At 37.8% G+C, this 144179-nt stretch overlaps 9 protein-coding genes across 18 annotated transcripts in view; 3 read left to right on the forward strand and 6 right to left on the reverse strand.

Annotated features, from left to right (window-relative positions):
* Nucleotides 1-1312: 1312 nt before the first annotated feature.
* PAA1 (P-type ATP-ase 1) lies at nt 1313-32564 on the forward strand. The gene is made up of 17 exons (XM_077393810.1): nt 1313-1839; nt 2046-2099; nt 3407-3560; nt 12563-12637; nt 12813-13090; nt 14462-14695; nt 15536-15634; nt 15839-15988; nt 17630-17776; nt 18398-18448; nt 18540-18712; nt 22418-22550; nt 24252-24349; nt 25666-25906; nt 26310-26513; nt 29825-29905; nt 31817-32564. The coding sequence occupies exons 1-17, from the start codon at nt 1384-1386 to the stop codon at nt 32075-32077; spliced, it is 2889 nt and encodes a 962-aa protein (XP_077249925.1). The 5' UTR covers nt 1313-1383; the 3' UTR covers nt 32078-32564.
* A 701-nt stretch (nt 32565-33265) lies between these two features.
* On the reverse strand, nt 33266-42338 carry LOC143889559 (serine/arginine-rich splicing factor SC35-like). Of its 4 annotated transcripts, XR_013254858.1 has the most exons (11): nt 42322-42338; nt 42164-42273; nt 42011-42089; nt 41517-41596; nt 40460-40526; nt 39512-39586; nt 34839-35048; nt 34553-34736; nt 34318-34461; nt 33849-34055; nt 33266-33758 (listed from the first exon to the last, which is right to left on the reverse strand). XR_013254858.1 is itself a non-coding variant. In XM_077393811.1 (9 exons), the coding sequence occupies exons 2-9, from the start codon at nt 42237-42239 to the stop codon at nt 34456-34458; spliced, it is 777 nt and encodes a 258-aa protein (XP_077249926.1). In that variant the 5' UTR covers nt 42240-42273; nt 42322-42338; the 3' UTR covers nt 34057-34455. The 4 variants fall into 4 exon arrangements, 2 of the variants coding, with proteins under 2 accessions (XP_077249926.1, XP_077249927.1); XR_013254857.1 differs by having other exon boundaries at nt 33266-34055; XM_077393811.1 differs by lacking the exons at nt 33266-33758; nt 33849-34055 and having other exon boundaries at nt 34057-34461.
* Nucleotides 42339-48009: 5671 nt separating this feature from the next.
* On the reverse strand, nt 48010-65073 carry LOC143889560 (protein LNK1-like). 4 transcript variants are annotated; one of them, XM_077393815.1, is made up of 8 exons: nt 64714-65070; nt 61006-61496; nt 60273-60633; nt 59778-59873; nt 58577-59260; nt 52618-52781; nt 48482-48618; nt 48010-48353 (listed from the first exon to the last, which is right to left on the reverse strand). In XM_077393815.1, exons 1-8 carry the CDS (start codon nt 64735-64737, stop codon nt 48316-48318), a joined length of 1995 nt encoding a protein of 664 aa, XP_077249930.1. In that variant the 5' UTR covers nt 64738-65070; the 3' UTR covers nt 48010-48315. The 4 variants fall into 4 exon arrangements, with proteins under 4 accessions (XP_077249930.1, XP_077249928.1, XP_077249929.1 ...); XM_077393813.1 differs by having other exon boundaries at nt 48486-48618; nt 64714-65069; XM_077393814.1 differs by having other exon boundaries at nt 48486-48618; nt 52633-52781; nt 64714-65068.
* Nucleotides 65074-71981: 6908 nt separating this feature from the next.
* Nucleotides 71982-76693, forward strand: LOC143889561 (annexin Gh1-like). The gene is made up of 5 exons (XM_077393817.1): nt 71982-72136; nt 73378-73523; nt 74588-74806; nt 75885-76097; nt 76198-76693. The coding sequence occupies exons 1-5, from the start codon at nt 72061-72063 to the stop codon at nt 76492-76494; spliced, it is 951 nt and encodes a 316-aa protein (XP_077249932.1). The 5' UTR covers nt 71982-72060; the 3' UTR covers nt 76495-76693.
* A 2807-nt stretch (nt 76694-79500) lies between these two features.
* Nucleotides 79501-91012, reverse strand: LOC143889562 (uncharacterized). Its single transcript, XM_077393818.1, has 5 exons — nt 88374-91012; nt 88084-88246; nt 86041-86204; nt 80898-81156; nt 79501-79917 (listed from the first exon to the last, which is right to left on the reverse strand). Exons 1-5 carry the CDS (start codon nt 90131-90133, stop codon nt 79810-79812), a joined length of 2454 nt encoding a protein of 817 aa, XP_077249933.1. The 5' UTR covers nt 90134-91012; the 3' UTR covers nt 79501-79809.
* Nucleotides 91013-96250: 5238 nt separating this feature from the next.
* On the reverse strand, nt 96251-101289 carry LOC143889563 (uncharacterized). The gene is made up of 5 exons (XM_077393819.1): nt 100969-101289; nt 100800-100873; nt 98459-98591; nt 97900-98208; nt 96251-96730 (listed from the first exon to the last, which is right to left on the reverse strand). Exons 1-5 carry the CDS (start codon nt 101104-101106, stop codon nt 96458-96460), a joined length of 927 nt encoding a protein of 308 aa, XP_077249934.1. The 5' UTR covers nt 101107-101289; the 3' UTR covers nt 96251-96457.
* Nucleotides 101290-109155: 7866 nt separating this feature from the next.
* Nucleotides 109156-124328, reverse strand: LOC143889564 (uncharacterized). 3 transcript variants are annotated; one of them, XM_077393820.1, is made up of 4 exons: nt 124131-124328; nt 119309-120306; nt 113084-113948; nt 109156-109677 (listed from the first exon to the last, which is right to left on the reverse strand). In XM_077393820.1, exons 2-4 carry the CDS (start codon nt 120275-120277, stop codon nt 109631-109633), a joined length of 1881 nt encoding a protein of 626 aa, XP_077249935.1. In that variant the 5' UTR covers nt 120278-120306; nt 124131-124328; the 3' UTR covers nt 109156-109630. The 3 variants fall into 3 exon arrangements, with proteins under 3 accessions (XP_077249935.1, XP_077249937.1, XP_077249936.1); XM_077393822.1 differs by lacking the exon at nt 124131-124328 and adding an exon at nt 124094-124128; XM_077393821.1 differs by lacking the exon at nt 124131-124328 and adding an exon at nt 124015-124107.
* A 9920-nt stretch (nt 124329-134248) lies between these two features.
* Nucleotides 134249-135970, reverse strand: LOC143889565 (uncharacterized). The gene has a single exon (XM_077393823.1). It carries the CDS (start codon nt 135830-135832, stop codon nt 134558-134560), a length of 1275 nt encoding a protein of 424 aa, XP_077249938.1. The 5' UTR covers nt 135833-135970; the 3' UTR covers nt 134249-134557.
* A 4540-nt stretch (nt 135971-140510) lies between these two features.
* LOC143889566 (S-adenosyl-L-methionine-dependent methyltransferases superfamily protein) overlaps nt 140511-144179 on the forward strand; it is a 13067-nt gene continuing 9398 nt past the window's right edge. The window contains exons 1-3 of one of the 2 annotated variants that reach the window (XM_077393825.1): nt 140511-140732; nt 140829-140929; nt 141550-141690. In XM_077393825.1, coding sequence (XP_077249940.1) covers nt 140571-140732; nt 140829-140929; nt 141550-141690 — 404 coding nt within the window. In that variant the 5' untranslated portion in view covers nt 140511-140570. The remainder of the gene's footprint in view (nt 140733-140828; nt 140930-141549; nt 141691-144179) is intronic. The other variant, XM_077393826.1, reaches the window with a different exon arrangement.

Consider the following 144179-nt stretch of genomic DNA (forward strand, 5'->3'; position numbering starts at 1 on the left):
ATGACATATCCACTTCCACCCCTATAGTTTAAAACGTGACAAATACACCCCTGTAGTTTCAATTTGTTTAAAGTAGGCCCCCTCAGCTGAAGGTTCGTCCATAGATTGAAGGGTTAGGATGATTCGATGGAGCTGGTTTTTTGGGCACATCCTATCTATGTCAGGACCCATCAAATGAACGCTCTGGATCATCCAAATAATGTGGGCCCATACCCGAATCCAAACACTACAAAAAAATCATCCAAATAATGTGGGCCCATTAGGAGTTAGATGTCTTGTCCTATTAGCCCTTACATTTGTGGTGTATAAAGGATCACACAAACTTATGCTTTGAAGTATGCTATACTATTGAGGGCTGAGTGGGATCCTCTCATGTAAGGCACAAGCAAGCTGACGTTTTGAAGCATACTAATAAGGGCTAAGAGGGCTCCTCTCACATAAGAAGCACAAGCATTCTTAAAAGGGCTAAGAGGGCCCCTCTCACCTAAGGAGCACGATACCTTGCTTGCATTTATGACATCTAAAGGGTTTTGAAGCAAGCAACAAGTACTCTACTAATAAAGGCTTTTACGGCGCTGGCCCCTGTTAGCGCTTATTAGCCCCTACTAAATATGCAGCTATCAGCGGGGCTCGCGTAATGTAGTTGTAGTTAAAGCTGCACTGAAGTAGCCTCTTTTTTCCGAAGTTCTACCGAAGCATCCAGATTTTATATACTGTGTGGGTGTGAAAGCCCAATATTTTCAAAAAGTACATTGGGCCCACTCCATAAGATAATCCAAACCATTTATTTCTTGGGACAAAACAGGCTCCTAAAGTCCTATTGGTAGAATGCTTGCTCTCATGCGACTGCAAATAATAAGAATAGTTGCGTGAATAAGCTTAGCAGTCTGCCCCAATGAGAAAAACACCCTAAAATTTGTAAGGGTGCAACTTGAGTCGGGTTAAGGCAAACCCTAGCTCAACCCGAGATAGCATTCCCTTAATCCTAACCTGAGCCGGATGATCAACTCTAACCCAACTTGCCTCTAAATCTCTCAATCCTAACCCAACCCATCTTACCTGAAATTGAAATTGAGTTGGGTTGGGTTCAGGTCCACCTACGGCCAAACAGAAATATCAAGAAGAAAAATAACCCTAAGAAAATCACAATAAAATTAAATCGGGTTGGCTATTCCTAACCCTAACCCTAACCCAACTACTAAGCTTAAGCGTTCAGCCCAAAAGATATAAATCCCGGTCCAACTTGAGGGTTACTTTAGTAATTTGAACCCACCCTCTTCCTCGTTCGTACACGGAAGAAAGGCTAGAAAATACGCAGTATAATCCAGTCCAGAGAGAGAGAGAGAGAGAGAGAGAGAGAGAGAGAGAGAGGGAGGATCTGAAATGGACTCAACAATTCTAACGATTCCTCTCTTGAGCTTTTCCAAAACCCTAAAACCCTCTCAAAACCCATTCTCATCCGTTCTCCATCACCATTTCTCAAAATCTCCTCCAAATCAGACCTTCAAATCCCAACTTACCCCCTCTTACAAAATCAGATGTATCCACTCATCCAATTTTCGAAACCCTAACGATTGTTATTTAATCTCTTTCGCCGGAAGTTTACTCCAAAACTCATCTCCGGTATCCCCAATTCCCCGCCGATTTGCCAATATTTCGACCTCCGCCGCCACATTTGGCTCCGGCGGAGGCGGCGATGGGATTACCGGAGGATCCAACGGTGGAGATGGAGGTGACGGTGGATCTAACGGTGGAGGACAGACGGAAGCCAAATCTCTCGCCGGAGAATCGGACGAAGTTTCGGCTTCTTCTCCCGATATTATAATTCTTGATGTCGGAGTAAGCAAATCATCATCCTATTGATGAAAAACATTTCTGACAGTTTTTTTCCTTGGGAATTTTTTTTAGTGTATTAAGAAAGTAGGGACTTTTAGAAATATTTTTCTTGGGAATTTCTTTCAGTGTATTAAGAAAGTAGGGACTTAGGGTTTTGTTTTGTTTTGTTTTTCTGATTTTTTTAGTTTGAATTTGATAATTTCCTGTAGGGAATGACTTGTGGAGGATGTGCAGCGAGTGTGAAACGGATATTGGAGAGCCAAGTAAGCAATTTTAAGTATTTTGCTGGTATTTTCTTTTGATTTGAGTATTTGTTAGGTTGGTGATATTGGCACTACCATGTTTTAATAATTGCACTAATTTATAGTTGGCTTTTTAGAGCTTTTTGGGAGCTGTAATAACTTTTGTCAGCCATTTTAAATAATAAAAGACAAGATAAGTTTGTGCAATTATTAAATCATGTAGTGCCACCATCACTAGCCATTTCTTATTATTTATATTATATATTTTATTTTTTGTTTTAATAATTGCACCAATTCATCTTGTGTTTTCTTTTTTTTAATTGGCTTTTTGGGAAATGTAATAACTTTTGACAGCCGTTTAAATAATAAAAGACAAGACGAGTTGGTGCAATTATTAAAACACGATAGTGCCAATATCACTAGCCATTTGTTATTGTTTATATTAGATATATATTTTTTTTTTGTGCACATCTTGCCATTTTTTTAAATTTGATGAATGAAGTTTCCGGCTTCTAGACTTGTGTTCCTACCTGATATTCTATTACCTTTGGAGTAATGGAGATGTAATATTTTCATGTACATTACAAGAATATTTTCTTGTAATTTTGGCCATTTCTTGAGATGGTCTTGGATCAGTAGTGATTTATGCATCTGGGGTTAATTTCTCATCACCACTGAACTTATTGCTGCATGGTTTGATAATCCGGACAGTCGATATAGTGGGACCAACCAAAATCACACTGATTGGGTAATCAAATCCATCTGGTTCAGCGTCTTTAAGCTAAGAGTTGGAGATGGCAATGGTCAATTACCCATATTCAACAGGCTAAGTCTGTCGCATATGGACAAATGCCTAATAATGTCCGTCTGGGATTATTTTTCTCATAGTTTCAAAACTCCCCCGCGCCATCGTGGACACCCCAGAGTTGGACTCCTTTTTACTCTGGCCACATTCTTGTCCGAGTCCGCATTTTGCCCTACAATGCCAATCAAAACTTGTTTGACTCTCCCGAGTTATGACTGCGTTAACCGAGTACTCAGCCACGTCAACTGAGCACTCAACCGTGTTGTGCCGAGTCGACTAAGATTTTCTTTGGTTTTGACGCGCATTCACATTTTGAAACACTACTTTTTCTACAATGACATGCATTTTATGTCCACATAAGGTGGGCCTAGATCATTCCACTGTAATTAATCTCCAGCAGCTTAAATCACAATTCACAATCATCCCCAACTTTTTGTTTCATATTAATTGTGAAGGTTATATTGGTTTTCTACACTATTTTCCACTATGCAACACCAACAGTGCCAATACATTGCATACACAGCCTCAGGTATCCTCTGCTAGTGTCAACCTTACAACAGAGACGGCCGTTGTATGGGTTGTACCTGAAGTCCGGCTCACACAGAACTGGGAACAACAATTGGGAGAGAAACTTGCAAAGCACTTGACGAATTGTGGGTTTAAATCCAACCTTCGAGGTAAGCATTTGCTAAACTATCACAATCTAGTTATCATGTTTGTTTGCAACCTCACCGTGGAGCATATTTAACTCACATTTTCATACTTGCAGTTTGTATCTTATGAATTCTTATGTGAAACAACCAATTACTCCAAAAGCTTAAGCTGTCAGAGATGGCGTTATTTAATGTGGAATTTTTTTAATAACAAGGAGGTTTGAACCCAGGCATTTGCTCTGATACCATGTGAAACAACCTATTACTCGAAAAGCTTAAGCTGTCGGAGATGGCGTTATTTAATCTTTTATACTTCAACATATTACAAAAGAAATTGTAGTTGTACTTAACTACATATCAACTCAGGAGATTATGTGAAGCATTCTAACCGATATTCATTAGAGGATGATGGCTGTCTAGTTGTTTAACACTTATCTAGCCTAATGTTTTAAAAATTGGCCTGCAGATCAGCCTACAATGGTCTAGGTATGGATGCTTGAATTTTCAACTAAAGGGAAAAAGGTGAAGAAGTATGATTTTTGTTTTTTTAGAATGATGAAGCTTTATTGATAAATAAAGGGAAAAAGGGCCCCTTGACCAAGTTGGACAAGGGCTAGAACAGTACCACCTAACAAACGCAATGCAAAAACAACAAAACTCTCAAGGGAGATGTGGTCAAACACCTCCATAGCAACAGTCTCTACCCCAAATCATGACAGGAGATCTGCCTCACCATTGACGTTGCGAAGGACATGCTAGAATGATGTCACATGCCTTCATACCATCTCCAAGACTCAATAGTATCTGCAAATCTCCATGGATAACCTTTCTCATTTTTCACCCAATGGATAACGTTCAATATGTTCCTCTCCACGTCAAGGGAGTCAAGAAGGGACGGTTCTAGTAGATGGATCCCGCTCAAGAGCGCATGGACTTCCACCTCATTAGAATTAGCCACGCTAATAGGACCCCAAAAGCCTATTTGACTGCTCTTTTCGCACTAGAAAGGAGACCCTCAATGGCAGTGAACCCCAATTTCCTTAAGTTAGAATGGTCAAAGTTTAGCTTCACGAACCCCATGCTATGGGGAGACCATCTAGGGGCCAGTCCATCATCATGGACCATGCTCACACGGATCACATCAGAGGAGAAACAGATGGAAGACTCTGAAATGCCTCTAAAATCTGGAAGCACCACCTCCAACAGGCCAAAAAGAAGTATGTAATATACTTTATTGAGAATTAACACAAACCTTTGATTTATGAGGATTAGGTTCTATGATTTCAACTAGAAATCAGGTTTCGTAGTGGGTTTCCATTTTTTAAAAAGAATAAAAAAGGAAAATAATAAGTCATGTTTAAATTAAGGGAATTGCTAGCGTCCATCGCAAAAGGGTTTTCGCGGCTGTCTGTCGCACATCAGACCAGCCACCTCGTTAATGAAGACAGCAGCTTTTGTCTCCATTCACGAGGTGGCTGGTCTGATGTGCAACAGACCACCCGCGAAAAGCCTTTTGCGATGGACCTTAGCAAATCCCAACAAATTAATATTATTGGCTACCATTTTTAAAAAAAGAAGTCATGTTTAAATTAAAAACAGAATGTAAATCCACAATAAATGAATACATAAAGGGCGGCCCAATGCACGAGGCTCCCGCCATTGCGGGGTCTGGGGAGGGCTAGATGTACGTAGCCTTACCCTTGCTTTGCAAAGAGGCTGTTTCTATGACTTGAACCCATGACCACCAGGTCAAAATGGAGCAACCTTACCGTTGCGCCAAGGCTCGCCCTCTGGAGATGAATACATATTTTTGTTACGCCAAGGCTCGCCCTCTGGAGATGAATACATATTTTTGTTATTATTCTGACATCCACTTCTTTTCTACTGGAGATAGTTTCAATGTAGCTTGAGTCAGTCAATACTTTGAAATAAGTGATTGCAGATGGTATTGTTTTTTATTTATTTGCTTAATTGTTTTTTTGCAAATAAAATTCTCCATATATTAATTTGGGAACAAATTGTGAAGACTGATTTCTCATAAGTATTTCAAAGTGCACATTTTCTGCAACAATTTTAGTGCCTCACATTAATGGCTTGTTTTTCTAGCTGAATCATATGCATACAACTCTTGGATGTAGGTTTGGACTTAAGTGATGCATGACATGACTAGGGATATCTAATTTTGGTGGTGTCCCCAATTTTGACCGATGAAGCTATTGATCATTATCGAGTCTAGGTTCTAGATATATTTCCTTTGATTCTCCTTGATGATTTTTCACACATTAAGCTTGGAAATAGTTGAAGAACTTACATAAATTAATTAATTTATTTTTTATAACACGAAATTTATCAACTTACATAATTTTTTTTTTGAAAAGGTAACTTACATAAATTTATTACTGTCCTTTTTTCATTCTTTATCACAAGTTAGGATCAATAGTTTCTAGTTTCACATAAGGCTTTGGATTCAAACCTGCAACTTGGATGAGTTGATATTTCCTTTTGGCGCCTATCCGTGTCCTATTTGAGGCTCCTATTAGCTAGAAAAGTCCCGCCTGATCAAGGCTTTGTAACAATTGTATATTGCTTGTCCAACTCTGGCCTTGGCTCAATTTGCATTGAAGAACTAGGATGCAAGAGCGAAGAACACGTCGGGGGAGATCGTGCATAACCCTTATCGGTGACCAGTCTCTATCAGGACTGGGAATAGAGATCTGCATCGAAGTCATTATTTGGAAGGTGGAACATGTAGAAACTTTTAGGTATTCGAGCAAGGAAAATGATGACCAAAACAACATACTGATCAGTGGGATGTTCAGAGGAATAGGGAGTGCAGGTGATCTGCAAATGCCGTGGAAGAGAGACAAATACGCAGGTTGGATGATTGGTTCTGTCGCATTTGCACCTTTTCCTACTTTAGACGTGGAATAACATGTATAAGATGCGGGAAGATTTGGTCCAGCTTGGATCAAAATCCTCTGTAGTTTGATGGAAGGCAGGACGGTACCGGAAAATCAGGTACTAGGAACTTGTAGTGTCGGCCCGTCTAGCATTCTGCTTCCTCACATTCTGCCTAGCATTCTGCTTCCTCACGTTCTGAAGGACTAGAGGTCCGAAGAACCCTATCCCTTTTTCGTAAGAAATGATGATGATTTCAAGTTTTCAACTAATAAAGGATGAAGGATGGTTTTGCAGTCTAGGCCACACTCCTCGAACAATGTGTGGGGGGAGTTATGTGGTAACTGGCTGTCGCATACTAGCCTGGTGGAGTCGCTTGCGACATTAAGTGGAATCTTGGGAAGGATATAGATTTACCCTATTGGTCCTAAGGTAGGGGGGATCTCAATGCATTCAGATATCCGTAGAGAAGACGTGGTTCATGTATGTAAGAACAAGGTGAGGTACCCGTTCAAATAACTAAGATTTTTTGGAATCAGCGGTGTGGCGTTAGTTCGAATGAAATCCAGTAAGATATCATAGGGGTTCCTCCTCACGTTTGGGTGGTGGATTCTTTCCTTTAGATAGGAAGTTTTGTGGGAGGAGTGGCGTCCTTGCATAGGCCTTGCAATGCTGGCAATGGCTTTGCAGTAGGACAGATATGCGTCAGGGTAATCCCGTGTTATCGTCTCCACTATCGGTAGATGGGGTGATGTTTTTGATCAAGGTATAAAAGGAAATTCTCTCAAGCTTTTGTGGTGGAGATCACCAACATGCTAACATATTTGATTTTTCAAGCGACGTAACAAGTCTGCCGTTTCAACCATGTGTGCTTTTGTCATCAGCCCCAATGCCAACAACGTGGAGGAAGATGTATGGAGAGGAGTTGGGGCTCAAGACGATGTTTCCAGTTGGAATAGGACAGGTGGCTAAGGAGGTGGTTAGACTTCAATTTGACCAGGTCTTTGTAGTTTGACCAGGTCTATGTGGGACACACCTCTCTCTTGCCTTGTGACGTGGGTCCACATGATTTCAAATTGTATAGTTGGGTAGATTGGGTAAGCAAGGTTCTTCTGCCAGAGACAATTGTTCTCTAGGTATTGCAAGTGTAACATGCACGAATTTCAATTTTCAATAGACTGGGCTGGCGTATACGAGTTCGGCGGGGATTTGCGACGCAAATGAAGCTGAAGCGAAGGGCCTCCTATTTGGATTAAAGTGGTTTGCAATGAACGATCTTGGGCCGCTGATGATCGAGGGCGATTCTAGCAATGTCGTCGCATGGGCACAAGGGAGATGTGGCGGTCCATGGCGTCTATATCAGATTATAGACGAAATCAGAGATTTGATTCGGGTTTTAAAACCGCTGCTTAACCACAAGCACCGATCTGCAAACTCAAATGCAGATGCTTTGGCTAAGGCATGAGTTTTCTTAACGGAGCCAAGGGTAGTATACCCTTCTGCGGATGAGAATGCGATGTAATTCAGTATGATTTTGGGGCCATTTGGTGCCCATGCACTCTGTACTGTTTCAACTTGTGGGACATCTTGTCCCCTGATTTCAAATTTAATTTGTTACCTTTAAAAAAAAAAAAAAGACTGGGCTGGCGTCGGCATAACCTTTGCATGACTCGAGAAGCACATGTGACTTAGCCTCAAGCTCGGTGGTTGCTTTTGGACACCTGCCAATCAATGCTTTGGATCCTACTTGTTCTAGGTGGAGTAGAAGGTAGGCCTTGGGGTTTGGACATGTGGCCCAATCTGCGTGGGTCTGAGGTTCATGAGGGCCCTCCTGTCACTTTGAGTATCGTTGATGTGGGTTGTGAACCTCTGTGGCTGGCTTCATAGGGCCCTATGGTTGGACCGAATCGTGTGGACCTGGGTTTTGAAGGCCAGTACTCACTGGGCCTGTGATGGATGCAGATCTTGGCTTATTGGCTTGAGAGCTCTGGATGGGTTGGAGTCGAGGTTCTATAGGGCCAGCCTTTCTATTTAGCTGTCACCCAAGTGGTGGGTCTGGATAGTGCGCCAATCTTTCAGCTAGAAAACATTCCTGCCATCCTAGGTAGGATTGTAGGAATTCACTACGAGAGTCAGGGGAGATTCCAAGAGACAGAGCGGTAGAGGCACATCATAGTGCTTTGATTGGCACAAAGGAGAGTCAGCTCTAGACCAAGGAGGCGGAGGATTCCCTGTCCTTTCATGCCAGTCTTTGTGCGATTTTCCACCTAGCTCTTATGATAGAACAGTTCACAGCAATTAAGTAGGCTCAATGGTTGGTTCGGTTGCCTCCCTGAATCGATCTCAAAGTGGGGGAGCTCTCAGACTGGTTGGTCGATCATCCTCAGTTAGGCTCTATCGCACTCTTTCTGTTTCTTCTTTATGTTTGGATCAGCATTCTTGTGATTGCAGGTCTAGGTTTCATTCTTTTATCCCCATTGAAGAGCCCTGGGTTGGTAATCTGTAGAGTAGGTCAATATTTCAAAATGATCGGATAAATAACATTTAATAAGAATCTAATTTAGATAATTTTATGAAGAAGAGGATTTGCAAGGAGCAAACCTTTTTTTAGCAGTCGGAGCACCCTTTAAATAATGGTGGGGCATGGTGGGAGCTACAAGAAGAAAAGTGGTCTACAAGAAGATACTGGAACCATGTGGCGTTCCTTCTTGTCTCCAATCTCACATTATGTATCTTCTATACCTACTTGAGAAAATTTAAGAATGCAATTCGTGGATTTTTCATGGTGTTGGTTTGAGTACTCGAATCTTGTGATTGAAGAGTTGAAGCAAATTAGCAGGAGAACTTACTAGCTGTGTTTCATAGAGTGCAATGCCATGTCATCTCCATCATACATGTGGCACACTTGTATGGTGATTAGGGCTGTTTATCTGGTGGGCCACCACGTGGATGGGCTATAGCCTAAAAATTGCAGATATGGGACGATCCTAACTGCCTGATCCTTGTATTTTTTCCGATTGGATGTTGACTGATGCTCATGTTCCACCTTATTTTTAAAGGCTCATTTGCAGATTATTGATTGGATTGCTTAGTCAGATTGCTGTAGTTTTTAGGCTATATCCCATCAGCGTGGTGGCCCACTGGATCAATGGTCCTAATCACCGTACATATGTGCCACATTTACGGTGTAGCTAGCTGCCTAGTATTTGGTGTCCTTATCCTTGTCATCAGGTCTATGCTGGATGGATGATTAGTTTCCATAATGACCACCAATTGACATATTCTGAGATAACAATGACTCTATAAAGGCCTTCTTGTTTAGATTAGATATCTGCATCCCATGTTTTTGAAACCCACTTCTATGTTGTGGACTTGTAGGTCCATGAATTCATTACGGGGATACATAACCATGCTCATATTTTAAGAAGTGAAACTTTGGTCGATTGGAGCAATGTCTGCACGGTTTTGTCTCATTGTTTTGCGAAATTAGAAAAGAAATGTGATATGCAAAAAATTATATGCATCTTGATCAAATGTGGATTGAGTACCTAAAAATGCCTAAGTGGGTGAACAACAACTATGCATTCCTAGGGTGAACAACAACTTCTGAAGTTTTCCTGTGATTCATGTGAATCTTGGTGGGCGATTGGCAGGTCGAGGAGACTTTATTGAAGGAGACATTCATTCATAAGTTACACAGGATGTGTTGACATGAGCATCTCAACATCTTCAAAATTTTCACGGTACGTCACTGTTTCCTTGCACATACCTTTCACCGGAACTCTTTATATAATCAACATATTGTTGACCTAGCTTCCATTATTTGAAATGCGGAAGCTTAGGGGTTCATTACTTAGGGTCTAATAAAACCATTTCTCTGTCTATAGGTGGGTTCGGCAGCTGCAATGAGTGGATTTGGACAAAGGCATTTGTGTTACATTGGAGTCCATTTTGTTTACATGTTATATTAAGATATCAAGAGACAGTGTACTTTGTTCTGATGTCATTTGATCACCCTGGAAGCTTCTCGAGGGTTCATATGTATCATAATTGATATATTTTGCCTTGTATTTGAATGCTGATTGCCAATCAGATTGGTCTGAATTGATGTCTGTTTTTTCCAAGTTTTAGAGGGACAATCACTAGGTTATCATCCTTTGGGTTTTATACTCTTCACCATGTGGTAAGCATCTCATCGCAACTTACAGCCTTGAGTTAAACAAATTGAGAGATTTCGCAGGTTTTGAAGTAAATTCTAAGTTTTGGCCTTCTTGCACTCCATGGTGTTGTCACGTTTCTGTTTACGTGCATATTAAGTTTCATAATTATAAGTATATATCCTCCTTTCTTTAAAATTTTCTTTGAACCCACAATTTCTGCATGCATTTTCTGTTATTTTATCTTCTTTTATTTCATAAATGTGACATCCCTGGTTACCGGATTTCAAGGACGTTTCACCACACATATTTTCGTGCGATGAAGGACTAAACCATTCTGAAATTGAGATCAATAAGCATGATGCCGAGCTATTTAGTAAACCTGGGTATTATTTTATAAAAAATTGCGTCTAAAATTCTTATCCGTGATGGTTCTGTTGCCATTTCTTATTTATTAAGTGAGATGCATCTATATATTAAAGAGTTCTTTTGTTCATTCTTTGCCCAGGAGTTATGCATTTGATGAAGTCTGAATGTAGAGTGTAATTTGAAGTAGCCTTTCTGTGGCAGTGTATATATTCAGTGTTGAAGCTGTATTCTCTGACAAAGACATTTCTGCGAAAATACATTGAGAAACTATGATGTCTTGGTAGCATATTATCTCGGAATTAATGCAATGAAAGCAATATTTTGGTAACTCCCAATTAGATGCCTCTTCACGAAGCATGTTTGGTTATCTTGGTGATCGTTTCTTATTTTTCTTTTCATATTTTTAGTGGCAGGGAAAGGAGCTTGAACTTTTGAATGAGTTCTACTGAATAGCATATTTGCACAATAAGATTTTAAGGCCTTGAGAGCCTGTTCTTGGGTTCATGAAGAAACTGTTCCTGCTGAAAATAATAGGCTTGATCACGTTTGATTTCCTACTGTCCACATAATTACTCTCTTGTGCAAGTTGACTATACATTTCCTTGATGACGATGGTTCATTGTTATTAGAATATGCTACTCTCACTTATTCAGTCTGCCTAATGTTTGAGTTTTTTTCCCCCTTGGGTACGAAATGAAGGTTCCGGAAACATTCATTTCTTTAAAATATCTTTTTCCGAGGTGGAGGGTGCTTTCGGTTACATGTCTTTTGTAGCTTTTGATTCTGTCAACTCATTTCTGTTCTTGTGGTTCTATGTTTTGCCTTTTTTTGATTGTCTTGGTTTCTATGTCTTGCTTTTGGTGATTGTCGTCAAGTTCCTTTCAACTGAAGAGGCTGTAAAAAAAAAAGGGCGGCCCAGTGTACGATGCTCCCGTCATTGCGGGGTCTGGGGAGGGCTAGATGTACGCAGCCTCACCCCTGCTTTGCAGAGAGGCTGTTTCCGTGACTCGAACCGCTGCTTTACAACTGAAGAGACTAATACTCTAAAAGTTGGTTTTTTCCCTTTGGTACAAAATGAATGTTTCGGAAACATTCTTTCCTTCAATATATCTTTTTTTTCCCTTTGGTAAAATTTTGGTACAAAATGAATGTTTCAGAAACATTCTTTCCTTTAATATATCTTTTCTGTGAGGTTGAGGGTGCTTTCTTTTCCGTGTCTTTTCTTTATTTGATTCTGAACTCACAATTAAGGGTGGTCCTTATAGCAGAAGAGACCGTAATACCCCTGCTATTTTCCACTTTTGCTGTCTTGGCATTTGATATCCTATTCCAGTGCTTCCGCTTGAGTCTATTAGTTACTCATTTGTTCACATCGGTTACTGAGATACGCTCGTAAGAACCTCAAAACACATCATATATTGTTCAAATTTTGAGTAGAAGTGATACGCCTATTGGATAACATGTTACTTCCAGTGAGACACCATTCTACCATTAAAAAAAATGAAAATAAAAAATAAAAAAAATACAGTGAGACATCATTCTAATCACTTCTATCTAAGGTTCATTTTGCAACATGTAACAGTCTTGCTCTATTGGTTGCAGATTCTGCAAAACAGAACTTGTATGGGGTTTTTGAAAAGAAGATGGATGAAAAGCTCAAACGCATAAAAGAAAGTGGTATAACCCTTTGCCTTCATTGTTTAAATACCAAAAGAGTCAAGGTGTTTAGATACTTTGTTAATTTTTACAAGATTTCTAATTTTTTCTAAATTCTACTTTGATTAGTATAAAGATATATTTGTTAATGCAATGTTTGGCACAGATTCTTAGACTAATTTTACAATCTTAACAGGTCGAGAGCTTGCCATCTCCTGGGCATTATGTGCTGTATGCCTTGTGGGCCATGCCTCTCATTTCTTCGGAGCTAATGCTTCATGGATCCATGCATTTCATTCCACAGGATTTCATCTGTCACTGTCTTTATTTACATTAGTTGGTCCAGGCCGCCGACTTATTCTTGATGGACTTAAAAGCCTGTCGAGGGGGGCTCCAAACATGAATACTTTAGTTGGTCTTGGGGCTTTATCATCTTTCGCCGTCAGTTCCATAGCTGCCCTAATACCAAAACTGGTATTTAACGATCCTTCCTTTTGAGAGTGGTTTAGTTTGGCTGCAATTGGATCTAAGTTCACTATTTTATGATATGTGGGGTTATTTTGATCTTCTGGATCTTTTGTGGTCTTTATGAATGGCGATGCTTGATAAATTGTAATATTTATTATAACCTGCTTTTTTGGAGGAAATAAAAAAAATCTTTCAAAAAAAAATTATAACCTGCACATGAAACATGAAACCCTATATAAGTCCATGTTTAATTATTAAGTCAATGACTTAGAGACTAGGCCTTGTTTATTAAGTCAATGGCTTACACATTAACTGTTGTGTCACTTTATAATTTTTTCTTCTATAAAGTGATACCGGTTTATTAAAATGGATACCAAATGAATTGTGCTTCTTGTCTTACCCATCAATCTTTTGTTATTTTATTCTGTTTTTTGCGCTTACTAAATCTATTTTTCCAATATTTTACATGTTCTGTGAAGTGTAGTTTTGGGAATTAATCTATAGTATTCTCGAGACAGAAATAAAACACAAGGTGGAAAATCTTTTCCTTCTCCAAACTCTTTCTCTGGGCTTTATATTAACACCCTTGCCCTTTGCCCATATCCTGCTTTTGCATGACCTTGTAACAATTATTTGCTGCGTATTTGGTCACCAATATTAGATGTCTGACATATCCAAATAGTAAATCTTATGTTATTTAGTCTCCAACTCATTCCGCTTTTTGGTAGAAACTCACCACAATTACTTGCTTTGGTGTCCTTTTGTACTTTCATGCATTTAACTTGCCATTCAAAAAAAAAAAATGCTTATATTAGATTTTGGCATTGGTAGGTTATTGATTGTCATTATTAGTCCTTTTATGTTCTTTTGTAATCATATTTGCATTACATCCAAATCTCTCTTCTCTTTGTTTTACATGATATAATAACCCCAGCTAGGTTTTCAAGCTTACTAAATTTCATGCTTTGTCAAAGATCGGAATTGATCAAATTGGATTCGCCCCCCCGGGGGGGGGGGGGGATCCATATCTCAGGAGTTTTTTTTTTCACTGAGGGATATTGAGTGTAGGGTTCTACATTGCCTGGGCTAGCCTGTCGGCTGAATGGACCTGGGCTAGCATGCATTCCCTGGAATGATCTTACATTACGTAAAAGGGTAATGCATCCGTGGAATTACAACTCGTGTTATTAACATTACAAGAGGCTTTTATGTTAAGAGTGTTGCAGTAAACTCTTTATTTTGCTATTATTGTGGACACCTTCTCCTTTATGCTCAAGATATTGCTCCTCCAGCCTTGAAACTGCTTAATTGGCATGTGAGTCATATTATGCATTTTAGTAAAACGGTCTTTTTATAATTGATATGGCGCCCTTGCAGGGTTGGAAGGCGTTCTTTGAGGAACCAATTATGTTAATCGCATTTGTATTGTTAGGGAGGAATCTTGAACAGAGAGCAAAACTAAAAGCTACTAGTGACATGACAGGACTTCTAAATATTCTTCCAACAAAAGCTCGCCTTATGATGGATAATAGTACAGCAGGATTGCCTTCAATTGTTGAAATTCCATCAAACAACCTCTCTGTTGGAGATCAAATTGTTGTCCTACCAGGAGTGAGTAATGGGTGGTTTTATTGCACTTTATCAATTGCTTTTTTAACCTTTGCCTCTATTTCACATATGCATATGAAAATCCTAATGTCAAATAGACTCATTAAATTCTCTCTCGGTCTGGACACTAAATTTTTGGCTCGTTGTTCGACTTGGACTTTTGTTAGTCCTTTGCTTCTATATCCACACGTGTTGTCTATTTACAACCATGGGTTTTATAGTAATAGTCCGTCAAATGTTTCACCTAGTTGTTAAATTTTGGTTTTAGTTTCAATTTCAGTCGCCATGGAAACGGTATCGTTTTGGTTTTGGTTGGAAATTTTGGTGGAAATCTGTAAAATCACGGAAACATATGTAAATGATAGAATTTTAGGATGAAACTTTGGGAAATGCTAGAATAACCACAACTAAACAACATTTCACATGTAATGACATGTGTTGTCATGCATGTCTGAGGATGCGACACATGCCAAATTTCACTTGTAATTCATATAAATGTTTATATATAATACATACACCACATATCACATGCAACTCGTATAAATATAATTATGAAACACATATTGATATAGTATACCACTAATACACTTACGATTTCGGTTTCAGTAACTGTTTCAGTTTCCGTATTCATTTCGGTAGGGATGGAAATGGAAACATTTCGGTCGTTTCGTGTCGGTTTTGGTGGAAATTTAAAACTACGATTTCAACCAGTCTGCTTATCATGTACTCTACTTTGTGATCAGGGATTTGAAGGCGTAATACATGTTTCTGATCTGTGGTCTTTTATTTAATGTTGTTTTAGCTTGCTGATTTATTTGTTAATACATTTTCTCTTTTAATAAGGACCGAGTTCCAGCAGATGGAGTTGTCATAGCTGGTAGAAGCACTATTGATGAATCGAGTTTCACCGGAGAGCCTCTTCCAATAACAAAATTACCTGGGGTATGCCTTCTTCAAATTATCAGTGGATTTCTTTTCTTTCTTTTTGTTTCACTCATAGAGGATATCCAATTGCCGTTGTATGGTTTGGTTTTTGTCGGATACATATTCTCTGTGGTTTGTTTTTACACAATCATTTCCGCCATCTTTGTCACCCCCCTAATTGTTTCATTTCCCAATCTAATGTGGAACTTACCTCTGTCCCAGACTGATGTGACAGCTGGGAGCATAAACTTGAATGGTAGACTAATTGTTGAAGTAAGAAGGCCAGGTGGTGAGACGTTCATGGGAGACATTGTTCGTTTAGTGGAAGAGGCACAGAGCAGGGAAGCTCCTGTACAACGGTTGGCTGACAAGGTCCTTTTCCTTCATTTTGTTCAATACTAAATTATGATTTTTATGGCATTAGATGGAAGGTGGAGAGTGTTGAAACTCCTTAGTTCTAGCAACTCTGTGCCATCTTGTTTGTTTTTAACTTGCGAGTTATTACCTTTTTGACATATAGATTGCTAGAAGATTTTCTTGTCTTATATTTATTTTCACCTCTCTATTTTAGAACATAGCTGTATGCATGTCATATCATATGCCACTCATGGTGGATTATGCTGTGAGATACTTTAATCAATTCGTTATGAATGAATAGTCTGCATTTTGCATTCACACTGAATATCCATGTTTTTATCCACTAGTTGTTGTTTAGCATGATGGTGCTGTTATCTTCTACATTGGATGATGAGGAGAGAAGAAGAGAAGAGATAGGAGATGAGAGAAAGGTTGTGTGAGAGTTAGCTCCTCTCCCACACGAAAATTATATTTATATTTAAAATATAATACAATGACAAGCATACCCCCAATGCAAGTAAATAAGTCAAACATAACCCCTCAAGCTGGATGTATATATATCATACATTCCTAGCTTGTTACAACATCCTTCAACTTAGCGGGCCCCAACGGTTTGGGGGTATGCTTGATTTATTTAAAGGCCTGGTTACCTAGATATTTTTCTCAGAATAAATTTGTCAAAACATGAAGTGTGTGCATGACTTAATGCAAATCTATAACCATGATTCTATCTTTTGTGTTTTGTCTAAACTCTAAGGGCCGTTTGGATACACGGATTTTAGAATCCAGGTTTTTAGTTTGAAAACAGCGTAAAAGAGGGTTCATGATCAAGAAGCTGTATGCTGTCCTGAGCGTTTCTTGGATTTTAAGTGAGAAATTCAGGTTTTAAAAATCTCTCCTGCATCCTGAAATTTCTAAAATCTGGAAATATGGGAGGATCTGCTACTCTCTTGTTGTCAGAAAGAAGGGCGAGAAGTCAAAAACAGTAAAAAACGACGGCTGGTTCGCTTCTTCTCGTCTCTTAGCTACAAATTTGAAGAAATCCCGGATTCTAAAATCCGCATATACGTGGATTTTAGAATCCAGGTTTTAGTTTGAAAACAGTGTAAAAGAGACTTCATGAATAAGCTGTTGTATGCTGTCCTCACAGTGTTTCTTGGATTTTAAGTAAGAAATCCAGGTTATAGAAATCTCTCCCCCCATCTTGAGATTTCTAAAACCTGGAAACATGGGACGATTGCCTGCTCTCTTGCTGTCGGAAAGAAGGGCATGAAATCAGAAAACGATGGCTTATCCGTTTCTTCTCGTCTCCCTTCTACAGTTTTAAGGAAATCCAAGATTCTAAAATCCGCGTATCCAAACGGCCCCAAAATGAAAATAATCTATTCTTCATTTTTGTAACAACTGATATTCTCTAAATGATCACAAGGACTTCTCACGACAAAGGTTGATGAAAATAACAGGAGGCAAATAATCATACATGTATCTTTGAGCTTCTTCTCATAAAGTTTCTGGCATCTTTGTTGTTGTCCTATGCACTTTTTTGTCGTTTGCTAATCATGTTGGCCTTCTACCTTATTTTCCTCTAAATCTGTTCTATTTATGCACATCTTATTACCTCTTCATGCTTAAAAAACTGTTCTTTGCTGATACCAGGTTTCTGGGCACTTTACATATGGAGTCATGGCTCTTTCAGCTGCTACATTTGTGTTTTGGAATACATTTGGTTCAAAACTTATACCGGCTGCTTTTCAACAAGTCAGTCCAATTTCCTTGGCGTTGCAGCTCTCCTGCAGTGTTCTGGTATGATGGTTAGAATCTATATGCAAGTTGGGTTTGTGCATGCCTTGGCAATTTGTAACTCTATTTATATATGGTATCATATCTTTTCATACTTTACTTTCTTGTTATCGCCCTTCGTCCTGTCCATGGTTTTAGATTTCGGCCGAAATACCGAAATTTCGAATTTCGGTTGGGACCGAAACTGAAATCACCCTGGCAAAATTTCAGAAAAATGTGATTTTTAAAGTTTGTTTACAAGATTTCGGCCGAAATTACCGAAATTTCGGTACAATAATGAAATTTGCTTTGATTTTTTGCAGAATTCCGTCTACGTCCGAAACCGAAACTGAAACCGAAACTGAAATTTAAATCCATGGTCCATTTCTAACAATGTTACATATGCATGTCAGCTTTTTCCATTATCAAATATCTCCAGGTAGAAAGGGAGCTCATGATAAAGTTTTCTTTCCTACTCCGGAAATTCTATGCATTGGACATCATTGCTAATGTGTATTTATGGAACCAAATTGAATTCCACCTGTTTTCATTCATGTAGTAGATGAATTTTTATGTTTATCACATAACTATCACATTCATGTTCTGTTTAAATTAACCAGTATTATGATCTTATCCCAAGTGCAGGTTGTTGCTTGTCCTTGTGCACTTGGCCTGGCCACTCCTACTGCTGTGCTGGTAATCTTTTAGAGAAAAATTGACTCTCGTGAATTGAGGTATTTTTCCTGCTTTTACATTGTGATTTGTTTGATATAAGTTGATTTTTCAGGTTGGAACTTCCTTAGGGGCAACCAGGGGACTCCTTTTACGAGGTGGAAATATACTAGAGAAGTTTGCATTGGTGGATACAATTGTGTTTGACAAAACTGGGACTTTAACTATTGGAAAACCAGTTGTGACCAAAGTTGTGACTCTTGGATATGAGGAAGGAAACCATTCAAGGTTGAGTAAAGATAGCATATCTGTACTTCTAATGTAATTCTGGAATAGTGAATTGCTCTAAACATACATACACATATATATCTATTTAGTGTTTAGCATGGAAACAAAAATGTTACACTGCTTTATTTGTAAGCACTTAGAGAATCCAAGATGTTTTAACGTGGGACAAGACAAACCTGTTATGTTGTAACGAAAATATGACAAATTTTCGTCTTATTTTTATTTTTTGCTTGATTGAGTTTTAAAGTTACTTCTTCTTATACCATTTTTCTGTTGTCACAGAGTTTTACGATATTTTAATTTATTGACTTCACCTGGAACCTAATGAAAACCATATTAGTTTTTTTGAGTCAATGAAAGCCAAGCTAGCATGGAGTAACACTTACAGTTTCTAATTTCTAGGGAACCCTTAATCATCTAAGCAGCGATGGAATCATTTGCCAGGACGAACCTTCAATACCCGCAAATAGACATTTGGCTTAACCATGATTCTGTGGTCTTTGGACCTGCTTTTGAGGAACACAACAAATCAAGAAGTTAGCGGGGAACAATTGGATCTTCTTTCACTTTCCAAATATTTGATACCTTAAATATATTATTATTATGTAGGAAAGATGACATTGGTAATTATGGGCTTGTAGTAACAAAAATGGGGCAGATGGATGCAAATAGCCTTATCAAATGGTCGCAACTAATTTTTTTTTTTTACTTAAATCACTCAGCTCCTAAAGACATGGTGAGTGGAATTAGCAACCGGCATTTTTGTGTCAACTTCGTGAATATGTTTTGTGGTTGATCCTCATTGTTAAGGAAGCTCTAATATCTTGAGGGCACTTCATCTTGAATAAAGTTGTCTGTTGCTTCTATATACTTACTACATGAAAGATCTGATTGGCTGTCTGTCAGTTGTTACACTGCATGATCACATTAATCTCTGATGGGAAATTAATCTCCATTCACGATCCCTCTTGCTAAGATGGTTAATGTTCCTTTTGTCTAGTATCAGGGATCAGAGCTCAGATCCTTTGTAGGGTTTCGTCACATTTAGCCCTCCAAATGCTTTGTAAAAGTCCCTATAGACTTCTACTTAGTTGTAGGCCTGAGGTAACTCATTGAGCACACACAGGATGTTTGGTTAAATTCTTGTTAGAGTCTAGATTTGTCGATCTTGTCTGCTAGGGCATGTTTAGTTTGGAATTGTGCTTGTAGTATCGTTCTAGGTTGTAGGGTCCCAAGTCATTTAGACGTCAGTTTCATAGTATAACACTGTCTTATTTCTTGTTTAGGTGTCTTAGTACCTCCCCATCTCCATAGGATTGTCCTGCACATCGATTACACATATCCAAACTATTGTTAATAGGGCCAATTCTCCCCTTCATGGGCAAGGATGGCTTCATCCCTGAGGGATCTTGCACTATAGCACATAGAGCACATTGGATCAGCATTTCGACATGTTGGCTAAAATTAGGGTCGCACTGAACCGTATTGGAGAGCATATAGGGCTTGGGGCCCCGGACACATTGCGACCCTTATGACTATGCTTCCAGCTCACCCACTTGTGCTAGGTGAGGCCGGTAGCCGAGGGTTAGGTCTAGACTATTCCTCTGGAGGCTGGTCAGATTCAAACAATGAGTTTGAGCCTTATGAGGAGCCGCAGTGATCCAACCTTAGAAGGTTCTTGAGATTATGGAAACTCAGGAATTTCCAGGGTCACCTCGATCCTGAATTTCTAGAGTGGGTAGACAACATCAACCGCTTCTTTGAGTCGAAAGAGCTTCAAGATGATAAAAAGGTTAGATTTGTTACCATGAAACTCAAGGGTGCTGTCATTGTTTGGTGGAAACTAAGAGGAAAGGCCGAGATTGATAGTTGGGCCAAAATGAAGAAAAGATGAAAGGTAAATACATACTATCTGATTTAGGACCACACTCTACCAAAGACTATTCGGCCTTAAGCAAGGAGCTTTGATCCGTGAGGGAATACAGATAAGAGTTACATCTCTTGACAGCCCATAATTCGTTGGTTGAAGATGAAGAGCAGGCTATTTCTCAATACATTAATATAATGCAATTTCATTTCAGACCTAGTAGTTAGTTTTCCTTACACTCTCATCATTGTTGATGATGCCTTCCGATTAATCCTGAAGGCCGAGAAGATGATCCATCGTTCTTAGTGAAGAGATACTGACAGAAGCCTATCTAGTTCAGCCTCTATGATTCTATGTCTAGTCGTCTTAATTCTGTTCTTCCTACTAAGAGCAATGTTACAAATGTCCTTACAAATGTGTGTATTGTGAGACGTGGGCTTCTAGGACCTAAACCACTTAGGCACCTACTGCCGCCTTTAAATATTTCAAGTGATGAACCGGGTCCCAGGTCATCTGATTGTCCACTTAGGACATTCAATCCTCAGACAAACATAGCATTACTCATAGATGATGAAGGTAGAACCAACTTTGAATAAGAAAATGCTTCCCAAGATAAAGGTGCTCTGCATGAGAGAGCGGTCGAGCAAGAGAATGAGGGCGAGCACGATGAGACTATTCTTGAAGGGGATCTTGTCAGGACTGTTTTTGTGATTCGTCATGATGTGCTACCTCCTCAGACCTCAGGGACAGTTGAATGGTTGAGAAACAATATTTTCTACTCCACTTGCATGACAGGTGGAAAGGTATGTACTATTATTATCAATAGTGAAAGTACTAAGAACTTGTTCTCGGCCATGATGGCAGATAAGTTGAAGCTGAGGTCCTGAGGACTGAGATGCTTACCCACCCCCCCCCCCCCCCCATATGACTTCTTTAGCGACGACGAATGCATATGCTAGGCTCCAGGGTAAGGGGCTAACATTACTTTTGGGTCAGTATCGATTTGAGATGGCTTGTCAGAGGTCTACTTTTAGATCTCTTGAGGACCCGTACTCTATAATTCCACTATTTGGTCCTATTGCTTTAATCATTAGTATGTGATATTATTGGCCCCAGCCAGGATGTGTTGTGATCCAGTGCAGGGTGAGTCATTTCGTTAGTAGAATCGAGTTTATTTGTACATTTTTGCTCAAGACCGCTAGGAGAGTCAGGTCCATCTTTGCAATTATTGTTAGTGCGTCTGAGATACCTCTTTAATGCAGATTTATGTAGCTAGGACATTCTCTTTTTCTTTTTTTTTGAATGGTGTAGCTAGGACGTTCTTGAGTCATTCCATGTGAATTTTATGGAGCAAAACAGGGGTTTTATTTCTATTTGGTAGCTTACACTGCTCCCGATCAGATAGACAGACAAACGATTGGTCACAACTTGGGGCATTTGTTGAAGTGCTTAGCTGGTGAGTAATGCCATCCATGGAACTTCATTTTATCTGTAGCCGTTTATATATTATAGTTCCATGACCCTCTCCTTTGATAAAATGAATAAAATAAGAAATAATAGAATAAAAAAGTTCTACTTTTCATGTCCACACAAAACATGCAATATAACAAACTATATATAGCCTTCGTTGCCAGAAATAGAAAATCTATTAAGGCTACGTAGAATGCATTTGGGGGCAGATCTTAGAAGATAGTTATTTTTTGCAATATCATATGCTATGCGGCAAGTAATTTGCTCATGATGATAAATCATTTAGTTTATAGTTTCAAGTGTCAACCAATACTTAGGATTTGGCTATCAGAACATTTATTGACATTAAACCGCATTATTTGATGCAGTCAAACTTCAAATTTTAAATTGTCAGAACTTGAGGTTCTGAGGCTAGCGGCTGGGGTTGAATCAAATACGAATCATCCAGTTGGAAAGGCTATTTTGGAAGCTGCTCGGGTAGCTGGTTGCCAGCTTGTGAAGGTAATTTCTTCCTACTTAAGCTTGACACATCTCTTAATCTTTTGTTAGGTCTCTTGTTTTGTTGTTCCAATGTACTGAAATTTCACTTTTAATAGTATTCATTCCTGCGGGGGTGGTTAATCAAATTCCAATATTATAGAATTTCAGTTTTAATAGCATTCATTCCTAGCAGGACCAACATATGGGTATTTTTTTTTGGGTGTGTGTGTGTCGGCGGGGGAGGGGGGGGGGGGGGGGGGGGAGCAACCCAAACTGAGTTATCTCCTGAGTTATATGTGGTTGCTGCTATCAGAAATTCAGAATTCAGTTTGATCTGCCCCATAGGTAAAGGAAAAACAATTCCTACAGTGGGAAGCAAGTTTATCTGTAAACACGAAGTAAAATGGCAAATTATCTGTTTCTTTAAGGGACCTGGTAATGGGAATCAGTGAGAAATAACTTTTTCAAAATTGGGAAAAACTTCTAATTCTTATTTTTAAAACCTGGATTTCAGACCCTGGATTATGATGATGCATCATGCATCATTGTATACGCCCAAAACATGTTCCGCTTTATGGGTGTATATGCATAAATCAAATTTGTTTTTCAAATAATGTTTCCCATATAGTTTCCCACTCGTTTTCCATTACCTGTGTGACTCAACTCAACTCAACTCAACAAAGCCTTTGTCCCAAACTAGTTGGGGTCGGCTAAACTCAACTGGTCAGCTAATCAACTCAACTAGTTGCACTCTGGAAAAAAGAAAATGAGAAAAAGAAAAGAAAAATGGGGGCATTTCCAATTTTTATTCCTGCATTATTTCTGATTTCCATTCCTCAGCCATGCAACCATGATCTGTCCTATGTGAGGTGCACCCCACTCTTCTTTCAACTGAGTGTATGTTGACTATCCCTACAGACACACCCTATTCTAGCTATGATAGAGGGATACTATTGACACTTGAAACACAACTGGAAACGAGCTCTTTCTAATGCCTCAATATTATTATTCCTGCCACCTTGCAATTAAAAATAACACCGAAAAAGAGTTACATCATTCTGCTCATGTCAAATCCCTCCATATCACGGCAAAAATGAAAAGTCCCAAATCTTATGTCACATCCATTGTTATGTTTTGGTTGATCAAATAAAACGCTTTCTCTATCAATAGAATGGTTTAAATTTTTGTATTCTGCTTGCGAATTTTCTGTGGATAGCCTGCATGTCTAAATATTGGCAAAAAATCCTTTTCTTTTCTTTTTTTAAATGGTATTCGCAAAATTTTCTTGGATCATGCAAATTGGTTTTCTTCTAAAGTCAGTAATCTTATTTTGCTTTGGTCTAAATTTTCATTCTAGAATTCTACTATTGTGTAACCCAACCGTGTTTCTAGAACTTCTACTTTTGTGTGTGTGGGAATGATATGATAACAGCACTCTCTATAGTTTTCACTTTTATTCAGCTATTAAAGGCTACTACAATCCCCAAACCTATCAACAGATGACCATAAACGTGTTTAATAAAGGTAGGAGCTTCGTAATAAAAAAACAGAATATATATATATATATATATATATATATATATATATATATATATATATATATATATCATCATCATCATCATCATCATCATCTGCGAGATTTTTCATGCTTCCTGCTTAGTTCTTATTTTAGGCGAAGAAATCATAGTTTTGGATTGTTTTCCTGAGGGCTTGTTATCTCAGGTAGCGGATGGGACATTCAGAGAGGAACCTGGGTCTGGTGCAATAGCAACTATTGGGGAGAAGGAGGTTTCTGTTGGGACATTAGGTTGGCTGCGAAGGTAATCATCATTTGTCTCTCCTACTAATAGGGTGGAAGGCTTTTCAAACCCACTGCATACATTTCTCCATTACCTTCAGAAATGATGGACTGACAAAGTGCTTCAGCTGTATGGTTGGCAGCTTTTTTTCCTGTCAAACTATGCTCCGTTGACAAAGTGCTTCAGCTGGCCTCTGATCCGATAGCAGAAGGAAGAGCCAAAAGACAAGATAATGGGGCATAGAGAATGGAGAGTTAGGGTTTTAAATTAATGATCATACCTCTTCTTGATCTTGATCAACCTTGCTCGGATACAATGTCAAACTATGCTTAATTCATGAATGTAGAAGATAAAACAAAGAAAAAACCACAAGAAAGCCTTAAAACCCTAATTCACGAATTGGAGGAAGGAGGAGTTCAATTCAGGGCTTACAATTATTCTCTTCCCCTTCGTATCACTAAATCAAAACCAAATTACATCGTCATAAGGCTGAAGGATAGAAAAGGTAAATTAACCTAAGTGACTTATAGACACTTGTGTATGTCTTACAACTCCACAACCTACATACATCATGGAAAAGGAAATTAACGTAAGCTATGATTTGTGGACACGGACACGAGTGTCACGTGTCGACATGGACACGAGGTGTCGGACACGGCAAATCCCCAAATTCTAGAAACGGGGACACGGCTAAAATAGAAAGTATATATAATCTTGATTTGTATATATAGATTGTGTGCTGAGTTTCAACATGGATATGGGGTGCTGATAGGGCTAACCTGATAGGGCTAACCCCTAAAAATATAGAAATAGTGGCACGTCCATACATGTAAAGTTACCTACACATCTAGCAGACATTTAAAAGTGTCGAAAAGAGTATTGACACGTGTGTCAACAATAAATTCAAAGTGTCGGCCAAATCATAGAACCTAAGTGACTTATATACACTTGTGTATGTGTCTCACACAATGTATCTAACTCTACAACTTATATACGTCGTTCCATGGTGTATATAAGTGATGAATAAGGCTATCTTCCACATTTTCCAATAATAGTGATATGCATTCATAGAGCTCTAGGTGTGTATCTAATCACTGGGGAATTGTACATGACAATGTCATGATGTGTATCAAGTTCATGAGTGGCAATGAATCTATGAATTTAAATCCAAAAAAATGTACTGATTTTGTAAAATGGAGCAAAAAAAAATGATAAGATATAGTTACATCTATCAAGTTTTAATGGATTCCGACCTACCGCAAAGTGCCCTTTATCTATTCTTACGACTTGTGCCATCTTTCTACCGTCCAATATGTGTGGGTTCTCTTTTCTTGCAGGCATGGAGTTAATGAGGACCCGTTATGTGATGTGGATGAGTTTAAAAATCAATCAGTTGTATATGTAGGAGTAGATGGTGTTGTAGCCGGTTGTATTTATCTTCAGGACAAAATTAGATATGATGCAAGTCAAGTGGTTGAATCTCTGTCTAAGCAAGGAATAAGCATATATATGCTGTCTGGAGATAAGAAGGATGCTGCCGAATATGTGGCATCTATCGTAGGTATTCAGAAAGAGAAGGTGAGAAACCCCCCTCTTATGTTATTTTATTTTTATCAAAAACATGATCCCTCCATTGGATTATGTATCAAGACCATAGTTAGCAAAACATGATTCGGCAATAAAACGGGACGGCAAAATTTTGATTTTAGTACGGTTTTGGTTCAAAAACAGGTAATAAAAAAAAACAGAAACACAAACAAATGCATTTAAAATTTTTTAATTTACAAAATATAGTACGGGTAAAGTTGGAAAGTTGGCAAAAAAACGTGTTTTAAATGTTTTCTAAAAAAAATTTATTTGAAAAGTTTTAAATGGAGTTTTAAACAGCGTTTTTTTTTTTTGAAAAAAATGCCGTTTTTGCTAACTATGATCAAGACATAATCTTCACTGTCAAATGAGAAGAATGTGTTCTGGATGGCAGGTGCTTTCTGGAGTCAAACCAGATGAGAAGAAAAAATTCATTTGTGATCTTCAGAGTGATCAGAAAGTGGTAGCTATGGTTGGTGATGGTATTAATGATGCTGCGGCACTGGCTTCATCTGATATTGGGATTGCCATGGGAGGAGGTGTTGGAGCTGCTAGTGAGGTGTCTTCCATTGTACTTATGGGAAACAGGTTGTCACAGGTATTGGGAACTTCTGTATCATTTTCAACTAGGATGGTTTTCATTGCAAGATATATTCTGACAACTGTGTATAAGTTACCTCTTTGTTCTTCTGCCTTGCATGACCCGATCATATGAATACTCTTAGGGCACTTACGGCTACCATGATTTTTTTTTCATGATAAATTGGCATCTCCAAGTGGTGAGAGAGGGTGAAGTGGCTAAAAATCCGGAAACAAAAAAACGGGAAACTAATGTCTTCGAGTGTGAGAAGTGGATAAAAATCTAGAAACGAAAAACTCTACTCAAAATAGGATCGATAGATTCCAGATTTTTAGCCACTTCTCACACTTGGAGACACTGGTTTCCTGTTTTTGTTTCTGTTTTTTTGGCCACTTCACCCTCATCCCCACTTGGTGACACCGATTTATCATAAAAAAAAATATCATGGCAACCAAACGTGCCCTTAATGCTTGTCATTACTGTTGCTCTGGTTGTACTTTTACCCTTCACTCACATCTGAAGGAGAAAATGCTGCGAGAAATGACTGGATTCTTGTTACATTTAATAGAGGGATGAGTTACATTGAGACATTAAATGCAACAAAAATGCCATTTTTGAATTTTATATTATCTAGGTATTTCCTAAATACTACAGTATACCACTGAATCGAATACCTCTGTTCCCTCTTGATTTTACAAATTTCAACTGTTGAAGATCTACACATATTGCTTTATGGTTCTTAGAATGATGTGCATTCCCTTTTATTATTTATTTATCATGAGCTCCCAGCATTTCTTTGTAGATATTTTTGTTATTATCTATCAAATTCAAAGAGTTTATTCACGGACCAACCCCCTCAACTGCTTGGGTAAAAAAAACCTAGATAGGTGGTTTTTGTTACCCAAGCAGTTAGGGAAATAAAGTGCATAAAAATTTCCAACTAATATGTTTTCCACCCACTTACCCTCTTTGTAGTTACATTCCATAACCCTTAAACTGATCAAAACCCTTCACTATCTTCTAATCGCAGCCCTCGAAATAAAAATAAAACTACCTAATCAAACTTCACTTCAGTGCACCCACACCTTTATAACTTAACTGATTTTAGTTTTGATGCGCAATAATGTTCCCGACCTTTTTAACTTAAGTGATCTTAAGTTATATAGTGTAATAACGGTCCCCACCTTTATAACTTAAGTGACTTAAGTTATAAAGTTGAGTGATGGTCGCCACCACTTAAGCAACAACCAATAAGACATAACCCTAAAAAAATAATTACAAAGCAAGCAACCCCCCACGACTGAAATCAAAATAAAATAACCCCTTCAGGACTTCTTTGTTAGATGAAGGTATGCTGTGTCTTCTTTGTTAGATGAAGGTATGCTCCTACATCACTGCTGTTGACTTTTCCTGCTATCCCATTAATCAAAGCGCAAAAATGCATGCCCCAAGCCTTGCATTGAATTTACATTACCAAAATGCCCGGGGCGCAACAAACCCAACATGGCACCTCTTGAGGCACCCTTCCTTTTTTTCCATTTCTTTCCTTCTGTATTATCTCTTGGACATGTCAGGGTTGTGGTAGGAACGGGTAACAAATATAGACTCTAGATCTCCATGTCAGATCCAAGGCAACAATGAGAGAGTTCTTTCCAAATTGTCGAGGCCTTACTTAAGCCTGTTTCTTTTGTCTTCGAACGAGTGTGATTGCTAAGAAAACTAATAAGGGATCTAATTTTCAGTTTTGAGGTTGAGATCAAGGGAAAAGGGAGGAAACCTAGAATCCATATGTAGCAGTTCCATGGCAAATTTGAACGTCTATTAAATAAAAACCCATCTGGAAGGAACATATTTAAGATTTTAAGGGTGCTATAGCACATGCAAAATTTCTGCTGCAGATGGTTTATCATTTTGTAGGAGTAGTATTCCTCCATTAGTGTCGTCATTTCAAGGAGGAGAAAGACGTGGCTGCATTGACATGAAGGTGAATGTCCTGGTTCAAATACCTCTAATCAATGAATGACAACTTGTTATGCCCTCTTAAGGGCTACATGAGCAAGAAAAATGAGTATATTGCAAGGAATTCGTAAATTGTAAGACATGGGCTTGCAAGGATTTTTAAACATTTGGTGTTCTTCCTACGTGTTGCACACACTCTAATACGTTGGTGGTTGATGTCATCAAGGAGGCCACTCTTTTAACATCACTCACAAAGCCATTCAAAAAAATAAAAATAAAAAATATCACGCACAACAAGGGAACAACGACGTGTCACTGAGGAAGATGAAGAGTATGATGATAAAAAAAAAATCTGAATGACGAGAATAAAACAATGACACCTGTTCGTGAGGATAATGATCCCATAGCATCTTCCTCTTTTGCTATAGTTGCTTCTAACAAGACAATGGACTTATGGTGTGCTATTATGTGACTTATTTATTAGTTATTTTTCTTGAGGGATTGGCTAGCGTCCATCGCAGAAGGCATTTCTCGGATGGGCTGTTGCATGTGAGAGCAGCCACACTGGCTCACTTTTCAGCAGATTTTTTGTTCATACATGATGTGGCTGCTCTCACGTGCAACAGCCCATCCACGAAATGCCTTCTGCGATGGATGCTGGCAAATCCCTTTTCTTGAAGGACAATTTATCTTTGACCTATTTATTTATGGGAAATGATTTCAGCACCAACATATTTTGATACATGATCTCACTTGCTTGTCTTTTAGTATTTAAAGAGCTGTAAAAAGGTTATTATGATTCCCAAAAAGCACTTTCAAGCCAATAAAATGCTAAACGACAAGTAAGGTGAGCACATGTATCAAAACTTCGTTGTGCTGAAATCATTTCCCTTTATTTATTTATTTATTCAAATATTTGGTTAAATGCAGTTGACTTGCAGTTATCATTTAACTTGATGTGATTATGAACAGCTTCTACTTTTCTTTTGATGGTTCAAGAGTATGCTCTTGACCATAATGCTATTTAATGCAAGTCGGGACCCCTGGTCCCCAATGTAATTTTCATGGTCTTAATATTACTTGGTCAATTTTCTGAAAAAAAAAAAAAGTTCATTCATATTCATGAATAATTTGTTTGCAAGTTATTATGTATAAAAGATGGAGTTCCAAATTTATAGAACCGAATGTTTGTAATGAATGTAAACAACACATGCCCACAAGCACACATGGCAACAAATCAAAACGTAATTATTTGTATGTTTCTCCTTTTCATTTTTAATATTTATTCTATTTATGTGCGTTGTTTGCTTAAAAAATTGGGAGCTTGCATTACACAATTGAGCACTGACAACTGGATTTCCCACACGCAGTTGCTTGATGCTTTGGAATTGAGCAGACTGACCATGAAGACTGTAAAGCAGAACCTTTGGTGGGCATTTGCATATAACATAGTGAGTTCTTCTCTTCATGCCTATTGTGAAATGTTTTCATGCAATTGTTGAACCATACCTTATTTTTTAATCTACGAATGGGTAGCAAACTTATAAGATGAGCGAGATATTTGCAAGAAATCGGATGGATGAGCTTGCTGATTTTTTAGGGTGTAAGACTGATTGTCTCCCATTGACTTACCTTGTTATTCCTCTCAGTTTTAATATCCAGTCCATGACTCTTTGGGATCCAATGTGGAGTGTATCAAGAAGAAGTTAGCTCACTAGAAAAAGGGCATTTGACTTTTGGTGGGAGGCCTACTCTTATCTGGGGGTGCTACTTGGACGGGTCGGGTTGGGTTTAGCTTTTGCCAAAAAATGAATTGGAATCAACTTGAACCCGACCCGATTTTATGGTAAAAACTCAACCCACGATTGGATAGTTTCATTCGACATCGTGATGGAGGACATAGCTTACGATCATCGGCTTTGATCATGCCACTAGGCATTTGATTAGGACATTGCACAATGATCCGAACACTTTGTCACATCTCTTCGATACGGATACAGTAACGATCATAGCGATCTCCTTTGGAATCAACTTGAACCGGACCCGATTTTATGGTAAAAACTCAACCCAAATCCCCGAAAATCAACCTGGGTTGCACCCCTACTCTTATCAAGGTGGCATGATCAAATCGATCTCTCCACTTATTTTGCGTCTCTTCAAAATTCCATTTTCATCGCCAAAAAGATTGAAAAGCACCAAAGGATTTCCTTTGGGAAGGTAAGGAATGAGAAAAAAAGCATCTAGTGAACTAGGAGAATATTTGTTGGCTTAAAATTCATGGAAACTTGGGGATTGGTATGGTGTGTTTGAGGATCAAACCTCTCCTCTAGAAGTGGTTATTGAGATTGGGAGAGGAGTGGCACCTTATGGCAAGCTATTATTATGGGTAAATTTGGGGGTGGGGTAAATATTTAGGTAGAGGCAAGGGAGAAGGTGTGTGGTAGTCTGTTTGTAATGTAAGAGAGGAGTTCCTTTTCTTTATTATAGAGTCGAGAGGACAAAAGGACTAGGTTTTTTTAATTTCTTTGGGTGGATCTTATTTTCTTTATGCCATGCAACTTGAATCTTTATAGGCTGACTTTTAATAAGGGTTTTTGTATTGTGGATTGTTATGTATGGGGCGGGGGGCTTTGTAGGCTTGTGGAAGTGTGTGTGTGTGTGTGTGTGTGTGTGTGTGTGTGTTAGGCCATATTGATGATCCTAGAATTTGGGGCCATGCCCAAGGGCCTCTTCTCAATCAGATGTTTGCTTCTCCAATGTTAAAATATTGGTGATTCGGCGTAGTAAGGGACCATGGAGGCTTGCAGATTGGATCGATAGAGATCTAGATATGTGAAGAGGATATCTTGTTCTCATACTACGAGGGAGGCCAATGAAGTTGTGGACTCATTGACTAAGCTGTTTGTTTTTTTTGGATGGCATAGGGTATCCCCACTCCATTTTAGGGCGAGACTAATCCCTATGGATGCACGCAATCACCCACCCGTAAACCACACGCATCGGGTTTTCTACTACTGGGGGAACACAAAGAAGTTGGCTAGGCTGGGTGTTAATAGAAGTTTTTTAGTTTTTGAGCATTCTGTGCTCCCACGCCTACTATATTCTGCTGAATTTCTGTTTGTTTCTTTAATAAATTTGTCATCTTTATAGAAAAAAAAAAAACCTCTCCTTACCCAGTATTTGGTTTGTGTCCTTTCAACAAAAAACAATCACAGCTTTTGTTTTGCTAACCATGGGTTAACAGTTAATAATAGAATCAGAAAACAAAATCACACACGTCCATCAATCAAGAGTTTTCACTTAAAATTTTGCTTATTTCAAAGATTATAACTCTCTCTTAACAGTATGATAATCTGTTACAGGTTGGGATCCCAATTGCTGCCGGATTGTTGCTGCCGGTGACTGGGACTATGCTTACTCCATCCATTGCAGGAGCTCTCATGGGTTTAAGTTCAATGGGAGTGATGGCAAACTCACTCCTCCTGAGGCTAAAGTTCGCCTCAAAACAGAACTCTATCTACAAATTATCACAGGATACGAAAACCAGCTCTGAAGCTGACCTACCCATGGACAAAAGTAGTGATTTGGAGAAAAATTACCCTACTAAATGGAGAAATGCCTGATTTTTTTGAGAAATAACTTAGTCCTTGAATTAGCTTTGGCTGAAGAAAATCCGGATATGACAAAAATGAGAGGGAAGCTTGACTGCTAGATCAATGGCAACTCTAACTCAACTGAACAAAGCCTTCGTCCTAAACTAGTTGGGGTCGGCTAGATCAATGGCAAAACAAAAAAAATCCATATCAAGAGAATGCACTTTTCTTCTAGTTGAAATTTTTTGGTAGGTTAAGAACACAACATTTGTGGTTGAACAGAAATATCTTCCAATGTTCTCATTATTTAAGAAGCACTAGCTTTCTACCTTGTTCATTTGTGTTTCCTTTTTTATTATTGGGTTCTGCTCAGACTAGAACATGAAATTATGGATAGGATCTGTACCTTTTACATACAAAAACAATGTAAAATCTATGATGATGGCATACTTTTGATCTTTTAACGATCAAAGAATATAATTGCTTCACTATTCGCAAAAGATTATGGTTCCTTCAACTATTATTGGTGGGATTTTAGCATGCTTATCTACCAAATTGAGATGAACTGTTTAAGTCAGGCCCTATTTGGATTGCATGAAAAGCATTTCTGATGGAAAAAAATTTCCCTGTAATTTAGGAGAAAATTATATAGAGATATGCTAAACTCAAGGGCACCCTCAACCTTTCAGCTGATTTTTTGATAGGTCACACCTGAGCTTAGCATTCCTCAATTATACATGATTTCGGTAAATTTAGAGGGATATTCTCATAAATTGAAGGTCCCTCTTTAAGTTAAAAATTGAATAGGGTGAGTTAGTTTTCGGGGGGTGCAGCAGCGAAATGGCTTCTGCGATGATCCCTAGCAAATCACTAGTAAAAAAGAAAGGGGTTATACGTACATCACATGATCTACCCAATCATGTTATCAAGTCTAACCCCGCAGAATCCATATAATCCACATCATGTCATGATTTGCCAATGCAATGAAAACAAATTCGCACTGCCATTAAAAAAGTCTTCACATTCTAGTTGAAGTGACAATTGAATTTCTTCATCTGCTTTCCTTAAACTTAATTAAGATCTGCTGCCTTTCTCACTATGTGCATCAAGACCACAAATCCACGACACTAGGACAAGACAGAAGCATTAAAGCACATTCCATCAACTCCAGACTACCATGATATTTCTATTCACACACAGGCAATGGAATGCTGCCAATAACTCAACTAAGCAAACTTGGTCATTAATAATGTATCTCATTCAATAAGATCAGCAATACCACTATGTCATACACATGAAAACAAGTGGTCAATGTCGTAAAACATACATTAAAAAATAGGGCATTTGCCACAAAAAATAAACGATGAGATTGGAGCAAAGTTGCAATTGGTGAAATACAAGTGCAGGATAAAGAATATGAGCAACAAGCTACAAGTCAAAAGCTTTGCTCAGACATGTAAAATGACATAAAAAAGGTGAATCTAACCAAACACCCTACTGGAAATAAGCAACCATTCATTTGATACCCTTTCCCAACCTCGCAGCTACATGGAAGGGTCAGCACAGCAAAAAAGGTTTCATCTTTTGCATCGGCATCAATATGTGTGTGAACTGCAGATCTGCTCCATTGGCAGCATCAGCTACTACAGGTAACCCACATATGGTGCCCCCTCCCCCAATCATCTTTTGGGCCATCATAACTAAAACCACTCTTTTCAGGTTCAGATTTAAGATCACCAAAGAGCAATATCAGAATCCCTATGACAAGACTATTAGAAGAAAGCTGAAATATGAACCTTACCAATAACAATGTCAGTATTTATTTTAAGATATTTTTGGTCCAGAACTCGAGATCTTCTGTAGAATCTACGTTGTGTGAACAGCACAGTGTTGTTTGTTAGCAGCATCAAAACAAAATCATCTAGGAAGAACAAACAGCAACAGCAAGGACATCATTTGCAATCATCTGGCCAATCAGCTACAATCACTCTTTTCACGAACAGAGGAACTATAAAATCCCAGGATATGGTCTATTGTAAGTCACAATCTTACCAACTAAAAGATATAGAAGAAAATGTTTCACAAAATAAAAAAACCATGCAAAGGATGTCTATAAACATCATAAACTCCTCAGTACACACTGTAGGTCATAAACCTCCCAACTGACTACTTTATATATCTTAATCTATAAAAAAGACCATGAACTACGGATCAGCCCAATAGTGGGACTACCTATTAACTTCCAACAAAAGAAAATTTTTAATTGTAACCTTGAAAGGAGTCCAGGGCAACCAAATTAGCATTCAGTACTTCAATGAGAACAAGCATCCATGCGAACCTCCTTAGCAAACAAGCAGAGATTTGTGTCTGCCTCAAGGATCTCCAAACAAGGAACCCCAATGCCCACATCAGTCCTATAAAAAACAATTTCCACAATAACAAAGTTAAATGTCAGCTTATTATTGGAATTAAATCAGAAGCTGGAACACAAGAAAACACACTTACATCATTCGAGTTAGGTGGAGATACACTTCGAGAATTGGCATGTCGACCCCGGGGCGAAACAATTCTTGGACGTGGGGGCAGTTCATCAGAACTGTGTCTACCAGGACTTCCATTACGGGAAGGCGGTGTCCTGCGTGGAGATACACTCCTTCGAGGACTAAGACTACGCCGAGCAGGAGATCGACTACCAAAAAATAAAAATAAGTACCATTAAAAAAAAGAAAAAAAGAAGAAACATGAAATCAAACAACAAAACCAGAAATGAAAATTGCAGCATATGATGTACCTGTCATATGACAGGCTCCTACTCCGCCTCGGCTTCTCATCAAGCTTGCCTCTACTGCGACCTTTATAGTAATCAGGACTTACACTGCGACTCCTGCTCCGACGCCGATAATCTCTTTCCCTCCCATGGTACCTGTCGCGGTCATATCTGTCTCTGCTTCGACTACGACTTCGCTTTCTGTAGTCCCTTCCACGATAATCATTTCGGTACCTAATAATGTAGCATTAACCTATGTCACAACTATCTCCAATATTTTCAAAATATCGCGTTTTTATCGCGGCATTTTGATAAAAAGACAAAAACTTGAATTAATCAAGAGATTTAAAAAATATGGCGATATTTTCATTTTTATCATAAAATATCGTGATAATAACATGATATTATCCGAATAGTTTTTCGATATTTTTATTTTAACATTTTTCTTAAATTTTATATATTTATATATTTTTAAATAATTTTATTTTAATCATTTTTCCCGATATAAACCCGAAAAAAAGATAAGAAATTAATATGTCCAAAGATTTTCCCTTGCGGAGAAATTCCCGAGAACGGTATTTGTGACATACGCATTAACAATGATCAGATGATTTGTAGGAAATAAAGCACATTTCATCTGTTTGCACTCCAATGGGTTGCTTGGTTAAACTCAAGAGTTGGGATGCCATCACCAGGTTTGAACCATTCTGTTTGAGTTGAAACTTAATTAAACCAAATTCAGCCAGACTTGATAAAAAATATTTGACCCCGTCAAATATAATAATTGGTATGACGGGTGAGAGTTCAACAAGAATCATCGCATGTCGTCACACACAATGGTCATTTCTAACAGATTAAGTACTTCCAACGCATAAATAGCTTTGGGCAATCACTTCACCGATTTGAAGTAGTATGATCACCGGGTGCGCTCTTGATGCATTCCTTATAACGTGCAGCTTCGGTAGAAACAAACTTAGGTCCTCTGCTACATTAGGTTTGTAGACGTTTACTCGCGCGCATTGACGATAAAGCAGTAAAATTTGTGAGGTCCAGATACTATGATCGGTGACTCCTTTGAGCACATATCAAGAAAAGTATCATCTTAGATGTCCTTTGTCTAGCTGTCGTGTAAGCTCTTTATGTTTAGTACGCCGAACAATTCGCCTCTTCCAGGCATATTGATAACCTTTATTGCCTTTTTTATTCTCTGATAGTGTTCACGAGTTAACTTCTAACGAAACTAATTTTGAAGGATGATGGCTGCTTTCTAAATCCTTAAGTGTGTGAGTCATGTACTCTAAAAAATTTGTTGGATCACTAGTGTGGCTCTCGTTTTGCTTTAAGTCTAGTGATTGTCGTGCTGCCAATCCTCTCATACAAGCTTCAATCTTGATGACTGAAGATAATTGGCTCTTGTATACTTGCTTGGGCAAGTAAATTTACCATGTTTTTTGGATCTCCTAGCGTGAAGATAATTTTAAGCTATGGCTTTCTCCTCTCAAATCATTCTAGCTTGTAATATTTTACCTTCATGAAAGTCGTCGGAATGAACTTTGCCAAAAAAATGTTCCAACATATCAATCAAATGAATGACACGTGGTTTTCTCATTATGCATCGTTTCTACATCAATGTTAGCAAACACTCCACGCACGTACGAGCAAAATTGTCTTAGCAATGCAAATCATTTGCTCATCGTCGTGATTATGCTGCCATAAATATGTCTCCAACGCTGCTACCCAATCAAGACATTAAGTACATTGACTCCATAAAATCCTAGTAAGTCTCTAATCCTCATAGTGTATTGATTATGATCCATAGGCTAGGATCTTCCTATCATAACCATGTTATTCTAAGTAAGAATCCGAACCTAGCTTTGACACCAAATTGATGCAAATCAGGAGGTAGCAGGTTCAATCCCAGCTTACATACAAAAAAAAGTATAAATTCCAATTTATGCAATCATATCATGGCAGCAGTCAGCCCCCTAAATCGATGGCACGGGCATTGGTTAGTGGTGACACCTTGCACCCTTGCCAATGGCCAAGAGGCCATATCTGCCATGGAGCAAGCAAGGTGGGAGAAGACCGTGGGCATGAGGCCATGGCACAGTAAAGTCCATATGTGGAAGGGCATGGCAACAAGGCATGGCGTAAAGCTTTGCAAAGCAGCACAAGTCTGTTGTATTTATGAGGCTGCTGTAAGGCAGTTTGCCACCTGTAAGCTTCTAGTAACTGCGACTCATGGCACCCTAAAGTCCATGTGTGGAAGGGCATGGCAACAAAGTGTGGCGTAAAGCTTTGCAAGGCAGCACAAGTCTGTTGTATTTATGAGGCTGTTGTAAGGCAGTTACTCCATATGTAAGCTTCTAGTAAATGCACAAGACATGTGCACAGTGGGGGCAGCTGGCAGTTGCTAAAATGGCCTATATGTAGGCATAAGTCCATGCAATGTAGGCATAAGGTATGAGACTGTATCCTTTGTATTGTAAGAGTTTGGGCTATTGGGGTGAGTCACTTGTATTGCTGTAACGCTGGAGATGAGTGACTCCAAGCAAAGAGGCAATAATATTATAGCCCATGGGTGTAGGCAAGAGTTGGCCGAACTGCGTTAAAACCCTTGTGTTCTTATGTCTGCGCCTTCTTATCCCTTTCATGAGCCTTGAGTGGGTTGGCTGAGACTAACTCACAAGGACTTAGTGCCATCACGGGTGTTTTCGTATGAGTAAAACTAACCCGTGACAATAGCTATGGCCAGAGGCCTTTACAATATATAGAAACTTCAAACCCTATGAAATTCGTGATTATGGAAGGATTGAGACTCCAAAACCTCACCCAAATCGAGTTGTATACTCTAATTCCTACCACTACGAGGACTCCTATCAACTTAAAACAATTTTTTCATGGACTTTTCTTCTTAAAAAAATTCTTAACACCCTAAGGACTCATATTTTCTAACAACAGTAGCAAGACAAGTGTCAAATGACTTAATCAACTCATCCCATTACATGGACTCTATCTAATCCTACTACAAATAAATTATGACTCTTAAACCCATAATGAAAACAAAAACACTACAAGCCACACATACAATTCCTTCATCAAATCATCCAATCAGGGTTGGACCAAAAGCAATGTGCTAGACAAGTGATGGCGCACTTAATCAACAGAAATGACCACCACAAAGTGCCACATGCAATGTGTGTTAGATTATGCTATCAAAAACTGGTAACATGGTCATGTCATCCTAGATACCCTCTCAAATGATTATTTATAAGACACATAATCTGACAACTGTGTAAAGTGTTTTGGATCGTACGTGAGATGGGGGCCACCATAGAAATACCTTCTGAAAATCGGAATCGAATCGTAAATCGGATCGTAAATCCTAAGAATTTTTCAGATTTATATATAAAAATGAGAAAAAAATTTAAAAATATAAAAAAAAAAAAGCGTAAAATGAGTAATTATCTATTTTCCATTTGCAACTATTAAATTAAATATAAAATTTCATGATTAGTAATCTGAAGCACAAACCATATTCATCACACAATAAATTACTAAACAAAGCACAAACTATATTCATCATATAATAAATCATTATATAATTTATCACAACAATAAACAAAGAACATACTCAACTCTATGATAATCATCATACAAAGAAATGTCAGCAATAAACAAAGCACATACTCGGTAAACAAAGCATTTTGAAATGATTTTCATTTTGAAATCACAATCAGTTCTCAAAATCCAAAACTGACAGAATTGTAAAAATCGCACAATTCAAAGTCAAATCGTACTTAAATCGTAAGATTTTTATGAAAAAAGATTCTTTGTCCGATTTGAATTGTTCAACCCACAAATTGATTTGAATCGTAAGATTTAAATCGTAAGATTTTAACAAAAGAGGTAATTCCACCATAGAAAATCCCTCTTTTCAAAGTCATTGTGAAATTTTTCTAAAGGATTCATTTAGCCGACCCCAACTAGTGTGGGACAAAGGCTCTGTTGAGTTGAGTTGAGTTTTGTGAACAACTGACTGGCTGTTCAAGTGTTTATTCTTTCTTTTTTTTTTTGTGTGTGTGTGTGTGTGTGTGTGAGGGGGAGGGGCGGGGGGGGAGGGGGGTGTGTGTATTGTTGAGAAACTTTAGAAAAGGGATTTTCTAGTTTTTTTCAAAATTAAATTTACTTTCTTTTATAAATTAGGTAATACCTAGGAGGCCCAGCTATTAAAAATATTAGAGTGAAAGAAGTAGGTGCTAGGTTAGAGAGACAGAGAGAGGGAGATCGAATTCAGATTCCCACGGGCGGAATTCTCGTACCCTAACAACGATGAATTATCTTATACCTTGAAACAAAGTTCTACAGAATCTACCAATCCAAACCAAAATATAAAAAATAAAATTTTTTGTTGAGATCTATTATCATCAAGAAAACTTCTACTTGTACTCAAATGCTACCATGTCTCAAGCATACACCTTGCCCCTACATAAAAATAACGGTCATGTCCCATTTCAGAAGGGCTCAAGAATTCTTAAAATATAAGACAAGTGGCAATATGTAACCAAACAATTAAACAAATAAAGGATCAAGGTTACACTGCATGCTTAGACAAACTAATCGAGAACCTCAATCTCCTACCATCTAAAATGCTTACCCATAATTAGTAATTAATAACATCTTGCAAGGGTCTTTACCTTGGCGGAGGGCTACGGCTACTAGACCTGCCACCTTTTGTCTTTGGAAAGTCTTCTATGATCCTTCCTTTCTTACTGCACATTGAAGAAGATAATAAACCCACTGAGTGATCACCTCAAACTACGCCAACGAGTAACAGGGAAAGGTATATTACACGTTCAAATCACACAGATAGAAGAAAATACATCTCGAAACACTAGTGTAACAAAGCAATAAAAGAAGAGTAACAAGCATATACAGCAAATTTCAGTGTACTGTAAATCATTTACAATACTTGAGATGACTCACGACGCTGGATTATCCTAAAATCCCTAGATTCATCTTTTGTGGTTGATAAACCACTCATCAAATACTGGTACTAGTTTATTCATCTGGTCATTTCTCAAAATAAGATCTGTTTATATTGGCTCATCACAAAATTACAAACAATGAGATGAACACCAAAGCTTTGAAATACAGAATAACACAAACTTAAATTGTCAATGCAAAGAACTTTAGGCCCTGTTTGGATTGCAAGAAAAATATTTCCATAGGATAATTTATTATTTCACTAACTTAGAAGGAAATAATATTGTTATGATTAATTTAGAGGGATATCATCATAAATGGAAGGCCTATCTAAATAAAAATTGAATTTGGTCGGTTCAAGTTATGTTTTTTCATGTGTAAAAAAAGTACAAAATTTTAGAAATATTTTTCCTTTCCAAACTTTTCCAGAAAATTTCTGCAATCCAAACAGGGCCTTAAGTCAGAAGCGATTGAGCAAGCAGTAGAATCAAATAGAAATAAGAACACAGGAAACATCAAACCAATCGAACGAATTAAAACAGGGAGCAAAAATCAAGAAATAAGAAAAAAAATTAAAACCAAAGAAACTTAAACGGGTATGCCAATATTTAGGTTGAATTGAAAACTGAAAATTCCAAACACTTAGATCGCTAACTTACATAGCTTCCGCGTTCGGCCCGTACTTCGCGAATTGAACCATGATATTTCTACCATCAACATTTCTTCCTGCAAAGATAAAAGATAAAAGGAAAAGCAAACATTAAAGGTATGTTTGGTTGCACAAAAACCAGGATGGCTTAGGGGTTTTGCATGGCATTTGAGTGCCACATTAGCAAAACCCCTTGTTCGGTTGCCAATATAGCATTGAAATCCCTAGAGACTACTAGGGATGCCACCTGCTTAAACATTGCATGTCTGTTGATGTATTACCTTTGTTCCTCCCTAAGAAATCCAAGCCCAAATGGAAATTTGCATGGATTCCAAGGGAATGACACTTTTTCTCTTTTTCTCTCTGTCTTTCTTCCCTCTCTCTCTTTGTCTCTCCTCCCATGATATTATTAATGACACTCCCTATCACTACTCTAAGAGGTTGATAACCAAACACTACTTAGCACTATACTACAAGGTAAGTTCCAGGGAAATCGAAGGCTCGTCTCCTCCTCATTGACTTACTTATTATATACCACTACTCTAAGGCCCTGTTTGGATTGCAAGAAAAACATTTCTGGTGGAAAATATTTTCTGGGATTTTTTTTTTCTTTCCACGATTTGGAGGGAAATGATATGAGTTTGGTTAATTTAGAGGGATATTATTATAAATTGAAGGTCACTCTTTTAACAATAGAAAATGGGTTGTTCAAGTTATCTTCTTTGTGTGTGTGTGTGTGTGAGTGTGTGTGTGTGTGTGTGTGTGTGTGTGTGTAAACAAAGTAAGAAAAAAAAGGGCAGCCCATTGCACGAGTCTCCCGCCATTGCAGGGTCTGCAGAGGGCTAGATGTACGCAGCCTTTCCCTTGCTTTGCAGAGGTGTAAACTAAGTAGGAAATTTTTTTAAAAAAATTTCCTACTTACAAACAGGTCCTAACTCCTAAGAGGTAAAATACCTGCACCCAAACATAGTATGATGGAAAGATAATCAAATCAAAGAGATGGGTTTTAAAAAGAAAAAAGAAAAAAGAAAAAGGAAAAAAAGGAAGAAGAAAAAAAAGAGTCTTGCCATCGAGCTTCTCCACGGCCTTCTGCGCCTCCTCCGCGTACTTATATCGAACAAATGCAAACCCTCGTGGATCTCCAGTTCTATATATACAGAAAATGAGTAACTAACAGAAAATAAATACAGAAACCCTAACAGGCCTTTTGAGTACATGGATTTTATAGTCAAGAAGCTACAACCTAGAATTTTTTTAAGCTAAAATCGGACTTGAAATCCTAAAAACTGGATTTTAAATGCGTAAAAATAAGGTGAGTTACCACTCAATTTTGTAAAATCCAGATTTCAGCTAAACAAAAAACTAAGTTTTAGCTTGAAAAATCCAGGAATTTACAATCCTGGACTATAAAACCCATGTATACAAATGCCCCCTAGAAGTTCCTACCAACACTCAATATAAAGAAAATAAGTAACTAACAGAAAACAAATAATCCCTAAAAGATCCAAACAACACTATCTATTAAAAAAAAAAAAAAAACCCTAAAAAATCATAGACGAACCTTCGATCTCTCGGGAGAAAGATATCAACGACCTTCCCATACTTATCAAAAAGGGGAAATAGATCATCAGCCGTTGTTCCTGAAAAAAATATTAAATGTTAATAGATTACAAAGAAGAAAAAGAAAAAAAAATACAGAGAGAGAGACTTATACTGAAAGTGATGTTGAGAACGAGGAGAGAGAAGGTGTCTCTAATATCTGGAGGACCTGCTCTTCCAAAGTGCGACATTTTTCCCTCTGAGAGAGAGAGAGAGAGAGAGAGAGAGAGAGAGAGAGAGAGAGATTAGGGTTTCTAACTGGGTCGAGGGTTTTTAGGGTTTCTAAAAACAGAGAGGATAAGGGATTTTGTTGGACAAAAAATTCGGCTTTTTATGCTCAAAATTACAAGGCTGTTTTTATGAATCGATTGTTTCATTTCGGATCTGCTAGGGACTAGAACATAAAGGCATTTCTCGGTAGGCTGTTGCATGTGAGAGCAGCCACACAGCCTCACTTTTCAGCAGATTTTGTCTTATCCATTTGGGATTTCTCAGCGACCATCACAGAAGGCATTTTGATGCAACAGCTGGACGCAAAATACCTTTCCGTGAGAGTCCCTTGCAAATCCATTTTTGTTTACCAAATAAAGGGATTTGCTAAGGACTTTTGCAGAAACACATTTCGCGGTTGACTGTTGCATGAGAGGGCAGCCAGCCAGCAGATTTTGTCTTATTCATTCAATTAATCTGAGATGACCGCTCTCTTTTCTTTATCCAAAAGTCCCTAGCAAATCCCCCAAGTAAACGAGTATGGTCTTCTCAAGGAGGAATGCTAAATTGAAGTGCACCTCTCCAAAACCCCAGCCACAAAGCGGTCTTTTGGTTGCACAATTTCTAGGGTTTACTTAAGTGTTTTGATTGGTTTTAGGGTGTCACGTCATCTATTAGTAGTAGTAGTAGTAGGAGGAGGAGGAGACTACTTATCTTGTCCCACTCTTGCCTATCCATGTGGCATGACTTTTGTCCCCACCTAACTACTAAAAACAAAGATTTTTTTTTTTGCTCGCTGTGGTAGAGTCTTGACAATTAGCACTCATATCTCTCTCTCTCTCTCTCCTCTCTTCATTTGTAGTGATAACCTTATTGTCCCAGTGACACTCCGCACTAGGAAACTACTTCAATTGATAACCAAACACCATTTTACCACTGCTTTATGAGGATATTACTTAACTGTATATTAAGTTATCAACTAGTTCTAATTCACCCCGTACTCTACAAGGTAACTACGTGCAACCAAACAAACACAAGGGTGCCCTTACACAAACCCAACCGCAAGGCGCATCACCCAATTGGATTTATAATTCCTTCTTTTCTATATTTGTAAGTGCCCTTATAATGCACTTGCATGACGGATCCAATGGGCGGCCCATACCCAAATCCAAACACTACAAAAAAATCATCCAAATAATGTGGGCCCACATTGTTTGGATAATCCAAAGCGTTCATTTGATGGGTCCTGACATATATAAGGTGTGCCCAAAAAATCAGCTCCATCGGATCATCCTAACCCTTCAATCTATGGACGAACCTTCAGCTGATGGGGCAAACCTTAAACAAATTAAAACTACAGGGGTGTATTTGTCACGTTTTAAACTATAGGGGTGAAAGTGGATATGTCATAAACTAGAGGGGGTGTAAATGTAATTATCCCTTAAAATTATTCACCATACTATACTATACAAGTGGGAGATGAAGCTTCATTTCCACTTCTCACGGTAGTAGATTCTGACATTGATATTCTACATTGGTGACATTATAGAGCCCGCAAATTTTTTTGATTACAATTAACCAAAGGGGACTGATATCCTCACTACCATATTTTGATAATGGCACTACTTACTTTTTTTAACCCTTTTTTTATCAGCTTTGCACGGCCAAGAATGCCAGCAACACCCAGGTAGAGCCAATGTTGTCAACAAGGTTTTATTGCTTTGTTTAATATTAAACAACCCACCAATAAAGAGTTTCAACTTTTCAATCCACGATCCATTTGAGACTAAAATTCTAAAGAAGTTCTCACCCAAAACAACCCACAATGAAGAGCTAGAACTTTTAAATCCAATCCATTTGATAAAAAATCTTAAGTTCTCACCAGAAAAGCAATTCCAAATAAGCAAGATAACACAGAGAGGACATGTACCATAAGCTCTCTTATTACATAAATGCATGCATATGTATTACTCTGAATTCAGATACCTTAAGTCTATTAATTTGAATGCAGATACCTTGAGTTGATAAGAGAAGCACAATAGTTTAAAATCTACATATACACACACAGATTGTAAACTTGCAAGCACACATGGATGATTACAAAGCACTGTTCACCGTTTAAAAGGGGAAATAAAAAACTTGCAACAACCTGTCTGAAGCACATAGCAACAACCTGCCTGCGAGAATCACCTTCACATGACCTGCAACAACCCTCAGCAACCTTCACACTTCTTGTTCTCAAACTTTCAAAACCCTACATGGGTTCGGACGATCCACCACACACACAAAAAACAAAAAACAAAAAAAGCAAGGCCGATCCACCCAAAAAAAAAGACAGAAAAAACTAAGGGGGAAACTTTAGGCTGTAGTCAGTACTAGCGACTTGTTCTCCTTGGTCGACGAAAGTAAAATGAAAGAAGAAAATGAGGATAGGATTTTAAAAACTAGTGCTTTTATGTAAAGCAGTAAAGAGAGGATGGAAGAAAAGATTAAATGATAAAATTAGTGAGAAAGACTCTTCATAACTGAAGACATCATCTTAAATAGCAAATCCATCATCCCCATCCCAGCCCCCAACCACACCCACACCCACACCCACTATATATATATATATATATATATATATATATATATATATATAGAGAGAGAGAGAGAGAGAGAATTAAAAGAAGGAAAAGACAGTAAAACCACTTGAACTAACATAACTAACATCTTCCTAAGCCCGACATGTTTTCAAATCCCAAGTACACTGTCCTTGCTCACTGCTTTGACTTGAAAGAACAATTCTATCACTATAAAAACAAGCACAAGAAGCACGCAAGTCTCCACCTCCACACAACCTTGGAGAGAGTCAGAATATGTTTCAGAAACCGTTCAATCCATCGACATGAACCTACTTATGTACTCTGATGTTGGGTGAAGATCCATTTAGAAACTTATATCCAATTTATCTCTACAAAGATTAAGATCATGAACAAATCATACCTACAAAAAATTCTTAAAACAATGGGGAGAAAAAGGCATTGGACTAAGAGAACTGTGTTCCCTATTTCAGAGGTTAGACCATCTATCTCATGAAGTGTGGGAAAACCAGTATTACAAATTTTGAATGCGAGTTGAAATCTATTCCTAGTCCTACAGATATACTTGTTCTTTCAAAAAGGTAACAAGGATGAAAGTCTTCCAGAATAATGGGACTAGGGAATGATTATATGATATGTCCATATCCTCTTAAAAATGTCCGGTATAAGTTTTAACTTTCAATGGACTAGCATAAAGTGGATAATAATGTATGCACATATGGTACAACCCTAGTGTATGTAAATGGTTAACAAATACCAAGACACTACAATCACAAAAATGTCCACTAGTTAACCATGAATATTCCAAGACTCATATATCGTTTGTATTTGATAATATGATCTAGGTAGTAGGTGCATGCATATATACCCATTCATTGCATAAAAACGCAATAATAAACAGATTCAACAAAACAAAAGTGGGGGTAATTTTCATTCTCATATTATCTTGCATGATTTGTCGTGAAAACATATTTACAAAGAAAGACTAATCTTACCCGGTGCCCGGTTTAGACTTTAGAGACAGTCTAAAAATGTATACTTTTGAAAAGTATATATTATGTCATGTACGTGATTAAAGAATTGATAGTGATAATGAACATGCTACTTGAAACATGGTGAAGCCATTTTATTCATGAAAACATGATAATATGGATTAACATAAGAACTACATAGATGAACAACATCAATCTAGTGAACAGGACATTCTGTAAGACAAATAATGGAGATAGAGTGCATTCTGACAAACAAAGAACCCGAAAGACTTCAAGAACAGGACTTGGGGTCACAGAAGCCCCAATAGAGATGGCCCTAACATCATCTTTTCATATTGGTGGTTCCATCCCCATCTGTAAATACAATCAATCTAGTGGCCGCAGATACTGGGGTGAACCCCACTTCCATGCGACTGCACAAACATGCACGCATTCATGGAGCCCACAAAAATTGTAAGGATCCATGCAAGGGTCATATGACCCTTGTTACCACAAAATCACATGAATCCCCTGAAAGAGGGGGGCAGGGGGGGAGAATTGATCCATGTGTTCCAATGACTCACGACAGTGTCTTTGCAACTGATTGAATAAAAAAAATTGCAACCAATGTTTGCTAAATAAAATGAAAATAGATAAATCAACTGAAAATTGATAAAACAAAATAAATTAATGAAAATAAAAATATCATAAGATTAGATACAAGGAAAGAAGTGTGTGTGTGTGTGTGTGTGTGTGAGAGAGAGAGAGAGAGAGAGAGAGAGAGAGAGAGTCAATTCATAGTAATTAAGAACTTTAGGGAAGACCAAAAAAATGTTTTGAAGTCATAGAAATAATTACATACAAACAAAATCTCAAAAAAATGTTATATTAATACGGTGAACAAATGCAATTTTATGAAATCTGTAGCGAAGAGCATGAGATCATCGCACATTTTTTCTACTAAAACGGTGAACAATTTCAATTTTATGAAATCTGTAGCGAAGAGCATAAGATCTTCACGCATAAAGTTAAGAAAAAGCAAAAACCAAAGTACGGAATTCAATGGGATTATTTTTTAATTTCCAAATGTCCAAATCATTGAAAGTTGATATTTTGAAATAGGGATTACTGTTGGAACAAGTTTTATCACTTATCACAAAGCAAAAACATGAGCAATTTGGATGTTGCTAGGAGTTAGGAGAGGATATAATGGTTAAGTCCCGCATTAGTTGGTGGGGAGAAGTAGAATTTATTTAAAGAATTTAAGAATGTTACCTCAAATGCATTGAGGTAACAGTGAGCCTGACATTCGGTTATATTTCATTGTGAAAAAGTAACAAACTGAATAATGCATTAAAGGGGTCAATAACTGTTGATCATAATAAAGTTACTACCAAAAATATTACAAGAGAAATTTCAAATGAAAAGCAGATTTCTGTAGACTCATCTGTTACGTGGAAAGCGACCATTTCACCCATTTCAAGAGCCGATAACTAGTTTGGTAACAACCTGACCACACAATCCGTTTTTTGTTGAACAAGGCCAAATTGCCAGTCTAGTTTTTCAAACATCAAGCGACCCAAATAGAGATTAGATAAAAGTAGATTTGAAATAGAGACATTGGTGAAGAAAGGCCACACAACAAGAGATCTTCCATGTGACTGATGAGATTTAGCAAATTACAATTCAACAACATGCACATTTGTCCAATAACAAGAAAATCAAACCCATATGACATAAACAGATAGGCATAGAAACCTGGTTATTGGTGGATATAGTTGTGTAGTTATTATATTATAAGAATAGATAAGGGTAGAAATTTTTTAATCCAGGATGATATCTACAACCAGCTCTGACATATGTAGATATAAGCCATTGATATATGTCCAAATATATGTGTATGTCTATGGGTCTCTCTCTCTCTCTCTCTCTCTCTCTCTCTCTCTCTCTCTCTCTCTCTCTCTCTCTCTCTCTCTGTGTTCTTAAAACACCTGTGCACAACAGTTAGGTGACAGCATAAATTTTGACAGAAAACAATCAACAGATACATAGAGTTTAGACTGTTCTAGTTAACTCATTCACCATCACTTGTTTCCACAACTAACACTTACGTAATACAGCTTACGGTTATCACACTGGACCAGATAGTTTCAAAGCCAATGGTGCAGGGAGACAAGTCACAAAACTATGAGTGCATGGGCAACTGAATAAATGGAATGCCCATATGTGCCATTACCATTTAGTAATATACATAATTGCAGGTTTTAAAGTTATACCACAGAAAATGAGAGTATATACCAAAAGGATGCCATTAAATCTGACCTTTTGACTAGTGACGTATAAAAATCATTACTTAATATTTATACACGATGACAGGAAGCAGTCCAAATAAATCGATACTATTCATGAAGTTTGTAGCTTGAGCTCACAATTTCCCGCTGCCGGTCACCAATAAGCAACTTCAATCTGTATCACCAGCAATGTCATTATGACAAACCATTTGATCAGGCATCACAGGCTGGCTGCTGATAGAGCCATGTATCTGTTTATTCAAGTTCCACAACAAGAGAGTTAAGAGGGTGAATATCGTAGTTTCAGTACAATCAAAAGTTTACTATGTGGCCCCTTGTGCCATTCGGAAAAAAAAAAAAAATTTGTGTGAAAGCTTACTTACTATATGAGATTCAAGAGACACGTCATCATTAGCAGGACCGGTAGATGGCTCTGAAGGTCTGTAAAATAGTAAATGTACTATAGACCGGTCTATAGGATTTGTACCAGTTTCTGTATCTATAAATCCCATACACCTGCAAAGAAGACAGTGTTATAGTGATGGATTTAATTAAGTGGAACACTAGTGAATTGCCCATCAAACAAACATTAAGGTTCATGAAGCACAAAAGTCCATGCTACTGTGTCATACAACTCATAAGCATAGTTTTAAATTTCGTCCGAAATTAGAAATTTCGGATTTCGCAAATTTCAGCCAAAATTTCAAGAAATTCATTTTTTTTTTTTAAATTTAATATTTTTACGCCAAAATGATTATTTTATTTTATTTTATTTTTGCCGGATTTAGGCAGAAATTTCGGTTTCGACCTTGGCCGAAACCGAAGTTTAAATCCATGCTCATAACTACTGTCCATGTTTTCACGTTACAGCACTAACAAGAAACAGATGCTAATTTTAACTGAATATTTGCGCAATACTCTTACTATGATGATTCAGTAGTGAACAACAATGCCTTCTTGTTTGCATCATAAAAGTGTGAAAATAAAAACCATCATCTAATTGTTTTTGTTATGTGATGGATCCTAAAAAAGCTATAAAATGAAACTCTGAATAAACACCTTAATCAGAGACCATTCATAAATCTTCTTCTTTCTTCTCCTCCTGAATCCTCTCTTGTCTTTTTTTGTTCTAAATCCCTAAGTCTCCTTCTCTAAATCCATACCCTTGTTAGGTTCTTTCTAGTTTCCTCTCATCTTTCTTTATGGTTTAAACTCTCCCTTTCTTTATCTTTTGGAACCCCCCCCCCCCCTCCACTCCATTCTAGGCGTTGTTTTCCTTCTCTCTATCCGTTGTATTTCATGGCCTTTGTGTTGTTCTTCAAGGTGCACACCAAGTGTTTGGTAAAATGTAGAAGAGAGGTGCGGTGCCTTGAGAGCACTCTTTTCGTTGCAAGTTGAAGGCCTTCGGCATCAACTTGAGGGGAGGGGTGTTGAAGGCCTATGTATTGCCAAGGATGAAGTGTTGTCTTGTTGTCGGTGGTTGTTTTGTTGTCTTGTTCCTCTTCGTTGGTCTAGTGTTGTCATGTTGTTGCCGCGTTGTATTATCGTGTTGTATTGTTGTCGTTTCCGCATGATGTAGTTTCGCCTTCCTTGTTAGTTTGGTTACCTTTATGGTTGTTCCTTTGCTGGTGGTTATTCTTCCTATTATGTTTTGTCTTCGTCTTCATGTTGATGTAATATCGTCCTCCTTGTTGGGTTGTTGTGAGGTTTTCCTCGTTGGTTCATTGGTTGGTTGGGTAGTTTCTTCTTCGCATTGTTAGTTGCTTCTTCACATTGTTAGTTGTTGGTTCTTCATGTTGTTAGTTGTTTACTTCCGCTTGGTGTGTTGTCGGTGACTGCAGTTGATGTCCTTTCACTATTCTTCATGTTATTGGTTAGTGGCTCCTTCTATTGGTTGTTGGCTGGTTGGTTGTTTGGTTGGCTTGTTGGTTGGTCTTTGGAGTGATTCATTTTATGTTGTTCACCCTTTTTTGTTGGTGATTTGTTGGTCGGTTGGTGGCTTCTTCGCACTTGGTTGGTGGTTTGTGTGCCCTATTGGTTGTTGGTTTGGTTGTGGTTGGTTGTTAGTCTGTTGGTTGGGTTGGTTGTGATTGTGGTTGGCTTGATGCTTCTTCGCCTTATTGGTTGATTCCTTCCGCTTGGTGTTGTCGGTGGACTCGGTTTGCAAGTCTCGTTTATTGGTGCTTCTACACGTGTGTAGTTGCCTTGGCGTAGTTTTACGCCCTTGTCACTGTTGTAGTGGTTTGCGTTGGAATCCACGTTGTTGGTGGCTATATGCCCTGTCGTTCGCGTTGCATTCAGCTTTATTGTTGGTGGTGGCTATATGCCTTGTCATTAGCGTTGCTTTCGGCCTTGTTGTTTGTGGCTATATGCCCGGCCGTTTGCGTTGCATTCGGCTTTGTTGCTAGTGGTGGCTATATGCCCGATCGTTAGCGTTGCTTTCGGCCTTGTTGTTGTAAGTGATTATATGCGCGGTCATTGGCGTTACTTTCTTCCTTGTTGTTGTCCAGGCAACGTACTGTTTGGCTGTAGTTGGTTGGTTGCTTCTTCCGGGCGACGTCCTATTTGGCCGTCATTGGTTGGTTGCCGTGCGCCCCTTTGTTGAGCGCTAGTTGTTGATTGTTGTTGTGATGGGCTGATTTTCTATCGCCCTGTTTGTTGGTCTGTTGTTGGTTCTTCCCACCTTTCTGGTGGTTGGAGGTCTTCTATTGGCACCTCAGCTGATGTCTCTGCAAGTGCTAATTCTTTGTTGTTCACAATGCGCACCTTCGGCGTGCTAATTTTGTTCGAGGCTCGTTGATATCCTCGTTGAGGCGCTTCTGTTTGATCTTTGTTGGCATGCAGCTTCGTTCGTTGTGTTAAGATTCAGATTGAGGCCCTGTTTTGATCGCTCTCATCATCATGCTGATTCAAGGGGAGCTGGTCCTTTTTTGCTCGCCATTGATCCCGTTGTTGTACTCTTGTGGTCGTTGCTATCTTTATTATGTTTTTCATTATGTATTCACCACACTCACTTGAGGGGAAGTGTTGTACCAAGCTGGCTGTGTGTACGGGTATTTTAGTTGTTGTTGTAGTTTTCTTTGTAGTAAGCTGGAGTTCCATAGTATATACACTCCAGCTTGAGGGGGAGTGTTGTACCAAGCAGGTTGTGTGTATGAGATGATTATCCTTTTTTTGTTGTATGGGTTTTATAGTTGTGTTTGTATGGGTATTGTAGCTTTCTTTGTACCAAGCTGGAGTTGAATAGTATATACACTCCAGCTTGAGGGGGGTGTTGAATAGTGTGTTAGGATAGTTTAGTCATTACTTGTAGTATGAGGGGTTTGTAGTCTTCGTACAAGGTTGCCCTACTTTGGGCCTATATATACATCATTATACATCATTTACATATGAGGACTCCTTAGTGGGGAATCCTCACCTTCTCCCTACTCTTCTTCTTCTCCTCCTCTCATCCTCATCTCTTAACAACATAAATATATAATACAAGTTTTGAGAGAGAGAGAGACATTCAACTCTCTCATCTCTTTCTTCTCCAGCTTTCTTCTCTTTTCTCTCTTATCAATGTTCTATAGGAAATCACGAACATAGAAACAAGAAATGCTGATCCTGCCTCAAAGAAGCATAAAATCCCACCAAATGAATATACCTATGTGAAACAACCAGTCACTCCAAAAGCTTAAGTTGTTGGAGATGGCGTTATTTAATCTTTTATACTAACACTCCCCCCTCACGTGTGCCCCCTCTTTTTTAGGGTTGGACTACACATGGCACATGCAGCCCCTCTTTTTGGGTTGGCCATTGCATGTCGATTTTTAATATCAAAGAGTTTTTAACTCAGGACCTTTGCTCTGATACCATGTGAAACAACCAGTTACTCCAAAAGCTTAAGCTGTTGGAGATGGCGTTATTTAATCCTTTATACTTTAACAACCTGCAAGTGTAAAAATAGATCAAAGGCATGCACAAGCAAAATCGAGCACCCAAGACCATATCCCTCAAAGTTCTGTAGGAAATCATGAAACAGAAAGACAAGAAATGCTGACCCGGTCTCAACAAATTATCAAATCCCACCAAATGAGTATACCTGCATGTGCAAAAGTAGGCCAAAGGGATGCACAAGCAAACACATGCTACTGGGATACTGGCTCAGTATATTGATTATTAATTTACTTTGGCATTACACCAGAGTTAAATTTTATTCTTGAAGCTTCTTTTTTGTGAAAAAACACATATAATGTATAAATCTAACTCTACTTCTGTGACCACAACCATAAATTAGCAACTCTATTAGCAGAAGCTTGCACTTTCTGGTCTCTTCAAAACACACTTTACTAGAATAAGCAACTAACTATCAGGTCAGTAAAATGACAAATGGAATAAATCTTCCATGTGAAGAATAGAATATTCCAGACATGGTTTCCAAAGTGCAGGAAAAAGAACAGCAAAGTGCACAGTTAAGAACATCACAACCAAAAAAGTACTCCATAATAAGATCAGTGAAATTAGAAAGCATACTGAGACTGGTCGTACTTATTTGATGCTTCTGTCGCTGCAACTCCACTTTTACCTTTGCCTTCTCTGACATTAACGTCTGTGTTACAAAAATTGTGCCTTTGTTCAGCACTTCTAGCCAAACGATACAAGCTATCTCGTATACACAGCTTTGTTCTAATGTCCAACTGAAATCAAGAAGGTTTAGCTCAGTCAGGTTCATAAGCGCACATGCCCAGTAACATTTAAGTACATAATTCATGTATGTGCATGTATACGCATATGTGTGTAGGGGCATGTGCTAATTCCATCCTTTTCAAATTAGAAGTTCCTGAAAGTTACTTTTCCTAGAGAATCTTATTTCCCACTACCCATGAGATATGCATACAGGAGAAAATGTTTGGAGCTAGGGCATTCCAATTAACTAAAGGGAAAAATTTTATTTACTTTTGCTTGCATACATGTAACCCCCCATGCACATGTTCAAGGAGGAGCAGATTATACATGCTACAAAAGGAAAAAGGTTTAGACCCTTTAATCATCGAAAGGGGCCCAAATAATGTGCTTGTAGCTTTGTAGGTATAGGCATTTGTGATATCTTTGTATGTTTACGTACACATTAAAACATGCATATATGTTATGATGCAGAACATCCTTCATCCTTGCAAAGAGTTTTGGTCAAGTTTTTTCTGTTATTTTATGAAATAGGATAATTTCAATAGGAGATTACAAAGTAATAACTTAACTTTTGGTAACACTCGTTAGTTTAAAAATCCTAGAAACATAATTGGATTGTATGCAAAGTTTCCGGTTTCGGTTTCAATACATGTTTTGGTCTTGACTCGTGATGGAAATAAAACATGTCAGTTTGAGATGGAAATTTCAGTGGAAATCATGTAAAATCATAGGAACATATCAAAACATATGCAAATGACGAGCATTTAAGATGAAACTTCATGAAGTACTAGAATCAGTAGAAAATACACACAACCATTCAAAAAAAAAGTAGAAATACACACTCAAAAACCATTGCATAAGCGAAAAAAACGCCATAATGGTTTAACAACATTGTGGGGGCACATCTGATAATTCAAGACACTATATTTCACATGTAATTCATATCAATATTTATACATAATACATACACCAAATTTCTCATACAATTCATATAAAATAATTATGTAACACAATGATATAGTATACTATTAATACACTTATTGTTTTGGTTTCGGTTTGTATTTCGCAGGGATGAAAACAGAAATATTTTAGTCATTTTGTGCTGCTCTCGGTGGAAATTTAAACCATGGTTATATAATAGTAATTGAGTTTTAAAGAGGATTCAAGTCCTTTTCCATAGTTTCTAAGTAGGTTCTAAAAATAAAAGAATCTGCAACCATAGGAAGGTCTCATCAAGTCCTTCCATATGGCCAACGATCTCTTTGAAGTAGTCCTAAGTTTGATAACACTGTAGGAATCACATTCAACAGTCAACAGTCCTAAATTTGATAATGCTGAGTCGCATTCAATGATCAACAGGTTCCAAAGGTGCATGGACCAGAATCTGATAATACATATGGGCAATCACCTCTGCACCATTGAAGTCCTCAACAACTATCGGGCTCGAGAAAGCGAGCTTGACTCCTACAGATGCCACCTACTCCTGCCAACCCGGTTGAGGCTGGAGCCGTCAAGGTTCAGCTTCACAAGAACCAAAGGAGAAGGGGCCATCTGGGAGTCGTGATATCTCTATTCCCATGACTCGGTCCCTAATAGTTCCACATATGTCTAAGCTCAAAGATAGAAATATTGATCTTGAAAACAATCGCCCACTGTATCATGAGACTAAATATACTCTCAATAAAATAAAAAAATATTCTCAATAAGCGCAGCTATAGATTTTTCTAGTCATCGAACACCTTTCTATTCGTATTCCCCCAAGCCGGCCAAGGAGAAAAGGCCAAGCCACAATCAAATCAACAATTGATTGCGACATCACCCACATGAGGAGAGAGATCAGCACAAAGGACCTAATAGATGGTCAAAGTGTCAACATAGCACATGGATCAAGGCCTCAAGGGTTGATGAACACCCGCCTCCGATGGATAAAGACGGTCAACTGTCACAACCTTATTTAGGCAACTGATCCATTAGAATGTAATGATCCAAGACAATTGGGATTAGAACAAAGACTATAGGATGGAACAACATCATCTCCCTTCAACGCCAACTTGGTATAGAGGGACTTCAAAGGAAAAAAAAATTGATGAGATCCATCCATTTCCAAATACAACCATCCGCTTCAACTCTCCTAATATAGACCACATCAAGCCTTGCCACCATATCCACTTGCCAAAAAAATAAATTAAAAACCCTACAAAAAGGGACGGGCCATGAGACAATTAAAAAAAACCTACAAAAAGGGATGGACTATGAGAGACTCTCCTCCCTAATCACATAGGAACTTTACACACTGGCACCTTTCTCCATGACCATCCTAAAGAGGCAAGAAAAAATGATCTTCAACGAACAATGACCGCACCAAGGATCATGCCATAGCTTGATTTTTTTACGTTTCCCAATCCAGACCCTAAATCTAATATCTCCAAGAAGGCATCTCAAAGCTGAAATATATCTCTCTAACCCATGATGTTGAGCCTAAAGCATGTCTACTACCCTTGGCTCAACGGCCCCACACTTTTAGCAATGATGGCTCTCCAAGTATAGTCTGTGTCAACCCCAAATCTCCAAATCTCGAAGGGCCTTGTTCATATCTATGAGTCTTCACCTTTGACTAGCAGGCAGTGTCCAAATCAACCACGTGAAACTTCAGTGCCTCTCCCTTATTGTTCAATTTTTATTTTTATTTTGAAATAGTACCGAATATTTGGATCATACTAGCATGGATATGGAAGAGAGAGACAAAACATAGGTAAGTTGGCCATCGTAGACTTTTAACAATTGTGATACCGCCACCAAGGAAAAGGACTCACTTATGGTCACCTCAAACATTCTATCTGTGAACTCGTCGACACTAACACCCATTACATCAGGAAGTTGATATGATGACCGGACACTGCCTCATTGCACATAAGAACAACCTTCATATGGTGCACTGGTCCACTAATGCCCTACAGAATAAAAGGGTGTCATCCTCATACTAATGCTAGAGATCTGGAACTCAGGAGAATTCACCCTAAATGTCTCCATCAAATCACCTTGCATGCCTTTAACATTAATCAACTGATGGCTTCCACTACCAAAGTGAAAAAGAATGGAGAGTAGGCCCCCTGAAGAAGCCCACAAGAAACAAAAACTAAATTCTTTGGAAATCTCTTCACCAAAACAAAAAAACCAATGCCGACGAAATACATCTTCTCCTCTACCTCCTCTATCAGTCCCCGGACCCCATATACACATCATATAATCAAGGGAGCCCCATTCCAGTAGGTCATTCGCATTCCCTATACCGATTTTGTTCAAGATTCCATGCTTTCGACTCTTAAGCTACAAGAATATGCATTCATGAGCAGTCAACGCCCAATCCAAGATCTGATTATTAGAGCACTTGGGACTTTGACATAAGTTGACCCAAGATAAGGCCTTTGCAATAGTCTTGTAAATGCTTCCCACCAAGCTGATTTGGCATCCTTACTAATCACTATCTTGACTAATCACTATCTTTTTCGTAGTAGTATCCCATAGCCTATATTCTTTCACCCCTTTCTCAAAGCTAATTACTACACACTGCTTATACTTAACATCTAGCATGCTCCTCTGTGCACTCGGCATATGCACACAAGCTGGGCATCTAAATATATGAAATATAGAGAGATCAACAGAGTTTCTAGTGCATACCTCTTCCAGAAGTTTGAAGTCAATTGTTGTAGATGGAGATCAATCTATCATGTTGTAGATGGAGATCAATCTATCAAGTAGCACGCCATAGCTACTGCATTCGTCCAAAATGTCTTTGACAGATTTGCATTGAGCCTCATAGCCCTAGCTCTCTCAATACCTTTTAGCTACTGCATTTTCTTTAAACTATTAATTTTGCATGCCTCAATCTTGTGAATGAGATCTCCATTTGGATCATGGTTGTTTTAATTCAAAAAGATGAGATCATCTTGCCAGTCGATCTCGTAAGTTATTTATGTTAAGGTAAGTAATAATTACATATAACAATCCAAGTTAAGTAAGTTGCATTTATGTTAAGACATATTATATTAAGTATATTATGAGATCATATAATATTTAGGTAAAGATAAACTCATAATATACTAAAAATGACGGTGGTTTATAGCCTCTTTCTAACAACAATGTTTTGGGCCCCCATGTGTGGCATGTGGACATGATCGGGTTCGTGATCAACTGTCAACTAGAAGTCCGTACCTTCAGAGCTGACACAACCTAGATTGGATACGCATAGCCCCTTGATCCATCAGGCCTTATTTAAATATCGCCAAGAAACCTAAAATGTTTATTTTTGCAGCATCCCCCCCACCTACCAAAAAAAAATCTCACGGATGGGATTTCCATTCGGCATGGGACTTTCACCATGTGGGTAACCCATGATTAGGGGTGTAAATGGATATTCGGAAATTCGATTACCGTCCGCATCCAAATCCGTTTAAAGCGAATATTATCCGAATCCGTTTCAAGCGGATATTATCCGAATCCGTTTATGAGATATCCGGCTCTTAGCGGATGCGAATCTGGTAAATGGTATATCTAATCCGTTTAACATCCGAATCCGAGAAGTAAATCCTTTTTATTTATTATTAATAATATCATTAATATTTATTTTTAGTAATGACACACTATCTTTTGTTTCTATAAGAAAAGTGAATATTCTTTTTAGAAAAAATAAAATAAAAACAAAAATAGCCCAAACCCATTCCATCAAAATAACCCAAACCCATTCCATCATATTAAAAAAAAGGAAAAACCCAAAGACCACTACCAACACTATCATCCATCCCCATCGCCTCCCTCTCTCTCTCTCTGCCTTTGTTTTAAAAGGAAGAAGAGGATCTCATATATTTTAGGGTTTGAGAGTTAATTTTGTGAAGAGAACGTAGAGGTCTAGTTTTAGGGTTTGGAAAATTCATTCGAGTAAGTAGGAGAAAAAAGATAAAGTGCTGCAATAAAATGTTCGAATTTACCGGATAAACGGATACGGATAATATCCGAATTCGAACAATATCCGACGGATACGAATTCAGTAATAGATATTAAATATCCGTCGAATCCGAATCCGAATCCGAATTCGGATAGTGTATACTGTAATCGAATTCGGATATAGCCATATCCGCTCCGAATTCGATCCGTTTACACCCCCATGATGGTCTACAAGATAAAGGGCCTTGATTAGACAGACAAAAATGTCCACATCCCACACTTTTTTTTATTCATTTTTATATATATATTCAGTAGGTTATAAGGATTTGCCTGACTCAAGCGAGTCAAGGGGGTACTCAGTTGAGCCGAGCCAACTCGGATTTCAGTGGAGAATTTTTGTCCTGCACCCGCATTTTGAAACACTGGCTAGGATCAACATATGTTTTAGAAAATAGTTGTGCAGAGTATTTATAGTTGTTCTGTGTACATTTTTCAGTGTTTGATGAAGGATATGATTTTTTTTCTTTCATTGTGATACTCAATGTCTATGTTGTATGCTGCTACACGTTTTTTTTTGGGTGTCATGCTACCATAGCAGTAAGTTCTCATGTTCTTTGATGGAATTTCAGATTGTTAGATTCCTACAGTTAGACTAAGACTAGCATTTGCTATTCCATTGAACATATATTGTTCGAGTATTTTTTTCAGAATGCTTCTAGTACTCAATTCAAGCTTCTGATGGAATTCTTCCAGCATCATGTTATATGTTACATGTATGAATTGTGCATAATAGGTTTCACAGTTAAAATTTTGGTGCTCTATCGATGTAACTACATTCAAAAGCTTCTAGAAGCATCGATTATACCTGTTCTATAACATCCTGAAGTGGCCGACATGTTGCTTCCAGCGAGATTTCACCAGACAACACAGAACCCATGAAAGAACTCTCTTGTACAGTTGACGAATCTACTTCTACTGCTGGGAGTTCCATGCCAGTCTCCTCCACTTCACTGTCGCCTCCAACTTCCTCTTGGGCATGATGGGTTTGCCTCTGAACAGGAGTTTGATTGGTGAATGTACTTTGCGATGTAAAATTCTCTTGCTGGTTCTCAGTTGTCAATTGGGCGCGTATCTCCTTTCGTTGACGTAACTTCTCTATCTTTTCCTTTCGTTGACGTAACTTCTCTATCTTTTCCTCTGGGGTCATAGTCGAGACTTTATAAGAAAGAGGGTGTTCACTTCTCTTTTCAGAAGTCACACAGGATTGTGTTGCTGGGGTTGGACGTTGATGCATAGAAGGACTGTACTCTAGGTTCATATAAGGAGTAAACGTGTGAGGGTACCTCGAGGAATTAGGTTCCCATAATTGCTTTTGAGAAGGAAAACTTTGTGGAACTGACAGTGGAGAAGTAGGAAGTTTTTGGTTTGCAAATTTCCGCACGGGACCATGACGCTGCAAACAAGTGCCACTTAAACACTCCGAAGATCGATATTTTCTTTTTCCTTCTGATTGACTCTGGCTCTTTGACTGCTCACTAGGCATATTGACCTGTCACAGGATAATACACTGAATTATGAAAATCAAAGAATCTAAGCAGAGCATGTTTAAAATAGGTATCTTACCAATGATTTTCTCACATTCATAGTGTACACAAATTGTCAAACGACCAATTACTCCAAAAGCTTAAGCTGTTGGAGATGGCGTTATTTAATCTTTTATACTTTAACACTCCCCCTCACGTGTGGCCCCTCTTTTTTAGGGTTGGCCTACACATGGATTTTTAATATCAAGGAGTTGTGAACCCACGAACTTGTTCTGATACCATGTCAAGCAGCCAATTACTCCAAAAGCGTAAGCTGTTGGAGATGGCGATATTTAATTCTACAAGTATATGTTTACAGAGGATGGTTTCATTTTGAACCATATGTCTACATCGAGATTCTGAGAACTAGAATGGCTAGTCCTAGATTGACATTATTAAAAACTTCTTTAATGATAAGACTATTGAGACCAATACTGAGTCAAGGAAATTTTGTTAAATGAAAAGAACAGGTCATAAAAGTACCACATCACTGCCCTGATATCCAGTCAAACTACTTCCATGGCTCATCTCAGTCACTGGTGTTATTTTCATCTTATCCCCTCCATCATACCCATGTGACTGCAAAGAAAGAAGAACTTAAGATGCTTTTAATCCTTGTTAATAGTAAAGCATAGATTCATCTGTCTTCTGAGACAAATAAATTAACAATGCCATATGAATGTTTTACCCATGGTTTTAATATCAAAATTTAGGATTTCAGATGGGACCAAAATTTAAAACCTAGACCGAATTTTAAAAAAATTCTGAGACAAATAAATTAACAATGCCATATGAATGTTTTACCCATGATTTTAAATTTTGGCCGAAATATCGAAATTTAGGATTTCAGATGGGACCAAAATTTAAAACCTTGACCGAATTTAAAAATTCCGGCCGAAATTATAAGATTTTTACCGAAAGTTTGTTTTCGGCTGGGGCCGAAACTGAAACCGAATTTTAAACCTTGGTTTTACCAACCTGATCTTTCAATGCAGATTCCCCATCATTTCCAGCATCACCGTCCCACCAATTGGCATAAGTGCCGAAACAATGACTTGCAGGATCATGAGCATTGGAGGTCCAATAACTATCCTTTAAAGTACTGGAAGCATTTTTTGTATCGCAATCAATTAACGGATGTTGATCACCAGGCATAAACTTCATATCAGTTTCATGATATTTTGATGTAATTTTCAATGCATTTGACTCTGAACATGAAGATCTGAACCCTAACTTAAAATCATCTTCGGGGCCATCAATTCCATGTGAAGAAGCTGAAAACCATGATAGTTCATTGGCAGTACTAGTACTCCCCTGCCCAAATGTGGAATCACAATTTCTGCAAAATCAAATCATATGAAACTGTGTCACAAATATCATTCTCGGGAATTTACCGGCAAGAAAAAATCATGGGATGTATTAAAAAAAAAAAAATTCGGGTTTATATGGGGAAAAAACAATAAAAATAAAATTATTTAAAAATATATAAAATTTAAGAAAAAACATAAAATAAAAATATTGGGATAATATCACGATATTATCATGATATTTTATGATATAAATGAAAATATCACTACATTTTAAGAACTCGGGATTATTTCGGGATTTTGTAATTTTATCAAAATTTCGGGATTTTGTCGTTTTATCAGTTTATTAAAAACTGCGATATTTTGAAAATATCGGAGATATTTGTGACATAGATATTAACCACCTGAACATTCTGTCGACATCCTCAAAATTGCCGATATCAGGCCAACCATAATCCAAAAGATCACTGCTCTTTTTGCTCTCATGTTCGTTTCCAAAAAACTCGAGATCATCTGTACAGAAGTCATTGGCAACTGTATCCACATTGCTACTTTTGAAGCAATTATCAGATATTTTGGAATCTTCAGAACCTAAACCAGTTGCGACGTTGATACAGTTACTATCACCATTATCATTAACATGAGGCCATGAACCGTTCTCCAACATTTGAGCCATCCCATCCTTTAGAGTAGAATGGAAAGTGGTCTCCTTTCCCTGGAAAACATTTTTAGAGGCGGGCTTTCTGTCGTCTGTGCTTCTTCCAACAGCATTTGCTATCTCATGCCTTGACTTCTTATGGCAATCACCTACACAATCATTGATGTGTTCACCACCAGGATGAGGAACTATATGATCATCACTCACACCAAACTTATCCCACACGATGTCTTCAAGCTGGAAAATCAATTAACAACGTTAGCTGAAAGTACCGCATATGTATCATCAACAGTCCAAAATGCAATATCCGTAAAATAATAAAGAAAGCATGATCAAAATTATCCCATAATTACTTATCAAGGACAATTAGGTAATTTCGGAACAATTATCAAGGATGTTCATTGAAAACATCATAATAGGATTCATTGTTGTTCAAATGAACATTCTCGGAACAGTGAACTGACCCTGTGATTCGAGATTGGGGCTAGAGTGATTGGAAAAGAGTTGGCTAATCCGGTCAGAAAACTCGCATTTGGAGAGGAAGCGAGAACCTATTATTTTAGAGAAGATGTATGCGGGCAAAGGCGAAATAGTAGGCCTAAACATAAAATTTGGAAATGAGCTGGATATAAACCTTCAATGATAATTACAGAACCTTTAAGCATGTTGTTAGATGTATGTTTATGTCATGCATATGCCTAAGGGCATAGTGGTCATTTGTAATATTCTCTCTTTATATAAATACATAAGTGAGGGGGAGTTTTCCCTAACTCAGTATTCTCTTCTCCTCTCTTTGTCTTGACATGGTATCAGAGCCCTAGCGTTGTGACCCCTGAGGACCACCATTGGCTTCCACCCAAAACCCTAACTCCTCCATCTCCCTTCCTCTCTCACTGCCACCCCCTACCACATCACCCTCATGACCCCTATGGTTGACATCCTCTTCAATCTCTCCTTCCTTACGTAGGATTGAACCAAGAAGATAACGAAAGATATCCCTCTTAGGAGCCTCTTGTCCAGTCATATTTACTACATCCTCGCCCCGCCTCTTTACATTACTAAAGTTGCACTCCTTATACTCAGTCTAAAACCTTTGGATTCCAAAGTAGCTCTCCATAACTCTAACTTAGCATTAACTCCTGCTTAGGTTTCGTCACCACGCCACCTCGTCCTGGATACCCTCCTGAAAAGAAAGTCCAAATCGTTTCACCTTCCGCATTCCTAAGAAGATCACCCATCACAGCAAGACTTGGGTTCCCCAAGCTTGATCCATCAAAGTTTAGCTTGAGGAAGCCCGAAGAAGGAGACCAACTTGGAGACATGACGTCATTCCGGATACCCATGGAACACACCTCCTTCCATCTGTACCATAAATCATGAGACGAAACAAATTGGAAGGAAGGAAGCGCCCTGACCCAAGAAATGGCTAGGCCAATTACCATAGAGAACACGAATTGCGGACGCTTGGCAACCCCTTCAAAGATTCTAACATTTCTTTCTTTCCAAAGGGATCAAATCGTAGCTAAAAAGGACATGTTCCACATCACTACCTCTCTTCTTCCAAGGAACAAGCAACCAAGAGTCAAGAACAAGCCCCAAATGAGCGGGAAATGCCCAAGAAATACCAAATCTCTGAAGAAGCTTGCACCAAACCTCTCTAGCAAACTTAGAGTGGAGGAGCAAGTGATCCACTGTTTCCCCAGCTTCCAGGCACAAAGCCCAATGGTGTACTATCAATATATACCGACTATGTAAGTGATTGACAGTCAAAATCTTGACGAGGGAAGCAGTCCAGCCAAAAGCGTGGTACCTTGGGGAAGCTAGATGGTCCACGCTTTAGCTGCAGGCATGGATGACATACAGGGAGAAAGGCGAAGGTAGAATGTTTTGACACTGAAGACCCCTAAACGATTTCATACTATATGTTCCATGTTTGTTTACGAACATTGTGAATGAAATTACTAATAATTGTGAACATAATAGGTCGTACACCATTTGATAGGAGTATTGACCATTATAGATCATTATTAGGATCGTGTTCGACAAGATCTTTGTTATAAGATATTATTCACATTAATATTTTTTGACTATAAAGTTTATCCAATTTAGATGCGTGCTAAGGTCAATCTTATGATCAATGTTTGCCCGAGTGGGAGAATGTAAGATCTTAAGTGCGCAACCATTGATCATAGATCAACAGTCTAGATTTGAAATTAATATATTTACCCATTGACCCAGTGATCAATAAAGGGTATGAGGGTAATCATTGCATCTTATCCTAAAAAGACATGGATGCTTTAGTGTAACCCTAAGTTTAACTACAATAGGATAAGTAGTTAATAAAACTGCTAGAGTTCTATTATATTTGGAAGTGGAACTCCTACAAGTATATGAGGGGTTAGTCTATGATGTCATGTAACTAACTATAATGTGGTCTTCCCCATCAGAGATCATGTCATCCAGAAAGGCAGTTGAAAATCTAGCCCAGATCGATCATATGCCATGGCCAATCAATGTAAGTTTCTAATCTTCTTTATTCTAGTAATTTGCATGGTCAGATTAGTATAATTTCCAATAAATCTAAAAAATCAATTTGATTTGAACTGTTTATGTGATCATGACATCCTATATCCAAGTGTTCTTCATGAGATTTGAATGCCCTGATCCTAGGTTTACAGGTTGGTCTCTTGATTTCGTGTAGAGGCCCATCAAAGGATCAAGGTGTTGAGATTAGCTACCACCAAGCTTGACTTACTCCACCTTTTGTTAGTTGAAAGCCCGAGTGGCAACTCTCCTACTTATTTCAACCCAATTAATTCCAATCATAGCAATTCATCAGGGACGGAGAATGTGATGGGTAGGCCCTTCATCTAAAACATCGGCTCCTCGAAGCGGCTAAATAAGGTCAAATCCTTTCGATGTAGTTCAACTGCCACTTCATGGAAGTATTCAATCCACAAAATAATAGATACATTTTTTATCTTTTAATTATTGGGAAATGATAGCAGCACACCCATGTTTTGATAATTACACTAACTCATCTTGTCTTTTGTCATTTAAAGAGGTGTCAAAGGTTATTACTTATTACCATTCCCAAAAAAGCTCTCAGTCACAAGATGATTAAAAGATAAAAGATAAAAGACAAAAGACAAGCTGAGTTTGTGCAATTATTAAAACATGGTAGTGCTAATATCAGTAGCCTAACAATTTCATCAATCCATAATCATCAAAAACCCAAATATTTTCCATCTTTTACTAGTTTCATCAATCCATAATCATCAAAATCCCAAACCTTTTTTTTATTTTTTCCTTTCCTTTTACTTGTTTCATGATTTCATCAATACATAATCATCTAAACCCAAAACATCAATAAGAAAAACAGACAAAACAAATTAAATTACCTAAAATCCATATCCAAAAATTGATAAATAACAAAACAAAAATCAAAACTTACCCCATACATGCCCCAATCAGACATTCCTCTAATTTCCTCTATCCCGCACCAAGCGCATACAAAACCTTTAGACAAGATCTCATATTTATCCCCAAAAAAACCCTTCAATCTCCAACCACAGACTCAGAAACCCTAAAAATTAACGGAGCAGTAACAAAACCCTAACCAAACCTCCAAAATCCAAATCAACAGGAAAAAAAAAAAACTCCAATCAATCTTAGGGTTTATCAAATGATTGATTTCAAGCAGAAAAACCACTTCAAACCCTAAAAAAATGCTCAGAGAAAGAGAGAGAAAAATAAAACATTTGATTTGGCTTTTTGGAATTCTAGACTCTTCTTCTCTGTGTGTGTGTGTGTGTGTTTTATTTATTTTATTGGAATAAAAAAAAAAAAGGGTTTGGCACTTTTGACACGTGGCAAGAGATCAAGAGAAGGGCTGAGACGGAGGAAACTCGTGGCGGAGAGAAACGGATAAGATCCGATCAGTTCCTTAAATCTTATTGGTTGCTTTCTCATATCCACCGTAAGATTGACACGTGGCATGTGAACTTGTGGCTGAGAATGCAGGCCGTTTATTGTTATTTCTTTATTCCGGTAATGATATCCTCACCACCTGTATTTTATTTTGATAATAGCAGCCTATGGCATCTTGAGTATTAAAAGCTAATTACGGGAGTGGAAGACTGGAGAACAGATGAGTAGTGTCATTATCAAAGAAGAGGAATGCGGATATCAGCTAGGTAGGAAAGTGTAAAACAAAACTTTTTGAGTAACCTTTGACAGGTGTTTAGATAATAAAATACGGGATTTGCTAGGTAATTTTGTGGAAAGTGATTTTGCGGTGGCTTTTGCATGTGAGAACAGCCACCTCAGATGATTTAAATAAATAAGACAAACTCTGTCAAAAAGTCAACCTCTGTGGCTGTTCCCACGTGCAAAAGCCAGCTTCGAAATGGCTTTCCGCCGAATTGCCTAGCAAATCCCTTTGGCCCCTTTCTTTCTCCACACCACCCTCTCTAGTCTATTTATTAGGGGTGGCCAACCGGTTCGGTTCTCGGTTCTCGGTTCATTTTTTTTCGGTTTTCGGTTCTCGGTTCCATGAACCGTAAGAACCGAACCGAACCGTACTACACAGTAGGACCGAACAGAATCGGACCGAACCGAATCGGACCGAACATAATCGGTTCGGTCCGGTTCGGTTCTTCGGTTCTAATGGGTAATTATTAATTATTAATTATAATTTATAAAAACTTTTAATTAAAGTTATAATATAAGTTATTCTTATTATAAGAATAGTATTAACTATTACTTATTAATATTATAAGTAATTTATATTATTAAGTATATGTATAATAGAAATATAAAAATATTATATATATATATATATATATATATATATATATATAGAGCAAAGTGTTCCTGCGCAGCTGCTCAGTTAGCTTAACTGAGCAGCTGCCCCAAAAAACTCATGTGGCCCCATATTTTTTGGGTGATTCAAAGCATTCATTTGATGGGCCCTTCCATGGATTGGGTGTGTACCAAAAATCAGCTCCATTGGATCACCATGTGAAGTATCGGCTTTGTTTGGTTGATCCAATGGAGAAACAGTATCTGTCCATTTTTGGCCCCACAAATGGACACCCATTGGTGATCCAATGGAGCTGATTTTTGGTGGACACCCTACCCATGAAAGGGCCCATCAAATGAATGCTTTGGATCCCACCCAAAATGTGGCCACATGAGTTTTTTGGGCAGCTGCTCAGTTAAGCTAACTGAGCAGCTGCGCAGGAACACTGCCCTCATATATATATATATATATATATATATATATATATATATATATATATATATATATATATATATATATTCAAAGTTCGGTTCTTCGGTTCCGGAACCGAACCGAAAACATTAGACCCGGAACCGAACCGAAATTTTTCGGTTCTTCATCAGTGGAACCGAACCGGACCAAAAATATTTTTTTACAGTTCGGTTCCGGTTCGGTTCTTCGGTTCTGGTTCGGTTCTGGCCACCCTACTATTTATGACTCCTTTCTATATCTGCCCCTTTTTTTCACTTCAGGCAGTCACCTCCAGCGTCTCTATTAATGCTTCGTTCGGTTGCTAGTAAAAAATCAAAATCCATTGGATTTTTATAGAAAAAGGGAGGTGACATTAGCTTTACCTTGGAAGTCTCTCATGTAATTTTTCAGGGAATGATACTCTCTTTCCTCTCTCTCCACTCATAATGACACCCTTGTCTAATAAATGCTTGTCCCATCGCTTGTCTATCTTTCTCTCCTCCCTTATTCTACAAAAATCCAATGGAATTTTTTTTTACTAACAACCAAACAAAGCCGATACTTCACATGGGAAGGGCCTGATTGGCACGTGAGAACACCATCATCAAATGATCCAAGGCCCTTAATCACTATAGTATCTTTTTATGTAAGACTCATATTTGGATTGCTTATCTCAATATTTGGGTTCTACATAGGGAAATGAATGTGCAATCAAGAGTCTTTAAATATAGGTTTTTGTTACCGGATTTTTAGCCACATCACCTGCCCTTCGCCTCTCTCACCACTTACGGCATGTTTGGCTACCATGATTTTTTTTTTGTCACAATAAATTTGTACCGCCAAGTGATGAGAGAGGAGTTGGGCAGGTGAAGCGGTTAAAAACTAGGAAACAAAATATAAGAAACTAGTGTCTCCAATTGGTGAGAGGGGGCTAAAAGTCTGGAAACAAAAAAAAAAAACTCTACTCAAAATCTAATCAACTGTTTTCTGATTTTTTGCCACTTCTCATTGCTTAAGTCACTAGTTTCCTGTTTTTTTGTTTTTACATGAAAAATTGGGTTGTGCTCGAGCTTAATCCAATTCATTTTTTAGCAAAAGCTCAACCTGATCCACCCAAGTCGCACCCCTGTACAACAAAAATCACAAGCATAATATGAAGGCCTACAAAAAAATCAACGGTTTAATTAGCTTTCTCTATCTCTTTAAAAAAAGGAAAATTTGGCTTGCTTCTTCCGTAGGTTGGGGACATTTTAATGGCCAAAATACAATTGTGCATGTGGCTCTGGGTAGTCGTATCATTTTATGAGGACAAAATCCCTTGTAGTAGGTCAAAGTATGTAGGATTTTTTTTTTATGAAATGGACTCATCAATCATCATTTGTAAGTGGACCGATAAGAGTGGGTCTTCATTTGAAATCTGCTGCATTAAGTGCGGTCCCACTTGTTTTTTTGGTGGCGAAATGCTATATCCACCCTTTTTTATACTTGGGACAGCCCTCTATAGCCTAAAAGCATAGTCATGGAGGGGCTGTCCCCAAGTAAAAGAAGAGGGTGAATGTATCACTTTCACTCTCACTAACAAATGTCCACTACTTTTGAGACAAGTAAATTTCAACTACTTTTGCAATAGGATTAGAATAAGAAGTTTACACTCAATTGCAAATCCCACAATTTTATTGCAAAAGTAGTTAAAAGAACTTCCCTTGGATACCCCTTGGACTTGGATTTGGATTTGGATTTGGATTTGGAGGTGAATTTGGATTTCCAAAATCCATTGATTCAAAATCCAGAATTTTAAAATTCACAAATTTATAAATAATGCCGTTTGGATGATCACGTATAGATTTAGATTTCAAATCTAAATAAATTTTTTTTTGTTTGGATGCTCTTTGGATTTGAATTTGAAAATTTAACAAAACCAAAATGCCCTAAAATACTTGATATAGAGGCATTTCAGCCATTTTCCATGATCCAGGGGTATTCTAGTCATTTTACCCTATATGGGGCTGTTTTGATCATTTTTATGTCATAAGGATGTTTTAGTCATTTTCCATGCGAGGTATTTGGTCATTTTCACCCGGTATAGGTGTATTTCGCTCATTTTGTATGACCCGGGAGTATTCTAGTCATTTTACCTAATATGGCATATTTTTATCATTTTTATCTCATTAGAGTATTTTTAGTCATTTTTACTTGATATAGGGGTATTTCAGTAATTTTTCATGATCTTGGGGTATTCTAGTCATTTTACCCTACATGAGGTTATTTTGATCATTTTTATGTCATGAGGGTATTTGTCCTTTTGCACCACTCGGGGGTATTTTTTCATTTTTACCCAGTATAGGGGTATTTCAGTCACTTTGCCTGACCCGGGGGTTTTCTAGTCATTTTACCTAATACGACTTATTTTGATCATTTTTTAATGTCATGTGGGTACTTCAGTTATTTAACACTTATTTGGTATATTTTGGTCATTTTAACCCCTTAAGGGTCACATTTAGATTTATAAATAACCTCTCACTCTCGCAGAAAGGATTTATAAATCCAAAAAATTACACTAACATGAGGAATTTGTAAATCTTGTGGATTTAACTCAAATCCAAATCCATATGACATAAAGGCTTGCTAAACGCCGAATTTGGATTTAAAAATCCAAATTCACCTCCAAATCTAAATCCAAATCCAAGGGGTATCCAAACAGGATTTATACATCTTTTCTGCGAGATGTTATTTATAAATCTAAATGTGACCCGTAAGGGTTAAAATGACCAAAATATACCAAAAAAATGTTAAATGACTTAAGTACCCACATGATATTAAAAACTGATCAAAATACATCGTATTAGGTAAAATGACTAGAAAAGCTCTGAGTCAGGCAAAATGACCGAAATACCCTATACCAGGTAAAAATGACAAAATACCCACGAGTCGTGCAAAATGACTAAAATACCCTTATGACATAAAAATGATCAAAATAACCTCATACAGGGTAAAATGACTAGAATACCCCAATATCATGAAAAATTACTAAAATACCCCTAGATCAAGTAAAAATACCAATGGCTCATAAAAAATGACTAAAATGTCTCAAAATACCATAATGAGATAAAAATGATAAAAATATGACATATTAGGTAAAATGACTAGAAATACCCCTATACCAAGTAAAAATGACAAAATACCCATGAGTCGTGCAAAATGACTAAAATACCCTTATGGCATAAAAATGATCAAAACAACCTCATATAGGGTAAAATGACTAAAATACCCCAAGATTATGAAAAATTATCGAAATACCCCTATATCAAGTAAGAATGACTTATAGCTCATGAAAAATAACTACAATGACTAAAAACACCCTCATGAGATAAAAATGATAAAAATACGCCATATTAGGTCAAATGAATAAAATACCTCCGGGTCACGCAAAATGACTGGAATACACCTATACCGGGTGAATATGACCAAATACCCTGAGTCATGGAAAATGACTAAAACACCTTTATGACATGAAAAATGATCAAAATACCCCCATATAGGGTAAAATGACTAGAATACCCTTGGATCATGGAAAAAGGCTGAAATGCCCTTACACCAAGTATTTTAGGACTTTTAGGTTTTGTTAGATTGAAATCCAAATTTATACGTGGTCATCCAAACGGCATTATTTATAAATTTGTGAATTTTAAGATTCTTGATTTTAAATCTATGGATTTTGGAAATCCAAATTCACCTCCAAATCCAAATCCAAGGGGTATCCAAACGGGCCCTTAGTGCAATTGTCTATTACCTTCCGGATAGAATTCTTATTTTAAAATAAGGAATAACCTTTGGCATATGTCTAAACAATAAAAGACAAGAAGAGTTAGTGCAATTGTTAAAACATGGTCAGTGCCAGTATCAGTAGCCTATGAAAATTTATATTTTTAGGGGCCGTTTGGATACGCGGATTTTAGAATCCAGGATTTCTTCAAAATTGTAGCTAATAGACAAGAGAAGAAGCAAACTCGTTTTTGACTTCTCGCCCTTCTTTCCGTCAGCAATAGAGTAGCAGATCGTCCCATATTTGCAGGTTTTAGAAATCTCAGGATGCATGAGAGATTTTTAAAACCTGAATTTCTCACTTAAAATAGAAGAAACGCTGTCAGGACATCGTACAACAGCTTGATCATGAACCCTCAGTTACACTGTTTTCAAACTAAAACCCTGGATTCTAAAATCCGTGTATCCAAACGGCCCCTCAAGATTTTAACTAGTTTTTTTTATCACATAACCTAATTAAAGATTTTTAGGCTATCCTCTATCCAAGTTGGGCCTCAATAAATTTCATGATTTTTAGGCTATTACTATGAAAAGCTATTTTATTAAAATAAATAATTTATCACAATGCTCACGTTAAGAAAATTGATTCCATGTGCCAAATGGATAAGGCGCTGGTCTACGGAACCAGAGATTCTGGGTTCGATCCTCAGTGGAGTCGGATTCGCTTAGTTTTTCTTTTCCCAAAACACGTAATAAGAATTCCGTTTTCCTGCTAACGTAAGCCCATGGTCCCCACAACGAAGGTGGGCCCCGCCATGCACTAGTGAGAACCGTACAGCCATCCTGTTTTCGCCGCGTAGCAGAAACTCCCACAAAACGACGAGATGCTACAATTTAAACAAAAGGGGTCTGATTTTTGCACCACCATCTTTTGATAAAGAAACGAACTCATTTGTCTTTTCTTATTTAATTGGCTTGCTGAGAGCTTTTCCGAATTGCAATGAACTTTAGATAAGTAATAAAAAGATGAGAAATTATATGATGGGTGGGCGTATAAAACCTTTACTTTTCAAAAAGTATGGTACAGCCCACTCCATAGGATGATCGGATCCGTTTGTTCGGCCACAACCCGTAAATGTAATTTGCACGACTAGGATCATTCTATAGATTGGAGGGTTAGGATCATCTAATGGATATCATTTTTGGGCACAACCTATTTACACTAACAAATGAACGGCTCGTATAATCCTATGGAGTAGGCCGTACTGTACCTTTCGAAAAATACAAGTTTATACTGCCGATAGGCTATGCGGACTTTAGAATCCATGTCTTAGTTTGAAAACAATGTAAAAGTGGGTTCATGGTCAAGTTGCTAAATACTCTACTAACAGCTAGGGAAGGCTAATGCTCTCATAGTAAGATTTTTAAAACCTGAAAATATAGGACGATCTAATGCTCTCTTGCTGTCGGAAAGAAGGATGAGAAATTAGAAAACGACAGCCTTTCTTCGCTGTCTCCCATCTACAATTCTGAGGAAATCTAAGATTCTAAAATCCGCGTATCCAAACGCCCCCGTAATTTCTAATAAAATACAAGGGTAAAAACCTAAAAGGTTTGTTCGCCTCGTTATCAAAACATAGTAGTGCAAATATAAATTTTAAGAAAATCTAAACTTTCTTTGTATAAAGATTTGTTTACCATGCATTTCTTCGACTATTTAAAGCAATCCTATCATCACCTCCTTTCCCATTTGCTTACACCCAAAAAAAAAAAAAAGATTGAAAAATGTCGACTGTAACATTTCCCACATCGATCCCTTCTCCGATCGAAGACAGTGAGCAGCTCCACAAAGCTTTTGCAGGTACCCATCAAAATCAAAGTTTGTTTTGTGTTGATATGATATTTTTTTGTTCAATTAAAGATTGTTGTTTGTTAGGATAACTTTTTTTTAATTTTAGATTAGCATTTTGTTTTTTGTTTTTTGTTTTTTTTTTACCCAATTGCAGTGTTAGTGGATCGGAATATGAGAGGGTGATCCGTTTGGAAATGGTATTTGTTGAACAATTATTCTGATATTTTGATTGTAATATTAGTCTATTTTTTTAGGATGACCCACATCATAGGATGATCCAAACCGTCCATTTGATGGGTCACAACGCAAAAATCATTTCCACAGGATGATCTCGACCCTCCAATCTATAGAGGTTTCCAATTATATGCAGTTTCTCTATAGATCCGAGGGTTGGGATCATCCTATGGAAATGATCTTTTGGGCACAGCCTAGCTGTTGGGTTTTATTTTATGCTGTTATTTTATAGACTAAGCTGAATTTCATGATTTTGTATGTGCAAAATCCAATTGTTATACTAAATTGTGCTTACATGTTTTTTATTGTCCTTGATCATGAGCCATCAAAGATTTTGTACCAGGCTTCTAGTAAAATGATAGTCTGAGGTCTATAACTTTTGTTAAAATTGAGTCATTTCAGGTTTGATTTGTAATTTCTTATTAGTTTTTTTAACCCAGAATTCATCTAGGAACCCAGGCCGGCACCTGAAATTTTATTGACAGAAATAAAGAAGTACAAGAGGACATGCCACCTTGCCTCTAAAACCCTTACAAAATACTAAAGAAACCACACCACAATATAAAATACTTATCTAACTCGAACATTAGGAATACCGAGCTGATCACATCTAACAGCCCCCCTCGTGTATCTTGGGAGATCCAACCAGTTCCAAAAAGTTTCATTAAGTCTAGTAGAACAAGCATGATTAGTCAATGAATCTCCAGCACAGTTACCTTCTCTATACTTGTGAGATATGAACTGGTTCATGCTAGAAATGAGAGAGTATACCTTTGAGAAAGAAATAGATAGAACATGGATGCTTATTGTTGCTTTTAATGAGTTGATACTAGAAGTGTTACAAATTTGGCCGAAACATTTCAAAGCAAATCATTTTGGGCCCACCCAAGTAATACTCTGGACTTGGGTTTTTCATTATCATGGTGATATGCTTGTAACACATGTTTTTGTGTAGTAGTAATTCTGTCATGTTGGAACTGAACTGACTGTTAGCCAATTTAATCAATCTTTTGCAGGATGGGGAACAAATGAAAAGTTGATCATATCCATATTGGCCCACAGGAATGCAGGACATCGCAAGTTAATCCGCCAAACTTATTCTGAAACTTATGGAGAGGACCTCCTTAAATCACTTGAAAAAGAACTTACGAGCAACTTTGAGGTGAGTTTGCTTACCTGTAAACTCTGCACATGCAAGCTTTTGCAAAATAATTTTATGCAGTGGCGCAATTGTCTTGCCACCAAATTCCTGTTCTCTGGGATCGGGAATTTGTGTTTCACTTTCCTTTTCATTTGATAATTTGCAAAATGTATGAAAAAAGATGCAATACCATTCCAAAAAAAAAGAAAAAGAAAAAAAGATGCACAATTCTCTTACAAAAGCACCCCACCTTTAGGGGGTTGGAGATGGAAGACGGGGGATTACCTTGGATGTTAAGTTATTCAACCATATAACACGTATTTGAAGTGTACAAATCTTCAAACCCCAGCATAATGAGATGTTAAATAATTTTTTTTCACAAATTCAAATATGAATAAAAGATGTACTGAAGCTGTTGACAGTAATAATCTTACACTCTACAAAACCACACAAATACCTTTACAACCTTTGATGTCTCCATGTTCATAACGACTTGGTGGTGAACAACAATTGTCTTTTTTATCTTCCAAGATAGATCAATTGCTTAGCACCCCACAAATTCTGGGACTTTCTTTGAGGCTGGCGGCCGATTTATATTTAGATGTATCCAAGAGCAGTGTGCCCTGATTACTTTTGGTATCTTCAATTTTCTTCCAAGCTTGATTTTTACATTCAACAATGTCCAAGTATTTTAGCTTTGTGTAGGCCATTCCTTAATTTCCATGCAATTACTTGGATGTTTGCAGAAGATTCACATTGTTGTATAATGTTTTGTTTCTATTAATTGATTTACTTTCAATTGCTTGCCATCTGCCCATGATTCTTTTTGGGGGTGCCCTTTTGGTTTCTAAATACATCAAATGAAGCTAGAAATAGCATCCTGGTTTCTTTTCTTCTTTCTTTTAATCGATATGGATTAGATTTATCATCTATTATCCTCTGATGGCTTTACTCTGATGAACTTCACTGGAATCAATATGCATTCCATTATGTTTACAAGTGATTTGGCAAGGCCATTTCTTTAATCACTATCTTGCTTATAAATATGAAAGTATTTGTGGGTTGAAATTGTTTTCCTTGAATAGAAAGCAATATTGCTATGGGCATTGGATCCTGCGGAACGCGATGCTTTGTTGGGAAATGAAGCTGCAAGGAAGTTTAATCCTAGCAATCATGTTTTGATAGAAATAGCATGTGCAAGATCTTCCAATGAACTGTTTGTGGTGAGGCAAGCCTATCATGCTCGTTATAAGAGATCACTCGAAGAAGATGTTGCAGCTCACATAACAGGGGACTTTCGTAAGGTACGGCTTTTACAACAAGAAAAAATGACACTAGCAATGCACATATATTGAAGGAAATGGAGTTCTAGGCAATGCCAATATTGAACGAAATGGAGTTCTAGGCATAGGGGTGCAACTTGGGTCGATCGAGTTGAGCTTTTACTAAAAAAGTGAATTGGAATCACCCTGAACCTGACCCAATTTTATTGTAAAAGTTAAACGACCCGAGTTGTAACTCTATGTAGGCATTACTTATTAGACCGAGAAGGGCAATTAAGAACATGATTCGTTGTCTACCTTTTATAATCAAGGTTTTAAATGTCGGTTTCGGCCACCACGGAAACTTTTCGGTTTCTGTGGAAATTTCAGCCGAAATCATATAAAACTTTGAGAAAAATTTCGGTTTTAAAAAAAAATAATAATAATAAATAAATTTCCACCGATATAAAATTTCTCTGGAAATCTTTAAATTTCAGTGGAAATCTTTAACATTTCGGTTGAAATTTTGTAAATAAGGGTGAAAAGCAAAATTTTGGGGAAATCATGTAAAACTCCGATTCTATGTACTTTTGGTTTCGATCCGAACTGTAATATTTTGCTGAATTTTGGATTTCAGCCGAAATTTTAAACTATGTTTATAATCAATTGTGTATGTTGAGATTTGCATTGGCTATTGAGGTGCGCCATGGATCCTATATATTATTAAACAGATTTATAATTGACAAAAAATGGTGACTACTAATCAGATATAGGTTCTTTGTCAAAAGCTTTGCTTAGTATTATGTTATGACATTTTATGCTTTCTTATTTATTGCATTTACATGCTGAATAAATGCCTTGAGATATCTGCCTGAAGATTTTCGTGACCACAAAAATATGGGGAAAATGAAAAGAAAAACATAACGCAAGGCAGATTATAATGATTTGTTTAATGGAGATTAACCAATCCCACTCCTCAAATTTTTACATATTTGATAATATGCACACCTTATGTTCTTTGATTTTTTATTAAAGCTTTTAGAAGATTTATATTATTCTGTTGTAATTGAAAAGTGTGCTGGCTGGATGCTTGTTAATGCTTTATATTCTCATATTCCAGCTTTTGATGCCTCTTATAACCTCATACCGCTATGAGGGAGCAGAGGTGAACATGACTCTGGCAAAATCTGAGGCTAAAATACTCCACGAAAAGATCGGTGAGAAGGCTTACAATCACGAGGAAATCATCAGGATTCTGGCTACAAGGAGCAAAGCACAACTTTATGCAACATTCAATCACTACAACAATGAATTTGGGAATCCAATCAACAAGGTTTGTACATTGCAACTTTGTATGTCAACTGATAACAGAAATCTTTCATCTTGATTGAGTTTTATCAAATTACAACTGAACTTCCATACTGTTTTTCCAGGATCTGAAATCTGATCCCAAGGACGAGTTCCTCTCTGCTTTGAGAGCTGTAATAAGGTGCATGGTTTGCCCTGAGAAATACTTTGAGAAGGTGATTCGACTCGCTATCAATAAGACGGGAACTGACGAGGGAGCTCTTACTAGAGTCATTACCACTCGGGCTGAAGTTGATATGAAAGTGATTAAGGAAGAGTACTATAAAAGGAACAGTGTTCCACTGGATCATGCCATTGCCAAGGACACTAGAGGCGATTATGAGGACTTCCTTCTTGCCTTGATCGGACATGTTAGCTCCTAAGCGTTTTCATGTTATATGACGAATAATCTGAATTGGGTGTTGTCTTTTTTTTTATCGGTTTGATGTCTAGTGAGTATCTGTGTTTGATATCTAGTATATGAGCGTATATCTGTTGAATGTATGTTGTCTTTGTAAACTCTGTGAGTCCCTTTGGGTCTCTTAGTTTTGGGAGATGAATAATGGCTTTGTGATTATAGTAGCTTGGTTAGTACTAGTATGTCGTGTTTTATATTGGTTTTTCAAAAATCCTTTTCATCTATCATAATCTTATCATAGTTTTGCATTATGTGGGTTTTTCAAAAATCCTTATCACCTATCATTTTCGATTGGGATTTCGGCCTCTTTAGTTGAAATGGATAAGCTCCTTAGAGACTTGTTCCTTCTTCAGTTTGCACCTATGGAAGGAGTGAAATAACTATATCTTTGACGAAAGAAGCAAATCTGTTAAAGTATAATGATTAAATAAGGCCATCTCCATCAACTTAAGCTTTTGGAGTAATTGGTTGTTTCACATGGTACAGAGCAAAGGTATTGGGTTCAAAACTCCTTCATATTAAAATTCCACATCTAATGGCCAACACAAAAGAGGGGCCACACCCACACGTGAGGAGGAGTGTTAAAGTATAAAGATTAAATAACGCCATCTCCAACAGCTTAAGCTTTTGGTGTAATTGGTTGTTTCACAAACTCGTTGGAAAAGATTATCGTGAAAATTAGAATTGAATTACTAGCATGGGTAGAAAACAATTGTTTGCCAAGGTGACCCCATCTTCTATAATGCTAGCAAAAATGCTCACTATTGGATTGCCCTCCTGTAAACTTAAGTAAGGCCCTGTTTGTTTGAGATTATGAGAACCGATTGTGAGCCCCAAACCTATTATTGAGCTCAAAATTACATTTTAAATTTGAGTCCAATAATAGGTTTAGGGCTGGCAATCTGTTGTCGTAATTTGAAACGAACAGGGCCTAAATTTAACTTTGATGGTACCTCCAAAGGCAGTCTAATCAGTCTACTGGTTGGAATTGAAGTTGCCTTTAGAAACTACTCAGGAGAGGTGCTCAAGTGAGTCACTGGACCGTGTGGTGTGACAAATGCAAATGAAGCGGAAGTAAGGGCTCTTCTCATAGGCTTAAGCATTGTCAAAGAGTATTTTGGTGGTACTTACATTATTGAAGGTGATTTAAACAATGTGATTTCATGGGCTAAAATTCCTCCAAGAGTCCATTGCATCACACCAATTATTCTCAAAATCAACGCGATAATCCCTCTTTGCATCATTGTTTGAGATTGACAAACGGAGTTGGCAAATTAGAAGCTAATCAACTGGCGCGAGAGAGAGAGAGAGAGAGAGAGAGAGAGAGAGGCTTTTTTTTTTTTTTTCAAAATAGTTTTTTCAGGCTATTGATATTGGTATTATAACGTTTTGATATATGCACTAACTCAGCTTGTTTTTTTTATTATTTAAACAGTTGTCAAAGATAATCAGTTTCCAAAGAGCTCTCATAAGCCAATTAAAAAAGAAAAGACAAGCTGAGTTTGTGAAATTGTTAATACACGGTAGTGCCAATATCAGTAGCCTTTTTTTATTTCCTCTGCTTTTTAGTCCCATCCCCATCAAATCTCTCTTTTTCTTCCTTGTCTCTTTTCCCCTCTCTCACACTAGAATATGAGTTTATCAAGTCGTCAAATCTCTCTTTTTCTTCCTTGTCTCTTTTCCCCTCTCTCACACTAGAATATGAGTTTATCAAGTCGTGGGAGATGGGCAAGGAGGGTGGGATGGGGGAGAGAATATAGAGGACATTGGTGAGGACATGACAGAGAAAAACTCCATTCTAATTGATTTTTTCCCCCTCTTTCCTCATATTGTTTAGCCACTTGGTAATCTAATTTCCTATAAAAAAGTTGGTGATTCAATGTTTGATTTTGACCAACACCTTCTTATTTTATTTTGAATTACCATATAAAGATTGAGAAGGATTTGCAGGTTGCCTAAGTAGAATGTGTCAAAACAAAGATTTCTGGTGAAACATATGTGAACCAAAAGAACCCTACCCCTAGTGAAATGGGTTCATATGAAAGTCACAAACTATGGACTACCAATCCAAACCAAGCGAACTGATGAACCAGGTAACACAAGAGGACACTATAGAAAGGTCTCGTATCAGATTGCTATGGAAAAGGTTATGGACTTAGAAATAATTAATTTTTTCGCTCATTTCTAGAGTGGGGAGCCTCATAGGCTAGAGAGGGGGGAGCCTCATAGGCTAATTGGACTTCAAATTAGCCTTGTAGAGAAGGGCTTATATCCTGGGATATTTATTTTTATTTTTTATTTTCAAGTTTATATCAGGAAAAAACTAAAAAAATAAAACATTAAAATATATGATAATTTAATATTTAAGAAGAAAATTAGGACAACAAATAATATTAAGATATTTTTTGCAATAAAAATGAAACATGTCAAGATAGTGAGGAATTATAAATATGCAAGATCATAATTATTGATACGGATCATTTCCAAATAAAAAGGTAATATTTGTTACCTTAGAACCAGAATTGATGTGGATTATTCAAGAATCGAAGTCGATTTGCTTTATAAAAAGAAGATATCAATGAACCTCAAGATATCCGAGGGATTTTTTAGAATATCGGTAACATTCTGAGGATTTTTTATATTAAAAATCACAAAATATGGCGATATTTTTTAAAATATCAGAGATATTTGTGACTATGGTAATTAGGTCGGATCGGGCTTGAATCAAACCATTCATTCTATAAGAAACCAAAGTCCAAATGGTGTTTGGGTGATAATTGGAAGTTAGCAAACTTTTTCTATGGGTGCTTCCAAATGGTCAGAAATTTTCCCTTCTTCCCAATTGCGCAAGATAGTACTAAACAACCAAATACATCATCAATTAGCTGCAGAATAAGATGGTAAGAAGCTATGTATAACACATTACAATAGCAGCAATTGGAGCAGAACTGAACTATTCTAAGACTTCAAATGGAGCAAAACTGAGCTTTTCCAAATTAGAAGGTTAATCAGATTCCAGAATACCATGACCCAAGAATAATACAATGATGATAGGAAAGATAATCATAAAATTCACATGGCATATTTACGTGCAACATAAAGCAAAATTGCTTATTTTTACACTCTACAATTTCATCCATGTCATCTCCATGAAACCCAAAAGTCATTTGAGTTTCTTTAGGGTATCATCAGACTCTTACAGTTGATTTTCTAAATCCGCAGACTACAATATGCTAGTAATCATGGAGAACAACATGATTCTTACCACAGGGAAAGTACATCACTTCTTCAAAAGGGTCCTCGACAAAATCCTCTTGCAATAAGGGCTGTTTCTTAGGGCCGCTGTGTGAGGTCGGATGGCTTCAACCAATGAAGCGTAGAGAGGACCCTGGTTTGCAATCAAGAGAGAAAAAGTGTGAGATTAGAAATGTTTGTCCATCAAAACTTGAATATACCTATAGGTAAGGTTGCAACTTGGGTTGGGTTTTACTCGACCCACATTGACCCGAAATAACTTGGGCCGAGTTTAGAAACCATGGGTCTTGGGTCGGGTCGGGTTTCAGGTTGAAAATCCCAACCCAATCTCAGGTTGTGTTGGGTTTAAAGAAAAAAAAAAACCGTAACCCGAAACCAAACCCGACGTGACCTGAAATAACTCGGGTCGGGTCGGGTTTCAGGTTGAAAAACTCAACCCAATCTCAGGCCGGGTCGGGTTTAAAGAACAAAAACTCAAAACTCGAAACCCGACCCGACTCTTATAGGTGGACTATGACTTTCTTAAATATCTCTTGAATAAGAGACAATTATTTTCTATTATTATTGATATAATTGGTTCCATTGAGTTGATCAGGCTTGAGATGTGAAACCCAACCCAATCTCTGGTCGGGTCAGTTTAAAGAACAAAAACCCAAAACCTGACCTGAAAATAACCTGGATCGGGTTTAGAAATCATCGGTCTTGGGTTGGGTTGGGTTTCAGGTTGAAAAACCCAACCCAGTCTCAGGTCGAGTCGGGTTTAAAGAACAAAAACTGAAAACTGGAAACCCGACCCCGACTCTTATAGGTGGACTATGACTTTCTTAAATATCTATTGAATAGCATTACAAATTATTTTCTAGCATATTGATATTATTGTTTTCATTGAGGTGATCAGGTTTGTGATGTGAAAATGTAGTTTCCTTTTAAAATTCATGCACCCAATGGTTTTAATTTAGAGAGTTTTGGTGTGTAGATTTGCTGTTTTATACAATCTTTGATACTAGTCACTATCCTAAGCTAAACTTTAAAGAGAGAAATAAGAGTGAGATTACAACTCTTTGTCAATCAAAACTTGAATATACTGTAGGTCAAGTTTGATGATACTGATACCTTGGAAACTTCCAGAGCAGATTGAATGACATAGTTTGCATATGGGTGTTGAAGTAACTGCTCAAATTGAGAGGTTGATAGCAATTCATGAATGATCCTTGACCGGCTTTCATCTCCAAACACTTTGAGACATTTTTCCACCACATTACTGCTGTATTTCTGCACCGAGAGGTGTATGTAATTTCCTTCAAATTGAGAGATTAAGGTTGCATTGGTTGATGGGATATTCAAGTCCAAAAGATATTGCATGGCGTAGTTTCTGAAACGCAACAGAAAAGTTTCATAAGCTTGAGGATGCAAACAATCCAAACAGTGACCACCCAAAACTAATTGGCAAAATAGCAATTAAAAGTCACATATAACTGTTTTTTAATGGAACTTGTCACATATAATTCTCAACTCAACTCAACTAAGCCTTTGTCCCAAACTAGTTGGGGTCGGCTAATGAATCCTTTAGAAAATTTTCACGAAGGTGAAAGAGTCTACCTGGCTGACTGGCTCAAATTGACTAAGTCTAATCCTTGACACCAGTTGGGTTTGTCTACATGGAAACTGTCACATATAATTGTGAAACTAAAAAAAAAGGAGGGATTAAACAAGTGCTTGTATCCAACTTTTTTTTAAACTGAAAAACTGAGAAGGATTTGGGAAAATGAGTAAATGGTGGATTAGTATCTATATCAAGATGGAAATAGCAATCAAATAAGAGACTTCCCACGTGATCATTTTAAAAACATGCTTATTGGTGTTTGACGTTAGAGGCACATATGGTGTGCTTCCACGCATTGCAACCATGGGAAATATGTGACAAATTTTCTTTAGAATTGAAATCCTCACCCGCCTTTACAATGGAAATTTGGAAGTGATTATCCAAATACGCTGAGGTAAGATTATCTCAACCCAAAACGGCACAGAAAAGGGAAACATAAGCGATACCAGACAACATTTCCATGGTCGCGACAAATTCTCCTTGAAGTGTTTTGTTAGAACATAAAGACGGTTTATTAGTCTCTCTCTCTCTCTCTCTCTCTCTCTCTCTCTCTCTCTCTCTCTCTCTCACCCTAAAAAAACCAATAACTCTAATGCCATCACCCATTTCTGTCATATTCCCCATAACCCCCAAAAAGCCAACTAGACTCACTCTAATGCCATCTCTTCCATTTCTGTCATCTTCCCCCAAATCCCAAAAAACCAATGAAACTCTAATGTACACCAGTTTTAATAATGTCACCCATTTAAAACATCACTTCCCTTTCCATGGATTTTGGACAACCAAGCACCCTACAATTTCTCTCCACTTTCTCTTTGCCAGTCTGCCATGCCATTTCACTTCACACCCAGGGAGACAACTAACGCAGCCTTAGTGAACTCAACAATAAAGATAGGATAGTACCAAGATTCAAGTTTTAATGGGGTAGGAGCTGACCTCCATGCATCAGAATGAGGTAATCATAATGAGACAAGTAGGTTTACAATTGAACGTAGTTTTATATGCTTAGCCAATTAACATGTAAAATGGAGTATCAAAGACGTTGGAAGCTAAAATTCAAGACAGCTCTAACCTTGTTCATATGCCTAGTGGGAAATTCCCAAGAAAGATATCCAAGCCAGTAAAGCATTAAAAGGGTGCTATATGGTGTCCTGTCATTCCACCACTCTCCCCATAGGGGTGACAATTTTTCCTTTATCTAAGAGTGTTTTGTGGAGATATATTGGGAGATGAACACAAACAATTCCAAAATAGATGACATGAACCCTCCCACTGAAAATGAAGACATGGTACAACATGACAGCTATACCAAGTCAAAGCAGCCCGATGAACGTTTTAAAATAGAAAATATTGCAGATATATCCCTCATACAATATATACATGTACATGTAGCAAGATTCAACATTTATGGGATAGGGGCTGACCTCCATGCATCAGAATGAGGTAAAATAAGGAGAATATTAGAGCTAGAAAAGATTTAAGGTTTTCTCAAGGCATTTGAAACCGAGGTCGAGTAGTGTGCTCTTCCTAGAGGTCTTCACAAGAGATTGGGCTACACTTTCAGTGGAAGGGGAACTGTCTAACATGATATAGGGGATTCTAACCACAGCACGGGTCCTTACAGGCTTGCATCTATGATTAATTACATCCACAATATTAATAGAAGGAATAATATTTAATTAGACAGGTAAATCTTGTGGCTTTCAGCCTTTTTAGCAAAAATCTACCAACATAGCTACTCTTTGAAACAACTCTGTGCTTCACTACTCAAAGAGTTAACCTACTTCTTCATTGTTGTATTGAAGTTTGCCTGCATGCCTTCTCCATCACATTATCATCATCACATCCATTGAAATTAGGATTATAATTCGGAAAACATTCATGTCTTATTTGATATTTGGTTCGAAACTTGTCCCCTGCACAATATAGGCATTGGAAATCCTCGTTACCTTGATCAAGGACTTGAGAATTTCAAACAAAATAATCATCTTCCAATAGTGATCCACATGGAGCTCAATCAAGAGGCAGGTTCTCTGATCTATTTTGGCCTTTGACGATTGAATCATTACAAAACAAACTGCATATTCATCATTTGGCCAGCAAGTGTGTCTATCAATCTTGGCGTATCTTGGAACACTTGTTTGGTAACAGGAAGAAATTGAAGCAATTCTTCTCTCCCTACGAATTCCTGCTGGTTTGACCCTTCAAAAGCCCATGACACATCATCTTGATCAGATCCAAACTTCTTCCTAGATCAGCCATAGAAACACACAAAAATCACAGATTTCTAGGCTCTGGTTCCAATTTGATGCAGAAACTACTGAAATTAAATAAATAAAATCTCCCAAAAATAAGATAGGGAATGGAAGAATTGATTGGATCAACCTCTAGTATTGTTTGATTGTCATAAAATGTCACGAGATATCAAGAATAGGGAGAAAAGAGGTTTACGGGTGAAATGATTGTTAGTCGACCTAATTAGGTCGACTAACATATATATGATTATTACTACAGGGAAAAGATAGAAGTGCTCTTGGGTACGTAATATATGAAAATACACATTATACTTTGACACTCCCCCTCAAGATGGAGCATATATATCATCCATGCCCAACTTGGAACACATAAGAAGAAAAGGATTCCTAGCAAGAGATTTAGTAAAGACATTGTCCAACTGATCCTTAGACTTCACAAATGACTTACATATCTTCTTACTCATGAATCCATCGTGAACAAAGTAACAGTCAATCTCGACGTGCTTCATTCTCTCATGGAAGATTGTATTATTGGCGATGTAGAATTACTGCTTGATTGTCACAGAACATCACCATAGGTTTATCCGATCCAACTCCAAATTCACTCATAAGAGTTTTTACCCATATCAATTCTAATGCAATATGTACCATTGCTCTATATTCAACTTCTGCAATTGAACACGCCACAACATTTTGTTTCTTGCTTCCTAATGATATATGTTTAACTATTCCCAATTGCCCTTGAGAGTTTTATAATACTCACACAAGGATTTGTCTCCTTTTTTTCAGCATAATAATATCCTCGTATAATTGATAAATTCTGTAAATATTTTTACCTTCGGAATAGTGTTCTCCAAAGGCTTCTCACACGGTTTCAACAATGCTGCAATAAATAACCGCGGAACTAATCGAAGGCTACATGCTATTAAACAGACATATCATCAGATAATTATCTTTCATCTAGTCACCATAGTCTTTGGCATTAGGAGGATCAGATGTTAAAAGATTGAACATACCTTTGGCACCAATAAAGATCTTAAAAGATTGAGCTCAAAAAAAAAAAGGTCCATTCAGTGTAATAGACGCGATTTGTTGGCAGACCAAGCTACCAGATACACTCACAATGAAAGAAGTAAATCACAATAAGTACATCACAGAACTGTTACCAAATCTGATCGACATGAAGGGCCACGATCAACACAGGCAACAAGCCAGTAAATCGCAATTAGCACATCACATAAGCACCACCAGAACTGATTTACACAAACCACCATGATCAATAAAGAATAATCATCGATAAGAGGTTATAATCCAGAGAAGAAATGAGATAATTTAATCTCACACAACGCAACAACTGACCATTATGGTTGTTGCACGGGAAGGGTAAAAGAACGAGAACTTTAGGGGTGATCATATCTGATATAAACGAGGGGAGGGGCTGATCAAATCTAATTTGGAGAGAAAGGGGGCGAAATGAGAGAAGGGAAACAATCAGATCTGTTTCAAAACACTCCTTCCAGACCTTGGATCAACAAAAAAAGAAAAGAAGAAAAAAAAAAGGCAAAAAAGATAAAAAAAAAAAAGAGGAGATCAAATCTGATTTAGATACGAAAAACGTGAGAAGAAAGTGATCAGATCTGATTTGGAGATGAAAATAGTCCTTTCCTTTTAGGTCTGCTCTTGTATTGTTTTGGGACAGAAAGAAATGTCATGGAAACATTTGTATCATATTATATAGAGGGGCATCTAGTCATGTCTTCAAGAAGAGAGAGAGAGAGAGAGAGGTGGAGCGTGGGTAACAACATTCAGTTTAGGGTAAAAAATCAGATCACATGCTCTGATACCATGTTACGAGAGAAAAAATACGAAAAAAGGGAGGAAATGGAGAGAAAGAAGTCAAATTAGTCGACCTAATTAAGTAAACTAATATATATATATATATATATATATATATATATATATTATTATTATTATTAAAGGGAAAAGACAAAAGTACTCATGGGTACTTAATGTCTTCATGAACAGTAAATGATGATAGTATGACATCTATATGCACCACATAATTGCAGTGACTACTAGCGATTTCTGCAACATAAAAAATTGAAGATAATAACAAATGGATTAGCCTATCACCGGGATTAATATTTATTGGGATTAATATTTTTAAGTCTAGGTGTGCTATAATTTACGACCAGAGAGTCATCCACTTTCACTAGTCTTTTGGGACAACATGCCTTCAATTATCAAAAGTTCGCAAAAACTGCTTCTGTCAAGAGGAATTTTGACGGAAAATGTTGGTCTCAGAAATTTGCGTGTTTCATATACAACAAAAAGCGGCATTGACTTGGTGATTTCATCCAAATAATAACCCAACGATTAAAAAAATCCAAATAATTACCCATATTCGTCTTGAGCAAGGAGAAGCCCATTGGTAGAAATTTCTGCAACCAGCCTTTCTCGATTTTTTCCAGTTGAATGACCTATGCAGCGTTGCAAGACACAGCATCCATGTTGATGAGTTGCAATATCAACACAATATTTTGCAGCTGCAGCAAAAATAAACTGCCAAAAACACCATATGAAGGTGTTAATATTTGACTGAATGAAAACAGATCAGGTTCAAGAAGAAAAGAAAATAAATGCAAGGATTTAAAATGGAAAAGAATATCTGGTGAGTAAATAAATCAACAAAATGTTATTTTGCTCTTTAATGGATCACAAATAGTAGCTCGAGATAAAGTTAGCTCCTGAAGTTTTTTCCCCCTCAATAGTATTTGGGGTTGTGCCCTGCGTAGACTGGCTATTTTTTTCTTATCAGTAAACTAAAATTGTAGTAGGACCCATGTATTGGTAGTGAAGATTAAAGGAGACTGTTTGCTTGAGCTTTCAGCTGGTAATTGTCTTCAGTAGACTAAAGAAATGACTTGCAAAGAAACTAAATTTCTAAGACATTCACGGTACATGACCCTTCACACAATCAAAAGATTGTCTCCTATATACTTAAAATGTTGTGTCATACTCATATACAACAATAGTACATGAGTAGTTCAATAACACGCTAGAGTTAGGTGCTAATGGTAATCTGTTTTTTTTTTTTTTAAGAAAATGAAAAAATCATATTAAGTCAAAAGGGTAACATGAAGCATTGCTAATGGTAATCTTTCTTTCTTTCTTTGTTTTGAATGGCAGGAATTTTTTTTAAAAATGGGAAAACCCATGACTGAGAAAGAAAAATACAAGAAAGCAGAAGCAAAGCACTCAATACAACCACAACATTGATTCTTCTTGTTAACTTACCAACTTCTCCAAAAGCTTAAGTTGTTGGAGAAAGGCTTTATTTATCTTTTATACTTTAACATTCTCTCGCACGTGTGGCCCACTTGGCAAACACGTGGCACATGTGGTCCCACTTTGGGCTGACCATCGCATGTGAATTTTTGCTATCCGGGAGGTTTGAACTCGACACCTTTAGCTCTGATACCATGTTAACTTACCAACTTCTCCAAAAGCTTAAGCTGTTGGAGAAAGGCGTTATTTATCTTTTATACTTTAACACTTCTAATCCCACCAGTCTAGTCCATTTATTCTCTAAGAAAAATTGTGTGTAGAAAATGTTCATATCAACCATATTTTCATAAATATCAAATGCAAACACCATCATGAATTCATAAAAAAGCAATAGAAATGCTTCATAATTGACAAAGATACAACTTCAATAAGATCACTAAAATTCTCCAAATCCAGCAAAGTCATCACCAAGAGCTAGCAACTGTAAAAAATGGCATTGGATGACATTAACTTTCGCTGATGTGGAACTGAAAGGAGCACTGCACCAAATAGTTGCCTTTGAAGTCCTCAATAAGATCAATGAAAGCCAATCTAAAACTAAAAATATGAGATAACCAAAGAAATTTCTTGTCAAGATCCTACTTAAAGGTATACTTTATTGCACAGAGAAAGGGTGCTCGATATAATACTATATGCTACAGCATTTACAAACTTTTAATCCTTGTATACAATGTGGTATGAATTCTGAATATGTTTCATAAATAGATGAATAGCGAAAAACAAGAAAGCAAAGAAGAATATTGAAGGACGTTTTAAGTAAATCTGAATGTTTGACAGACATTTTTGTATTGTATAAGACAATGGCAGAGAGTAGCTGGGCATCATCATAATAAGAGGCAATGTACAACTATTCGACGAAGACATTCTATAATTGTGCATGGACAAATGAACATGAATGGAAACCATCGCCATAATAATCCTCTAAGCGCAGAAAAACAAACACCATCATAATAAGAGGCAATGTACAACTATTCGACAAATACATTGTATAATTGTGCATGGACAGATGAACATGTATGAAAACTATCACCATAATAATCCTCTAAAAGCATAAAAAAACACCAAACAACCTTACAAAGAGGAGAATATATACCTTATTATCTTCATTGCTAAGACATTGCAGGCAGCGTTGGACAACATGATTGCCATTATTGTCCTTAATAAGATCAAGAAACCCCGGTTCAAGGGCCGAAATAACCAGCAAAATTTGCCACTGGGCTTTGAGAGTTTCTATCAACTTTTGTACCACACGAGTACTGAATCAATACAATGACAAAAATTCAGCATTGTAGAAGCAATGCAAACATAATAATAACCAGATAAGGTGCCACATATTTAAACAGAAATACTATATTAAAGAAAGCCAAGCTTTAAACAAGATACCCGTGTGTGTTTAAAGAGATTTTGACAAGCTCGCCAGGTTCTCCTGTAACCACAAGAATAATCTGCATTCTCTGTTCTTCATTGCACACATCAAATAACTTTTGCATGAGATAATTCCCAAATGGATCTATCATAAGGTCAATGACATGATCAATGATCTCATTAAATATCATTTGCACATCTTGGGGGTTGCCCTCATCGAATTTCCGTTGCAAAAACCGACAACCATTCTGATCTCTAGCAATAAAGTAAATGCACCCTTTGACTTCTAGCAATGAATTATACCTTGCTGGTATAGGTGAAGGGCAATCCATTTTAGGACTGTGTCTATCCAACTCAGAATCTTTTTCTTTTGAGCATTCCCTAGCAATATCATTGTAAAAGCCCCTCTTACAACCCCCCCTTGAAAGGTTATGTCCATTGTTTATCACATAATTCAAACCTTCCCCTTGTATGATGAAACTATCATCGTAACCAAAAACCTCAGAATTTCGCACAGCTCTCACAGAAGGTGATTGAGGAGCCCAACTGCGTGGTGATGCTCCCATCCTATCGTTAAACATAGGAAACCTATAATGGCCTAGGTTTCCCACACCCAAAGATGGCTTTGAGTGCATCATATGAGGTGAACTCAACGAATTGACCGCACCAAGGTCTCCACTAAAATCATTTCCGTGTTTTTGCAAGTGCAAAAATGAATCACTAATAGAAGGCTTGTTTACAAAAGGAACCATGTTTGGTACCTGAATTCCCTCATAGTAATCATGGAGCTGTAAATTATTTATCGCCTCACCGCTCGGATGCACTTTGGCTTGATTCCATGGAAAATTCGGCAAGCCTGCATACCAACCTGGGTACGCGAAAGGAGCATTTGATCGATGGGAAGAGTTATAAAAACCTGATAAATTACCCATATGGCATTGTTGCTCCAATCCCAACATAGACAACCTCCTCTCCTCATCTAGCATTGCCAAATTAGGAAAATCAGAGCATCTTAACCCCGTGTACTCATTAGATAATCCATTCCTACAATCCTCAAAGGGACTAGGTTTTACAACATTGCCACGGTTAGCCCCAACAGACGACCCATCATCGAAATGAAAGCCATACGAGTCAATCGAGTTTCTAATTGCGGACCGCTCGAACCTCACAGAATCTTCTTCATGTCTAATTTGCATTTTATGGAGCTTTTCGGAGAGATCCAGTTCATTCATTTGCATTTTATGGAGCTTTTCTGACAGACCCAGTTCATCCATTTGCATTTTATGGAGCTTTTCCGACAGACCCAGTTCATCTATCATCGTTCTATTAACGTTATTCCTGACCGAAGAATTGGGTAATTCCGATTCTTGCCACAACCCATACCCATTTGGGTGATGGGTTTTTCGAGGAGGTATTTGAAATTTAGTCTCCTCGAATGGCAATCTATCATCGTCTAGAGAGAGCCCGCCCGAGAGTGAGCTAGACGAAGAGCCTTCAGACGGCAGCGAGACTCCGCCAACAGGGGATACACATACATAGCCATGATACAATGGGTCATCATCATAAATGCCATGAATTTTCTGTGTGTGACTCTCACTATGACCATTCCAACTATGAATATTTTGTTCATGATTTTGTTGTTGATGATGATGAAGAGGGACAGATGTTGCCTGTGGGATCTCATCCAACAGCATCTCAAACTCCTCTTCATCCTGCCTTTCAAACTTCATGGTTCTTTTGTTTATTCCAATCTCTTCAAATTTTCCAACAAAAACCATAAAAAAAAAAAGGAATAACAACACACAAAAACAAAAAACAATCTCAAAATCCTAAGACCCACATCAGATTCCTAGTCCTTTTGTTTATTCCAAGTTTTCCAACCAAAACCATAAAAAAAAGGAAGGACAAACACACAAAAACCAAAAACAATCTCAAAATCCCAACACCCAAATCAGATTCCTATGCATAGTTCTTTTGTTTAGTCGAAACTCTTCAAGTTTTCCAACCAAAACCATTAAAAAAAAGAACAACAACACACGAAAACAAAAACCAATCTCAAAATCCCAAGACCCCCATCAGATTTCTAGTTAGATAGAATGAAAATAATATAATCTCAAACTCCTCATCATCCTGCCTTTCTAACTTCATGGTTATTTTGTTTATTCCAAACTCTTCAAATTTTCCAACCAAAACCATAAAAAAGAAAAAAACAACAACATACACAGACAAAAACCAATCTCAAAATCCAAAAACCCACATCAGATTTATAACAGATAGAACGAAAAAGATATTTTTCCAACCAAAACCATAGAAAAAAAAGGAACAACAACACAAAAACAAAAACCAATCTCAAAATCCCAAAACCCACATCAGATTTATAACAGATAGAATGAAAACAATATAATCGAAAGAGATTACCACTTTTTTTCTATGTGGGAACAAACATTGTTGAAAGGATTGAAATGGAGGGGTGAAAATTTTTCAATCGCATTTCGTTTTCATTTCATTTGGGATTTTGAGTCATTGAGAGGAGTTGGTGAAGCATGCAATGAGAAGAAGAATGGGAGAGAGATGAAATGGGATTTTATTTATACGATTTTTGGAGTATAAATATACGGTCTGTGTACAGTACAGACTCACCATTAAAACGACGGAGAAGCATATATATATATATATAGAGAGAGAGAGAGAGAGAGAGTGACTGTATATTGATTTTGTAGTGTGGTTATCAAAGATTTTGATTTTTCTTGATCTAAGGGAAGAAAATTGTCCACGTAGGCAAAAAAGATTTTAGAGAATATGGGCATCTTGATCTTGGGGGTTGGTAATATGACCAAAATACCCCTCCATGGATTATTATTATTATTTTTTATAATACAATATATGTACCCCTTATTTTAATAATGGCACTCTTCTTTTTCATTTTACACTACTTTATTTTTTTGTCAGGAATCTAAAAATGGTGTAAATTAGAAGAGTAACGCTTCACAAAATTAAATGGGAAATTATATATTGTCCCTCTTTTCTTCTCTGGGCCACCCTCTTCTAGTGTAAAAAAAGTAGTCATAGACTCATAAATACATTAACGGGGTGGCACGGAAGAAAAGGGGGCAAATATATCACTTCCCAAATAACAAATATTCAATAAATGGGGAATGATATCGACACAAACATGTTCTAATAATTTGCACAAAATCAACTTGTCTTTTGTTTTTTAATTGGCATGTCCGAGATTTTTGGGGAAGTGCAATTATTAAGACATAGTTGTGGGGATATCATTTCCATAATAAAATTGCTCTGCTGTTAAGGCACTAACGTTTGCACTACCATGTTTTAATAATTGTGCAAACTCAGCTTGTCTTTTCTTTTTAAATCGACTTTGAGAGCTTTTTTGGGACTGCAATAACTTTTGATAGCTGTTTAAGTAATAAAGGACAAGATGAGTTAGTACAATTATGAAAACATGGTAGTTCTGACTTGTTTTCCAAGTTTTGCTTGGAACAAATAAAAGAAAAAGAAAAAGAGAAATGATATAGTGCCCATCTAATGGACGGTAGTGGTGATATCATTTTCCTTTTTATTTTAGATGTTACTAATTTTGTTATGCTCATTCCTCTTTTAATATTCACAAATATAACTTTTCACCCCAATTTTTCAGCATTGGCACGCCTTATTTTTGTCTTTTCTTGAAAAATCAAACAAAGAGAGAGGTAGAAATTCAATCATTTATTGCAAAATATTTTAACAATACTTTGCTTTATTGGAAAAGTAAAGTAAAAAAAAGGGGTAAAATGCCTAAAATAGGAGTGGAGTTATCAGTTCCATTAGTATTTTTATATTTTTATCTTACCCATTAAAAGTTAAAATAAAGAAACATTTTTTTATTTCAACGAGGGTAAAATAGGAAACTTCACGAATATTTCTGCAAATTATATCATGAGATTTGGTTAGTTTCACAATTACAGGGATATGCTTTTGTTTCCATTAATATTTTATATTTGGGACTCCCACTGTACGATTATGCGCCCCACTTTGAAAGTGAATTATGGGCAGACTTTAACGCTTTTTGACCTCAAATGACGTTAACAGTGGGGCGCATTATCCTACAGGGTGGGGATGAAAAAATCATGCCTAACTTCATAAATATCTGCAACAGTTTTCCGAAGTATCTGTCGGAATCGCTTAAAAACAGAGACGCTCCACAAAAGAGGAGTAAATTTTGGAAGCAAAACTCCCAAAATACCCCTCTCTGATGGAAAATGTTTTTCTGAGAAATTTTTTTCTTTCCAGAGAAATTAGTTGATTATGGTTAATTTGGAGGGATATTATCTCTTTTCATGTGTGAAAAAAAAGTAGGAAATTTTATAAATATTTTCCTTTCCAAACTTTTCTGGAAAATTCTTGGAATCCAAACAGGGTATTTTCCGAAAATTTTTTTTGGAGATTTTCCACGGTGTGTGGCTGTATAGTGCAACATTTTTAAAAAGTACTGTACGGATCACATCATGATCCAAACCGTTCATTTCTTGGCCCACCAAGTAAATAAGTTGTCCTGCCAAAAAATCATTTCCATAGGATGATCCTAACCGTCGGATCTATAGAGGTCTCCTTAATGTGCAGTCCCTCTATAGATTTAGACAAAGGGTTAGGATTATCCTATGGAAATGAATTTTTGGTGCACAACCTATTTACATTGTGGCCAACCAATTGAACGGTTCAGATCATCCTATGAAGTGGGACCTAGTTCATAGGATGATCCGTACTGTTCATTTTGTTGGCTCATAAGGTAAATAAGTTGTACACCATAGATCATCTCCATTATTCCCTAAGAAATAAAATAATCTTAGAACAATATTCTGAATATTAAGGGTATTTTAGTCTTTTACCATGGGGGAGGGGGGGCGTATGTTAATTTATGTCATGCAGTAACAAAGTGGAGTAGTGACAAATATCTTCCTTCCTTATGAAGAAACCGGTAACTTTATAATACCACGCCACACGTGGAATAGAATCTTCCGTACACGTGTAAGTATGCCAATAAAAGAGCTGCTAGGAAAACGGATATCCGTTTTCGTTTAAAAATGACGATTGGTGGGACGCGTGGACAAAAAAAAGCCGATAAAGAGGACTAATTCGGCGGGATAAGTTTCTTTAGTTCTGATGGAATTACCAACATACCCCCATACGAGGACGGCTCAGATTTGAAAATTCAACCTTCAAATAGGGGTAGTTTTTGTCATTTAAAAACGAGAATCGTTCCGTTTACTAAAAATGGGGATCCGTTTTAGAAGAGTTTCCGTATCGTGATTATTAAAGTATAATTAAAAAATGAATGTGCTACTGTCACTCGCGCGACTTATTTTCCATGGAAAATCTTAACTGGGAAAATCGAGATTTTATAACTTCATAGGATAATCCAAACCGTTCATTTGATGGGCCACAATGTAAATAGGTTGTACCCAATAAATCATCTCCATGGGTATAATCTTAACCGTTCTATCAATAGAGGACTGCACATTATAGGAACCTCTATAGAACAGACTTTTACCAGATGATTTATTGTGGGTGGCCCATCAAATGAATGGCTTGGATCATCCTATGAAGTGGGGCCTACTGTACTCACACAGCCCTATCTCCTCCACTTAATTTGGCCACTTTTACCTTTATCCCCATAATGCAATTTTTATATCCCATATAAGGGGGCATAGGGCTGAATGTATTTGAGATCAAGGCCGTTGATCTTGTAGAAAGACCCAAATGGTCTCGGTCCCATTCGAATGAACATCCTGTGCGTAAGATAACTGACTAAATAAATCAACGGTGTAGATTCTCTTGGTGGGACCATAAACAAATCTTGATCCAGGCATGACGTGTGATCATGACCGTTGATTTTATATAACATCATGAGGAGAGAACTAAATGGTCTCGGTCCCATCTGAACAAAGGGTCCTCCCTACTCTTTAGAAAATTGAAATTACTTGATTCTCCAAGGCTACTGAAATTCTCGATTTCCTAGTACCAACTATCGATAATGGGACGAACTCACCTTGACTTTTCTTTCTTTAATTGGCTGGAAAACAACTGGTTAGATAATAAAAGACAAGGTCAGTTCGTGCCATTATCAAAACCTGTCAGTGAGATTGTGGGAACATCATCTGTAGCCATTCTCCAATAAGCTTTTGGAGTGAAGAAACTGCTTCAAAAATGGTTAGGAGACTTTGTCAGCTTTACCATCCACGAACCAACACACACGAAAATGAAATGCTCGTGAGTGAAATGACGATTTACCAATAGTACCAACAAAAAGAAAGGTGGGGTCCACTGACAATTTGGGGTGGGCCGACAACTGTCAGCAAATCTACGCCGTAGAGAATGAGAATGGTTTGGGTTATCAATGGACCGAAATAGTCCGATTCATCTAATGGCTCTGAAAATTAATGGGTTCTAAGTGGGGGGTGCAACTTGGGTCGGGTTTTACCAGACCTGCATCGACCCGACCTGAAAATAGCATGGATCGGGTTTTTGAAGAAAAAAACTCGAAACCCGACCTGAAAAAAACTATGGCGTTTTTAATTATCTCTTGAATAACAAAGCAAATTATTTTTCAATATATTGATATAATTGTTTTCATAGAGGTGATCGTGTCTGTGATGTGGAAATATAGTTTCCTTCTTAAATTTATACACATGATTACATAAATTTAGAGATTTTTGGTGTGAAGATTTGTTTTTTTTTTTCTGCAACGCATAAACGTGAAAAAACCCGACCCGACTCGACCCGAGAATTATCATGGGTAAGGCTGGGTTTGAGAATCGTGGGTTTTCCGGAAAAAAACCCAACCTGACTAGAGATATTTCTCAGGTAGGGTAGGGTACAAAGCCCGACCCGAGTTGCACCCCTAGTTCTAAGGTTTGAAATTATTTTGAAGGGATTTGTTAGGCAATTTCACTAAAGCCATTTAGCGGCTCACTTTTGCATGAATGGAATGTATAAGATAAAATCTGCTTAAAAGATGGCTAATTTATATTTTGAAACATGCCCTAGATTTAACACAAAATCAATTGGAACATCCTAGATTCAAATAGAGGGCCCGCAATGTATCATTTATTCCTACTCATGCCTTATGTTTTCTAACATTTAAAACACTACTAAAAAGAAACTGCATTTCATTTTTCTACTTTCATTTGGATGATTCTCTCTTTGGAAATGAAATATTCGCCCCTCTTCTTTACTTGGGACAGCTCCCTCTAGTGTAAAAGAGTAGCCTACTGGGGCTGTAACAAGTTAAAAAGGGGACGAATATATCACTTCCTTCCTGTGTCTCATATATATCTTTCTCTAAGCCCTAAATGTGTGGAAAGTAGGACTTGGGACCATCCAATGGACGTCCATTTCAAAATGAATAAGACCCGGACGTGGAAAGTAGGATCCAAAAAGCAGTCCGAAAATGATCCAACAATTAAGTAAAATGAAAAGTTGTATTATGAATGGTTGTAGAGACTAGAGATGTATCAGACATTTTTTAATGGTTTCTTCTCCTTTTCGTTTCTTTTCCTTTTCTTTCTGTCACGCAATTTCCTCAAGTTTTTCAACCTGAGGAAGACAACTGAACAGAGCAAACAGGAAAGTCATAATACCAATGGAATTCCCTTCATCCAATAGAGGGACCTTTCACTTTTCATGGAACTACAAATTCAAACACATCTAGGCTTCCATAATCCACAAAAAATCCAAACCCCACTAACCGGGTACGAGTTTATTCCCACAAAGGACTAATATTTTCCCCATTCTGTCTTCACTAAAATAAGCTTAGTTTCCACCTGCAGCAAAACGAGTTTCAAGAGTTCCAAAGAACACCACCAACTAACCTTCAAGCAGCATTGACAGAAACAGTATATCAGAAAGCCAATTATCAGGAAGTTCACTGTACTGATTTGGATGCTAAACTAAAATTAAATCATATCACACAGCCACATTCAAATCTGGCCATATGCTCACACTGAGAGGAATGACCACCACCCATAACATAAATCATCCTTTTTGACACTAGAATTAAGAACCCAGATCATAAAATGATAATGAAAATAACAGTGTTAGCAAATTCAAACCAGGGCAATGCTGCTCTCTCCACCAGGGGGTTTACGGACCCCGCCGAGATAATCCCTTGAAGCCGCCTTTCCATCGGCAAAGATATCGCTGCCACTCATTTCCCTAAGCTTCGCTGTGCTCAGTGGCTTCTCGGCTGATCCTGGAGGAGCGTCGCCTTTGAAGATGTCATTCCCTGAGAGCTCCATCACTTTCTGGTTGTGAATTTTCTTCGCCGTCTTGAGCACCGTCTCCTCGCCGAACATTATATTACTCTGACCTCCAGCGGGCTAGTGGGTTGCAGCCAAAACAGAAACATCCAATTAGTTCTAATAAGACAAAAAATAAAGAAAGCAGAGAGCCATGTTTTTTGTTTTTTGAATGATAGAAACCCGGGTTATGGGGGAAAAGCAGGACATAAAGAGTGTCCATTAGGAAGGAGCCTAACAAAGCACGTCTTTTTAGCATTTGTGCCTTCAAAATAAATGAGCGTTATTTGAAGCACTTGAAAAACCATCGCAGAAGGCAAGTAAATGTGACACTTCTGATGAAAGAAAACGGGAAAGCTGGAAGAAAAGATTAGAAATATAACATAGTGCAACAATTGGATACGGACAGAGGAGGACATAGCATGCATAATATACTTACAATTTCTGGGATGATTCATCAAACACAAACAATACAGAGTGAGGACATTTCTAAGTCCCTGTCCCCACAACAATTAGTCATATAAGAAGTTTCTCTGGAGGACAACTGTTTAGACTTTAGGTGAATGCAATCCAGAGTACGATCCCTAAGGGCCTGTTTGTTTTAGATTTAGACAACCTAGTGAGGGCCCCAAGCCGATTATTGGACTCAAAATTATGTTTTAATTATGAGTCAAATAATCGGTTGTAGGCCCACAATTGGTTCTCACAATCTAAAACGAACAGGGCCTACGAAATTTCCACCTGGGTGGGAAGTAAAGGTAGCTGAAAGAAGAACCTAGCTATTATTCGAAAAACAAGTCGGTGCTTTCCTTGACTCTGAAAAGATGGTCATCATGTTGGTGTCAAAAAAGAAAATGGCAAGACAAAACAGCCCAAAAGTAAAACCATTTTCAAGTGACTAATTAAAAAGAACACAAGTACATGGAAAAATGTCACGGTTAAGGTCACGTTTGGCTACCATGAATTGTTTTTCACGATAAATCGCTGTATCCAAGTGGAGATGAGGGTGAAGTGGCTAAAAATAGGAAACACAATACAGGAAACTAGTGTCTCCAAGTTGTAGAAGTGGCTAAAAACACTAGTTTCCTGTTTTTTGTTTCCTGATTTTTAGCCACTTCACCCCCATCTCCACTTGGAGACACCGGTCTATCATGAAAAACAATTCATAGTAGGCAAACGTGCCCTAAGAAAATGAAAAAAAAAAAAAAAAACAACAAAAAAAGTCATTGCATTATCCAACATAAACTCACATTAGAAACTTTCACAGACGTGTGTATGTTTCTTGGTCCGGGTTCCTCCATTTCATTGCTTTCCTTCAATTCTAAAGAGCGTGCAGCCAATGGCCTAGGTTGAAGCTCGGGAGGAGGACCAAAAATGTCATGCCCAGTAAGCTCCTTGGATTTGGCATCTGATAGCTGCTTCATTTTTGCGTCCAACTCGCTCTCCAAAGTCCCACTTAGCTCCCGTTGTTTGGCCACCTCAGCTGTGGATGTTGGCTTTTTGGGAGAAACACTCTCATCAGCACTAAATGAGATCTGGCTAATTGCACTAACTGCTTGCTGTTACAGGCAAGAACAAATGAGTTCAATATGACTACAAAACAACCTGTATTTTTGTGTGGGTGAAAATGTCTGTTGGCATTCAATGTTTTAATGCCAATATTTCAAACTGCAACCATAATGGACTTTGATGGATACCCAAACATTAGTAGAAATACAGATCAGGATTAATTGATCAAGTGTTCAAGAGTGCACATAATCATGTTTGTACTCTGTATAGTAAATAATGAATTATTTGTCATGAAGATACCTGGTAAATTCGCAACCCAGTTTTGTTATTAGGAGTGGAAGTGACACTTCCAGACTCTGTTGCACCATTTTCACCATCAGTGAAGATGCCACTACCAGTCATCTCTCTCCATTTATAGCCTGAACATGGTTTCCTGAAAGTAGAAAAGTATAAGGTTACAGAATGCCAGAAAAAAGTGAAAGAGGAAACAGTATGTTGTAAGATAATGAAAAGAATCACTTGCTTTATTTGGGAATATATGTTCTACCAGCTATGTTGTACTTTAGGATGGCATTGTAACCCACACAAAATGGTTCACCTTTTGAAGAGGACTTGCAGCCTCAACATGATGTTTCTGGTTGAAAGTGATAGACATACAAGTACAATATGCCAAAAAACATTTTTATTCCTTTGTCATATCCATTTTTTAAGTTGGTTTTGTCTCACTTGTTGCATAGTAGGTCACCTGAGGAGCATCTTTGCTCAAGTCACCAGATGCACCGCAGTCTAGAAGAACAATTGCCAAAATTTTCACCCATTGTTATCAAAAGTGATAGGTGCCTAGGCAAAATGTGGTTGGGGTTGTCCAACCATAGGCAAAAATGACTGTCTACGATAAAGTAACCTCATTAAAAAAAATGACTGTCTAATGAGTCTAACAGTTCCATTGCTTTCATGGAACTGTTAGATCAGAATTGAATACTTTTCATCAATCTGCAATTTTAATCTTTCTACCAACTTACATGTTCCTCCCCTATCAAATAGCTTTTATGTTTCTAGCTTAAATCTTCTCTGATTATCGAAGTATTATTGTTTTATGTTTCGGGCCAGTTTGCTGACTAAGTTTATCTTTAATTCTTTGTCTCAATAAGGTTCTTCATCTATGTTTTCTTGCCCTTAACCATAAAAAAATGCCAGCAATACTGCTTAAACATGTTGAATCACCAGCATGATCAACATATCCCTTTATTTATTTTTTGAATGGCTAACATATCCCTTTATATGCTTGTGGAAACGCTAAATCTTTAATCTTTTTTGCTTATGTGTGCCTAAAAAAAATTCGTTTTCTGAAGTCGTCCTTAGTAATTCCCACCAGCCCCCACCCATAATCTTAATCGTTAACTCATCGATAACAAGTGGCTTTTGCTGGAAAATTGAGATGGAGTAAAACTGCTTAGGAATTAGGATATCGATGGTACCTTGTAATTGAGAAAAATGCTCATCCCAATTTTAGAATGAATGGACTCGAAATAATTCAAAATTATACAAGACCAAATACTAAGAACACGAGCTACTCCAGGAACATAAATCAATCTCCTCTTCAATATGAAAGAGCATAATGTGTCTTAGAAATTCCTCAGAAATAGAATAACCGTAAGAGAAATAAAGAGCTAAGGAATAGAAGTTAATGGCAATGGTGTTGTTTTGGTAACCATAAACTTGAAAGAAAATTCAATAGCCAGTTTTACAAAGAACCCCCCCATCCCCCCCTCCTGACACTTAATTCATCAAGCCTCTAGTGAAGGAGACAAAGAAGAGAACCCCTCAGACTAGGAAGCCTGGAAGATCTCCATGACGAATGATAATACTCTGACCTTCGTTTTTAAAAAAATTAATATTAGCTTAGGTTTTAGTGGATCTCGCCAAGATCAACCAGAAGAAGTTGTGTTCCGGTGTTGTTAACCAGAAAAAGATGCACAAAGAGAGAAGCTAAGGCAACAACCTTCTTCATTCATGTGAATTATCTTGGTGATATGAGATTCCATCTCACAGCATCATGTGATGATAAGAATCTCAGATACAAAATCAGCATAAAAGACATGATATGTGGGGTGTAATCTTATTCTTAACCGAATTTATGCAAAGCAAGCCAGCAACAAACATTCTCAGACAAGATTAACCACTCCAAATATTCGACAAATATGTTAATTAAAAAAATAAAAATATTCTTCCACCAAAGGTATTTCAACTAGCCAGGATAGTTGACTGCATTACCGATCTATTAATCTCAAAATAAATAGATCTGTTTATTTCAACCAAAGTTCACAACAAAAGAACTCTGCAAAAACACTGCATTGTGCTTCATGTGAATCTAGTACTTTAAAGACAGAATACACAGATCTGACCATTTATCAAACAGCATAACCCTAGAATTCATCAAATATCCATTTCAAGAAGTAAATCTGATGCATTTCTCCAAATCGAACCGCGAAACGAACAGATCAACAACAAATCCGTTCAGAAAAAAAAATAACGAACAAAAATGCCGAACAGATCGAAGAACACATTCACTCAAACGCGTAAATCTAAGACTCCTCAGAGAAAAATAGCACCGATAAAAAGGAGAAACCCTAGATTTCACCTTTTCAACAAGCTCTCCTCCTCTTCCTCAGTCATTTGTCCTCCGAAAAGCACCGAACTGATCCCGCCGGCAGGCTAAAATTTTCCAGAAAAAAGAAAAAGAAAATGTAAGTGTACGGAAACCCTAAAAAACGAAAAAAACATCGATTTAGAGGGAGAAAAAGATCTACCTGGTGAGTACGGATAGTCGGACGAGATCCTGGAGTGACGGAATCTATCGCTGGAGATTCCGCCGGAGGATTTTCCGACCACGTGAGGAGATCTGCTGTGGAAGTGTGGGAATTTCTCACCGGACTGTTTCTTTCCATTCTCTCTCTCTCTCTATATATATCTTTTTTCCTTTTATTTTCTGCACGAGCAGAGATTTTACAAGAAGAAGAAGAAGAAGAAGAAGAAGCAGAATTATAAATCGAGAAACTACGATTGTCCTTTCTCTTTCGTTTTTTTCTCTCCCTTCACGCACAAAAAAGCTTTGGACTCTGGAAATGACGAAACTGTCCTCTTCCTCTTTAAGGATTATAAATTTATAATAAGGGAAAGGTTATATTGGCCGATAACTTTTTCCTTGGGACAGCCCTTGCAGTATAAAAGGTATAGCTATATAATTTATAAATACACTGGAGGGGGCTGTTCTAGGGAATCAAAGGGGAGGAATATTTCACTTCCCTTATTATAATCCCCTAATCGGCTAATCACAATCATGAATTTTAAATTCGATTTTTGATTTGGCGATTAAAAGGGCAAAGAAAACCGTCGTATGTTAAGTTAGATTTGTGATGCACGGATGCTTCTCTTCCAAATGAATGAATAAGACAAAATCAGTTGAAAAGTGAGTATTTTTCCGAAAGAATAGTGGGCCCACTTCACACGATGATCTAAACCGTTCGCCATAATGTAAATAGGCTGTACCCCGTCGATTATCTCTATATCACAGGATGATCCACCTACAAATCAGAGGGTTAGGATCATCCTATGCTATGGAGATAATCGGCAGGTACTGCCTATTTACGTTGTGGCCCAACAAATGAACGGTTTAGATCATCGTGTGAAGTGGGCCCACTATACTTTCTGAAAAATGCTGGACTTCACACGCACGCATCATAAAAAAAAATCTCTAGCCACTCTTGCTTTTCCATTTTGCACATGAAAAAGGGGGGAAACCATGGATGGAAGTCGAATTCTAGTGAAATGGAGGATCAAATGAGGGTGTCACTAGTGAGGGTGTTTGATTGGGGAGTACCATTAAAGAAGTAGAGGTGCAACTTGGGTCAGGCTCAACTCGAACCCAGATGGGTTAAGCTCGATTTTGGCACAGTTTGAGTTGGCATTTCTTTTTGGGTTGAGTTAGGGTTAGGAAAAGCCAAACCGATTGGCTGGGGGTGAGGCCTTGGGCGTCCCAACCTAGCCTGACCATGACCTCATCCACCTAATTTTATCGGGATTTTATCGCAATTTCAAAATCTTAAGATAATGGTTTGGGAGATGATACCCCCCATGTTATTCAGTTAAGTTTTAAAGGCAAAGAAAAACATTAAAGGGGGTGAATTTAAAGGAGGGCTAGGTTAAGGTTGAGTTGACCCTTCTAACACAATTCTCGGGATGGGTCATGTTAGGGTTGAGGTTTTGGGTCGTGTTAGGCTAGGGTTGCCCTCGACCAGACCCAACGCGACCCAATTTGCACCCCTATTGACAAGACCAAAACATGGCCGTTGTCCAAACCTAAAGAATGCTCCCGTACTCATCATTTGAACAATGGGGTGAGGATATCATTGATGGAGAATATGGCAAAATTCTCTAGTGGGTCTCATCATTGATGGAGAATATGGCAAAAGTCTCTAGATAGTATTTTTCATATTTTCTGCCAATTATCTTTTTAAAATCCATTTGTAATATTTTTATTTTTTTTCCTTCATATATATATATATATATATATATATATATAGAGAGAGAGAGAGAGAGAGAGAGAGAGAGAGAGGCAAAGGATTGTACGCTCGACCGTACCAAGCTTATGGTACGCTTGAGTGCCGAATCACATGGGTCCCACATTTTTTGTGGTGATCCAAAGCATTCATTTGCAAGGCCCTATCATAGATAGGGTGTGTACCAAAAACTAGCTCCATTGAATCATTCTAACCCCTCCAAAAGTGGAGGGCAAAAATGGGCAGATTTGTGGAGACACTGTCCATTTTGACCTCCACAAATGGATGGGTTAGGATGATCCTATGGAGCTGATTTTTAGTACACACCCCATCTATGTATGGGCCTTTCAAATGAATGCTTTGATCATCCTAACAAAGTGGGCCCACATGTGATTGGGCACTCGAGCGTACCATAAGCTTGGTACGCTCGAGCGTATCCAAAGCATTCATTTGAAAGGCCCATACATAGATGGGGTGTGTGCGGATCACCACAAAAAATGTGGGACCCATGTGATTGGGCACTCGAGCGTACCATAAGCTTGGTACGCTCGAGCGTACAATCCTTTTCGTCATATATATATATATATATATATATATATATATATATATATATATATATATATATATATATATATATAGCAAAGTGAGGTGTGGGGATGATCCTATGGCGCTGAATTTTGGTGGACACCCTATCTATGTGAGGGCCAATCAAATGAATTCTTTGGATCACCAAAACAATGTGGGCCCATTGTATTTTAAGCCGGCGGTGTAGCTTCACTTTCCTCATATATATATATATATATATATATATATATATATATATATATATATATATGAGGAAAATGATTGTGAGCTTGAGCGCACCATCCTTATGGTGTGCTTGAGCTCTCAAACCCATATGGCCCACATTGTTAGGATGATCCAAAGCATTCATTTGAAAGGCCCTTACATAGATAGGGTGTGTACAAAATATCAGCTCCATAGGATCATCCTAACCCATCCATTTGTGGAGGCCAAAATGGACAGACCACAAATCTGCCCATTTTTGCCCTCCACTTTTGGAGGGGTTAGGATGATTCAATGGAGCTAATTTTTGGTACACATCCTATCTATAATAGGGCCTTGCAAATGAATGGTTTAGATTCTCACAGAAATTGTGGGACCCACGTGAGTGCACCATTTGATTGGTGCGCTTGAGTGAAGCTATATATATATATATATATATATATATAGCTGAGTTAAGTGAAGCTACACATACGTGTAGCTAACTTAGCTACACCGACGGCTTAAAATACAATGGGCCCACATTATTTGGGTGATCCAAACCATTCATTTGATAGGACCTCACATTGATAGGGTGTGCCCAAAAAATCAGCTCCATTGGATGATCCCAACCCTTCAAACTGTGGAGGCAAAAATGGATAGATTTGTGAAGGTTTTTACATGTTCATTTTTGCCTCCACAAATCATAGGGTTGGGATGATCCTATGGAGCTGATTTTTTGGGCACACCCTATCTATGTGAGGGCCCATCAAATGAATGGTTTGCATCACCCAAACAATGTGGGGCCCACTGTATTTTAAGGCGTCGGTGTAACTAAGTTAGCTACACGTATGTGTAGCTACACTTTTCTCTCTCTCTCTCTCTATATATATATATATAGCAGAACAATCAAAATTTGCTGATTTGGATTTATCTAAACAAGCATAAACTTATAATACACCATGTGATACAAAATCAGAATCTCATATGCAAGATCAAGACTCTTCTGAAGAATCCTACCCTATTTGGGTTGCATGAACTTTCTAGAAAAGTTCGGAAAAGAAAACCTTTTTCCAGAATTTCCTAATTTTTTATTACACATGGAAAAAGTAATTTGAATCACCACAATTCATGTGGAAACAAATAAATTCCTAGAAAAAAACTTCCAAAATAACATTTTTTTTTCGTGCAACCCAAACAAGGCAGGAAGATTTTTTTTTCTTAGGATTTTTTTTTTCTTTTACAGGATTTAGAGGGAAATCATAAGATTATGTTTAATTTAGAGGTATATTATCATAACTCAAAGGTTCCTCCGAGTACAAATTGAATGGGGTTGGTTCAAGTTATATTTTTCAGGGTAAATAAAAGTGCAAAATTTTTAAAATAGTTTTCCCTTCCAAACTTTTCCAAAAAGTTCATGAAATCCAAACAGGGTTGAAAAGAATTCCATTATGAACTATGTTGCCATGTTGGTTTAAATTAACTTTTTTTTTTTTCATTTGTAATCAACCCATGGAAAAGCAAGAAGCAATGGGATAGAAAATTCCTACTAAAAAGATAGAAGAGAAGCATTGGATGCTCAATCTTTGAGCTATTTTTAAGCTTCTGAAAGTTAGGTTGCACGGGACCTCATCATTCCTTATCATATTACCCACTCAATTGAGACAATTTCCTTTTCTAAATAGACCCCACCAAAGGGTAATAAAGGAAAACAACATGTCGGGCCCATCAATTTGATAATCCAAACCATTCATCTGCTAGACCTTATGATGAATGGATGAAATAAAAAAAATCTTACACGTTGAAATGATCTCATTTTTTTAATTTTTTGAGTCGTCCATGTTTACGATAGGAGATCATTGGTCCTCATTTAACCACGCGTGACATAATTTCATATGATCCGGTGTCGGGTCACTAGTAGCAGAACTTTGGTAACAGTTTGATGATCTGAATCATTCATTTCTAGGCCCTATGAAGAATGGTTGATAGAACAAAAATCTCGTTCATCGATCAATTTTTTTTTTTTTTTCCGATGACATAGAGTACCCCCACCATAATTTTTAGCATGGACTATTTCCTACAGATGCTCGCAATCACCTGTAAACCATGCGCATTGGATAAGCCTGGGGATTCGAACTCACGTCAATGGGGAGCATACCCATGATTTTAAGCCAAAGAGCCACACCCATACGGGTTTGCATCGATCAATCTTAAGTTCTTAACCCTTAGATTTGTCAAGATTTTAATTTATACTATTGTTTATTTAACTTTATGAGCTGTCTATTTTACAACTCACCAGTGAGAAGACTTTTTTATTTATTTATAGGTAAGCTTGGAGATTGAACCTCCGACCTAGGTTGAAGAACAAAGCCTTGACAATTGAGTCGTAGAAATCAATGGTCTGGATAATTTGGTCTATAATTATTTTCTTTGGAAAATAGGATTATTTTTTTATAGGAATTTAGTGCCAACTCCCATACTACGTGCAATTATAAAAGAAACATCTCCCCACAATTGGTCGAATACTAAAATATATATATAAAAAGAGAAAAGTGTTGATGCGCTTAAGTTGTTATAACGCATCACATTCGTTTAAATGTTTGGGTCCCGCTAAAGCGCACCAATGGGAGGCGTTATAACAACTTAAGCGCACCAAAAAAATGGTGCGCCAACACTTTTCTCATATAAAAAACAGTTTTTCACGATCAATGATGTTAGATCATCATCCGAAGCTGAAAAGAAAGATAATATGCTATCACACATCACATTCGAATGATAGTCAAAATCTATAGTGTAACCATTTATATAGTTAGCAAACGCCATTTTATGGCGTTTTATTTTGAAAAGTACGTACGATTTAATACTCTGTTTAAAACTTTTTAAAGAAACAATTTAATTTTTTAAACAAGTATTTAAAATGCATTTTAGACGTATTAAATGTTTTTTTTTTGACAAAATTTTCAACTTTGCCATACTATATTTTAAAGAGAATTTGCTAGGGTCCATCGCAAAAGGCTTTTCAAGGCTGGTCTGTCGCACGTCAGACCAGCCACTTTGTGAATCCGCAGTAGCTGTATCCGAACAAGAGAAAGGGTAGGCTAGGGGCCCATTATCTCGATCCATTGAGACAATTCTTTGATTCCGGGTCCGGTCCGGTCCGATCCTCCTATTGATCTCATTTTCGAAAAATCCGTCTTGCTAGGCCCAGCTTAAACCCGAATTTTCAGACCAGCCACTTTGTGAATCCGCAGTAGCTGTATCCGAACAAGAGAAAGGGTAGGCTAGGGGCCCATTATCTCGATCCATTGAGACAATTCTTTGATTCCGAGTCCGGTCCGGTCCGATCCTCCTATTGATCTCATTTTCGAAAAATCCGTCTTGCTAGGCCCAGCTTAAACCCGAATTTTCCCTCCCATTTTTTTTCTTTCCCGTATCATGTTTTGTAATCTACGAGTGTAAAAGAGTAGTCATAGAGTGGGACTGTCCCAGGTAAGAAAAAGGTGAATATATCAATTCCCCTGCTTAAACACCCTCCAGAAAAAGGAGGAAAAACCAAAAAAAAGGGGGAGCCCCCTCTGATGGCTATTTCATCGCTTTTGGCCTCGGACATTTCCGGTGATTGCTTCACTCACTCTCACGTTAGAATCTTCTGTCTCATTAATTCTAGGAAGAAGTGTTTTATGACGTGAAACTCCAACAGCAAAAGTTTACAATTGGCTGAGGTGATCAGATAAAGTGGGACCCAGCTGATGTTTTGTATTAGGGACCTGACATATTCACCCTCTTTCCTTCCCCGGGCCGCCCCTCTTTTGATTTTTGTTTTTGTTTCTTTGTTTTTTTTTGCAATGGTTACCCTCTCTTTTGTATTTATGACTGCTCTTTTTACACTAAAAAGGGGTGGCCCGCAGAAGAAAAGGGGGCATATATATCTTTTTCCTTCTTATTATTAAACTCTTATTAGTCTTCTACTTTGCATTATTTGAATTTCTTAACCACATTTCTACTGACCATATTGGTTTGAAATGGGGTTTGCTTCCACACTCCTTTGAAACAATGCTTAAAAAAAGCAGGGAACTTGACAGTACAAATTCCATCTTAAATTATGAGTTACCAATTGTGATTATGATTAAAAAATCACCCCAGAAATGAGGAATTCATGGAAGTGATCCTGCAGTTCCGGAAACAGAAAAATCAGAAGGATTGGAATGATTGTGATTACGAAATTCAATAACCAAAGTTACTCAGATACTTCTAAGCAAAATTATCAGACTTAACTCCTATGGAGTATCATACCAAGTAAACACAATGGAGTTTGTTAAGTTGCTCCGCGGCATCTGTGATTCTACCACAGTCTAATGAGATGAACTCGTTTTAGTATGAATGAGTATCAAAGAAGGGATTTCTTGTCCTGTTAGCCGAATTCTTTTTAGTGTTTAGTGGTGGAGGAAAGTGGATGGTGATTTCGGATTATACTAATAAACAACATAAATAAAGTAATATACGACGAAATTTATAGAACAACTAGAAAGAATCAAAATGATAAAAGTAAATTGATGACTAATCTGTTGAGTTGGTGCACGGATCTAAATCTAGTGTCGTAAAGGCAAATATTGTCCTTGCATAGACAAGACATTGCAAGCTACCAAACTGATCTACCTGCGCTGAGGAACTCGGAACTAATAGACGATCAGGGATTGGATGTGCTCCTCTACCATGTTCTATACAAATAGAATAGCCCATTTATACAAAATGGTAAAGGGTGTCCCTCTATGGTCAAATCAAGTTCTAAGGTTCGATTTGGGAAAAGAAAGATAGAAGAAAAAATCAAAACTCACTCGCCAAAATTCATGATATTATACACGTAGCTAAGACCTCTGGGAAAAGCATGAAAAAAAAAAAGGCTCCCCAAAATTTATGATATTATACACATAGCTAGGACCTCCGGGGAAAAGCATGAAAAAAAAAAGGCTCGAATAGAACGGATCACCTGATTTGCCTGCCTCCATAACAGGGTGCAGTGGCTTACGAAAAGCATCTGGTAGTTGCACAGATGATCCACCGTCATGGGCGGTCCACATGAAGGCAAGTACTCTAGAAGGTGCCTGAATGTTCCACACTCTAGCCAATTTGAAGGGAGGAGGGGGAGAGCTAGAGACAATATGAAGATAGAAGGATTTAACAATAAAAGTTCCAGATGTGTTCCGGATCAAAACCCTTTTGTCGCTGCCACCCTTTATGATGTACAAAGACTCCAGCACCTCTAAAAGCAGGGCTAGTCTCTCTACTTCTCTATCAAAGAAGTTCCTTCTGAATTCAATCTTCCAATCGATCCGATCCTTTGATCTATCAAAACAGTTTGTACAAAGGAATCTTTATCTGATACCACTCTATATAGTTTTGGGAGCAGATCCTTAAGAGGAGACCCAACACACCACTTGCCTAGCCACAACCTTACTCTCTCTCTTTTATAAACTCTAATTTTGGTGCATTAAACTTTTTGGCTGCGCCTCAACATATCCCCCCTCTCAAAAAAAAAAAACATAAAAAATAAACCTAGAGACACAATCCAAATTGCTATTAGGCATGTCTCAAAATCCTGACCTGATAAACCTAATAACTGGTTCAAAAAATACTACAATTTCTCTTCAATGAGAACTATATTAAAAAAAAAACAAATGAAGCAAAACCATCATTCACATAAAAACAAAGTCAAAACCCATATGTTGGTTTCAACAATAGGCTGCCCCCTGCAAGAATCAAGCAAAACATATTCACATGTTTTCATCACTCACCTAATGAAGCATTCAGTTCAGTCACTAATCTCCTCTTTTGATTCAGTTCTCTTTGTTTCCTTTCAGTTTAATTTTCAAGCCAAAAAAATAAATAACATTTTTAGAAATAAAGACAATCATGTCTGATTCAACTGCACACACAAGGACCAGTGCACTTGCCTCTTAATCAAACTTCGCTTGAACAGACAGAGCAAAACGCCTTTGACATTTTACATTTGAGGAAGCTAAAGCCGTCAAGAATGGGGCCCACCAAGCTGCATCTGACCTAATCATGTTTTTTTCTTTTCTCTGGACTGATATATGTTGATATATCTATAGAAGTAACAAACTAAAACAAAGCTGGAACCAATCACCTAAAGTTATGATTCATCTTCTGCAAGCTGTACGTTGTATCCGTGCTTACTGTCTGTAACAGAAGTCCAAAACAAGATTAAGTAGGAAAGTCATAATAACATAGAAGATTGAAGAAATAAGCAACAAAACCCTGCTCCCAGATTTTACTCAATGAACGGTGAAAAAAAAATGACCTTAAATTCATAGATACAAGTTCGGAGATTTCTCGAAGTTCCGAGTGTTTGCCAAAGTTTGAAGAAAAAAGCAACAAAACCATGTTCCCAGATTTTACTCAGTGTGTCTAGGTGTATATAGACTACTTGGGTTTGTGATGTTGAAGATCACCAACAGAATAAAATGCAATAACATATGTCTGACATGCAAACGAATGGTGAAAATAAGTGACCTTAAATTCATAGATACCAGTTCACAAATTTCTCAAAATTCTGAGTGTTCACCAAATATTGAAGAAATAAGCAACAAAGGGCTTGGTATATGGATAGTGGTTGACCTAAAACTACTCGGGTTTGTGATGTTGAAGATCACCAACAGAATACAATGCAATGACTTATGAGTTATGACTTATGACTAACATGCAAACGAACGGTGAAAATAAATGACCTTCAGTTCATAGATACAAGTTCGAAAATTTTTCGAAATTCTGGGTGTTCGCCAAAGATTGAAGAAATAAGCAACAAAGCCCTGTTCCTAGATTTTACTCAGCGTGTCTAGGTATATGGATAGCGGTTGACCTAAAACTACTCAGGTTTGTGATGGTGAAGATCACCAACAGAATAAAGTGCAATGACTCATGACTGACATGCAAACAAATGGTGAAAATAAATGACCGTAAGGGCACGTTTGGCTAATGAGGATTGAGCATGAAATCCATGGTGGATTTTCCAAATGAAGGTGCTTCACAAGCTTCATCTTGAGCAGTCCGTTTGGAGAGAGTTTTTGATCTCAACATATGGTAGAGGACAACATCTCAATTTGATAGAAAAAAGTGCAATGACTCATGACTGACATGCAAACAAATGGTGAAAATAAATGACCGTAAGGCCATGATAGATTTTCCAAATGAAGGTGCTTCACAAGCTTCATCTTGAGCAGTCCGTTTGGAGAGAGTTTTTTTATCTCAACATATGGTAGAGGACAACATCTAGAAACCAACAGCTGCAGCTCAAAAAAATGGAGGAATATTATGGATACCAGAACTTTGTGGAGGGAAAATACTCGATGGATAATGGCAGAAGGAAATATCGGCTTTTGGACTGACATTTAAATTGGCAAGAGTCCTTTGATAGAACATGGTGAAAATCGGGAGGCGATAGAGGTGAACACTAGATTAAAACATAAGATTCTTCCTGAGGGTGGTTGGAAGATTGATCTGATCATGCAACACCAACTTGTGGCCTTGAAAGAGATTTTGAACAGCGTCCACATAAGCCCAACACTAGTCAAAGACAAATTTATTCGGAGCAAAACTACTTCGGGTCTATTTTGTACGCAATAGGCATGGAACTCTTGCAGAACCCGTAAGTGAGAAGGTCATTTGGGCTGATTGCATATAGGGATCCACTCCCCAAGATAGGTGTTGAACAATGTTATGGAGGGCAATAGAAATATGAGAGATCTTTGCAGCCTCAAGAAACGATACTAGTTTGCTGGATCATCTAGTGCTAGAATACTTTGGCATCGAAAGCCGCAGGCCTAAACTACAAAGAGACATTTGTGTTTGGTGAAAAAGACTTGAAAGAGGGACCCAAAACTGAACATAGATGCTGCAGTCAAAGGACATCCGGGTGAGTTCAGAGGAGGAGGTGTCATGTGAGGTGTGAATGCAAGCGTAATATTTGCATTTTTCTTACTACTGCGGTAAAAGTTTCAACATGACTGCGGAAATGAGGGCTCTCCTAGATGGCCTTCGGCTCTTCGCTTATGCTCCGACTACAAGGTGGGGCAAGTCAGCATTGAATGGGACAGTAAGGTATTAGTTGATCTTACTCTCAAGAAGGGGAGTCATGCATGGTCGATTAGCTACCATTGGCTGGAAATCTTGAAACTTCTTGCTTGCACCAATCTTGTATGCCAACCCCAGTTTAGATAAGTAAACACTGGGGCTGACATGCTTCCGAGCCAAACACACTAAACTAAAATTGAGCTTTGCTAAATCAGTTCCTAAGTGATTTTAAACTCCTCGTCCAATTGTGGAATCTCATAATACAAGGACTTAAACTTTCATACAATATGAGACACAAATGAGTTATTAGTGGCAATGACCAGATTCCATGAGGAAAGAGCTGAGATGTGTCCCATGCCTCCTTCGGAATATTCACATCACTTATGATACCCATCAATTCTTTATAAAATGACACCTTGACAGCATGCATTGCATTTCCCATTTTGATATTCCACTTTCACAAGGCTTCCCCATTTCTCAGAGCATCCTTAGTGCTGTGAGATCACTTCTTTTCAGTGTCTCTCATAGGTCCTGATCTAGATATGATTCAACAATGGAGGAATATTATGTCTAAACTCTAAACAAAACTCCACTCCTCAAAAAGTAAACTAATTAGAAATAAAAACTTCCTATTCTAACTAAAATAACCAGTTACTTTGCATTTCTACAACTCCTATATCAATCATAATAACAGAAAAGAACTTTCCCAGATCACCCAAACATGTCGATAGAAGGTTTCTTATTTTAAGATTGCATCCTGTCCATCACCCCCGATCCGGTGCATACAAAGAGTCGGTTATGACTTTTAAAAAGGGTTGTGGGGCGATTTGTGCTTCAAATTGCAAGAAGCCATCCAACCATAAGAACTACATAAAACGGGTAATCACTAAAGAACTGAGGAAATCGCATGATTTGCCTTAAGAATGGAGAGTTCGATCCTGGCCCAGGATGAACACTGGCGGCATGCTTAACACATGCAGGGAAGTGGTGTTTCCAGTGGCGGACAGACGCCAATTTAGTCCAGCATGCCATAGGAGAACGTGACAAGAAGTTCCCCATTCATTAAATTTAAAGACGGCTGGAAATTTTTTTGATTTATTCTGTGTTTAGAACTTAAGATATGAAAGGAACAAACTAAAGAGAGAAACATGTATGAAAATATCAACATTCATACTGAGAGAAAAGAGCTCAATACAAGTTAACACAACAAGAGTCACTCATTATGCCAAAGGTAGATTCCTAAGCCTAGAGATGAAGAGGCAAAAATGTGGTTAGCCTCTTGAATTAATATACTGTATATTTGATGCAGGCACAAATGGTTCTTTACAAGCCAAATTATTTAAATGTTGAACATGGTTTTAAATTTCGGCCAAAATTACCGAAATTTCCAACGAAATCTTGTAAAATACAGAAATTGTTTTTCCGAATTTTACATGATTTCGGACGAAAACTGGAAAATTTCTGTTTTGGTTGTGGCCGAAACCGACATTTAAGACCTTGATGTTGAATCACGTACCTTTCATGAAAGGCCTCTCATACTTATCTTTCCTTTCATCATCATTTTTCCATTCCCCATCACCGTCGCCCATTTCCCCCCTTCCATCATTTCCAATATCACTTTCACTTGCTGTCTCCCACTCAGAATCATCAGCCTCTTGGTCATATAAGTCTCCATTATTACCCTCACAATGGACCCCACCATGTTTCACAGATGCCTCTCTAAACAACCAAGCAGCACGCATTTGCTTCTTAACTAATCGTTCGGCATAATCAGGAACTTTATTTTGTCTCAACGAAAGGTCAGGGTCATTCGATTGGGAACATTCGTTTATGAACAAAATGGCATCCAACAAACTCTCCTTAGCTAAGCCAAGCATATCATATGCTTGGGCTCTTCTCCACAGGCTTTTAGCGTGACGGTTAACCGGGTTATGAAGGCACAATGCCCGTGTTGCGTCACTTATGGCCGCCAAAGGTTGTTGCAAAAGGAGATAACACTGAGCTCTATTGCTGTATAGTACAACTCTCTCTTTTTTGGACCTCATAGGACATAATGCCAATGCCTCTGAATACTTAGATGCGGCCGCCGCTATAATTCCTGACGAGAATAGAGAATTGCCTTCAAGTTTGACAACTAGTGCGGCCGCTTGTTTGATATGGAGGTCCTCTTTGGGCATATTTTTCTCCCATTTCAATCTCTGCCTGGAATTTGATAGTTCATCAATCTGTTCTCTTGTACGGTTACTGAGAGATGTGCGAACTCCTTGTTGTTGGATACATTCTTGGAGAACGTTAACAATGGTGTTCCCAAGCTTTTTGTGATCGCCCAGTTTTGAAATTTCCGCCAAGTCTGTAAGTGCCGGTACTGCCTTATCTATCACCTATACAAAAAATAGAGTTAGAAAAAAAAATATACTGGTATAAAGCAAACTAACCATTTAGCTCCCAATAAAGACTGATAGTAAAGGAAACATAATAATGATGTATACTGATAAGACCATAATTGTAAAAATTTCAGAGTTAAATCATTTTTATAACTATATGTAAAAATTATAGAACCTCCGGCTGTTTGGAAACCCAATCTGGATTTTCTGTTTTGACCTTTGAATGGTGTTTTTATCATAAAGTAAATTTTATATATTGTAAGGAGAATATTTTTATATCCTCAGAATCTTGACTTCATTATCTTTCTAACAAATCCAATTTCAAGCAAATCGGAGTTCGATAACCCTACTTTTACATCATGGAAAGTTGGTCCTTTAAATATGTCCAGTTTTTTTGTGCTGATTTGCTGCTTATTTGTTCACTCATTTTGTAGAATTTATGGTATCTTTGTAGTTCTGGTTTCACTCCCAAGAATACCCTTGAATAATACAGAAATACATATCATGTCCTACAATTAAGCAAAAGTCATGAATACCATTAATAAAATAGAAATACCTATCAAGTCCATAAATCAAGGAGTACATTTATGCCTTTGTCTTTAATGTATTAATGACTAACATCTACTAGCACACAAAAGAAAAAAAGGAAAAAAATTCCTATAAAATTTCTAATTTTTTACTATAAATTGAGGATTTACAATAATAAACACAGTTTTGAAAATATTGTGAATGGTTCTGCTTTATAAGTAGCATATGGCTGCTCCATAAGTGCACTATGCTCTGATTTCAACTTGTCTGAATACACTTATAGGATATGATGATTACTATCAACAAGATAAACACATTTTAACAATATAATGAAATCTGACACAAAAAAAAATCATTAGAACGGTTTTGTTTTCTAATTTGTATATAGCTCCCTGTGTGCAAATTTGTTAGACAAGAGTGATGATGTACAAAACTTTAGGAAAGTTCCATAAATTTATTAAGAATGTAACAGCATATCGCAAAAACAACTTGCAGCTAGTGAAAAAGCTTTTTTTAATCCTTCTAAACTAACACAAATATACATTAGAGGTTCACAAAATGTACTTGTGACTGAAGAGTCAAATACATGTAACTTAGTTAGAGCTCATGTTCATCATAACAGCCATAAGACTATAACTGGGACTTGAATACGAGCACCCATATCCTATTGCGACTATTATTTCTCATCAGAGTAACTGATCAAAACACAAAATTAAAATTTTCTTAAGCCAAGGTGACAATATTCCAAAACACCAACGCTTGAAGAATACGAAGCTGAAAAGAATTGGGTCAAGGCCAAGATGATGAAATTATAACAATGCACGCTCGGGAACTATTACTCAAAACAGAGAAACAATAACTTTTTTTTATTGAAAGAGGAGGGAAACAATAACATTGTTCGAAGCTGATGGGTGTTGAGACATGGTGTAGTATTGTACTTTTATCAAAATGGTGACCTTCAGTTTGGTGATTCTATAGCACTTGCCACAATCACCAAAGGTGCATGAATGTATGGGTTTAACTTGTAATAATCCATCAACAAGCACCTTGCATGGAAGAAGAAGTAGAAGAGGAGGAAAAGAAAGAGAAGCGAGAATTCATGGGAGGTGTAGAGAGTCGAAGTCCAAACCAAAAACTTGCATATATAGATTTAAAGTTCACTGCTTAGATAAAATGCCAGTTGGAGCCAATTGATGATGTAAATAAACACAACACTAAGTGATAGAATTACTCCAAAACTTTAATAAATAAGCCTAAACTAACTTTACTCTTAACAATCCCCCTCAAGTCAGAGCTAGCTTGGAACACATACTACCAAACTGACTTCGATCAAGATTCTTTGGAAACACATCCACTTGTAGATCTTACAACGCACGGAATAGATATTATTTTGACCTAAGGAACAAAGTGACAATCCACTTCAATGTGCTCATCAAAACTAAAACACATATCTTCCAAGCTCCGTTTGGTTGCCGGAATATTTTTGGTTCTTGGGATTTTTGTGGAACAAAAATCTTCCGGGGAGATTGGTGGGAAAAAAAACTCCCTGGAAATATCCCGGTAAAATAAAAATCCCATGTTTGGTTGACCGGACTATGGTGGGAAAAAAAAATGCTTTGTTTGGTTGCTTGAACTATTGGGAAGAAAAAAATTCTTCCACAAGCTTATTTTTGGTTCCTGGGAGTTTTTTCTTTTCCTTCCTAGGGTTTCGTGCGGGGTTATTTTGGGCCCACCAACCAAACGTGGGTTTCCTGCGGAAATTCCACAAAAGTCCCAAGAATCAAAAAAATTCCGGCAACCAAACGTAGCATAAGAGTCTTCAACCACATCAACTAACATGCAGTTTGAGTCATCACATGACATTTTGCATGTCTTCTATCACTGTCACAACCTCCCTGACTTACAGTCACGTCCTCTACCAACACTACCCACAGAGAAGGCTACAAAATAGCCCACAATAGCCCCCATAGTGGATGCACAATAGTCTGGAGCAACTTCCAAAAAGCAGCTCAACAATCCACAAGGAACAACACAACAACCCAATATCCTCATAGGTCGTGCATAATCACTGGTTAGGGCAACTTATTAGCTACTCCATACGAAGTTACAAATTAGGGCAATCCACTAGCTACTCCACACGAACATACAATTAGAAAAATACACTAACTACTCCATGTGAAGGCAACATAATCACTAATTAGGGCAGCAAGACAGCACCAATCTCACAAAAGGTAGCACAGTGCACATGGCAACACAGCAGTTTTCACAAGGCACACTGGTCCACATGGATATACATCAGGTCACAAAAGGGTAAAACAACTTTCATACAAGGATAGAGATGGTGCAAGGACACAAGGGCCCACGGCCCCACACGAAGCACATCAGTTCAAGCAAACACATGGAAGCCCACTAAATAGCACATCCCCAGTAAGTAGCTGCAGACCAATCACGTGTATAGAAGCCCTCACAACCCACGATAGAGAACACCATAGTTCACGAAGAACAAAACACTCAAAGTAAGTTGACAACAATTCACACAAGGCTTCAAAAGGCTTTCAAAAAAAGGCTTCACACAGTTTAGTGGCATCGATTATTGGGGACTTTCTCTCCGGTAGCTAAGTTAAACTTAGTGTGTGTCCAATCTATGCCACCATGTGCTTTTGGTCATTACATCAATTAGACGCAAAGAATACAGTCTTCAATAGTAAGACATCATGTACTACCACTATTCTGATAGTGTCTGTGAATGACATTGTTCTTACTAGGGACTAGGGACAATCATGAAATATTGAAAATGTTAAACAATGCTTGCAAGGGGTTTTGATATAAAGGATCGGGGGTATATTAAGTACCTTCTTGGGATTGAAGCCACCTATTCTGGCATCTTCATTTCTCAACACAAGTATGCGTTAGACCACATTAACGACAAAAATTTACAAAGGGTAAACTGAGTTGATGAACCCCCTTAAGGTTCATCATCAACTCTTCAGGATGAATACAATTTCCTCTTCATGATCCTTCTAGATATAAGAGACTAGTTGGGAAGCTTATTTACTTGACCATCATGCCCAAACATCACATACGTCATGAGCATGGCTAGTCATTTCATGCATTCTCCATGTCTTTATCATTGGGAAGCTGAACTTCGCATAGTTTGCTATCTTGAAGGGATCTGGGAGAAAGGTTATTGCATCGAAATTAGGGACACATGGACGTAAAGGGTACACCAAATGGTAAAAAATCACCTTATGGCTCCTGTATGTTTGTTGTTGGAAATCTGGTGACTTGAAATATAAAGAAGCAATCAGTGGTGGCTTGTTCGTCAGTTGTTGCTTGATATAGAGCAATAACGCATGCTACTTGTGAGTTAATGTGGCTCCACTTCGTATAGAGATGGGAGTTGAGGTTTCAGTTCCAATGAAAATTCATTGTGACAATCAGGTATTCATTCACATTGCTTATAATCCAGTCTTTATGAGAGGACAAAGCACATATAAGTCAATTGTAATTTTGTGCAGGATCAAGTGGTGACCAAGACCATTGCTACACCATTTATTCATTCCATTTAGTCGAAATATTCACCAAAGTGACTGTACGAGTAGGTTTTCATGAGTTTTTGGGTATGCTGGCTAGTTTGATATTTAGCACCAGCTTGACGGAGAGTGTAGAAGAATGGAGATAGGGTCTATCTATTACGTATGTAAAGAGGGTTTTCTCATTTTTCATGTTTGTACTTTAAGTCATTTAAGTGACTTATGTTGGAACTGGGCCCATACAATTGAACAATAAAAAAAGTTGTGTGTTGGGTTTTCCATCCCAACCCACCTCATTTTCCTTTTCTGGTTCTTGTGACTTCCTCTTTGGTAGTTTAAAACATGGTTTTAAATTTCCAACGAAATCCACACGAAACGACCGAAATGCTTCAACTTCCATCCCCACTGAAATGCATGGTATACTATACCAGACTACCAGTATGTGTTACACAATTTTATTTATATCAATTGCATGTAAAATGTTGTGCATGTATTATGTATAAATATTTATAAGAATTACATGTGAAATATGAAATGTGGTATGTACTGAATTATCAGACACGAGTGTTACTTGTTTTTAAATCATTGTGTAATTTTTTGCTTATGCAATGATTTTTGAGGGTGTATTTGTGCTTATTCTAATGTCCAATTGTATACGTTTACATGATTTTACAGAATTTCCACCAAAATTTTCATCCGAGTCCGACATGTTTCCATTTCCATCATGACTGAAATACATACCTAAAATCTTGGTTTAAAGTATGCTTTAGATTAATAACAAGGTTATATAAGGGAGGGTGTTGAGAACATACAAATGCAAAACTTCCTAGAAACACTTCTTGGTGTCATGTTTATGTTGTAATAGTAAGCCATGTTTATCCCGCCTTTCTTTGATCACATTGTATATTGACTCTTAATTTATTTGACAGAGCTGAAGACGGATTTAAAGATTCTCATGTTGTTAGAGTGGAATTGCATTGTAAAATTCAAGGTACTAACTTTGAATGTTGGAAGGAAATCAAACAGAATATAACAAACATAGGTAGGTCAAGAAACTAAAGTTTGTTACATTAATTATCAAAATGGATGAAAAAAAATCATGCACAATTACAATGACCATCCAATCAATTTTCTATTAAGCTTAGATAACCCCTTCTAAAGACAAACTCAGGTGGGCTAGCATACTTGATAAGAAAGATCGCCAAATCCATGGAAGGCATAGAAAATTTAGATGAAAAATTCTTACCTATGAAAAATCCGTGGAGGGCATAGAAAATTTAGATGAAAAATTCTTACCTTATGACAAGTACTTGGGTCCTGTAGCAACCCGAGAAGACAATCTATAGCCATATACTGCCAGTCATCCGATGACCTGGCAATATTACATAGTGCCTCAATACTGCCAGGGCAACTAGCAACGGGCCCCCTACCAAGCTTATGCTGGCAAATTGTTCGCAATACACCAATACCCGCTGGCGAATTCTCATTAACAAGCCCACCCCACATACCCGGCAATTTGATTAAAAATTCCGGCTTGCAAATAACAGAGAGAAACTCAGGGTTAAATGCAAAACAATTAATAAGCTGAAGAGACCAACATTGTAACTGACTAGCCCATTCCTCTGCCTTTCTCGACTCCATTTCCACACCACCCATCCCACGTGTAAGCAAATCACAGTGATAACTAAGCCTCCTATCCACAAACTGGTAAAAGTGAGAGTACACAATTTCCAATGAGCTTGCCGCTAGTTGTATGGAAAGTTCTAGAATTTCCCCATGACTTGCCACGGCCGGAAATGTACTGGCATAGGTGGCCAAATGTCCTAGGGCTCGTACCGCCACTCTTTGTTCGACCCAAGTTAACCTTCCTCTTAGAAGCTCAACTAAGGGAGGGATAACCCCGGCATGGACTGCACTTTCTGCGAATTCTTCCATATTCATAGTGTAAGATCCAATAATATGTGCTGCGTAGTATGGAATATATATATTTTGGTCGTGGGAAAGCCAACGCCGATTTTTTAAACCCTTCCATATAAGTGCGGACATGCATTCAAATATTCCCAAGTCAATAAACTCGGGGTCGTTAGGATGTGCCATGGCAGTGTTCCAAAGGCCACTGATTGGGAGAACTTGGCCATCATCGTCCTGAGAAGGAAGGTCTCTGAAGAACTTTACTATACTGGTTCTGCGTTTACTTGGATTTGCCTCTTTCATGACACAGAAAAAGCATCCTGGGTATGGGCAATCTGCTTGAATTTTATCCATCTATATATACTCCTTTGGGGACTTAAAGGCTGCATAATAAAACCACAACTATTTACAAATGAGGCCGGGAATTTACACGGTGCACGTAATTAATCATATTGATGTGTATAGCTAATAATAAATTGCATCATCTATGTAATAACAAGTAGGAACAGCCCCATGCGAGCCAAAAACTAAACTGTTCTGTTTATTGAAGTTATTTAGTTGTCTTGAAATAATTATACAGATATATAATACTTCCAATCAGAAGCATAAGGTAAAAACAGTCATATGCAATACTTCCAATCAGAAACATAGGGCATGTTTGGCTACCATGAATTGTTTTACTAGTGTCTCCGGTGATGAGTGGCAAAAGATCAGGGAACTGTCGATCTGATTTAGAGTACAGTCTTTTGTTTCCGGATTTTTCGCCACTCCTCATCGCCGGAGACACTAGTTTCCGGTATTTAGTTTCCTGATTTTTAGCCACTCCACCCCTCATCTCCACTTGGAGACACCGACTTATCATGAAAAAACAATTCATGGTAGCCAAACATGCCCATAAGGTAATAACAGTCATATACTTGGTATATTATTTTCTCTAATATCTTCTTAGAGTGTTTAACAAAGACTAAAAAAAAAGAAATGCATGAGAAAATTTGACACCTTAAATGAACCAAATCATGAAATGTAATCATTGAGGGATTAAAAAAAACCTTGAAAACTGTAAAAGTTTTTTCTTGTTGATCAATGAATATCAAGCATAAGAAAAGGTAGTAAAGAACTCAATCAACATCAAAGAAAGTAGTCCCTTCAAGAAATTTGTTGCCCTATGTCATTGAATTTGTGCAAACCCCGCATAGCATTTCACCTCCTATAACTAATGGTCTTTCTTCCTTTGAACAATGAATCACTGCTAATGGTCTTTCTTCCTTTCACCATTGAATCACCAAAATAACCAACCCAACTGGCATCTCATGGAAATTTGGTAAAAAATGACCACAACTATCCAAATCGATCAAAAGTGCTAAACCAAAAGTGTACCAGCAAAAGCATCCAAAACTCAAATGCCAGATTTTACTTGTTAAAAGCAAAACAATAGAAATACAATAGTTGCCAGATTGGGAAGTGTGAGTGAGAAGCGATGCGGCAAGCGGGAGCGGGAAGCGAAGGGTTAAGAAAAGAGACAATACGGGAAGGGAAGAGCTCTAACAGAAAATGGGACCTTTCAAAAGAGACTTATTAGCTATGATTTGTGGAAACGGGCACGGCAAGCCCCCAAAATTTAGAAATGAGGACACAATAAAAATAGAAAGTTTATATAATCATGATTCGTGGATACGGATTCGTGTGTGGAGTTTCAACATGGATATGAGTTGTCTGACATGGCAACATCTAAAAGTCTAGAAATAATGACACATACATACATATAAAATTACATATTACTATCATAATTTGTAACAATATAAATATGGAATTCATTTAACAAACTAATAAATCTTAGAATTAATCACATAAAATCTAAAACAAGCATGAGATAATCAAATAATACATCTTCATCAATTCAATCTAGTTCTCTTCTGTCTCCAATATACAGCGAGAAAGGAAGACCAATATGACACAGTGAATATAGTATTGGGACAAGAGTTTTAGGGGAGGGGATATAACAACAAATTTTAGTTAAATAAGAGCTAAAAGAAGAGTTCATAATAAAAGAAGTAAAAACAATATTCAATAACAAAACAGAATTTCACACTGGACACGGTACAAAAATAACATTTCTAGAAGTACATTTAATTAAAAGTGTCCAAAGAAGTGTCGACACGTGTGGACACGCGTGTCGGGTCGAACACATTACAACACGTGTGTCGGCAATAAATTCATATTATCGGCTAAATAATAGCTTATTAGTGAAATAGCATCGCCTAGTAGTTTCTATTAAATGGCTAATCTTCCCCAATTAGATGGATAGATTGACTACTTGCTTGCTTTCCCGTAGATGAAATTGGCTAAGGAATGGATTTTATCTCCCGTTATTTTTTGGAAATATATTTGACTAGACTTTTATGTACTATTAAGTTTTTATGCAGCATGTTCGGTAATCATAACTTCTCGGCCAACGAGGTTTTGTTCTCGTGCATGAAATGCGCCCTCTTATCTTACGGTTGCTTCACCATTAGTCCTTGTCTTTTATAAAGGGGGCATTATTGGTATTTCATGGACTATATTATCCCTATCGAGAAGTCTTTATCGATAATATATTTTAAGGACTATATTATCCCTAAAGAAAGTAAAGAGGGAACACATGAGAAACGTCATTGAAAGTCAAAACAAATCATGCAATAAGTTATGAAGGAAGGGTTGAAGTGGGTAAAAAAGACTTCACGATTGATTAGAATTACAAGTGTCAGGGATTTATAGTTTCACATGTTTTATCCATGTAAATTTAATGTTACGGCTTTTAAAAGATTCCACAAAAGTTCTATTTGAAATTTAAAATAATTTTTTTAATTTTAAATACGTTCCTTCAACATTATCAAAAAAGGGCGGCCCAATGCACGAGGCTCTCGCCCTTGCGGGGTCTGGGAGGGCTAGATGTACGCATCCTTACCCCTGCTTTGCAGAGAGGGGCTGTTTTCGTGACTCGAACCCATGAGTACCAAGTCACAATGGAGCAACCTTAACGTTGCGCCAACACTCGCCTTCCTTAACATTATCAAAAGGAGAAAAATACTCTTCTAAGGAAAAAAATATATAAATAAGAAAAGTACTCTTAATTAAGAGGAAATGGGCAGGAAGCATGTGGGAAGGGGGTTTCACCTAAATTTTGGAAGCGAGAAGAACTTAGCTTCCAAAGATAGTTTCTGGGGAAGTGAGCTTCCCATCCAACTAGGAAGTTTCCAGTAACTATACGAAGGGAAATTATATGGTGCCCGACCGTCAAGTCCCTTGTGGGTGGTGGTACGTCAAAAGTACCACCCTTGATGTTTGATCCAACAGCAGCCTCTTAAAAAGTGTCCTCTGTTGGATCAAACATCAAGGGTGGTACCGCCCAAAAGGGACTTGACGGTCTGGCACCATATAAAAACTCCTATACGAAATACTTTAATCAAAGAAAATAATTACTTAAGATTAGATAACCAAGAAAATCATCAACTAAAGCAATTGCATCCCCTCTAATGGATACACACAAGAACCATATTGCAAAATGCAAACCACCTATAACAACTAATCTTTCCTCCTATGACCAATAACTTATATGATCATTTCAGCATACCAATGTTACCGCGAACCAGAAAATGACACAAAATATTACAAAAAGTACGCAACTTTACTAAACTTTTTTTATTTTTTTGGAAATGATAACATGTATTCAAATGATCTACAAAATAGTCGTAGACCGCATAGGCCCAACTTTACTAAACCCGCAAAAATTAAATGGGAGAAAGCAGGTAGAGTTCAATGCCCAGCATAGGAAAATGAATCAAAAAAGAAAGAAAAAAGAAAAAGAAAAGCTACCCAACAATCAAAGGGTAGTAAAACATAATGTTAAGCTATTCAACACTAAAAAGAACACAAAAAGTTAGAATTTTCTTTCACTAGAAATGAACTTAAGTTTTCCATCAAAGGCTACAAACAAGATTAAAAGCAAAGAACCAATCACAAAAAGGAAAAAAAAAAAAAAATTAGAAAACCAACCAAACCTAAGATTCTCAAAAGGATCTACAAAACCCATAACTCAAAAACTAGAGATCTACCTTCAAGAAAATAACAGGACAGGATTCAACAAGCAAACCCAGAAATAATAAAATGAAATAAGACAGGATGACAAAACACCTTTGAATTGGAAAATGAGCAAAGCAAAACTCCGTACCTGGACTAAAATGCATCAAATAAATACTAAATAAAACAAGCCTCTGATGAGAGAGAGAGAAATGATATTTCCACCCCTTTTTGGCATGCAAGATTCTGAAATCCGAAAAAATCTCGGTGTCTTCTAATGGAAATTTTTTTTGAATGCAGAAATCAAAAGCGTATCGATATTTCATCTTTCTCGGTCTGAAGTCACTCTGAACCAAACGGTATTATTTTATTTTTCTTTGCCTCGTGTCAAGGGCCCCCTGTGCTTCCATTTTCTCCTACAGTTTTTGAAATGACGAAAATAGCCCTCTTTTTATTGCCTACGTCACGGGAGAGGTAAGGATGCTTCAGTCATTTTAGTACAGTAGTACAGTAGTACAGTGTGGCCACCTTAGTAGAGCGTGGCCTCTAATAATTAACATTAGTACAGTGTGGCCACCTTAGTTGAGTGGGACGCGATTTTATAATAAAAGCTCAATCCAAATTTCCAAAAATCGACCTGAGGTGGATCTTACGTTTTATATAAGGTAATATAAAGGATTAATCGTCGGATAGGTGTTGGTGATCACCATTTTTTAATCTAATTCAGGCAAAACCCGACTCAGTATTATAATAAAAGTCCAATTCGAATTTCCAAAAATCAACCCGAGTGACCCGGCATTATAATAAAAGCCAATTCGAATTTTCATAAATCGACCCGAGATGTACTCGTACATTTCACATAAGTTATTAGAGAGTATTAATTATTGGATAGATGTTGCCAATCACCGCTCCTTCACTTATTTGAAGATAGTAAAAGCCCAATTCGAATTTCCAAAAATCAACCCCAAGTTTCACTTGTATATTTTATGCAAGTTATTAGAGTGTATCAATTAAAAGATCCCCGTTGTTCATCACCAATCCTTCACTCCTGGTCACATGACGCTTCCTCAAACTCTGTGTCCTTGCCCTACCCTTATTTATCGTGCACAAGAAAGAAAGAAAAATAATCCCAATAACCACGGGGAATGATAAATGCAAGGGCCCTCTTTATGGAAGGGCCGGAGAAGGGCCCTCTAATAGATCCACGTCATTTTCAAGTCGATTGAGAAATTGAATTCGGTTACACTTGATGACGTGGATCTATTCAAGAGCCCTTCTTCGGCCCTTGCATAAAGAGGGCCCTTGCATCTATCATTCCTCAATAACCAGATATTGTATCTGCTAGGTGGGAGTCTAATACTGAGTTGGAAAAGATTTTATAATAAAAGCTCAATCCAAATTTCCAAAAATAGACCCTAGGTGCCCCCTATGTTCTATATAAGGTAATAGATAGGATTAATTATAAGATAGGTGTTGCCGATCACCACTCTTTTGCCTAATTTAGGCAAGACCCGACTCAGTATTATAATAAAAGCCCAATTCGAATCTCCAAAAATCAACTCAAGTGACCCGATATTATAATAAAAGCCCAATTCGAATTTCCAAAAATCAACTCGAGTGACCCGGTATTATAATAAAAGCCCAATTCGAATTTCCAAAAATTCACCAGAGATGTACTCATACATTTCATATAAGTTATTAGAGATTATTAATTATCGGATAGATGTTGCCAATCACCACTCCTTCACTTATTTAAACCCTTGGTCTGAATATATAGTGAAAGCCCAATTCGAATATCTGAAAATCAACCCCAAGTTTCACTGGTATATTTTATACAAGTTATTATAGTGTATTAATTAAAAGATCTGTGTTGTCCATCACCACTCATTCGCCCCTAGTCACACGACGCTTCCTCAAACTCTTTGTCCTCGCCCTACCCTTATTTATCGTGCACAAGAAAGAAAGAAAAAAACAATCCCAATAACCACATATTGTATCTGCTAGGTGGGACTCTAATACTGAGTTGGAAAAAATTTTATAATAAAAGCTCAATCCAAATTCCCAAAAATCAACCCGAGGTGCACCTTACATTCTATATAAGGTAATAGATATGATTAATTATCAGATAGGTGTTGCCAATAACCACTTTTTTTCCTAATTCAGGCAAAACCCGACTGAGTATTATAATAAAAGCCCAATTCGAATTTCCAAAAATCAACCCGAGTGACCCGGTATTATAATAAAGCCCAATTCGAATTTCCAAAAATCGACCCGAGATGTACTTGTACATTTCATATAAGTTATTAGAGAGTATTAATTATCGGATAGATGTTGCCAATCACCACTCCTTCCCTTATTTCAATCCCTGGTCCAATTTTATAGTAAAAGCCCAATTCGAATTTCCAAAAATCAACCACGAGTTGCACTCATATATTTTATACAAGTTATCAGAGTGTATTAATTATCAGATTAGTGTTGTTCATCACCACTCCTTCACCCTTATCACATAAGTCCTTGCCCTACCGTAGTTTATCGTGCACAAGATTTTATCTGTCTATCTGGACAGAAAAAATAATCCCAATAACCACATACTGTATCTGCTAGGCAGGAGTCTAATATTTTTGTCAGTGCCACGTCATGAGTTCATGGCTAATAAGATCACAACAACGAATTCTACTAAAGAGATAGAAAAAAGTTTCCTATGTACCTACATAAAATATGTATTTACATCATGGTTTAAAATTTTGGTTTCGGTAACCGTTTCGGACCCCATCGAAAACCGAAATTACTAAAATCCGAAATTTCCGTTCGAAATTCGGTAAATGGCGAAAAATGAAATTCCGGTTTCGGTCGATTTCGGTCCAAAATTTCAGATTTCGGTTGAAATTTAAAACCATGATTTACATATAACATGTACTTTGAATAGCAATATTGTTAACTTGAATACAATTTGAACAGCGTTTCCTAATAATGTACCCTCTCATATCTTCTTCTATTACTGGATTTTAGATTAAGTATTAGAATTAAGAGAGTATAAATAATCAACATTGGAACAATGCTGGTTCCTGGTCTCAGCAATTAGATATAAGAGATTATAAATATACGAAGCATTAATTATTAGAGCTCTAACTGTGACAGAATTGAGAAACTCCACAACCCACATTTATTATCATGGAGCGCGACAAAAGATTACTAGTAACCAGGGCAAAACCGTTTATCCCTCCAACTAGAGATCTAATTTTGAATGGTATATGATTGTCATATGAGAGGATCTTTCATATATTTCAACAGAAACATAGAAAATGGTTAAAAGAGAATGACTTTTACACTCATTTATGGAAGATAAGTATTAGATCCCACTTTTACTTAGTTTGCTTAACAGATTATCCTAAGCCTTTGATTCATCAAGCATCATCAGGGTTGTACAGTGAAAAGCTAAACCGTTGATTCTGGGAAGTCCATTTGGGATGAGACCAAGATCATGCATCTCCCATCATGATGTATCAAGATCAATGGTGGTGATTTCAGTAACACGTACTCTTATGCTCGGGTACCCCAGAAAATTGTCTTTCACCCATAATCATAAAAAGTGACTGGAAATAATGCACACGTCACATGAATATATGGTCTCTGCACGTAGGTGCAAGCATTATTTTTTTCCTGAAATGAGTAGAGCCCACATATTTTAATGATCCAGACCATTCATTTGTTAAGCCCTGAAAATCATCTCCACAGGATGATCCTAAGAGGGCACCTCTATTATCCTCGATCAAATTATATTTGATGCGGTTTATGGCACGTTTGGAATTGAAGCTCCGATGAACCTAGCACCAGCTCTCGATTCTTCCTTTAGTCGTGGACCATAGAAGTGATGTGCTCAAGATTGGCAGAAGGGGGAGAGTATCAGCTAGCTTTTACCCAGTATGAAATCAATTTTGATCAAGTACTCCCGTATGGGTGCCTTTTTCTGACTGGACTTGCCTGTGAAATAATGCCGAATCATATGATCCTTGCCCTATGATCTATCGAGGTTTCTATAATGTGTTGTCTCTCTACGTACGGGAAGGTTAGGATCATCCTATGCAGATGATTTTCGGGAGAGGGCCTATTTAAGTTAGTGCCCTCAACCGAATGGTTTGGATCACCCAATCATGTGGACCCCACCTCTTTTTTATAAAGGGAAATGATATATTCACCCCCTTTTCTTCCTGTGCCACCCCCTTAGTCTAAAAAGAGTAGTCGTATATGCTCTAGGGAAGGGTGGCTGGAGGAAGAAAAGGGGCGAATATAGGATAAAAACACCATGTAATAGCTACTTTGTTAAAATTTTGTGGGTCTCAAGTCTCGACTTTGCTCAATAGGGTTCATGCATTAACACATGTGGGTCCCACTATTTATAATATCAGAATGTTCGGGGTATCAACGGCCATGATTTCACGTGAATGTCCCACTCGGCCTCATTTGTGTGGGCCATGAGCATTTAATTAAATGTCGTGAGATATAGGGACAAGATGACATGGGGTGAGTTATGATTGTGACAATGCGTCAGTTGTGGACGTCCCTTTCTTGATTGGGCCCACATAACACAACGTCCTTGTGGCCTATTGCTCATTTGCTCGTGCGTTTTCTTTTGGCCAGGCAAGTAAAATTAAAGAGAGAAATGATATTTCCACCCAGTTTATATGGATGTTAGTGTAAGGGGAATGATAAATTCGCTCCCTTTTCTTCGGGCCAGCCCCATCCAGTGCAAATTGGGGCGAATTTATCACTTCCCTAGTAGAAATTTACTTATTGGTGGGGCTCATAATTCATTCGATTGAGTTTTTATTTGGTTAGTTTGTTGTATATTTGTTCAGATTTGCTAGCGTCCATTGCATTGCATCCATCGCAGATGGTTTGTTGCATGTCAGACCAGCCACACAAGCTTACTTTACAGCAGCTTTTGTCTTCATTCATGAGGTGGCTCATCTGACATGCAACAGACCATCTGCGATGGACGCTAGCAAATCCCATATTTGTTTAGGTTGGTGTGATGTTTTCTGTTTCTTTTTTCTTTTTTTCTTTTTTAAAGATATATATCCGCCCCATTTATTTACTTGGAACAACACTCTGTAGTGTAACCCTCTAATATATTTGTTGTACAATAAAAAAAGTTTAAAAAATGAAGCCTTAGAAACGTCTCCACATTGAAGGATTAGAGTCATCTTGGGGAGAAGATTTTTGGAGCACGGTCTATATATGGTGGGAGACTATCAAATGAATAATTTAGAACACCCATTTGGTGGGAGCCATTGAATGAATTTCCATGGAAATATAAGCCCGCATATTATAGAAAATCTTGCAATATGGCGTCCAAGCATATTTTTTCAAGCAAAAGTACTAGAGGCCTCTCATAAAAGAGGAAGAATGGCTCAGGCAAAACATACCCTAGAAAGGGACAGCCTATTACAACCATCAAACTTGCACTCTCTCACATCAATCTATCACATCTAGATTGAAAGAAACATGCGATTGTTTGAGGGCAAAGCAAGGCATTAAGAAAATCTCTTGCATGAAATTCTTACAAATGTTGTAGACACACTAAAATTCCTAAGTTAAGATGACATAGATGATGTACGAAATTTCAAAAAGCCATGCACTTTGGCTGTCTATATGAGCTAAAACAAACGCTGAAAAAAGAATGCAACTGGCTCATACCGCGACATGGGATTTTCAAGATTAACACCGATGCTTCCCTTGAAGAGGGAGGAGGTATTGGGATTATTTACTCTTGAACTATTAGCGATGCACTGAGGAATCCTCATGGTTCTACACTTATATCTCGAAGATGTATGGATCGAATCCGACTCTCTGTATGCAATTAATGTGATCAAAGGCAACTACAAATGCCCTTGGAAAAAGAAGCCAACGCTAGCAAAAATAATGGCTAAATTGCTTCGGATCAAGTCATGGGATGTCACTCACACTTCGAGAGAGGCCAATGCAGCAATGAACTTTCTCTCTAAAAGAGATTGTACCCGTAAAGGGGAAAATATCCCTCTTCTTACCATAACCCTCCAGCGTCTTTGCTATGGCAATGCAAGATAAAAAGGGGGAGACCTATACTCGGCAATAATTGTTATTTTCCTCTCCCCCTTTGCTCTCTATTGTGCTCTTATGAGTGACACAGGGGACATCTTTCTCGATATTTTGATTGTATCTTAGATTTACTAATAACCGCAGTTTAACTCCCAAATTAAGTACTAGAGGCACATACTACACTTGGCTCTAATGGTTTAAAGCAAACAGGTGTGTGGTAGATAAGGTATTTTGTATAGAATAGCATCTAAGCTAGATTTATAAGTTAGGATTTCCATCTTTATCTCTTTCCTGATTATGTTAATTTATTGCCATCTTTATCCCTTTGAGTGTTTCTATTTAAACACTCATTAGGGCTAATTGTAATCAATCAAGAAAAGCAAGATTAGTGAAGAATTTCAGAATTTGTCAAAGAGAAAATGAGCTCGGTTGTTATAGCTCAAAAGAGAAAAAAATTTGTTGCTGAGAAAATTTTCTATGCCCTAATGAGAATCATTAGGGCATAGAAAATGTTATCGAGTATGGGTAATAGTTTTTCAAGAGGTGAAGTAAGGGGGAGAATCGGTGCAATTGGGGTTTAAGGTAGCATTTTGAGTTTTATACGATTGTGTTAAGAGGTTAGGAAGCGATGCAATGGGCATTACTGATTTAGGGTTATATCTATATCACATTAAAGAATCCTATAAATAGAGAAAAGGAACTTGGCATTTTATCTCGTGTCGGGTTTTGGACCCCTCAAACCTGACCCAACCCGAAATAACTTAGTGTTGCCTTCTCCAAACCCAACCAAGCTCCAACCTAACCTAAGAAAAAATGGGTTGAACCTGGCGGGTTCTTGTTGAGCCCAACCCAAGTTGTACCCCTACCCAACAATCTCCCTCTCCACGCAGAAGCAACATGGGAACTATGAGATCATCCCCCAAGGGAATTACTCCAACATCAGTAGCATGCCTTGAAGCATCATTTCTTTCGCATCTCCACCAAATGATTCATTACCCCTTACTAATATTTTGCTAAACACATTTTAGAGTGTCGTGCAGGACAATAGGCACGTCACATCCACTATTATCGATAAAATTTCAAGTGCCATTACTCCGTTCTATATAGGAGCATTTGAAATGGTTTGATTTAATCAAATCCTCGCACTGGTGTTGTTGAGCCCTATTGCTTATTGTACACCGGGAACAAACTTTCTATGATCATGTAGTGAATTCTCTATTGCCCGGTTGTCAATGACTTTTGGCTCACTAGAAATCAAAGGTAGGGACCAATAGCTGATGATCCAACACAAATTTTGACACTTTTTTTTGGATTGGCAGGAAAATTTGCCTATATACTCACTAAAATCCATTTCTATCCCCTTAATTAGATATTTAATCATGCTAATCAACATGATTTTATGCCCTACAAAGATCCAACACTGGACTCACCATCCAAATTGAGTCCAACACTAGAATTTCAAATGCCGACGGGCTGCCGATTCCTCGTTTGGTTGCCAATATTGCATTGAAATTCCACGAGACTCCCCAACATATTTCAGACATAATTATTGTTTTTTTGCCCATCTGGTACTCATGTCTCCGTTCTTAAATTCAAACCAAATTCTACCAAAATGGTAGAATTTTGGTAAAAAAGTGTTTTTTTGGGGAATGATACCCCTCCCCTCCGATGGATAAAATCCCCCCCCCTTTAACGTTATTCGTTAAGTTTTAAAGGCAAAGAAAAACGTTAAAGGGGGTGAATTTATCCTCAAGCAGTGAATCATCCTCAAAGAAACCGTTAAAGGGGGAGGGGGGGATATCCCTTTTTTTCTCTCTTTCTCTCTCATCCTCTCTCTTCACTCTGTATATTGGTAATGACACCCCTACTAGTTCCACTACTCTTCGAGAGGATTGCTAAAGCAACTAAAAACTACTAACCACTATTCTACTATTTCCCGAGTATTAATTCTACACAAATCAAATGCTTGTCTCCTCCCTTTTGACTTCTTATTTCACTACTCTCCTAGCCACCATCCATGCAAACCCGGCCTCATCCCAGATAAGATCTAATTAGGGGGGCCCACCCAATAGGGTCCCAGAATACTAATGTTAGGAGCACTGAAAATAACTACCTATGTACTTATCTCTGACTGTAACAGTTCTTAATCTAGCCACCGACAGGAGAAAGTGTCGGCGACCGAATAACAGGCCGTTTTCTAGCAGCCGGTCATTTTTGTGACACGTCTTTGTTTTGATAATGACACTTTGTTCTATTAAACGCATTTTTTTGTGGTTGGAGAGGGCCTTTTGGGAATTATATAAAAGGCTTTGATAACTAAGATGGAGACGAGAATGTCATTGTTAGAGAAGTCAGTAAAATAGTATAAAATGAAGGCGAGAATGTAACTTATAAGAAAAGTGAGTGCGGATATCAATTTCTTTCATGATCAAATGATAGAATCATGACGAAGTCTCTAATATTACTAGGGAAATGATATATTCGCCCCATTTTTTCACTTGGGACAGCCCCTCTTTTACACTAAAAGCGTGGGAGGGGGTGGGGTTGATAAATCACTTACCGTATACAAATGGCATGTATACGTGAACGGTGGGCCCAACAAAGATGGGTCGTCCCATGAGAGATATATCGAGATCAAATTTGAAAACCCAAATTCCATTATCTAACGGTTGGGATCGTGTGTTCAATGGAACGATTGACATGACCCACAGTGGGTCCCACCTGATGAACTCTTGCAAACCCGTTGGTACAAGCACTTGTGACTCACGATGATGCATCTAGAAGAACTTGTTTCAACTTTCAGTCGAAAAATAGGAGAAGTATTGCCTCATCGAGAATTAGGCATTTCCACTCCAAATCAAAGAGATGTATTTAGGCTTTATTTTTTTTTATAGGTAAGATAAGGTTAGGCAGGACCCCGACCAGTGTATTATTAAAAAAAAAGGAAAAGATGTTACAATCAAGAGTACAAAGCACCATCCCTAATCATAGAAGAAAAGGGGGAACAAACGATCTCATGCGATCCAAATTCTTCGAACTAACCCTAGAAAGAGGAAAATAATGGCTTTCCAATGATCCTTGTGGATGTAGCTTAATACACAATGGATGAGTGCTAAGTTACATAATCAGCTAGCTAGATGGGTGCATGTTGGGATCTTTGGGAGTGTCTTAGGCAAGAAATTTGGGGATGTTTCTTCTTTGGAACCTTCTGCCATGTTTTACCTCCGGAGTTGTTGTGATTCGTTAATAATTCATCTTCTGAGGCATCTTTTAACTGGGATCTATCCACTTCTCTTCCCTTAGTTTCCCCCTTAAGACCTGCTTGGGAGGGTGACTCCGCTCCTCCTATCATTTCCTTGCTGGAGTAGTAGTAGCAAGGGAACAATAGGAGATGGTTGCTCTGACATGCGACAGACCATTTGCGAAAAACCTTTTGCGATGGACGCTAGCAAATCCCTAAGTATTATTTCAGTAGTATTTTATTAAAAAAAATGCACATTTCCTATTTTCATTATTTTATCATCCATCTCTCTGTAGTCAAGAGTCACCCTCTCTTTTTTTTTTTCCTTCTCTAACTACTGACCTTGACTCTCTTACCCACTACCTGTCACTGCTACGGCGCCGAACCCTCTTTTTTCTTCTCAAACCACTGACCCTAAGTTCCTAACCCACTGTGCCGACACCAATGTGGTGAGTGGCTCGCCCTTGCCCTCACGAGCTTTTAAGAATTTTAACTGTGTACAGTGTAAGTAAAGACCTATAGGACACTCCAATGGACGGTTCAATTTGAAATAGATCATAATCCCAGACACATGATAGGATCTAAGAACACTCTGAATCCAATCTATACGCCAATAAGAATTTGAATGGATCATGATTAAGACATAGCTGATTCGATCATAAATGGATCCGTAGACACCTCTAACTGTATTCACAAGAATATTAAATGACAATGCTGCCCTTACATGCTTGATTTTGCAAGAAAGACATTCAAAGCAAAGTCAAGACACATCAAAGGGACAATTTTGTCATTTCAACAAAAGGCTTATATCCACACTACCATATTTTGATAATGGCACTACACTGTTACAATAATCATTAATCAAGAAGCTATATGAATCACATCCCATCATAAAATAAAATAATGAAGAAGCTATCAACATCCAACCATTATCAGAATAAGTTAGTGGGGATAGAAGGTGCATTTCATAAATTGTGGAATTCTGAATCACACTGCTAGCTCCATTTGGACAAGAGAAATTTTCTCACTTGCCTATGAACGAGAGAGAGAGAAAAAAAAGACAGAAGAACTATTGCTAGTAATTGCATAACTTTGTCTTGATATTGGCACCCAACTGTTTGCTTTAAACTTTCCCTCAGCAGCTGTTTTGCTAATGATGATGGGTGCCAATATCAAAACAAGGGAGGGATGTCTTATTATCACATCTTTGAGGGGTGTGTGCCAATATCAAAACAAAGGGGTGAAATCTTGTGTAATTATCAACTCTTCTTACCATCATCCCTCCCTCCATCTTGTAAATATGCCTTTTTCCTTCTATCCGCCCCCGAAAACAGACAAATCACAAAGAAACAGGAGGCATAGATCCCATGCACCTTCCAATTCGTTTTGGGCGGTTGATGTAAAACTGCTCTGTGAAAAACAGTTAAATAATAATGTAGGCCCACAGCTAGGCCCACTAACATCTGGGCCAGGCCCAAGAATCTCGATCCAAGCCCATTTTCCCTCGAAAACACCAAAACCAAACTCAAAAGTTGCATCAAAAGGTAAAATACGTACCCCAAAGTTTGAATTACTTGCATGGGAATGTAACTAGTCATGGACGTAGCGTAAAAAAATTTCAAGGGTTCTAGCCCTGTGACAAAATAAGACAAAGAGAGGATTGAGAAATAGATTGAGAGATAAACTTGGATGAAGATTAGGGTTTTTTGTAGAGAGAAGTGGGTTTTGATTTGGGTGTAGAGTAGAGAGAGAATGATGAGTGGGACGATGAGAAATGTACAAGATATTAATGAAGCTATGAAAGGGGCATATTTGTTACCAAATAAGGGTTTGAACCCTTGTGTTATTTCTTGATTGGCTTTGGTTATGTAGGCTTTGGATGTGGTTGAGAATGTCTCTAGATCATTGTGGAATTTGGACCGTAGATCTTGGAAATCCATCGTCAAATTGTCATCGTCCGTTTCAAAATCGAGCAATTGGGTGGGTTTTGTTTTGGGTTGGTTTTGGGTTTTTTGCTGGTTGGTCTGGTCAGATTTGTCATTTTTGGTGTTTTGGCTAGTTGGTTTTTCTTTGTTTTTGGTTTTGTCGGCGGGGGAGATGGATTTGAGTAGATTTGGTGAGTTTTTGGTGGGAGATGAGTTGGATTTTGTGGGGTTTGAGCTATTTGAGGTGGAAGTAAGGTTTTTGAGATGGATTTTTGTTGAATTGCTTGGGGTTTTGATGGGTTTGGATAGATTTGTTTTTGTTGAATTGGTGGGGGATTTGATGGGTTTGGATAGACTGGTTTTTGTTGAATTGGTGGTAGGTTTGATGAGTTTGGTCTGGTTTTTTTTTCCTATGGTGTTTTTCTTCTTGGGCAGCTCTTCATTCTCTATGGCTAATGTTTTTCTCCTAGACATGAACTCTTTTTTTTGGGTCTGAGCTAAGGATTTGAAAGCAAAAGGAGAAGCATAAAGAAAAGAAACATGGAGAAAAAGAAGGCAAAGAAGAAGGAATGTTCTAAAATTGAAGAACTGAACTTTAGAAGAAGCCATTTGAAGAATTGGGTTTTGTTTGGGAGATCTGAAAGAGTTGGGTTGAAGTGCTTTTCTTGTTGGATCTAGGGGTTTGGAGGCAGATAGAGAAGGAGAGCAATGGGAAGGCTTTAATGTGGAGAGAGTGAGGAGGGAATTTAATGAGAAAGCAACCATGTCTTTGTAAGAGGGTGAGAGAGCACTCACTCTCACATGGGGTGCAAATAGACAAAAGAAGACACCCAAAAACGCGTTTGGCAAACAGCTACTTCACCACTTGGCCTAATAAAATATCAGGGAAAAGACTTTGGATGTCCATAAATTTCAGCTAAAGTTAGAAGGAGTGAAGGTTTTCAATCCCATCTATGGTGGGAACACATTGCTGTGGGCAATATAATATAATGTTTCTGTTTGAAAAAATGTCTTGGAATTTTAGTCAACCAGTGTACTGTTATTCCATTCGGAATCTTAGGTTAGAGATCGACTGAAATGTTAAGATGGACAATGCTGACCGGATTGACCTGTTTTGTACAAAAATGGGGTGTCAATGGACCCATCCCAGATGGGCCCGATGGATCCAAAAGATACTAAATGCTAGCAGGTAAGGGGAGGGTCCCAAGTCCTTATAACTTATAAGCACATCCACGTCCATTCACTTTTCCAATGTGGGATCTCAACAATGTGAACAATCTCACCCCTCCGAGCGGGAGCAATGTGGGAACTACGAGATCTTCCCTGAGGGATTTTCTCCGTCATCGAGGGTACACCGGAGTTACTGAGATCTTCCCCTGCTCTAATACCACTTATTGAGACCCGGCTAGAACTCACTCTTAAAAGCTAGCCATTACGGGAGGGTGCACAAGTCCTTATAAGCACATCCACATCCACTCACTTTCCCAATGTGGGATCTTTGCTTTCGCATGGAACCCCAACATGGATTTGGGTACTTCTATAGGTCTGAACCTTGTCTATTGGACACCCCTCCGAGCGGGAGCAATGTGGGAACTATGAGATCTTCCCTGATGGATTTTCTCCGTCATTGAGGGTACACCGGAGTTACCGAGATCTTCGCCTGCTCTGATACCACTTATTGAGACCCGGGTAGAACTCACCGTTAAAAGCTAGCCATTAAGGCGAGGGTGCACAAGTCCTTATAAGCACATTCACATCCACTCACTTTTCCAATGTGGGATCATTGCTTTCACATGGAACCCCAACATGGATTTGGGTACTTATGTAGGTCTGGACCTTGTCTATTGGACCTATATCCTAAGATCCGAAATTATTTTAGATCGTGACTCTGATTTAGTCACAGAATCCAATGGACCGTCGTGGATCCGAACGAGGGTGCGTGTGATAACTCTCTTCATATTTTTGTTCATTTATGTCTAAGTCATGAGAGGTAATTTTGCAATGTTTAAAAAGTCGACTCAAAACAACAAACGTCTCATTTTCTCGTTTTTTGTTTCGATGACCGACTATTCTCCTCTCTCTGTAATTTCTTCCATCCCCCTTCCCCTAACCCTAAGCTCTAACCGTGTACAATGTATGCTGGACCCAGGATACCCTAATGGACAGTCCGATTCGAAATAGATCATGACACAAACTTGGAAAGCAAATCCAAAAAACACTCCAAATCAGTTTTTATCTTAGAGTGAAAATGGCAACAGTGAATACATTTTCTAAAAAAAAAAAAAAAAAAAAACCTAGTGGGGCCTCTGAGAAATTGGGTTTAACAGCTCTTCTGGACCGTCTATCTGATATATCCTATGTTGGATCTCCACAGTCCAAACAATCACAGCAATTAGACAATTCTAATATCTAATTAGACAATTAGTATGTCTTAATAATTTTTTAATTAACTTTCTAATTTTCATCTTGGTAGGCAATTACCTTTTATTTTTAATAGATGAAAAATCAATAAACCTGTTCAATAATCAAAATAAAAATAATACATGAGGAGGACATAGCCGACCTTGCCCTACACCCACGTTTAGGAGCTAGACATTAGACCCCATATTTAACCACATAATTTTCTTATGGCCCTCCTTGCCCTACACACACTGTTTGAGTTCAATAATTTTAGTTTTGGACTCACAATCGCTTGTCATAGTCTTAATGCCCTGTTCTTTGTAGATTGTGACAACCGACTGTGATCCCCAAACTGATTGGACTCAATAATAATTATGAGTCCGATATTCGTCCTAGGGATCATAATCGGTTGTCACAATCTAAAACGACCAGGGCTTAAACAAACAAGGCCTTGGCAATTTCACAACAGAATAGTTCATTATCTAATTGTAAATCACTTGTTCATAATGGGTCCTGGTTATCTAATTGAAATTTTACAACCACTTATCCAAAAGCTTAAGCTGTTGGGGAAGGCGTTATTTAATCTTTTATGCTTTAACATTTCTTGAGTATTTTCAGCGATTTAATAGCTATTTTTCTTTAATTTGATCAAGTTAAGGCTGCAACTTGTTCATGGAACATATTCTACTCAAAAGTGGGACCAACATTCTAGTCAAATAGATTGAGCAGTAAATCATTGAGCTTCTTCTCATTAGTACTAAAAATTGATCTTGGTCAAAAAACAACAAGAAGTAGATAAAGTCTTGAGGAATTCACAATAAGTTGTGAAATGCTTGAAGCAATGTGGCATATGAACCAGTGTGAAAAGGAGATAGAGATGTAGACGCTTCTGAAGACAATAGTGGGAGGGAGTTAGGAGATGAGTACAATTAAGAGGCTGAAGATGAAAATCTTCCTAAGGAAAATCCAGTCCCTCTCTCGGCTGAGCCTACTGGTCACCACACCATAGCACCTCATGAAAATGAAAAGTGGATGGAGGTGAAAAGAAAGAACAACCAGAATTTGCGGAAGAGCCAGAAAGCTCGGAAGATGAGCCAACCGATGATAGACTCCTATAGCTATTAGAGGTTTTTGAGATTCTTTGTGCTTTTTTCTCCCCTTAGATATCGCTTCTAAGGTTAGGCCTTGTTTTTGTTTCTCTTGTTGTGTTCCCTACCCACGTGATAGGGTTCCTTGTCTTGTTTCTGATTGTATTATCTTCCGTTCTTATATAATCCGGTAGGGGTCCCCGCCAAACCCCAGCTTAGCTATAAAAAAAAAAAAAAAAAAAAGAAAAAAAAGAAAAAAGAAAAAGGAGATAGAGGTGGGAGAAGAAATGGAGGACCCTTCAATGTCAACTGTCTCTCACCTCTATATTATTGGGTCAGGCCTGTGGTGTTGGCTGTTGAATTTAGTCTTCCACCCATGTGATGAAATGGGTCGAATGTTTCCAGTCCACGTTTTAAACTTCGATAATATAAAATTGAATGTTTTGGGATTGGCTTGGAAAGCATTGGAAGAGGGTACTTTTTATTACAAAAAAATGTTATCAGACAATATGGGTCACTATTTCCTCCCTTTGAGCAGCATAATTGAAAAAGCCCCAAATAATCTTTCTACTGGGTACCATCACACACGAAGATCCGATGATCGTAACTATCCGATCTTAGAGAGACTTCATATTATAGAAATCTCAATAGATATGGGACCCACCAGCTGATGTTGTTTGGGTTTGTGGGTCCAATCTCTTCATCTAACAAGCACTCTTACATGTACATGTATCTCCTCTTTTAGTATCACACCAACTTGGGTTTGTGGGTCCAATCTCTCCATCTAACAAGCACTCTTACATGTACATGTATCTCCTCTTTTAGTATCACACCAACTTCACTAAAAAAAATCATTATTGGACGAAAATTTTACGCCCATATTTCCCCGTAAAGTGGGAGTAAAATTTGTTTTACGCCCATTTTACGTCCCATTTTTACGCGGAAAGAAACATAGATGGAAAAATGATATTGGGAAATGATATCGCACCACCATTTTTTATATTTGCACTAAACCATCTTGTCTTCTATTATTTAAAGGGCTGCACATAGGGGTGCAAGTTTGGCCCTGTCAGCCCTGACCCACCCTGAGCCCGAACAGGGTTTGGGCTGGATTTTCCAACCTTGAGGGCGGGTTAGAGTTCATTTTTTAGACCCTGACCCAGGATCGGGTCGGGTCGGGTTCAGGGTTAATACCTCGGGTCAGCTCGACCAGGCCCGACCCTAAGTTTTCTATTATAAAATTGAACCATCTGTGCATGTTTCTTTTGCTAATGTTTTCTATTATCTTGGATCGATATTTCTTTAGATTATTATTATTAATTGACTCTGCTGGCCGTCATGTTGTTGAATTCGTATTGTCTTATTTCGTTCCCTTTCTTTGTTTATTGATCATTTTGTTCTATATAATATGTGGTTGCTTTATTTTTGGCACTCTTAACATGCATTTGCACTAGGGTCAATTAGGGCCAGACCGGCCCGGCCCGACCCAATCAGGGTGGGCCAGGCCGCACTGAGCCCGGTAGAGCGGGCAATGGGTTGAGGTTTTTCAGTCCTGACTCAAGGTAAGGGCGAGTCAGGGACGAGATAATGAGATCCAGGGTTGGTCTAGGGTTTTGAAAAACCCGACCCAACCCAACCCGAACCTGTTGCAGCCCTAGCTGCACAGTTCCCAAAAAGCTATCACAAGCCAATTAAGAAAAAGAAAAGACAAGCTAGGTTTGTGTAATTATTAAAACATGGTTGTGCTGATATCATTTCCCATGATATTTTTCCACCCAATAGATGAGAAATGCCGAAGAAGGCCTTCACGGGTTCTCTCTTTTACATCGAGATTTGAGAGAGAGAGAGAGAGAGAGATAATGGCAACGGTTCTCAGCTACACGGGAGTCTTTATTGCAAATAAGCTCAACAATCCAAAGACTTCTTTCCTCAGACGCAAAAATCTAACCGTCAGACGTCTTATCTCCCCAAGAATCCGAGCATCTACAACTGTTACAATCGAAGCAAAGCCCGTAAAACTGGTCTTAATGCAATCATCCAATTGATTAAATGCCCATTTCAATTTTCTTCTGTTTTTGTGAGATTTTATGTATGATGTTACTGGTTTTCTGTTTTAGGATTCTGTTTTGAATGGAATGGTGAGGAAAGAACCGAATGTTTTAGGCTGTCCTATTTGTTATGGCCCATTAATCTCTAAAACTGATTCTGGATTGGCAGTGTAAGTTATTATTCTTGCTATGTTCTTATGCCATCTCTGTTGTGACTTGTGAGTGTGAAGCAACCAATTAATACACAAGCTTAAGCTGTTAGAGTTGGTGATCATTTATACAACACTCCCCCTCACGTCTGTCCCCTCAGGACCTGGTGGGAGGCCCTAGCTCCGGTGTCACCCTCATTTGGGTTGGCCATACACGTGAATTTTTAATATCAAGGAGGTATTGGGTTTTGAACCCAGGACGGACCGAGGCAGTAGGTCTGGTATTACGCTCCTTTGGTTGACCATATACGTGGATTTTTAATATCAAGGAGTTATTGGGTTTTGAACTCAGGACCTGCCTACCATGAGGCAATAGCCATGGTCTCACCCTCATTTGGGTTGGCCATACATGTGGATTTTTAATATCAAGGAGTTAATGGGTTTTGAACTCAGGACCTGCCGTGAGGCAATATCTCTGATACCATGTGAAACAACCAATTACTCCAAAAGCTTAAGCTGGTAGAGTTGGTTTTATTTAATCTATATTTCAATAGGGGACTATGACAATTGAAATTCATTCATGGGTTTTTTTTTAAGTCTAATGATTTTCTTGTGTTTTGTGCCTGACTAATCTGCTGCAGAACATCCACATCTGGGGCTAGCTTTGAGTGCCTCACTTGCAAGAGAGATTACATCAGCAATGAGATTTATCTCGATCTTACAGTTGCTAGTGGTGCCAAGAATTATGGTGAATTCATGCCAGCTTCAACAGAACTTTTCAGGTGTGAGTTACACTTTGTTAGGTTTCTAGCAAATTGGTTTTTTTTCTCACTCTCAATGGTATTCCATAACCATGTCATGTACTGCTCTTTATATCTTTTTTTTTTCCTTATATTTTTAAGATAATAGAAGATAGGCATAATTGGTATTGGAACCACTTGCCCTTCTTATCATGGAAGGGCAGAGTGACTGGACTAAGAGTGAAGAATACCCACCAGTGAAAAGGAGAGCTGAGTGTTGAAAGTATCTATAGAATCCCTTCTAATTTTTAGTTCACACATTACATGCTGTGTTTCTGGATTGTAGACACATGGTGCCATCTGCAAGGGCAGTGGAAATTGTTCGACTGTATATGGGTAACATAAGCAACTTCTGTGATGCTGCACTGGTTTATCAGTAATTGTGAGAGTGAAAGTTGAATTCATTTAACTTCAATTCCATAACAGCATCATAGGCATAGCTCAATGAAGCCCATGTCCTATCTTTTGATAGGGAAGTGGTATCAGGACTGTTTTACTTATGCACTCTTTACTTTATTAAGAACTTATTATATGTTGATAACTTTTTGGGAGAATAACTCTAATCAAAGCAGTATTGATTTGCCCAATTTAAAAAAAAAACTCTAATTAAACATCCCGATTTATTATTTCTCCACGTTTAAATGCCCCATAAGTTTGATTAATCGGATCAAGAAAATCCAAAGAGGGTTCCTATGGGGAGGGTCAGACGAGAAGAAAAAGCATCATCTTGTGACTTGGGAGGAGGTTGAGAGGTCTGCAAACCAATCAAGGCGGGTGGTCAAGAAATCCGTAGATTGAGAGAGGTTAATTAAGCGCTTCTCGGCAAATGGTTTTGGAGGTATGGGGTGGAGAGGACTCAATTGTGGACCAGAGTCATTGACAACAAGTATGGCATGTTACTTGGACATTGGGTTTCTGATGGCAAATACAGATTTAGTGGTTTAACTCTGTGGAGAGAAATTTTTCGACAAAGGTATAAATTCAATGAGGGAAGCAGATTGAGAGTTTACAAGGGTGATAGTGTAAAATTCTGGCATGACATGGTGTGGCACAGCACTACAAGTGGAGGTGTTTCTAGAGTTGTACAAGGTGGCTACGGACAAGCATTGCGGTCGACTGCTAAGATAGGATAGAGGGGAGGATATCATGGAAAATCAACTTCAGATGGAATTTCTTTTAGAGAGATTATCAGGGACTCAGGGTAGCCGATTAATGGAGATGTTGGAGGCCTGCTATATAAAGAAGACTAGAAACAGCAAAAGAGTTTGAATCTGGAGGTCGTCTGGGACCTTCAATGTCAAGTCATTTTATCACCACTTTGTGCCTAGTGTTCTGCCCTCGTATATAGTCAGAGTGTGGAGCATAGTCAGTATACTGTCTCCTACCTGGGTCTGTGCATTTAGCTTGACAGCTCTTCTCAACAAGATTCTCATGGTAGACTGTCTTAGAAATCTTGAGATGATTATTGTTTACCCTATGGATCTATGCGTTATGTTTAGAGGCTGGGGAGTCTGTAGACCACATTTTCATACATTGTAGGATAGCCAGGGAGATTTGGAGCCCAATCCTTGGGAGATTTGGGATGTCCTCAGTCTTCACCCTACGATTACCCGATCTGTTGGAATCCTGGCTTTCCGTTCATTGGCCAGAAAAGGAAGGATTCTATGGAGAGTGGTGCTACTCACTAAGCTATGGGTGATATTGAAGGAAATAAATGCTAGAATATTAGGGATATTTACAAAGAGCTCGCTATATATATGTACACTAAGTTAATCGCACTAACAATATCTTGGGTAAAGACCCTCCCAAGCTCCAGGTTCATCTTTGCTTATGACCTTTGGCGGAGGTGGAAAGGCATATGTTCTAGTGTGGTGCAGGTACACACCCCCATGCCAAGCCTGGGAACCCCCAAGCCAAGGATTCCTGAAGTTGAACTTTGATGGTTTGAGCCTAGGTAATCCTGGGCTAACTAGGGTAGGTGGCGTTCTAAGGAATGAGAGGGGTGTAGCCAAGTGGGCTTTCTTGGGCCCAATTGGAATCACAGATTCAAATGAAGCTGAGGTCTTAGTACCCTTACAGGGTATGAGGATTGTAGATACCAGAGATCTCAGTAGATTGATTGTAGAAGCGTAATCACTCCAGGTTATCAGGTGGATGAGTGAGATTCAATCCTATCCTTGGAGCTTGAACGCATGATTGATAGGTATTGGATTGACTCGAGGGTTCTCCGCTGACTTTTCAGCATGTACAGAGATCTTCCAACTTTGATGCCGACTGCCTAGCTCCTATGGGGGTTCAAATCGATGACTTTGCTATCTTTGACTTCCCGCCTCCTTGAGGGGTGCATTCATCTATGTCTATTGTATACTTTGTATCATTTGTTTTTTTCTTAGTTTTTGAGCTTCTCGGTCGCAATTCTCTTTGATGAAATAATTTGCTATTCAAAAATAAAAATAAAAATTAAGAGCTTT

The sequence above is a fragment of the Tasmannia lanceolata genome, unplaced genomic scaffold (assembly GCF_043159265.1).
Source record: "Tasmannia lanceolata isolate RefF3 unplaced genomic scaffold, GAP_Taslan_0.1 ptg000013l, whole genome shotgun sequence".
NCBI lineage: Eukaryota > Viridiplantae > Streptophyta > Magnoliopsida > Canellales > Winteraceae > Tasmannia > Tasmannia lanceolata.

Coding starts and splice junctions, on each gene's coding strand:
- LOC143889561 (XM_077393817.1), top strand. CDS start 72,061: ATGTCGACTGTAACATTTCCCACATCGATCCCTTCTCCGATCGAAGAC. Junction 74,807..75,884: donor TAACAGGGGACTTTCGTAAG/GTACGGCTTTTA, acceptor CTCATATTCCAG/CTTTTGATGCCTCTTATAAC. Junction 76,098..76,197: donor TTGGGAATCCAATCAACAAG/GTTTGTACATTG, acceptor CTGTTTTTCCAG/GATCTGAAATCTGATCCCAA.
- LOC143889562 (XM_077393818.1), bottom strand. CDS start 90,133: ATGGTTTTTGTTGGAAAATTTGAAGAGATTGGAATAAACAAAAGAACC. Junction 86,205..88,083: donor TTAGCAATGAAGATAATAAG/GTATATATTCTC, acceptor TGTTTTTGGCAG/TTTATTTTTGCTGCAGCTGC. Junction 79,918..80,897: donor CTGCTCTGGAAGTTTCCAAG/GTATCAGTATCA, acceptor ATTGCAAACCAG/GGTCCTCTCTACGCTTCATT.
- PAA1 (XM_077393810.1), top strand. CDS start 1,384: ATGGACTCAACAATTCTAACGATTCCTCTCTTGAGCTTTTCCAAAACC. Junction 15,635..15,838: donor CAATAACAAAATTACCTGGG/GTATGCCTTCTT, acceptor CCTCTGTCCCAG/ACTGATGTGACAGCTGGGAG. Junction 25,907..26,309: donor TAGGTATTCAGAAAGAGAAG/GTGAGAAACCCC, acceptor TCTGGATGGCAG/GTGCTTTCTGGAGTCAAACC.
- LOC143889565 (XM_077393823.1), bottom strand. CDS start 135,832: ATGGCTTCTTCTAAAGTTCAGTTCTTCAATTTTAGAACATTCCTTCTT.
- LOC143889560 (XM_077393813.1), bottom strand. CDS start 64,737: ATGTCTGATTGGGGCATGTATGGG. Junction 59,874..60,272: donor AATCTGCATTGAAAGATCAG/GTTGGTAAAACC, acceptor CTTTCTTTGCAG/TCACATGGGTATGATGGAGG. Junction 48,354..48,485: donor TGTCTCTTGAATCTCATATA/GTAAGTAAGCTT, acceptor TTGAATAAACAG/ATACATGGCTCTATCAGCAG.
- LOC143889563 (XM_077393819.1), bottom strand. CDS start 101,106: ATGGAAAGAAACAGTCCGGTGAGAAATTCCCACACTTCCACAGCAGAT. Junction 98,592..100,799: donor GAGGAGAGCTTGTTGAAAAG/GTGAAATCTAGG, acceptor TTCTACTTTCAG/GAAACCATGTTCAGGCTATA. Junction 96,731..97,899: donor CGTCTGTGAAAGTTTCTAAT/GTGAGTTTATGT, acceptor GCAACCCACTAG/CCCGCTGGAGGTCAGAGTAA.
- LOC143889564 (XM_077393820.1), bottom strand. CDS start 120,277: ATGGATAAAATTCAAGCAGATTGCCCATACCCAGGATGCTTTTTCTGT. Junction 113,949..119,308: donor ACCCAAGTACTTGTCATAAG/GTAAGAATTTTT, acceptor TTTTTTGTATAG/GTGATAGATAAGGCAGTACC. Junction 109,678..113,083: donor TGAGAGGCCTTTCATGAAAG/GTACGTGATTCA, acceptor CTTCTGTTACAG/ACAGTAAGCACGGATACAAC.
- LOC143889559 (XM_077393811.1), bottom strand. CDS start 42,239: ATGTCGCACTTTGGAAGAGCAGGTCCTCCAGATATTAGAGACACCTTC. Junction 35,049..39,511: donor AGCCGTAGCCCTCCGCCAAG/GTAAAGACCCTT, acceptor CTACATTATTAG/GTACCGAAATGATTATCGTG. Junction 34,737..34,838: donor AGGAGCCTGTCATATGACAG/GTACATCATATG, acceptor ATTTTTTGGTAG/TCGATCTCCTGCTCGGCGTA.